The sequence below is a fragment of the Anolis carolinensis genome, chromosome 5 (genome assembly GCF_035594765.1).
Source record: "Anolis carolinensis isolate JA03-04 chromosome 5, rAnoCar3.1.pri, whole genome shotgun sequence".
In the NCBI taxonomy this organism is placed as follows: Eukaryota; Metazoa; Chordata; class Lepidosauria; order Squamata; family Dactyloidae; genus Anolis; species Anolis carolinensis.
In genome coordinates this window covers 5,108,830-5,253,008 of record NC_085845.1, presented here as the reverse complement: position 1 = coordinate 5,253,008, position 144,179 = coordinate 5,108,830, and the positions used below count along the sequence as shown (strand labels likewise).

Below are 144,179 nucleotides of genomic sequence, written 5' to 3'. Positions count from 1 at the left end.
GCCTGGGAGCATCCTCTATTTGGGAGGTGTTAACTAGCACTTGATTGTTTGCTGCCTGGAGTTCCCCTGTTTGTGAGTGGAGTTCTTTATTTACTGTCTTGATGCTGGTGTTTTTAAAAATTGGTAACCAGATTTTGTTAATTTTCAGGTTTTCCCCCTTTCTGTTGAAATTTTCCACATGCTTATGCATTTCAATGGTTTCTCTGTGTAGTCTGATATGATGGCTGTCAGAGTGGTCCAGCATTTCTGTGTTCTCAAATAATATTCTGTGTCCAGCTTGGTTCATGAAGTCTGCTATAGCTGACTTCTCTGGCTGAATTAGTCTGCACTAGTGTTTTGTGTGTTCTGTAATTAAAGTCTGTGAAATCCTGCTGCTTTTGGTGGTCCCAATGTCCACAGCTGCATGGTATACGGTAGACTTCTGCAGAGGTGAGAGGATCCACTGACTACGTGCGTAAGCTGATGAAAAAACAAAACCTACAATCTACAGACCCACCAAGAAAATTCAACAAAGTTCAGCTAAGGATAAGATGGATCCTCTAACCACTGCAAGAGTCTACCGTATACCATGCAGCTGTGGGCAAGTCTATATAGGAACCAGAAATTAAAAATACCCTGGAAATTCCAGCGGTATATACATTCCACTTGCTTCACTAACAACAGAACCAGCCACAGATGCAGGTGAAATGTCAGGAGAGAATGCAGCTGGAATTGGCCATACAGGAAGGGCATTCATATAAACTTCGGAGTAAAGACAAGAGGGAGGAGGAAGAGGAAGAAGCAGAGCCTATAATGGCTTTACGAGATGTGGTACAGTTCTACCCGGATCCCCCAGCCAACAAGGCCAACCAACTTACACCCAACGAGTGGTCTATCAGCATGTTCCTTTTACCAGTTCAGGTTTGTTGAACTGGAAAGGGAACCACAAGTCATGGACTGAGTCCTCCACGAAAATGGCTACTTTTTTTCAAGGGCATTATAGGGACTCATAACCCCACATGGAGCGACTGTAAACAGCTTCCATACAGCCCAAAAAACTCACAGCAACCCACAAGAGCCTTCGACAACACAAAGGACGATAGCATTGAAAAGTTCATACTAAACCAAGCGAGACTTCGGAAAAAATGAAAAGAGAAATACAAAATACGAAGATCTTTATTCTCCCAGGCTTTAGGATCCATCTGGAGTTGCTCATGGATTTTCGACGCTTCCCTTAAGGCAGGGGTCCCCAAACTAAGGCCCGGGGGCCGGATGCGGCCCTCCAAGGTCATTTACCTGGCCCCCGCCCTCAGTTTTATAATATAATATTTTTATATCAGTTTTAATAATATAATATATTGTATATACATATAATATTGATAATAATCTTATGTTATACAATATAATACTAATAGTAATACCATATAATAATATTAATTGAATGTTATATATTACATATTATATAATAGTATGTTGGTATAGTTCAATATAGTAATATATAATGCTAATATTGTGTTATGCTAATAATATAACATTGTATGTACATACAGCTGCTCTGGGTCCCCTTCGGGATGAGAAGGGTGGGATATAAATGTAGTAAATAAATGCAGTAAATAAATAAATAATTTTAGACTTAGGCTCGGCCAAAGTCTGACATGACTTGAAGGCACACAACAACAACAACAACAACAACAACAACAATCTTAATTAACTTGACTATCTCACTGGTCAGTAGCAGGCCCACACTTTCCATTGAAATCCTAATAGGTTTATGTTGGTTAAAATTGTTTTCATTTTTAAATATTGTATTGTTCTTTCGTTGTTGTTGCACTACAAATAAGACATGTGCAGTATGCATAGGAATTTGTTTGTATTTTTTTTTCAAATGATATTTTGGCCCCTCAACAGTCTGAAGGATTGTGGACCGGCCCTCTGCTTAAAAAGTTTGGGGACCCCTGCCTTAAGGACTAGAAACTTGCAAGGAGTTGACCATAAAAAGCACAAGGTTGTCCTGCAAGGCACCAAACTTTACTGCCACAATTGCAGGATTTGCAAATCGGCCCCAACTGTATAGTTCTGATCTATTTTAAAGGGAGAAAGCTCTAGGAAGTTGGGTGAAGTGAAAGATGTCGGCCTTTCGTCTCTCAGCAGGTAAGGACTCGACAAACCCTGGCGTTCCTGGGCAAAAAAAGAACCTTGCAGCTTAAAAATATGCCTGAGACAGGTATGGATTTTTCTTCGCTGAAGGACAGTTTCCTTGGTTACCTTCTCCCTTGGTTGAGCATCCCTTGTACTCGTCTGAGCCAAATGAAGATGGAACAATTGGTGCCTTTTTTAGGAGCAGTTTAAATCCAAAATCCTTGTGACAGCTGGCAGTGTTCCTTCAGAACAATCTCTTTTTGCTCCCAAAAATAATGTTGGGACCGATTGTTTGAATGTAGACTGCAGCATCTTTTTTGGATCCCAGCTGCAATGATCCTTGTTGGGTTTTAGTCCCATTTGCAACAGCCCTGTCCAAGATGTTGACACCATTTGGGTATTAACATTTTGGATATTTCCATTAAAATCTGACTAGGAAGCATAGCCTCAAGGACATGGAAGTTTTGCCAACAAAAAAGATGGAGATGACATGTTTCCATGGTAGCTGGGGTTCAGGTGTTTTGGAAATATGAAAAACTGGAATTAAATATCAGGTTACTAAACAGGGCTTCCCATCCATCTGCAAGATGGATGGGAACCCCTGTTTAGTAACCTGATATTTAATTCCAGTTTTTCATATTTCTTGCAGATGGATAGGAAGTCCTGTTTAATAGGCTGACATTTAATTCCAGTTTTGCCTGTAGATCGACCCTCCATTGCTGCGGATGAAACTTTGAATAAGTGGTGCCGTGTTCCAATGTGTTTTTAGAAGTATTTTTCATTTTAGAATAAAATATCTGGTTGGATCGTGTAATTTCTCGTATTAATAGGGTTTTTTTAATGCAATGTGCATTTCAGAACAGTTAATTTATTTAAAACCAACTAACCAAACCTGTATTCATTTCTGGACATGACAATTAAAGGAGGATAGGGACAAACTGGAAAGTGTCCCAAGAGAGATGATCAAAATGGTCAACCGTTAGGAAAATCAAGCCTTGTGAGAAAGTTTGGATAAATTAAGTTTGGGGAAAACAGGATCGTTGGTTTTAAATATCGTTGATGGGATCGTTGATGGGATATCATGAAGATAGAACAAATATGTTTTTCTGCTGCTCCAGGGAGCAGAACACAACCCAATAGGTTTAAATATAAGAAAAGAGATTCCACCTGAACATTAGGAACAACTTTTCTTTCAGTCAGAATTTTTATGACATTGGAAGAGACTAGACTGGAGGGTGGTGGACTCTCCATCTTTGGAGGTTTTTACTGATGAATTGATTATTCTTTTTCATTTGTATTTGTGTGTTTCTGCAGACTAAAAGGTTTGAATAGGTGGCCCTTGGAATTCTTGGAATCCTATCAGAATCTAAGATCGCTCTCTGCCATCTCACTTTAATCTTATAACAACACCCTTGTGAGGTAGCTCAGGTGGAAAGTATGTAGCTCAGGTGGCCTTGCAACTCCAGGTATTTTTGGAAGAAACGGATGATCTAGACCCAACGCATTCTGGACATGGAACTGAAACAGGCATGGTTGCCTTAATGGATGAACTATGCCGGGAACTGGACAAGGAAAGTGTGTCCCTGTTGGTTCTGCTGGACCTCTCAGCGGCCTTCGATACTGTAGACCATGGTATCCTTCTGGGATGACTTGTGGTTATGGGTCTGGGAGGTACTGTTCTGCAGTGGCTCCAGTCCTTACTCAAGAGCCGTTCCCAGAAGCGGTTGTTGGGGGGACACCTGCTCGGCCCCGCAGCCATTGTCCTGTGCGGTCCCACAGCGTTCAATATTGTTCCCCATGGTGCCTAACATCTACATGAAGCCGTTGCGAAAGATTGTTGTGACTCAGCAACCACCTCAGAGTGAAGGGGATGATGGTGATGAGGATTTTGGGATTCAAGATGGGTTTCAGGATGATTCTGATTATGTGGGGAATTATGGGATTCAGACAGAGTCTGGTTCAGATGCAGCCTGTTGTTGGAAGAGATCCAGATGCAGCCTGTCACTGATGAAAACTAAGGAAGCGTTCCCATGGGAAATAATGAGGATGATGTGTCTCAGGTTCAGGTGCAAGATAGCGTTAACAAAGGCACCGACCTTGAATGCCAGGCCGAGTGTAAGGCCCCATTGCTTTCTCGAGCTTCTCGTTTACAGTTTGAAGGAATTCCGTGTCGAAGCCTTAGATTAGCTAATAAAAAGAAGGCTAGTGAAGGGAAAAAGAATGCTTTCATGATTTGCTTTTAAAAACAGTTTGCTGAAAGGCAACTCTTTGACAAAGCAAATCATCGCTTCAATAGAGAACTTGGTCTGTTTCCGTGCTGTCTTTGCCTTGGATATATTCCTGTTCCTGGATCTTTGTAACTCCTTGAATGGACTACTGTTTTTGTCTGTGAGGTTTTGGATTTGGATTTCTGGACTCTATTTTGCAGCTATTATTGGAACTGTATTTCTGCCTGCTTTGCTACAACATATATATACTGCTTTTGCTTAATAAACTACAAAAGACTATCATCTGTGTGCCGCTTGGTGTCTACAGCAAGGTGAAGCTATTCTGAGGTGCGACAGAGATCATCTGGAGTTTTGGAGTTTGATGCTATCTGTACGCAGATGACGTTCAACTCTATCACCTCTTTCCACCTGCTGCTAAGGAGGTTGTTCAGGTCTTGAACCGGTGCTTGGCAGCTGTGACAGTCTGGATGAGAGCAAACATACTGAAACTGAATCCAGACAAGACAGAAGTCCTCTTAGTCAGTCACAAGGCCAAACAGGGTATAGGGTTCCAGCCTGTGTTGGATGAGGTTACACTCCCCCTGAAGACACAGGTTCGCAGCTTGGGCGTTCTCCTGGACTCATAGCTGAGCCTGGAGCCCTAGGTTTCAGCATTGCCAGGGGAGCTTTTGCACAACTAAAACTTGTATGCCAGTTGCGCCTGTACCTTGGGAAGTCAGACTTTGTCACGGTGGTCTACACTCTTGTTACATCCCATATAGATTACTGCAACACGCTCTATGTAGGGTTGCCATTGAAGCCTGTTTGGGAACTTCAATTAGTCCAAACGGGCAGCAGCCAGGTTGTTCACCAGAGCAACTCCCCTGTTGTGCACAACAGGGCACACAACTCCCCTGTTGCGTCAGCTCCACTGGCTGCCAGTCTGCTACTGAGCACAATTCAAAGTGCTGGCTTTAGCCTATAAAGCCCTAAACAGTTCCAGCCCAGCTTACCTGTCCGAACGTATCTTCCCCTATGAACCACCTCGAAGATTAAGATCATCTTTGGGGGGGAGGCTGTTCTCGATCCCGCTTTCTTTGCAAGTGCAACTGGTGGGGACGAGACAGCCTTCTCAGTGGTGGCCCCTCGGCCGTGGAATTCCCTCCCTAGCGACATTAGATCAGCCCCGTACCTCTTAAGCCTTCAGAAGGAAAGTAAAAACGGGTTCTGGGATCTGGCTTTTGGAGAATAGCATAGTGCAATAATATATTTGGAATATGTGCAATTACTACGGAATGGCCTTAGGCTACGATTTCTGTATGGCATGATTTTAATATTGAATGTAATGTTTTTAAATTTCTAATAGTAATTTTAATTCAATTTATTTTAAGCTTAATGTTTGTGTTTAAGGCATTGAATAATTGCGATATGTAAGCTGCCTTGAGTCGCCTTCCAGGTAGAGAAAGGCAGAGTATAAATAGGGTAAATAAATGTGAATGGTTAACAATCAATGGGTGAGTTTCACCAGTCAGTGGTTACTTCGCCCGGCGCTGTCCAGAAGACAAACTATGGACATTTATATACATGATGGACATTGGAAAACCATAATCAAGTGCTTGCAAGATTTCCACTCTTTTCTTGTGTCTTTGTTTACCTCTCATTTCTGGCCCTGCTGAGATGTTTTCATACCCAATCACACACTACCTTGGAGACGCTTTGCAAGAACAGGATTTCATCAGAGCTTCATTAGCCAGAGAGCACAGCTTTAATGACCTGCTAAATCCAAGCAAGGTAAGGGACTCTGGTAAGAGCTTGCAAGCAATTCCATACAAATTGGCAATTAGCATGGGGGCTTTGTTTTCCACCTCAAGAAAATGAAATGCTCAGGGAGGAAAGAAAACACCAGCTTAAGGATTTGGGGAAAGGTGTGTTTGTTGTTTAATATATGCCGATGTACTGGTTTCTTCTCCTTTTCCTCCTCCTTTTCCCTCCTCCTTCCTCTACACCATACTGACTGCCCAAAAACATACCTACAAGTATAATTAAGCCCCATGGAACTATAGAATAGTATTGAGCCATGGTGATTAAAATGGTGCCAAACCGCATTAATTCTACAATGTAGATCAGGTATGGAAAAACTTTGGCCCTCCAGGTATTTTGGACTTCCACAATTCCCAACAGTCTACTGGCTATTAGGAATTGTGGGAATTGAAGTCCAAAACACATGGAGGGTTAAAGTTTTTCCCATGCCTGGTGTAGATGCACCCTAATTCTGCAGTCCTTTTACTGGGCACCTCTTCCCAGTGGGAAGCAAGACAGGACTGCAAAATGTCAGGGCGAGAGCTAGCTGGGAAGAGGCAGAAGCTCAGCTGCCCTTGAATCGGTTTTGCATTAGCTGTGTTTGTCTCCCCTTTCAGTTTGGCAGCAATCAAAGCCCTGCCAAATACTAAGCTTAGCACAGCTGGTGGGAGCCTGAAACCCAAAAGCCAATGCAAATAATTAACAGGCAAGCTACTTTACAACTCCATTCCGAATGGGAAGATTTGATAGACTTAATATTCTACCACAGGTCCTTCAAGCTCCAGGACCCAACGGCAGGCTTGCCAAAGTATCAATGCAGTTCTTGCTCATTTCATGATCGCTGCCAAACTAGAAAATAATCTTGACCTCTATCAACAAATCTCAGCCTGCAAGACAAAGCTTGATGCTATATTGTGTGTGGTTTATATTTTTGTTTTGTTTTTAAATGTGATGCAAATGGAGACTTTCCCATTTTTGTACACAGATGTCATGTGTGTACTTGTGTTCCTTGACATTGCTTCCAATGTATTGCAACTCTAAGGCAAACTTACAATAGGATGAGCAGGGATCAAATGCTGTAAGTCTAGGGTACATCTACACAGAATGAATATAGTTCTACTGCCATAGCTAAAGGGAATCCCAGGAGATGTAATTCTGTGAGGTTTTTCACCTTCTCTAACAAAGGGGGTTGGTGGAAAGAAGGGCCCATTCTGAAAGGCCAACAATGCTATTCCAGCTGCAGAATTGTAAAGTGCTGCCAAGATGCAAAGCAATGGCAAGCAGCCACAGTATTAAGTCTTAACTTAATTTCACTTCCTCCCTTATCCCAAAATCACATTTCAAAAACCCCAACCTTTCTCTGAGAAAGGTTTTAATTAAAGAAAGGGAAAATGTCAATGAAGGTGAGGAAATGCACAGACTGCTTTTTAATTATTATTTATTGCGTTCACGCCTGACTTTTTGACTCTCCAGTAGAAAAGAAAAACCAATAAATACCACCAGTAACCAACCCACTGAACATTCAAAATCTATGCCAGCATAGCAGGTCCCTGGGGATGCTGAATCTTCCAGGATAATACTCAAAAGAATAACTTGGGAGGGGAGAAAGAAACACCTGGAACTCCCTGGCATACCAGGGCTATACTCCCTAGCATACATATTCAAATGCGCAGGCAGAGCCTTGAATTTTGAAGGACTTTCCCCCATTCCATATATTAGAGAGTGGCGTTCAGTTGGACAAAAACAGCCATTGAATGGGGTACAGAGTTATCGTGTTTAATGGCCCAAACGGGGAAGCCAAATTAAAGAGAGCTAAGTGGCAAAGACAGGGTTCCTGCATCTCACGCTACTGGCTACGTGGCCCTCAGTGGTGATGGGGCCGGCCTCTGCCACGGCCCATAGGGGGGGCATCGACTGTGGAACGGGGGTTCTTGATGGTCTCGTCCACCGACACAATGAGGCACGCTGCTTCGGAGGCTGCCGTCAAGGCGTTGATGCGCACCACGGCCGGCTCCCACACACAGGCCTCAAAGTTGTCTGCAATGTCTTCGTTGTTCACATCAACGCCATACCACATCCCGCCCTGAGGGGCACAAAGAACACAGGCCCTGTCACACAGTGGAAGCAGAAGTCCTCTGCCATTGGGCCTCCCCAAAAGAGGAAGGCCCCAAAACTAAATCATGCCCAGAGAGGCCCATCCTGCCTTCAACAGCATGCCACCCTGAACACACTTGGCGTGATTTCAAAAGTTAAGCAGAGTCAGGTCTGGTTAGTACAGGCATGGGCAAACTTCAGCCCTCCTCCAGGTGTCTTGGACTTCAACTCTGGCGGTTAGGAACTATGGGAGTTGAAGCCCAAAACACTGGGAGGGCCAAAATTTACCCATGCCTGAGCTAGTATTTGGACTGGCAACTACCAAGGATGGGGAAATAGAGATTTCAATGGAGTAGGATGGACAACTGTGAAGTGGGGAGGGAGGCAATTTCCCATTTCTTTCTATCTCTGTGAGCTGCAGCCCATGTCTGCTGCCATTCTGAAGGATGAAGAGCAGTGTTTTCCAAACTGTGTGTCATGACACATCAGTGTGTTAGCTGTACTCCACCAGTGTATCATATAAAAAATGCTCACCCCCCCCCCCCCCCCCGCTGCTCCAAGCGGGAACAATGGCAGAAGGGGCTGGACTGAATGGGCCTTGGGGTCTCTTCCAACTCTTATGATTCTATGAAGGGGGAAGGAAAGCTTTGTCCAGCCCACATTCTCCCTCAGCAACTGTTTGCTGTCATGTGAAGGCAAAGAGAACTTTCCGCCCCTTACCTCTACAGAGGTAAATGGAAGAAGCAGCAAAGGAGCTGCAAGAGCAGACATTTCCACAAGGGTGGGACTATGTGCCAGTGGAAGCTGCAGCTCTGGGAAGCCCAGGATGGGCGGCTGATGGAACCCAGCGGAAGCTCACCTGCGCATGCTTGGCCCGGAGCTTGTTGAGGATGTTTGTGGCATCAAAGCCGGCATTATCGCAGAGCTGGCGCGGAATAATCTCCAGGGCTTTGGCATAAGCCCCTATCAGCAACTGCTGTTTGCCGGGAATGGTTCTGGAATAGTCTCGGAGGTACTTTGAGATCTCCATCTCTATGGCTCCACCGCCAGCGACGACCGAATCATTCTGAAAGAGAGCAGGGAAAGGTCACTTTCTCTTGGGGGAGAAAGACTGACTGCGTGTGTTGTAGGTTTACTCTATTCATAAGAAAGCCACTGGCTGGTTGCCCAGCACAGAAATATCTGCTGACATTTGGAAGAGAACGGCTGCCTATCTGTCAGGTCTATGCAAGCCAAGGGTATCCAACAGCTCGTTGGCAGAGGGAGGAAAGACAATTGCTATTGCATCTATATTCCAAAATGGAAAATCCATGAAATAAAAAGTTAGGTAGAACTACCACATCCTACCTGCTTGGAAGTATAAACATAACTATGGTAGGCTTGGACAAAAGAGGAAGATTTTAAGCAATGGGTAACCTGATTGTCAGTAAATAATCATGAAGTTCTGACTGCACTCATCAGATAACAGATTGTGTAACACAATGATGGTTACAAGCATGGCTTATTCAGAATTCCAAACTAAAAAAAAAAAATACTTCCACATCATATAAATTGTCTATACGTAAAGCTGAAAGGGACACCTTTGCTTCCTGTACACAACGTAACAAACTTGGGCTTCATGCACACCATTTAAAATATTGTATATTATATTATTATTATTATTGCTACTATTATGTTTATGTATACCATTTTTTTTCTCCACAAGGAGACCCAAATGAATTTATGAAACATAAATAGATTTCATATTTGGACTTGGGTCCCATCTCGAAGATATCTCATTACGTGTATGAAAATAATTCAAAATAAAAAAACACAAAAATATGGCATTTCTGGTCTCAAGCATTTTGGACAAAGGATGCTCCATCACTATAGCCCCTCAAAGGCCCACCTTGATGGCCCGTCTGACAATCATGATGGCGTCGTGGAGGGAACGCTCCGTCTCCTCCATGAACTGCTCCGCTCCTCCGCGCAGAATGATCGTGCAAGTTTTGGCTTTGGGGCAGCCGGTGAAGAAATTATACCTTGCAAGACGGAGAAAAAAACAGCTTTAGCAAATCACCTTAAAGTTCACATTAAAAAGACCTGTAGTGGATGGGGTAAGGAGATCACACACCTCTTTATAGCAAACTGCTGTTATCTCATCAACTCCCTAAACTCTGAAGTCCGAACCATGAACTCCTGAAGTGAACAAGGATAATGCAAAGCAGACACGGGCAAACTTTGGCCTTCCAGGTGTTTTGGACTTCCACAATTCCTAATAGCTGGTAGGCTGTTAGGGATTGTGGGAGCTGAAGTCCAGAACATCTGGAGGGCCAAAGTTTGCCCATGTCTGGCCTAGGAAATGCTTAAAAGCGGGGGAGCTGGGCACACTGATGATGATGATGATCTGGAACCAGGCCAGCTTTACCTCTCGCCTCCAACCTGCACCTCCTCAAAGAGCTCACAGCGCCCGAGGACGTCATCTGTCAAGGAGTTTGCACTGGTCTGGATGGACCCACCGCAGGCCTAGAAAGGATAGAAATGGGCCCACTTTCAGAACAAATAATGATACAAAATTAAACCATTCAGCAACCACACTCACCTCCACCAGTCAAGTTGGCTTACTGGTAAGATGTGTGTGGTTTTTAAAAAGATTCAATATCCTAACAATGGAGTCCGATCTACATCTGCATTTTCCTCTTTTAACACTCCTTGATTTTTGTCACTACATAATCACTTATATTACACCAACTATTCATGCACAAAAGGATTTAATCCAAATTTGATCAATAATTTTTTTAATATTTATTTTAGGAGCTATGAACACAGACCAGGGCTACTGGCAGAGGCACGACAACTGGCTCTCTCAGACTGGAGAAGACAGAGCTCTACTATTTTTCAAGCAGAATGCTAATAAGCCCAAAATATCATTGGTGGTTTTGTGATTTGAGATTGGCAAAAAGCCTACACAACCAACCAGGCCAAAGAGACAGAAGAAAAAGTAATGACTGTCAATAGTTCCACTAATAGTTCCTCAAACGTATAGCCAACTCCTGTAGGGAAAAGGTTCGCAAGGCTAAAGCGCAAAATGAGCTCAGGCTTGCCAGGGACATAAAAAACAACAAAAAAGGTTTTTTTGCTTATGTTGGTAGAAAAAGGAAGAAAAAGGAGGCGATAGGGCCACTGCAAGGAGTAGATGGGGTGATGGTGACAGGGGATAGGGAAAAGGCAGAACTGCTTAATGCCTTCTTTGCCTCGGTCTTCTCACAAAAAGAAAGCCATCTTCAACCTCAGCAACATGGAATGGACGAAGGATTGGGGGAAATCCAACCCCAAATAGGGAAACAAGTTGTCCAGGAACACCTGGCCACTCTAAACGAATTCAAGTCCCCAGGGCCAGATCAGCTACATCCAAGAGTATTGAAGGAACTAGCGGAAGTTATTTCAGAACCACTGGCAATCATCTTCGAGAGTTCTTGGAGAACAGGAGAAGTCCCAGCAGATTGGAGGAGGGCGAATGTGGTCCCTATCTTCAAGAAGGGAAAAAAGAACGACCCAAACAATTACCGTCCGGTCAGCCTCACATCAATACCAGGCAAGATTCTGGAAAAGATCATTAAGGAAGTGGTCTGCAAACACTTAGAAACAAATGCGGTCATTGCTAATAGTCAACACGGATTTACCAAAAACAAGTCATGCCAGACTAATCTGATCTCTTTTTTCGATAGAGTTACGAGTTGGGTCGATACAGGGAATGCCGTGGATGTAGCGTATCTAGATTTCAGTAAGGCCTTCGACAAAGTCCCCCACGACCTTCTGGCAAACAAACTAGTAAAATGTGGGCTAGACAAAACTACGGTTAGGTGGATCTGTAATTGGCTAAGCGAACGAACCCAAAGGGTGCTCACCAATGCGTCGTCTTCATCATGGAAAGAAGTGACAAGTGGAGTGCCGCAGGGCTCCGTCCTGGGCCCGGTTCTGTTCAACATCTTTATTAACGACTTAGACGAAGGGTTAGAAGGCACGATCATCAAGTTTGCAGATGACACCAAACTCGGAGGGATAGCTAACACTCCAGAAGACAGGAGCAGAATTCAAAATGATCTTGACAGACTAGAGAGATGGGCCGAAACTAACAAAATGAAGTTCAACAGGGACAAATGCAAGATACTTCACTTCGGCAGAAAAAATGGAAATCAAAGATACAGAATGGGGGACGCCTGGCTTGACAGCAGTGTGTGCGAAAAAGATCTTGGAGTCCTCGTGGACAACAAGTTAAACATGAGCCTACAATGTGATGCGGCAGCTAAAAAAGCCAATGGGATTTTGGCCTGCATCAATAGGGGAATAACGTCTAGATCCAGGGAAGTCATGCTCCCCCTCTATTCTGCCTTGGTCAGACCACACCTGGAATACTGTGTCCAGTTTTGGGCACCGCAGATGAAGGGAGATGCTGACAAGCTGGAAAGCGTCCAGAGGAGGGCAACTAAAATGATTAAGGGTCTGGAGAACAAGCCCTATGAGGAGAGGCTTAAAGAGCTGGGCATGTTTAGCCTGCAGAAGAGAAGGCTGAGAGGAGACATGATAGCCATGTACAAATATGTGAGGGGAAGTCATAGGGAGGAGGGAGCAAGCTTATTTTCTGCTGCCCTGCAGACTAGGACACGGAACAATGGCTTCAAACTACAGGAAAGGAGATTCCACCTGAACATCAGGAAGAACTTCCTCACTGTGAGGGCTGTTCGGCAGTGGAACTCTCTCCCCCGGGCCGTGGTGGAGGCTCCTTCTTTGGAGGCTTTTAAGCAGAGGCTGGATGGCCATCTGTCGGGGGTGCTTTGAATGCGATTTCCTGCTTCTTAGCGGGGGGTTGGACTAGATGGCCCTTGAGGTCTCTTCCAACTCTACTATTCTATGATTCTATGATTCTATGAACCGCCCAGGCCAAATGATGCAGAAGCAGTTGAAAAGGAACTCAGAGAGTGAGCAGAACTACATTGACTTCATATACCAGCCAAAACATTTACATGATCGCTCTAGAAGCTTTTAAATGATACACTGTAAAGGCACAAATCCCATTTGTATGAGTCACTGAAATGATGAAGACTTGGTCAATGATAAAACATAAAAGAGAAATAGTCAACCCAATTTGCAAGCTGAGTTGACCGCCAACATTCTACAAAGTGTTGAAAAGGTGAGGGGAATCCAACAGGAAGGTCCCTTGAATAAAGCTCTACGGAGCTAATTAAAAGCTACTTGCATCAGTCCCACTTACTTATCTGTCTTATCCAAGAGAAACACACATACGCCAAGGACAATGGTGTTCACATAAAACTACAGAGAGAGAGAAGCATTTGGGAAAGCTTTTACCAAAATCAAAAGGTTTCTAACAATGAAAAACTTTTAAAAAATGGAAATTTCACTATAAAAGGAGAAAATGACTCAATGATTAATACAAACTTCAATGAGCTAGAACAGGAATGGGCAAATTTTAGACCTCCGGGTGTTTTGGACTTTAACTCCTACAATTCCTAACAGCCTACTGGCTGTTAGGAATTCTGGGAGTTGAAGTCCAAAACAACTGGAGGGAGGACCTAAGTTTGCCCATGCGTGAGCTAGAATCATTCAACATGCAGCCAGCATAAGACACACTTTAATGTGCTTTGTTTCTCCTAAGAACACAGTTATACGGAAAACAGCAATGTCGTATCAAGACATTCTGTATATTGCCAGGATTATTCAGAAAGGATGAAACCAGCTGCTCAAACAGGGAGGCCAGCCCTGAACCTTACTTACCATCATGGTTCTCTTGAGGTCTTCTTCGGAGACTCGGCCGGCACAGAACATGTCCCTGTCAGCAAAGTACTGAGTAGCCACATCCCCAATGGGAAGCTTGGAGAGGATGACCTTGGCCCCCGATTTGTGGAGTTTGTCCAGTTTGTCATACAAAATGTTCCACTCCGCATCCACAATCGCCTGATAATCCTGCCAAAGAGAAGATTGGGACAGTCTTGGGATGGCTTCTTTAGCTAGGGATGTAAATTATTTGTGACAAAAAAGTAGTAACGGAGAAGCTACGGCTCCGCCATTTGCACAATGGACACACAATGTCATCAAATCCAGCAATACAATTCACATTCAAAGACTGGTTTGCACATGATGACCCAAGTGCCACCAAACAATAATAAAACTTTATTTGTTTTTTGCTCTATCTCCCCAAGGAGACTCAGATACTCTCTCCCCATCAGAGGTCACTCTGATCACCTGGGGGAAAATGATACCCAACAATGCTCTCTTCTCCAATGCTCTTTGCCCGTGTAACAACAGTGCCTTACTCAATGGTTGTAATAAGCGGAATTAAGTGTAGAAGAAAAGAGAAACCAAGAGAGTAGTTCATAATCCTTTGAATATGTTCTCCTCATTGAAAGAGGAGTACAGATAATACACCTTACTGCAGTTTACTATGTAAATGGTATTCAGTAAAACTCTGCATCCACCAGGTTATGTGAAGCTGCAGATATGACTGAATGTAATTAAATTATATTGTTTCTGATGCCAACATACCACAGAGTTGTGTTGGAGGACCTACAGATTCCTAAAGAACAACTTTTCCTCTTTTGAGCGAGGGTAAGTGAAACTGCAGGTATGGGTTCTGCAGTTACGGCGGTATTACTAGGCTCCCATATTTTACTAGAAGTAGCGACGTTCATACAATATCTCCTGCCAAAAGGCTTTCAGTAAAACCATCCGCTTACCTCTACAGTGTTGACCCTGATTTCAGCGTTGTCCTTCTCTGCCTTAAGCTCTAGCTCAATGTTGAGCAAAGCAATCCTGGTGAACTGGTACTTCTTAGGCTGCATCTCAAACCCAGCATAAGAGAAGGTCTTCTTGAAGGCAACCCCTGCCACCAGCTGAGAATCCTGGGAAAAGGCAAAACCAAAAATATCCTCTTGTGGACACAGGCTCATGGGCAGAAATCAACAGACCTCTTTTTTTAATTTATTCCTTTGAAAAGAAATGCATGGGCGCAGAGTGACTGAACAATAACTTATAAATCCCAAACAGAACCTGTTTACTAAGAGAGAGAAAAATTGATCCCTGGCTCAAGTCATTTGAGCTATTTAGGCTAACTACATGTGATCAGCAATCAACTCTGTATATTTAACTCTAATGATGCATCTACACTGCAGAATGAATGCAGTTTGACAGCACTGTCAATTTGTGATGGAAAAGACAAAAAAATACTTCTAGATCAGGCATGAGCAAACATTGGCCCTCTAGGTGTTTTGGAATTCAGCTCTCACAATTCAGAATTATGGGAGCTGAAGTCCAAAACACCTGGAGGGCTAAAGTTTGTCCATGCCTGATCTACAGAGTAGATGACCTCTAACATTCTTCTTTTTCCTGTAAACTCATAAACTATAGCTTCTTTTTTTTTTTTAACCACATACAACCCAAAGTAAAGACATTTGTCCATGGCTCCAGGGTAGTATACGATCCGAACCAGGTCTCAGACCTACCTGTTCAGTCTACCTTAAGCATAGCAAATAATCCAGATAGAGATTTTGATAAACCAGGATGAAGCCTGGAGGACACAAGCATACCTCCAGGGCTCCTCCCTGCACCTTCTTGATTCCAATCATTTTGATCTGCAGCAGCTCATCCAACATCATGACAGCATCCACCACCATCTTGGCAAAGAACTCCTTCTGTGAGGAAATCAGTTTGGAGCTCAAGGCGGTGCTTGCACATTTCTCCAACAGGCCTCTCAACTCCCTGCAAGAGAGGGAAGGGCAGGCTCCATTTTCAACTGCTCTTAAAAAGGACTCTGCAATCAGCAGCCCTAAAAGAACTGTCATTGTCAGTAGGTGGATTAAGCAACAATTCACTTGCACCCAGATTTAGCTCCCACACTAATCAAAATTTTCAACTTTTCTGTATTACAAAGTCTGCTAGTGACGGCACTAAAAAGGACAGAGATGAACAGCATTTCTGCCTAAAACAAATGTCCTCTACAGTTGCAACAAGGCTATCATAATGCTCATTATAACATACGAGGGAATCATGAAAATAACTCAGTTAACACAGCCATCAACAAAGGCTTTCTAATAATCTTTTTATGCCAAACCTATCTAGCCTGCTCCGAGTGCCTCAACCAAATGATAAAAGGCAGCTAGCAAGCCAGAGGAGGAGGAAGAAGACATATTTAGGACTGTGCAATCTCCTCTACAAGAATGCAAGGCAAGGAAACATTTCCCATACCTTGAAAATATTTGTGATCTGGGTCTTTTAAGTTCTGTTTTTGAGCTTAGGAAATTTTAATAATCTGTATTCTCCTCTCTCTTGGATTTATTTTTAAAAAATTAGCACTCTGCCATTTTTATTTTTGTAAAGAAAACTAGTCAAGCCCTCCACATTTGTAGATTTAACATTTGCAGTTTTAATAAAATGATCTCTAGAGATATCTAGGTCTTCTAGAATGACTTAATGAAGTTGACTGTGCTGGAGGACCTACAAAATTGTTATCTTACATTAAAAGGCGGTATTTTTGTTCCATTTTTTCCACTTTCCCAGAGCTCTTATGCCCCTTAGAATAAAAGTGAAGGGCCTACAAAATTATTGGCAATCATATTGTATGACGTCTCCCAATCACCAACTGACTAAAAGGATGGAAACTAGAAGAGGCTGGATCTATACCAGAGTGGATTATTGTTGTTGTTTAACTGCAAATCCCATTATTCCTCATCACATGCTATCAAGTTAGGGCTGCAGCAACCTGGTCTAAAATATGATCCCTAGCCCTGATCTCATTCAGTTTTGATTGGCATCTGTGAAGCAGGACTAGTCCCTCTTTTCTAGAAGGAGTGGTAAGATAAAAGTGCAGTTGGTTCTCCATGTCCATTGCTCAAAAACAGATTATGTCCTGTGAGTCTATCATAAGCTTCTATACAATTCAAATCAATGCCACAAATTCCCGAGACAAAATTCATCAAAGAACAAATGCAGGTCCACCCACACAAGTTTCAAATTTCTAGCATGCAAGCTAGGCAGCAAAGAGGAAGCACTGTAAAGTTATTCTAATGATCATGAATACGAGAACAGAAAACTTACTGTCTGTCTGTCTTCTTGATTGTGACTGCAATGCTCTTGATCTTATCTACAGCCTGCCAAAAGAAGACAAGAACCAGAATGAACACAAAGAACTCAATCCCTGCCAGGTCCCTGTCAACATCAAGATCTTTCAGCCATCACATGCAGGTATCCAACTGAAAGACTTCACCACAGGCACAAACTCTATACCATCATAAGACAGCCACTTGTACAGCGAAAATACTATTTTGTAAAATAATTAATTTAAACACCAACACTGCCCTCACTGCTGAAGTAGCAAAAGGTATCAGAGCAGAAGTGGATTATGACTCAAGGATATTTATTCAGTTCCAAGTCCCATGTAAACAAGATCAGTATAAAAGCCCCAAGACAGAATTTTTGATTCAGGTTATACCTGATAATTCCATAGGATACTTTTATATTACTTCTGAGGGAATGACTCTCACTCCAAAAATGTGCTTCCAGTATGCATTAAAACTGTTTAGATAAATAGTCTGCTGGCATTTCAGACCAATCACTTTTCTAATTCTTTAAATCAAGTATGAAAAAGAATTTTCCATTTCTTCTTTCCTTTCCCAAGCAGATTTGACTGTTTGACTGCAGATTAGATAATTCATAGATATGATTAAAATAGTCTCTCATGGAATCTCAAGTAGTTTCGGAGGACCTAAAGAGTCCTGGAGAATATTCCCTCAGAAAAAAATAATACTTAAAAAATTCATTGTCTCTTTTTTTGTGGTGGTTCTGTCTTTCTAACCTGATCATGGGCAAACCTCAGCCCTTCAGGTGTTTTAGACTTCAACTCCCACAATTCCTAACTTGAAGTTCAAAACTCCTGGCGGGTTGAAGTTTGCCTATGCCTGCTCTAACCCCAACAAATGTGGAGGAATTAGTGGAATCTTTTCTACAAAAGAAGGTTACAATCCACTTCACAGGGTACAGAGGATCTTCTTACCAACTGGGTTGCGGTACGGAAGGCACGGATGATAATCTGAGGGTGGAGACCTTCTTCCACATACGGCTTGATCTGCTTTAGTAATTCAGCAGCTAGGAGGGTAACAGACGTGGTGCCGTCGCCAACCTGGAAAAAGTCAAATCTGCTTAGAAAGCATTTCCCTTAGCAGAAACTCCCCTGAAACAGACATAGTTCTTCCATCTTGTTTCTTCATAGAGGAACTGCATCAGTGTTGCAGCTTCGTGAATAACATGTCCCCTAAATGTCATAGTCCGGCAACTTTTGTAGTTATACCCTGAGGGCTAACCACCCCTCAATTGTCAATCCATGGGCTAAGTGTCCCTTGCTGTTGTAGTCTGACATGCTTTAAAGATATTTCTAGAGACTTATCTCTTTCTCTTCCAATGACATGTTTAGGAGGATTGTTCCCCAAAACACCGTATTTGAGAGGTCCAAGGTGCCCAGACTGGATTCCTACCTAGGCTTACTGCTTCCCTTCGTCATTTTTACTAATGTTTGGGAAATATGTCCAAGTGGCCAAAATTAAATTTTATTTCTTCATCAGGCTATGAGACTTTGCTGATGGCTTCTCTTAGAGCTCACAATTCATCTTCTTCAGAGAGTCTAAGACCAAAGAGTTCATGTTTATGGTACTGGCTTATTTCTCAGCAAGCATTTTCTGTCATGTCTCTTACTCGATAAGTAACTTTTGATCTGTAAAGCCTGAAAAGCACAATCGCTTTCATTATTCTTCTTACAGGCAAAACATAATAGATTTCCTGTGACAAATCCCACCATCTCAATCTGTCTTCAGTCCTCCCTTTTTCCTTCTGTACTGTCTGACAATCTCAACATCAAAAACCTTGTCAATCTGGCAAGGAATTCTTAGTGTGTGTCACAAAGAAGCAAATCTCTGGATTACCAGCAATTTCAGAAACCTCACTGCAAAGGAAGTCATGCTAATTGCCTAAATAGCCGAGGCCACCCAACACCACTGTTCTTAATACCAGCTGTCTCATTCCTGGCTTGCCAACAAAGCACCTATCTTTTCACTTTGCAACAGCCCCTCCTTTCTGTCTCCTCTTCATTTCACCCTGACAGCTACGAAACAGAACAGAGGAGAGTGACAACGGAGAGTCTTCCCACCCTGTTTGCTGGGGCCCAAAGGCAAAGAGAGATCCACGTATTATTCCAGCTACAGAGCACACACAATATACAAGAGAACACTGAAGAAATTAAAACAATCTGGGCCCTGCAGGATCTCTTTTGCCTTCATTATCTGGCAACTGTCACATTTTCCATACCCACCTCAGCATCCTGGGATTTGGCGATGTCTACCAGGGTCTTGGCAGCAGGGTGTACTACATCAAGGAGCTTCAGGATGGTGGCACCATCATTGGAAATAGTTGCTTTGCCTGTGAAATTTAACAAAGGAAATTTATGAAAGAGTACGATCAGCCCTGCCTATTTGCAGATTTGGCATCTGTGGGGTTGATTATTCACAGACTTGATTCTAACTGTTCTAAGAATATCCAGATCCTCCAGTATGACTCTACAGCCAACTTTTTCCAGTCATGCTGGAAGACTTTTAGAATGACCATGTAAGAAGGTCCTCCATGCAAACAAAATATCAATGCAGCATTGAACTGTGAATGTCAATTCAAAGTGTCTCACCACTAACCAGTTTAGAAAAATTGGGAATACTTCAGAATCACTCTGAAGAGAGACCTTGCACAAAGTGAATAAGACACACCTGCAGTTAACAGACATAGCCCAGCTCACCTCTGTCATCGACGATGAGTTTGTCCATGCCCCGGGGGCCGAGCGTAGTGCGGATGGCTTCTGCAATGACTTGGCAGGCAGTGATATTACTAATAAGCTGAGGGGTTCCCTGGGAAGTATCTGTGCCTTCCTTTAGCAGGATAACCGGTGTGGGCTGCAAGACAGACAAAGCATCAGACAAAGGAAAATGTCAACATCCAGAAGTACAAAAGGTTTTTCTGTATAAAACATTTTAACAGTCCTTTACAGGGCTCTATGCTAGAAAGGTCAACAACATTAGCCACCAGAGAGTTTTTCCACTTGCACATAGAAGATTACAGAAGCAGGAAGACACTGAACCGAGAGGACGGTAAAACTCTGCGGCCATGTTTATTGTTACTGTGTAGAGGCACCGTAAGAGAAGGTCAAAGACAAATCTCTCCTGAAAAAACCTGCCAAGAAAACTGTTAGAGAGGTTTATCAAAGTTGAACTCAACTTGAAGGCTCATCAAGCCTTATCCAAAGGAAGGGCAACTAAAATGGCCAAGTGTTTACAAACTATGCCCTAATGAAAGAGGCTTATGGGGCTGAGTGCGTTTAGCTGGGAAACATAAATACTGAGAGGCATGTACATTCAGCCATTTCTGAATATCTGAAGGCCTGCCATCTTGTAAGAGCTGTGGGGCAAATTCCTTTGGAGGGAGGCAGACTTTTCGTCTTAGGTCTTCAAATGGATGGGCAAGCCCTCAAGAGTGATAGTTATGGATTTCTACATCTCTGATAAGGTAAGGGTTTCCCCTGACATTAAGTCCAGTCGTGTCTGACTCTGGGGGTTGGTGCTCATCTCTAAGCGGAAGAGCCGGCGTTGTCCGTAGACACCTCCAAGGTCATGTGGCCGGCATGACTGCATGGAATGCCGTTACCTTCCCGCCGGAGCAGTACCTATTGATCTACTCGCATTTGCATGTTTTCGAACTGCTAGGTTGGCAGAAGCTGGAGCTAACAGCGGGCGCTCACTCCGCTCTCCGGTTTTGAATCTGGGACCTTTCAGTCTGCAAGTTCAGAAGTTCAGCGCTTCAACACACTGAGCCACCGGAGGTTGGATTAAACAGCATTTGTGGAACTCTAGGATTCCACAATGGTGGAGAAATATATAGACACGGAGGATGCAAAAAAAAAAGATGAGCAGGCTCGAGACCAAACCAAGATTGAATCTGATTAGATGCCAGAAACAACTAAACTGAGGCAACTCTGAACTGAGCATATCTTGAGTTGATGACATGACATACAGAAAAAAAACAATAGCACTGGGAAAGGTAGAAAGTCATAGAAAAAGAAGAAATAAATGCATTACAAGTGGATGGGCTCAACTGAAGGGAAATCTTGCAAAATCTAAGCAACCTGCATTGCTGGTAACTAAGGAAGTTAGTTCTGTCTGAAGGAGGCATCAACTTCTGAAAAAACCTGGCAATAGTACAGGAATCAGCAGAATGAAAAAAAAGGGACATTTTCATTTAGAAAAAAAAGGGGGGGATTTCTTCCATTTGATATTTGAACTGGATGCCATTGTGGTCTCTTCTATGATTCTAGATCTCTCTCATACTAAGGGTGTATCTATATTAGTTGAAGACAACATGGAAGCAAATAATAGAAATAAGCTACTTTCTGCTGACTTTGGTCCACTTTGCCCAATAAGGGTGCATCTATACTGTGGAATTGGTACAGTTTGATACCATTTTAACTGCCTTGGCTCAACGCTGTAGAGCCATGGGAGTTGTAGTTTGGTGGGGGCAATCTTTGGCAGAAAAGGTGAAAGACCATGTTAAAGTACAGTAGAGTCTCACTTATCCAAGCTTCACTTATCCAAGGTTCTGTATTATCCAAGGCAGTCTGCCTTTTAATAGTCACTGTTTTTGTAGTAAATGTTGCAAAGTTTTGGAGCTAAATTCATAAATACAATAATTTCTACATAACATTACTGCGTATTGAACTGCTTTTTCTGACAATTTCTTATAAAACATGTTTTGGTGCTTAATTTGTAAAATCATAATGTAATTTTATGTTTAATAGGCTTTTTTCTTAATCCCTCCTTATTATCCAAGATTTTTGCTTATTCAATGTTCTGCCGGTCCATTTATCTTGGATAAGTGAGACTCTACTGTATTACTGCCAAGCCCTCATGGCAGTTAAGGTGGTGTCAAACTGCATTAAATCTACAGTGTAGATTCACCCCAAACCTGACAGCCACATGTCTGTAGAATTTCAGGAAGGGCTCATTCCCTCTTAGTGCTGCATGAAAAATCATCTGCATTACCTGGTAGTCACCCATCTTCTACACAACACAATAATAATAATAATAATAATAATAATAATAATAATAATAATAAATATAGTAATTATAATAACAACTTTCACCGTTCAAGGTTTGGTACAATATAGTTAAAATACACAGATATAGATGGCCATAAAATGCATAGACAGTAGAGTCTCACTTATCCAACATAAACGGGCCGGCAGAATGTTGGATAAGCGAATATGTTGGATAATAAGGAGGTATTAAGGAAAAGCCTATTAAACATCAAATTACATTATGATTTTACAAATTAAGCACCAAAACATCATGTTTTACAACAAATCGACAGAAAACGCAGTTCAATACATTGTAACATTATGTAGTAATACAGTAGTCTCGCTTATCCAACATTCGCTTATCCAACATTCTGTATTATCCAACGCAGTTTGCCTTTTAGTAGTCAATGTTTTTGCAGTCAATTTTTCGATACATTGTGAAGTTCTGGTGCTAAATTCTAAAATACCGTAATTACTATATAACATTACCACGTATTGAACTGCTTTTTCTGTCAATTTGTTGTAAAACATGATGCTTTGGTGCTTAATTTGTAACATTATAATGTAATTTAATGTTTAATAAACTTTTCCTTAATCCCTCCTTATTATCCAACATTTTCGCTTATCCAACGTTCTGCCGTCCCGGTTTATGTTGGATAAGTGAGACTCTACTGTAGCTGTATTTACTAATTTAGCACCAAAATTTCACAATGTATTGAAAAATTGACTACAAAAACACCAACTACTAAAAGGCAAACTGCGTTGGATAATACAGAACTTTGGATAAGTGAAAGTTGGATAAGTGAGATTCTATTGTATTAAAAAAAACACAGAATATTAAAACACATTGATACATTTGTAAGGGAAAGGCAAGGCGAGAGCAGACTACAACTCCCATGATGCTCCGCGCCCGCCGCTCTTTTCAATGAAGAGGCGAGGCTCCCAATTTAGTGGGAATGGGAGTCTGAAACCCCGGCTTTCGCCTAAAGCGCATGCGCGCCTATTCCAACCGTTACAACGAGGCTCAAAGCGGCCTCCATATTTGCCCCGCTCCGCCGCCGAAATCCTCCGGCTTTGCTGCCAATATGGCCCCGTTCTCCCGGGGGAGACTCTTTCGGAGAAGGCAAGACTCTCCCCGGTGAGAACGGATCCGAGTTTGAGGCGGATGGCGGCGGATAACCCCGCTTGCCATCCCCGTCCTCTTCCCCTCAGTCACTCACCATCATCTTGGCGGCGGCCCTGTTGCTAACGGTTTCGCTGACCACAATGCACCGCGCGCACCCAGAAGCTTCGCCGGCGCTTAGTGGGCGGAGCCAAGGGGAAGAGGAGGGGCTTGAAGGAGCAATGGAAGACAGTGCCATATAGAGGTAGTAAAGTCAAAGAGGCTCAGTATCTCGCAATTTGGCAGCACACTTCCGAATTCGCATTTTTTTTTTAAAAAAATATGTTTCCTATTTTTTATTTATTACTTATTAGCAACATTTATATCCCGCCCTTCTCACCCCGAAGGGGACTCAGGACGGCTGAGTTATATTTACATACAATATATTATATGATTAACATAGTACAATATAAGCATTATATATTGCTACTAGCTGTGCCCGGCCACGCGTTGCTGTGGCGAAGTCTGGTGGTATGGGAAATAAAGTATTGAGGAATTGGTGGTAGTTAAGGTAAAGGGTCCCCTGGGCTGAGTGGGTTGCTAGGGGACCAAGTGAACAGAGCTTAGCCTTCTAACTGGCAGCAATTGGATAAAAAACAATTATTCCTCTCCCTCTAATTAGGACTGTATTTTTCTTTTCTTTTTGTTGTATCAACCTAGAGGCATGGATGAGGGGTTGTGCTGTCAATTTTTGAGGTTGTGGGGTGTTTACTTTTGTTGTTTTGTCCGCTGCCGTGATGCCATCACTCTTTTATATATAAAAACAATTATTCCTCTCCCTCTAATTAGGACTTTATTTTTCTTTTATTTTTGTTGTATCAACCCAGAGGCATGGATGAGGGGTTGTGCTGTCAATTTTCGAGGTTGTGGGGTGTTTACTTTTGTTGTTTTGTCCGCTGCCGTGATGCCATCACTCTTTTATATATATAGATATTGTACTATAACAGTATATTGTAATATTATTAGTAATATTACATGTAATATAAATATACAATTGTAATAGTGTATTATTATTATTTGCTTTGTTTACAGAAAAAACATTATACAGTAGAGTCTCACTTATCCAACATTTGCTTATCCAACATTCTGGATTATCCAACGAATTTTTGTAGTCGGTGTTTTCAATACATCATGCTATTTTGGTGCTAAATTCGTAAATACAGTAATACTACGTAGCATTACTGCGTATTGAACTACTTTTTCTATCAATTTGTTATATAACATGATGTTTTGGTGCTTAATTTGTAAAATCATAACCTAATTTGATGTTTAATAGGCCTTTCCTCAGTCCCTCCTTATTATCCAACATATTCGCTTATCCAATGTTCTGCTGGCCCGCTTAGCTTGGATAAGTGCGACTCTACTGTATTATATGTAATATAAATATACAATTATAATAGTGTATTATTATTATTTATTTGCTTTGTCTACAGAAAAAACATATTATTATTATTATTGAAAGACTGGGAACACTTTCTGCAGAGAAAAGAGAATAATATAATAATTGTAGAATTGCATAGGATACTGTCATGGCTGCTAAAGTGAAATGAAAGCGTTATAAACAGTGGAAGACCTTGGAAAAACTGCAATTCCCAGGATTCCGTAACCTTGAGCTAAAGCAATCCAAGAAGTGTCAAACTATATTAATTCTGCACCCTCTATTTCATTTATTACATTGATTTACATTAATAGGTGGCAATGGCTACAGCTGTTGGAAATTGTAGTTCTTAAGTTTCAATAATTAAAGTTAAACTGCATTCATTGTACAATGCAGATGATACATTGCAATACCTAAAGTTAGCCTGCATTCCCTCTCCAATGTAGATATGCTGCAATAACTAAAGTCTAACTGCATTCATTATACAGTGCAGACGATGCATTGCAATAATAATAATAATAATGATCCTTGCAGCCCAGGAGCAAGCCATCAGAACAAACGCAATTAAGGCCAAGATCGAAAAATCAGCTGATGACCCAAAATGCAGACTGTGCAAGGAAACTGACGAAACCATGGATCATATCCTCAGCTGCTGTAAGAAAATCGCACAGACAGACTACAAACAGAGGCACAACTATGTGGCCCAAATGATTCATTGGAACTTATGCCTCAAGTACCACCTCCCAGCAGCAAAGAACTGGTGGGATCACAAACCTGCAAAAATATTGGAAAATGAGCACGCAAGGATACAGTGGGACTTCCGAATCCAGACTGACAAAGTTCTGGAACACAACACACCAGACATCACAGTTGTGGAAAAGAAAAAGGTTAGGATCATTGATGTCGCCATCCCAGGTGACAGTCGCATTGACGAAAAACAACAGGAAAAACTCAGCCGCTATCAGGACCTCAAGATTGAACTTCAAAGACTCTGGCAGAAACCAGTGCAGGTGGTCCCGGTGGTGATGGGCACACTGGGTGCCGTGGCAAAAGATCTCAGCCGGCATTTGGAAACAATAGACATTGACAAAATCACGATCTGCCAACTGCAAAAGGCCACCCTGCTGGGATCTGCACGCATCATCCGAAAATACATCACACAGTCCTAGAGACTTGGGAAGTGTTTGACTTGTGATTTTGTGATACGAAATCCAACGTATCTATCTTGTTTGCTGTGTCATAATAAAATAATAATAATATCTATTTTGTTTGCTGTGACATAATAAAATAATAACAACAACTTTATTTTTGTATCCTGCCCCATCTCCCCAAAGGGACCCGGGACAGCTTACATGGGGATGAAGCCCGGTACATCATAAAATACAATACATCATAAAATACAATGACTAAAGGATTAAACTTCATTGTTGTTGTTGTTATTTATACCCCGTTTTATCTCTCCCAAAGGAGACTCAAAACGGCTTACATTGAAAACATGACCACATAATTTAAAACATGTAAACATTAAAAGAGAATAAAGCATAACAATATTAAAAGTTCGGTTAAATTCTATTAAAATATATTCAAAGCTTTCTACAGTATAGATCAGGCATGGGCAAACTTCAGCCCTCCAGGTGTTTTGGACTTCAACTCCCACAATTCCTAACAGCCTACCGGCTGTTAGGAATTGTGGGAGCTGAAGTCCAAAACACCTGGAGGGCCGAAGTTTGCCCATGCCAGGTGTAGATGCGCTGCAATAACTAACTAAACTTAACCTGCATTCAATCTATCTCCAGTGCAGATGCAACCAGAATGATGCCAGAGTCTTGAATCAAGCAGCAAAAAAGGAGCATGCAAAGCCTTTTTAAATGCCTTGCCCTTTTCATCTTTCCATCCTATCAGAAGCCACCTGGTAGCTGAAAACCCAGTGATGACGGATGCAAGGCCCTGCCCAATGGCATCACCAGAAGATCCGTCTCGTCCAATGAGAGCCAGCCGGGAGAGGCTTTCCCCGCCTCCTGTCACTGAAGATTGGGATGCCAGGCTTGCAACCAGAGAGCAAGGGTTGGAAGAAGGAGCTCAGCCATGGTGGCCTTTTGGCTCCTTTGGGGATACATCCTCGTTTGCTTTTCTTCCTTGGTGCACGGTAAGGCTTGATTTCTGTCCCTCTGGGCTGAAAATAGAGTTCTAAGAGACCCCAAAAGGCCATCCAGTCCAACTCTTTTCTGCCAGGCACCATCCGAACCCTCCTGGCAGACGGCCACCCAGCCCTTGATTTCAAAGCTCCAGGACTCTCCTGATTCCACAGCCTTGAGCCACGGCCGTTAAAGTAGAGTCAAAATGCATTCATTCTGCAGTGTAGTTCAACACTCCAATGGCTATGTCTTTAAATTCTTCCAGGGTCCAACCCAAACAATAAAGGTTTGGAAGCCAAGCCTGGATGGTCATCTGTCAGGAGGGCTTGGATTGTGTCTTCCTTCCTGGCAGAAAGGGGCTGGACTGGATGACCCTTCCAATTTTAGGATTCTATGAAATATGCATTCATCTGTATATACAGTAAAGTCTCGCTTATCCAACGTAAACGGGCCGGCAGAACGTTGGATAAGCGAATATGTTGGATAATAAGGAGAGAATAAGGAAAATCCTATTAAACATCAAATTAGGTTATGATTTTACAAATTAAGAACGTTGGATAAGCGAATGTTGGATAAGTTGAGACTCTACTGTATAATGTTTTTTCTGTAAACAAATCAAATAGTAATAATAATAACAATAATACACTATTACAATTGTATATTTATATTACATGTTATACAACAAATTTAACAGAAAAAGTAGTTCAATACGCAGTAATGCTATGTAGTAATTACTGTATTTACGATTTTAGCACCAAAATATCATGATATATTGAAAACATTGACTACAAAAATGGCTTGGATTATCCAGAGGCTTGGATAAGTGAGACTCGGAGACTTGGATAAGTGTAACAAGAAATTCTAGATAGGATTCACAGTTTGTTTAGTTATGCTGGTTTGTGATGACAACTACTGTACAGTATATAATGTTCTTTCTTTTTTTTTTGTTCAACAATAAATGTGAATTCTTCTTCATGGAAAAATAAGACATCCCCTTAAAATAAGAGCTATCGCATCTTTCGGAGCAAAAATTAATATAAGACACTGTCTTATTTTCGGGGAAACACGGTAATATTATAATATATTGTAAAGTAAGGTAAAGGTTTTCCCCTGACGTTAAGTCCAGTCATGTCTGACTCTGGGGGTTGGTGCTCATCTCCATTTCTAAGCTGAAGAGCCGGTGTTGTCCGTAGACACCTCCAAGGTCATGTGGCCAGCATGACTGCAAGGAGTGCCGTTGTATATACATATAATATTGATAATAATATTATAATGTAATATTTTATTTATTTACTACATTTATATCCCGCTCTTCTCACCCTGGAGGGGACTCAGAGCAGCTTACAAATTAAATGTACATACAATATATTGCTAGCATAGCACAATATAAGCATTAAATTACTATATTGTACTATATCATTATATGGTAATATTATTAGTAATATTACATTTAATATATAATATATATTATATATTTAATATATAATATACATTGTAATAATGGAGCCCCAGTGGCGAAGTGCATTAAAGCGCTGAGCTGCTGAACTTTCGGACCAAAAGGTCGCAGGTTCGAATCCGGGGAGCGGAATGAGCGCCCGCTGTTAGCCCCAGCTTCTGCCAACCTAGCAGTTCAAAAACATGCAAATGTGAGTAGATCAATAGGTACCGCTCCGGCGGGAAGGTAACGGCGCTTCATGCAGTCATGCCAGTGGCCACATGACCTTGGAGGTGTCTACAGACAACGCCGGCTCTTCGGCTTAGAAATGGAGATGAGCAACAACAACAATAATAATAATAATAATAATAATAATAACTTTATTCTTATACCCCGCCCCATCTCCCTAAAGGGACTCAGGGCGGCTTACATGGGGCCATGCCCAACAACAACAATAAAACAAACAACAGCAAAAAAAAAAAAAACAAATATCTCAACAATAAAACATCAGCATCAGTAAAAACAATCATAAAAATCAACATACAAAATAAAATATTAAAAACGGAAGACGAATGCACGGATCTGGGCCAAAGTGCAAATATTTCAGGATCGGGGAGAGGTAGTTTCACAGCTAAAATAGACAATAAAGTGCATAAATAATACTGAGGAGGCATCACCGGTGGGGCTATTTTTAAGTAGGCAGATAAATCGAACCTACAACGATTGATCATCGAAGGCCTTTTGGAAGAGCCAGGTTTTAAGGCTCTTCCGGAAGGAGAGTAGGGTGGGGGCCTGCCTGATCTCCCTGGGGAGCGAGTTCCAAAGACGGGGGGCCACGACGGAGAAGGCCCTCTCTCTCGTCCCCACCAACCGCGACTGCGAAGGTGGTGGAAGCGAAAGGAGGGCCTCCCCCGACGAGCGAAGAGATCGTGCGGGTTCATAGGGGCAAATGCGGTCTCGAAGGTAGGTGGGTCCCAAACCGTTTAGGGCTTTGTGGGTAAGAACCTGCACCTTGAATTGGGCTCGGAAAATAAACGGCAGCCAGTGGAGCTCCTTAAACAGAGGCGTTGAACGCGCCCTGTAATCTGCTCCAGTTAGGAACCTGGCTGCCGAACTCTCAGAGTCGGTCACGAGTGGACTTAACATTAGGGGAAACCTTTAACTATTATTATTATTATTATTATTATTAATTCATTTCTATCCCGCTTTTTTCCCGTGGTTGGGATTCAAAGCAGCTTATAAAATACAAAAACAATACAAATACATCCACACACAATGCATCATAAGCTAAAACATCATAAACCAATATAAACCAATTTAACATATATAAAACAGCTAAAACTTACAGCAAACACCGTTTCTCCATACCTCACAACCTCTGAGGATGCCTGCCATAGATGTGGGCGAAACGTCAGGAGAGAATACTTCTGGAACACGGCCATACAGCCCGGAAAACATACAACAACCCTGTGATCCCGGCCATGAAAGCCTTCGACAACACACCATTTAAAGTTTTAAACACTATTTAAACACTCATTTCCTACAGTTGCCAAATAACAACTGCTTCCCCTTTCCTGGCACATTGATACACAGGGTTGCATACTGGAGGTTTACACACAGACTCATACATATACATACATACATACATACATACACAGATGTATGCATATTTCATAGAATCCTAAATTGGAAGGGTCATCCAGTCCAGCCCCTTTCTGCCAGGAAGGAAGACACAATCCAAGCCCTCCTGACAGATGACCGTCCAGGCTTGGTTTCCAAACCTTTATTGTTTGGGTTGGAGTGTTCATCTACACTGCAAAATGAATGCATTTTGACTCTATTTTAACGGCCATGGCTCAAGGCTGTGGAATCAGGAGAGTTGTGGTTTAACAAAATCTTTAGCTTTCTCTGCCAAAAAGGAATGGAGCCTCACTAAACTACAACTCCCAGAATTCCGTAGCATTGAGCCACCGCAAAAGTGGATCAATCTGCATTAATTCTACAGTGTAGGTTTGTCCTTAAGAGCATGAAGTTGGTATCATAAGCAGACTAAGGCTATATCCACACTACAGAATGAATGCAGCTAAATGACCCCAGTTTAATGGCCATGGCTCAATGCATGGTATCTTGGAAATTGTAATTTTTACAACTGTGCCTTCAGCACAATATTACTAGTAATCAAACTACACAAAAAGAGATTATAGTACACCAAAACATTAGGGAAATAGAATGCCTCATAGAGTGTGAACTCTTCCTCTTTAGAGAACTTTTTAAAAAATGGGCCTCTTTTGGGAGTGCTTTAGTTTGGCAGGGGGTTGGACTAGATAGTGACTGGGTTCCCTCCCAACTCTTAAGATTTCTTGACAACAAATATGGGAGTTGCATGAAAACTCATGCAAAAATAAAAACAATTTTGTCTTAAAGGAGCTGTCACATTTATTTTTCCCTACTACTTTTCATAATTCCACCGAAACCTTAGGAAGAACTTTGTGATGGTAAGAAATGTTCAAAAACGGAATATACTTAGAATGTGGTGGAGTCTCATTCTCTGGAAGTTGGATGACCATCTGTCAGGAAAGGTTGGATTGTGTCTTCCTGCCCGGCAGAAGTGGTTTGGGCTGGATGACCCTTGGAGGTCTCTTCTAACTATAGAATTCCATTATTTTTTGTTTTGCATGCTTTTTTTTATAGGATTGAGTGCCCAAGTTAAAGTGACAACTGCAAACTAGGCTGCAATATTTGTTTTGGCTGGTCAGTTGGCAGCCTTCATGCACCATGTGCATGTGGCTTATTGGCACATGGTAGATTTCTGTTGCAGGATTGGGGACTCCGGAAAGCCTCAAGCAATGAAATTTTTAGTATAAACCAGGCCTGGGCGAACTTTGGCCCTCCAGGTGTTTTGCACGTCAGCTCCCACAAATTCCTAACAGCCTACCAGCTCATAGGAATTGTGGGAATTAAAGTCCAAAACACCTGGAGGTTCGAAGTTGGCCCATGCCTGGGATAAACCCTTTACATGGCAGAAAAAGCTCAGAGTAGAAGATTCTGTTGACTTGCTCCCAAATATGTGACATGTGAGTTTGCAGCCTGGAGTGTATTTATAATCCCGAGATTTTGTGCATCTGCTATTTTTTGTAGCGTGGCAGAAGCCGGTTGCCTGGAACGGAGCCCAACTGCAATTGTTTCATGGGACTTTTCCTCTTACACAATCAGGAGTCAAATTCGAAATCTGAGGCCGAGAGGGAGAAAACCCAGAGTTTTATGTCTAATATTGAGAATTCGACTAAAGACATGTCTGCACTGTACAACTGAAGGGACCATAAGCCAGAAAATAGTAAATGTTTGCCTATGTAGCTTTGCCTCTGCATATGCCCCTCCCTTCCTGTGAGCTGGTGCCTTTCTCCAGAAAGTTCCAAGACCAAAAGTTAGCTTGAAATCAACAAGTGAGGTCACAGGTGTCACTTGTGCCAAGTGGGTGTGGAAGGTGAGGAAGACCCTCAGCCATTGGTCAAGTTTAGATAAGCCAAAGGTATAAATTCTTTGTTTGCTGCAACATGCTTTTGGGACAGCCATTTGCATAGTACAGCCCTCTGGGGTATGTATGGCTGTCGTCTTCTCACAGCTGAGGTGAAAATAAACTTTGCTTTTTACATCTCTCACGAGACTGGGTTTTCTGCCTGATTTCCCTCCTGAGCCAGGACCCTTTGAAGGTAATTAACTTACACAATGAATTAGGTTCGACACCACTTTAACTGCGAGTTTCTCAGTGTTATCGAATCCTGGGAGTTGCAGTTTTGGCAGAGAAGGGTAAAACTACAACTCCCATTATTCCATTGCATTGGGCCATCAGAGTTAAAGTGGTGGCAAACTGCATTCACCCATATTTTCTCTCTTCCATTTCTCATCCCACAGGTTTACGCATCCAAGAATACCTTTATTTCCAAGTGCTGAGCCCCGGGGATATCAGGTACATCTTTACTGCCACCCCAGCAAAGGATTTTGGGGGAGTTTTTGTAAGTATAAGAGCCAAGGAGCCTCAACTTGCTTTTGGTATCCCCTCCAATAAAATAATAATAATAATAATAATAATAATAATAATAATAATAATAATAATAATAATAATAATAACAACAACAACAACAACAACAACAACTGCAAAAGGCCACCCTACTGAGATCTGCACGCATCATCCGAAAATACATCACACAGTCCTAGACACTTGGGAAGTGTTCGACTTGTGATTTTGTGATACAAAATCCAGCATGTCTATCTTGTTTGCTGTGTCATAAAATAATAATAATAATAATAATAATAATAATAATAATAATAATAATAATATTTCGGATGCACGCATCATCCAAAAATACATCACACAGTCCTAGACACTTGGGAAGTGTTCGACTTGTGGTTTTGTGAAACGAAATCCAGCATATCTATCTTGTTTGCTGTGTCATACAACGTCGTTGTGTCAATAATAATAATAATAATGCCTAGCACTGGACTTGGAACAATTTTCTCTTGCACACATTTCCCTGTTTTCCTGCCCCATCTGGACGCAGGAATTATTATGTTAAGGATAGCTGACATGCCAAGATGAATAGTTTTATTCCCTCTATCCTAAGTGTATTTTTACCCATCTGCTGCTTCTCTGAAGTGCTGCAGACATGAGTCAGAGCATAAATGCTCACAAAAAAGTGGGTGGTGAGCAAGGTTTGAACGGATGGTGAAGGGTGCATATTCTGCACTGGAGAATGAACTCAGTTTGACACAGTGTTAACTGCCATGACTCAATGCTATGGCATCATAAGAGTTTGATAAGGTCTTCAGTCTTCCCTGTCAAAACGTGCTGGTGCTTCACCAAACTACAGCTCCCTTAATTAGCATTGAACCATGACAGCTAAAGCAGTGTCAAAAAGCATTCATTCTACAGTGATGCTGTTAAAGTAGGAATGATTGTATATAGAGTTGTTTAAATGTAATTGAGTCATGGTGGTGCAATGTGTGCTGGAGTTTGCATCATGCACTGTGTATTGTTTACTATGCCAGTGTGTAAAGGGTTAAGTGCCTGCAAACTTGGATTGCATCAGACAGCAGAGTCTGGGATAAATTGCCCTCTGCTTCCTATCTTTTTTCTCTTCTCTGGATTCCTTCCCGTGTGTGCCTGCGTGAGAGCTGTTTATTGTCTTGTGGAATTCCGTTCGTGAGTAAACTTTTGATAGAGAGCTGAAGACTCCAGCGTCATTATTTATCTAGTGTTTTCTCGTCAGCGACTTCTGCTGCGTGTGTGCCTAGCAAATCACTCTGACAGATGCAACACTCCAACCACTATATTTATTTATTTACAACATTTATACCCCGCCCTTCTCATCCAGGGGGACTCAAGTGATATTACATTGGTGCTCTATCAAAGTTATCATTTTACATTTTTTGGTCAGCCCAACAAGGATACATTTGTTCACTGCTTTAGGTCTCTTTTAAGAGAGAGAAATAGGAAATAACAACAATAATAATAATTTTTAATATATTTTTTTATGTCTGGCACAGCAACATAGTTAAATTTGTGTGATTGTATTATTCTAACTAGATAAAAGCCATCATGTCTAGTGCAGCTTAACTCCAACCTGCTATATTTCGATTAGTGTAGCTCTATGTTGGTTGTGGATGACGAGGTTTGTAGTCTAGATTGGAAAAGGTTTCATCTCTTTGTTCTTTCCTTTTACCTTTTGAAGAACACAAGGTACGAGCAAATCTACCTGGTTCCAGCGGACCCTCCGGAGGCGTGTGGGACATTAAATAATGGTGTTTTCATTGATGGCCAGATTGCTTTGGTGGAACGCGGGTGAGTTTCTTTGCCAACACTGTTGGAAAAGAAGTTAGATAGCTCCAATGAAGGTTGCTGGTTTCCATGTCAATGGAACAATGAATCATCTCTGGGTTTTACAATGAAATATAAAAGGGGCTATAGCAAGTGCGGAACCAGTTTTGGAGATAAGGTTCAGTCTCCCAGTCTTGCTGTTCTAAGCAGCAGCCTATGCAAGTCACAGAGATTTGTTCTATCTGTTGAGATGCAGCAGACTGACATTTCCACCCAATCTCCTGCAATCTCTGGTTTCAACAGCCAGAATTTGGATCCCTGTTGCAGTTCCTGCTGATAGGAGAGCTACATCTTTGAATTAAAGATGTGCAATTCAATAAAGCATCCCTAAAGGTGTCAATGAATTCCAGCTATTTTTGGAAGTTTAATTTTGCAAATATGGGTGTCTGTGATGAGTACAGAACAAGTTCAAATGACTTTAACCATTGTGTCCATGTGCCTAATGATGCTTTGCATCTCAATCAAGAGATTAATTGGGAAATAATAATAATAATAATAATAATAATAATAATATATTATATATACACTAGAGTCTCACTTATCCAAGCTAAATGGGCCAGCAGAAGCTTGGATAAGCGAATATCTTGGATAATAAGGAGGGATTAAGGAAAAGCCTATTAAACATCAAATTAGGTTATGATTTTACAAATTAAGCACCAAAACTTCATGTTATACAACAAATTTGACAGAAAAAGTAGTTCAATACGCAATAGGCTTGGATAAGCGAGGCTTGGATTAGTGAGACTCTACTGTATATATACACACACACACAGTAGAGTCTCACTTATCCAAGCCTAGCTTATACAAGTTTCTGGATTATCCAAGACATTTTTGCAGTCAATGTTTTCAATATATCATGATATTTTGGTGCTAAATTTGTAAATACAGTAATTACAACATAACATTATTGTGTATTGAACTACTTTTTCTGTCAAATTTTTTGTATAACATGATGTTTTGGCGCTTAATCTGTAAAATCATAACCTAATTTGATGTTAAATAGGCTTTTCCTTAATCTCTTCTTATTATCCAAGATATTCACTTATTCAAGGTTCTGCCAGCCCGTTTAGCTTGGATAAGTGAGACTCTACTGTATATATATAATGTTATGTATGTTTGTAGGACTGAGTAAACAACAAAACCACTGAACCAAATCACACCAAATTTGCCCACAAAAGACATAGTCTTCCAATCTATGTATTTAAAACAAAAAAACCTGTAAAAGAAAGTCCAAATTAGAGAACGAGGAAGAGCCATTTTCAACCCAGGTTGCTGGTCAGAAGGTTAGGCCCTGCCCCCTTTAGGCCCTGCCCACGTCGTCTCCTAGCAACCCCCTCAGCCACAATGGCACCGGGGTACAGCCAGGGTTCAGGCTTTTGAGGCTGCAAGGCTATTCACTGCTATTCCACCTGACCAACAAAGCATTCCCATAAGCCACAGCAACGTGTGGCCGGGCACAGCTACCGTGTTTCCCCAAAAATAAGACCTCCCCAAAGTATAAGACCTAGCAGGGGTTTGGGGGGATTGCCAAATATAAGGCCTCCCCTGAAAGTAAGACCTAGCAACTAAGGCTGCAGCAGAGTTCCATTGGGAAGCATGGCTGCAGGGCTAAAGCAGCACTCATTCATACACCGGAGGGAGGGAGGGAGGGAAAGTGCTTGCTTTCTGTGCCTCCCTCCCTGCCTTGCCTTGCCTTGCCTTGCCTGTCCCCCAGCCGAGGCTTGAAAAACCTTCCATGGCTGCTGCCTGCGCTGCCGTTTCTTCCTTCTCCGTCCTGGCCATGCTGGCCATGCTCTCTTCTTCCCAGAGGCTTCTGATTGGCTCCTGGAGCCCGGGCAAGGGAGGGTGGGAGGGAAGGAAGAGGGCTTTCGTCCTGCTGCTTTTGCTCCTTAAAGGTACAGGACGCATTGGGATTCTCCTCTCATCTTCCTATCCTATGCCATGAAACTGATTATTTTTTTACTATTATTCTATTGCCATATTATTATCATCATATTCTGTTACTATTATTATATCCCATTATTATATTATCCTATTAATATATTTTAAATCATTATATTATATTTTTCTATTATTATTATTATATCATTATATTATTATTCTATTATTATTCTATTATATTTTCATATTATTATATTATTATTCTGTTATTATTAAATTCCATTTTATATTACCCTATTAATATATTTTATATCATTATATTCTATACTATTATTCTATTATATTATCATATTATTGTTTTATTATTATTAGCATATTCTGTTATTATTATTATATTCCATTTTATATTATCCTATTAATATATTTTATATCATTCTATTCCATTCTATTATTCTATTATATTATCCTATTATTATTATATTATCATGCTATTCTGTTATTATATCCCATTATTATATTATCCTATTAATACCATATTATTATCATTTTCTGTTATTATATCCTATATTATATTATCTCATTAATATATTGTATTATCATTATATTATTATTATATTATCATATTATTATTATAGTATATTATATTATTCATCATTCATGACTACATTGAAACTAGAATAGAGAGAAATCAGCGTGGAAACCTTGTGAAACCTAAATTGCAAGAAGTACCATAGATTGTTGTACATGTAAATAATGGTAGTAACAAGAAATTCTTGATAGGATTCATAGTTTGTCTGGTCATGCTGGTTTGTGATGACAACTACTTTACAGTCTATATATATAAAAGAGTGATGGCATCACGGCGACCCACAAAACAACAAAACTACAGGCCCCCCAACCTCGAAATTTGACAACACAACCCATCATCCACGCCTCTAGGTTGATACAACAAAAAGAAAAGAAAAATAAAGTCCTAATTAGAGAGAGAGAAATAATTGCTTTTATCCAATTGCTGCCAGTTAGAAGGCTAAGCTCCTCCAACTTGGTCTCCTAGCAACCCAATAAAAAAAAATAAAAAACACTAAAAATTGATACAATAAAATACTATAATAACAGAAAATAACTAAAAATAATACAAGAAAATAATAAAATATAATAAATAAAAATATAACTTACAATAAAATTAATAAAAAATGCAAATAACGTCAAATAAAAATTACACAACAATTTTTAACCAATACCACCACCACTTTGCCACAGCAACGCGTGGCCGGGCACAGCTAGTATATAATAAATGTTCATTTTGTTGTTATAAATGTGAGCTCTTCTTCATGGAAAAATAAGACATCCCCTGAAAATAAGACCTAGTGCATCTTTGGGAGCAAAAATTAATATAAGACCCTGTCTTATTTTCGGGGAACAGGGTAGTAATAATAATAGAATGGCATAAGGCCCGGCACTTCTTCCTTCCATCTTTCTTGCAGGGGCTGCTCCTTCCTCTCAAAAACCCGCATCGTTCAAGAGCACGGGGGCCGCGCGGTGATCATTGCCGACAACGCCTACGACAACGACAACTCCTATGTGGAGATGATCCAGGACAGCACACAGCGGACAGCAGACATCCCTGCCCTATTCCTTCTTGGGAGAGATGGGTAAGTGGCCCTGTTTGTTTATACTCATGGGATGAGCTTCATCAGGGGAGCTCGGAAGTCCTGGGTTCCTTTTGTGGGTGCTGCACTTTTTACAATTCCCTTTCCCTTGAAAAAGAAATCTTCCAGAAATGAATTATTATGATATTTATTTCTATAAGACCTTAAATGCTATGATTTTTTAGAACTGAGGCTTTAAGATGTTCCAGGATACCTCAAAACAATATTTGGGACACACAAGCAGCCTGTTAGCCTCACTTGCCACCAGGGGGCTCCATGAATTACACTATGTAACAAAAGTTTTTAAAAATCTGTTGCTGATTTGAAAGTGTTATTCCAGTTTAATTGCTCAGAGGTTGTGAGGAAACTAAGCAAGGGAGGTTTATAAATCTGTGGAAGGTCCAGGGTGGAAGAAAAAACTCTTTATCTGTTCGAGGCCAGTGTGAATGTTGTATTAATCACCTTGATTAGCATTATCGGCATTGACAGCTTCAAGGCCTGGTTTCTTCCTGGCTGGGGGAATCCTTTGTTTGGAGGTGTTAACTGGCCCTGATTGATTCATGTCTGGAATTCCTGTTTTCAGAGTGTTCTTCTTTATTTAGTGTCCTGATTTTAGAGTTAATACTGGTAGCCAGATTTTGTTCCTTTTCATGGTTTCCTCCTTTCTGTTGAAATTGTCCACGTGCTTCTTGTGGATTTCAGTGGCTTCTCTGTGTAGTCTGACATGGTGGTTGTGAGATTGGTCGAGCATTTCTGTGTTCTCAAATAATATGCTGTTTTCAGGTTGGTTCATCAAGTGCTCTGCTATGGCTGCTATGGCTCCCTTGCTTAGTTTCCAATATACCTCACAACCTCTGTTGTAGCTGAAAGGTCAGGAGAGAATGCTTCTGGAACATGGCCATACAGCCCAGAAAACACACAACAACCCAATATGGGTTTCCATGGCTAAGCAGGGATTCGGACCTTGACCTGCAGAAGTCCGAGTCTAGCAATCAAACCATTAGATCACACTGGCTCTAGAAAAGATAAGAGAATTGTGTTGGTTAGATTTAGTTGGTTTGCTACTGCCTTCTTATGAAGCTGAGAGAGTGTGGCTTGTCCAAGGTCACACCATGATCTTTATTCCTCTCCCTTTCCCTTTCTAGGTACATGATCCGGCGCTCCTTAGACCAGCACGGATTTCCCTGGGCGGTCATCTCTATCCCGGTCAACGTCACCAGCATCCCAACATACGAGCTCATGCAGCCTCCCTGGACTTTTTGGTAGCAGAGATAAATAAATGCACGGCAAAGGGTTCTGGTGGCAACATCAAGGCATATCCGGAGACTGACCGACCTGCCGGCCAGAGGCAACAGGAAGCCCGTTGTCCTGTGAATGGACTGTGTATGAACAGATCACAGCTGTGAATCTCCTCCCAGCTTCTGGAGCCATATTTAGGGACGGAGGAAGCTGTCCTGTTCGATGCAGAGGAGCGTGGCCAATGTGTAGGGTTTTAGATAGGACTTTGTTTCTTAGCCGTACTTGGAGGTTGATCTTGGGACGTGGTTTAGAATGAGTCGGACTCTTGGCCCATCTAGCTCAGTATTTCCAATTCTGACTGGCAGCTATAGCTTTTTGGATTTTAGGCGAGGTCCTCTCCTTGCCTTTGCTGGAAATTCCCAATCTTCTCTTTTAATGCCATCTCCATCACATAAGAGAAGCACAAGAAGCTGGTTTACACTCTAGCTCAGTCTTTCTTGGATTTAGGTTAGCGAAGGCTGGAAATCCCTGATCTTCCCTCTTAGTGGTCTCCCAGCCAAATAAAATGATGATAAGAAGCTGGATCATAATGGCCCATAACTCTTGGCCCATCTAGTTCAGTACTACTGTCTTGCCATTGCTGGATATTCTCTTTGAATGGCATCCCCATCCCATAATAGGAGCATAAGAAGCTGGTTTGTAGTGATGACCCTTGATATTCCTGACTGATCTGCAGCTATGGCTTTGGAATTTGGGATTCTTTCCTGGCCATTACTAGAAACACCCCACAGTGGTTTTCTAGCCATATAAGAGGAGGATAAGAAGTTGGTTTATGAGTCAAACTCTTGGTTCTTCTAGCTTATTGCTGATTCTGTTGGTAGCAATTGCTTTCTGGCATTTTGGGTGGGATTCTCCCAGCCATATAAGAGAAGCAATTTGGACCCTTAATCCATCTATCTCCATATTGCTGACTCTAATTTGCAGCAATGGTTTTCTAGGATTTGGGGTAGGGCTTTCCTCGTCATTATTGGACACCCCTCATCTTCCACCATAGGCGTTTCAGCCAAATGACTATACTATGCAACAAAATTTGAATTTTTTTTGTTCCTGGTTTGAAAGTGTTACTTGCTGTTTAATTATGCGGGCCTTACTTTGAAAGTGCAGTAGAGTCTCACTTATCCAACATAAACAGGCCGGCAGAATGTTGGATAAGCGAAAATGTTGGATAATAATAAAGAGGGATTAAGGAAAAGCCTATTAAACGTCACATTGCATTATGATTTTACAAATTAAGCACCAAAACATCTTGTTTTACAACAAATCGACAGAAAAAGCAGTTCAATACACAGTAACATTATGTAGTACAGTAGAGTCTCACTTATACAAGACTCGCTTATCCAAGGTTCTGGATTATCCAAGGCATTTTTGTAGTCAATGTTTTCAATATATCATGATATTATGGTGCTAAATTCGTAAATACGGTAATTACAACATAACATTACTGCACATTGAACTACTTTTTCTGTCAAATTTGTTGTATAACATGATGTTTTGGTGCTTAATTTGTAAAATCATAACCTAATTTGATGTTTAATAGGCTTTTCTTTAATCCCTCATTATCCAAGATATTCGCTTATCCAAGGTTCTGCTAGTCGATTTAGCTTTGATAAGTGAGACTCTACTGTCATTCCTGTATTTACAAATTTAGCACCAAAACATCGCAATGTATTGGAAACATTGATTACAAAAACACGGACTACTAAAAGGCAAACTGCGTTGGATAATCCAGAATGTTGGATAAGCGAAGGTTGGATTAGTGGGACTTTACTGTAGTTATTCTACTCCAGAAACTTGGTTTTTGTGGCGGCCACAAACTTTGTTGAATTGGTTGAGACTTGATGCAATATTCATTGAAAAAATAGAATAAAAAGTGCTGCAGGGTGTCCTGTGAAAACAAAGTTTTTGCAGTTGTATAAAATTTTTCATGGTTTTATGAGAAAACCAATTTGGACATGACATTAATAACTCAGGAACAAAAATGATGTTACATAGTTATAAGAAGCTGGTTCCAAATGACAACAATTGTTTTCTAGGATTTGGGCAGGATTCTTTTAGCCATTGCTAGAAATCCCAAATTTACCCCCAAAGTGGTTTCTTGGCCACATAAGAAGAGCACAAGAAGCTGATTTATAGTGATTTATATATACTCCATATTGCTGAATTTGACCATCACCACCAGCAAGTCACTGGTTCAATATTTCCCCATCGGTGGTCGCTCATCTCAAGTCTAACCAGGTCTGACCTTTCTTAGCACCCTAATTCAGATGAGATCGGATGGTATTTGGGTTGTTTTTCTTTTTCTGGGTGAAAAGTTGTTGTTTGCAATGTGGTTAGTGTTGACCATCAGGACTGGCCAGAGCGTCAGGTGGGATAAAGGTCTTTTTGGAAGGGGCTAATGGGAGTTATAGTCAAACCAGAGAGCACTGCATTGTGGGGGGGGCTCTTATGATGTGTGGAAAAACCACAGCCATAAGCAATTTTTACTCAATACCCTATCAAAAGCTGATACAGGGTGTATCTACACTGTAGGACTAATGCAGTTTGACATCACTTTAACTGCCATGGCTCCATGTGGAATCATGGGACTTATAGTTTTATAGATCTTCAATAGCCTGTCATAGAGGCTGGTACCTCACCAAACTACAAGTCATCATTCTGTAGCATTGAGCCAGGGAAGTTTAAGTGATCTCAAACTACATTCATTCTACAGTAGAGATGCACCCGGTGTCTCCTCTTTCAGGTATTAGTCACAGATTATTTTTGTGAGTTGTTGAATATTAAATATCTGTCTCTACAGGTGTCTTTTTTTGCTTTTTCTGTATGCAGAGAACTAGATACTGTTCTACCTACCTTGGTATGTATCCAGGGGTTTTTTTCTCAGGCCTTCGCCAAATGCACACCCAAAATTAAATGTTGGGCTTTGGAAAAAAAGATATATCAGACTCGTAACTCTCAATAGGAAAGTTCTGTACTTCCCACTCCACCACACAAGATAGAGCTCCCCAATAGAAAATGCAAAGATAATCTCCAAACTACAAATCCCAAGATCCCATAGCAGGGAACCAGGACTATCCATATGAGATGAAACTGCAGCTTAACACCACTTTAACCACCATGGCTCAATGCTGTTGAGTCCTGGGAATTGTAGTTTTGCAAGCTCTTTAGCCATGTCTCCCAAAGAGTGCTGCAAATCCCAAGGTCCCATAAAAGGAAGTCAGGACTATTCAGATGGGATGAAACTAACTGTGCCGTATGACACAACCTCAACTGCTTGATGCTATGGAATCTTGGAAGTTGTGCTTGTATTATTATTATTATTATTATTATTATTATTATTATTTTATTATGACACAGCAAATAAGATAGATATGCTGGATTTTGTATCACAAAATCACAAGTCGAACACTTCCCAAGTGTCTAGGACTGTGTGATGTATTATTATTATTATTATTATTATTATTATTATTATTATTATTATTATTATTTTATTATGACACAGCAAACAAGATAGATATGCTGGATTTTGTATCACAAAATCACAAGTCGAACACTTCTCAAGTGTCTAGGACGGTGTGATGTATTATTATTATTATTATTATTATTATTTTATTATGACACAGCAAACAAGATAGATATGCTGGATTTTGTATCACAAAATCACAAGTCGAACACTTCCCAAGTGTCTAGGACTGTGTGATGTATTATTATTATTATTATTATTATTATTATTATTATTATTATTATTATTATTATTATTACTATTATTATGACACAGCAAACAAGATAGATATGCTGGATTTTGTATCACAAAATCACAAGTCGAACACTTCCCAAGTGTCTAGGACGGTGTGATGTATTTTCGGATGATGCGTGCAGATCCCAGTAGGGTGGCCTTTTGCAGTTGGCAGATCGTGATTTTGTCAATGTCTATTATTATGCCATTATTATTATTAGTAGTACCCTACATTTTTCTCTCCAGGTGAAGCTCTTTAGCCACAGTTCCAAAGAGTGTTGGGTGTCTTACCAAACTGCAAATCCCAAGATCCCATAACAGGAAGCCAGGCTTAATCAAATGGCATGAAACCAATACTTCAACTGCTTAATGCTATGGGATCTTGGGATTTGCCTTATTATTATTATTATTATTAATATCCTGCTTTTTCTCTTCACAAGGAGCTTAGTCAGATCTCCCAAATAATGCTGCAAATCCCAAGTTCCCATAAGATGAAGCCAGTACTATTCAAGTGGGATGAAAACAATGTAATTGTGTCATATGATTGCTCAGAGATACGGAATCTTGGGAGTTGTCGTATAATAATAATAATTATTATTATTATTGACACGACAACATTGTATGACACAGCAAATGAGATCTATATGCTGGATTTTGTATCACAAAATCAAAAGTCGAACACTTCCCAAGCGTTTAGGACTGTGTGATGTATTTTCGGATGATGCACGCAGATCCCAGTCAGGTGGCCTTTTGCAGTTGGCAGATCATGATTTTGTCAATGTCTGTTGTTTCCAAATGCTGGCTGAGATCTTTTGGCATGGCACCCAGTGTGCCCATCACCACTGGGTAATAATAATAATATTATTATTTCAAACACAACAAAATGAATCCACAGCAGACACTCTGCTGGCTATTGTACTGGATCACACACCGGATGATGATGATGATGATGATGATGATGATGATGATGATGATAATAATAATAATAATAATAATAATAATAATAATAATAATAATAATAATAAAATGGAACTTATGTCTCAAGTACCAGCTCCCAGCAGCAAAGAACTGGTGGGATCACAAACCTGCAAAAGTATTGGAAAATGAGCACACAAAGATACTGTGGGACTTCCGAATCCAGACTGACAAAGTTCTGGAACACAACACACCAGACATCACAGTTGTGGAAAAGAAAAAGGTTTGGATCATTGATGTCGCCATCCCAGGTGACAGTCACATTGACGAAAAACAACAGGGAAAACTCAGCCGCTATCAGGACCTCAAGATTGAACTTCAAAGACTCTGGCAGAAACCAGTGCAGGTGGTCCCGGTGGTGATGGGCACACTGGGTGCCATGCCAAAAGATCTCAGCCGGCATTTGGAAACAATAGACATTGACAAAATTACGATCTGCCAACTTCAAAAGGCCACCCTACTGGGATCTGCACGCATCATCCGAAAATACATCACACAGTCCTAGACACTTGGGAAGTGTTCGACTTGTGATTTTGTGATATGAAATCCAGCATATCTATCTTGTTTGCTGTGTCATAATAAAATAATAATAATAATAATAATAATAATAATAATAATAATAATAATAATAATAATAATAATAGTATGTTTATGTATACTCTGCCTTTTCTCTCAAGGAGCTCTTTAGAGTGCTGGTTTCTTACCAAACTGCAACCCCTAGGATCCAATAATAAAAATTATTATTATTATTATTATTCTTACCCGCCTCTCTTCACGGCTCAAGCCATAGCAGTAAGCCATAGAAGTTAAAGTAGTGTCATGTTGCATTCATTCTACAGTATAGATGCAACCAAAAATGGATAGACAGAAGTACACATACACAACACACATACCCAATTGCATCCTATATAAGCACAGACCAGCTCCCTGCAAATAACGACAACCACCACAGGCATTTGCATTACAAACCATTTACTGTACCAGGCATGTAGGGGGGGAAATTGTGGCCAGGGATGCATTTTCTCCCCCCACCGCATCACAGCATGTTGTATCTGGGACGTGGACGTGGAGACCCGGCTTTTGCTCTGGAGCGGGTTCGGACTCAAGGGTTCGGTTTATGACGGAGAGGAAACCAAGCCTCGCCCCAAAGGGCCCCGTTTCCTCTGTCGCCCTTCTGCGATCTCTCAGCCAGCCCAAGCCGGCCCAGGGTTCGAGAACCTGCTTCCGAAACGTACATTATCATCATCATGACTGCGGTCCATCAGAGAAGGGCCCCACGTACCCACCCAACCCGGCTTTCCGGTCAAACGTCCGTCATCTCGTCCTCCAGCTCCGCGTCCTCCGGCTCCCCTTCGGCCTCCTCCTCCTCCTCCTCCTCCTCCTCGTCTTCCTCTTCTGAGGTCAGGTCCGGATCGTCGGCTTGAGCCAGGCACTTGGGGCAGGAGCAGACAAACAGGTAGTTTTCTCTGGGAGAGAAAAAAAGAGCGGAGAGAAGATTTTTGCAATGGCTGAAATGGACAAATAAACTTTACAACAAACTAATTCATAGAAACCGCAAGAAGAATGGAAACGTGTTGTCGAAGGCTTTCATGGCCGGGATCACAGGGTTGTTGTATGTCTTTCGGGCTGTGTGGCCATGTTCCAGAAGTATTCTCTCCTGACATTTCGCCCACATCTATGGCAAGCATCCTCAGAGGTTGTGAGGTATGGATAAACTAAGTAAGGAAAGAATATATATCTGTGTAAAGTCCAGGGTGTGGCAAGAGTCCTTTGTCACTGGGAAGCCAGCATTAATGTTTCAGTTAATCACCCTAATTAGCATTGGAAAGGTTTTGTCTCTTGCCTGGGGGCATCTTTTGTTCAGTCTTTAGCTGTCTTCTGCCCTCAGAGTGTTGGTTCCCATCTACTGTTTTGATTTTAGAGTTTTTTAATACTGGTAGCCAGATTTTGTTCATTTTCATGGTTTCTTCCTTTCTGTTGAAGTTGTCCACATGCTTGTGGATTTCAATGGAAATGGAAACCTTTTACGGACTTGGTAAAAAAATCAGAAGAAGATGGCCCTAACAGGATTTGTGAACTAAAATAATATGAATAATACAGGGATATTACAAAAGAATGCCCCAGTTTCAAAAAATCATGGTAAATGTTTTAGTGAATGCACATGTATGAAACCTGCATCGATGTGAAGGGGAAGTTTCACGTTTTTTTCCCCACACTCATATGTGCCACCTGGACGGAGAAATTACATGAGCAGCCACCACTAACAGAGCTACCGTGTTTCCCCGAAAATAAGACAGTGTCTTTTATTAATTTTTGCTCCCAAAGATGTGCTAGGTCTTATTTTCAGGGGATGTCTTATTTTTCCATGAAGAAGAATTCACTTTTATTGTTGAACAAAAAAATGAACATTTATTATATACTGTACAGTAGTTGTCATCACAAACCAGCATAACCAGACAAACTGTGAGTCCTATCAAGAATTTCTTGTTACTACAGTAGAGTCTCACTTATCCAACATAAACGGGCTGGCAGAATGTTGGATAAGCGAATATCTTGGATAATAAGGAGGGATTAAGGAAAAGTCTATTAAACATCAAATTAGGTTATGATTTTACAAATTAAGCACCAAAGCATCATGTTATACAACAAATTTGACAGAAAAAGTAGTTCAATACGCAGTAATGCTATGTAGTAATTACTGTATTTTCGAATTTAGCACCAAAATATCACGATGTATTGAAAACATTGACTTCAAAAATGCGTTGGATAATCCAGAACATTGGATAAGTGAGACTCTACTGTACCATTATTTTCATGTACAGCAATCTATGGTACATACATTTACCAATCCTGCATGCTCTGGTGTTCTGTTTGGCAGGCATATATTTAGCAATTCAGCAAAATCTCTACTAGGTCTTATTTTCTGGGGATGTCTTATTTTTGGGGAAACAGGGTAGCAAGGAGATGGGGATACCTCAACCAAGAGTGTGGAAGGTGCTCATCTTTAGTGACAAGGCTACGTTTCACTTGCGTGGTAAGGTGAACTGACCACAACATGTTGCAACGTGTGTGGCAGGAGTTGGACTACCGTTTAGATGTGTGCCATGTGACTCGGGCAGCTATATTGAACATCTTTGAGTGTGGAAAAAGACCTGAAGACTTCCCCTTCACATTGATGTAGGTCTCATATGTAGTCGTTCACTAAAACATTTACCATGAATGTTTAAAATCGGGGCATTCTTTTGTAATAACTCTATATATGAATATATTCTGTATTCTAAAACCCAAAAGATTGAAGATAATTGCTGGGCTAATATTTTTAATAACGTAATAGAAACATATATAATTTCACGGGCCTCTGGTGGCTCAGTGTGTTAAAAGTACTGAGCTGCTGAACTTGCAGACCGAAAGGTCCCAGGTTCAAATCCAGGGAGCGAAGTGAGCGCCTGCTGTTAGCTCCAGCTTCTGCCAACCTAGCAGTTCGAAAACATGCCAATGTGAGTAGATCAATAGGTACTGCTCCGGCGGGAAGGTAACGGCGCTCCATGCAGTCATGCGAGTGGCCACATGACCTTGGAGGAGTCTACGGACAACGCCGGCTCTTCAGCTTAGAAACGGAGATGAGCACCAACCCCCAGAGTCAGACATGACTGGACTTGACGTCAGCGGAAACCTTTACCTACTTTACTATATAATTTTAATGATGTGGATATTATAGAAACATACATATATACACACATACACACACACAGGATCTGCATAGAAGGTAGACTAATAATAACTATTTACATATATATTACTAACATATTAACAAAAGAAGCTGACTCTGGATATATAAATACAGTAGAGACTCACTTATCAAAGACTCGCTTATCCAACGTTCTGGATTATCCAAGGCATTTTTGTAGTCAATGTTTTCAATACATCATGATATTTTGATGCTAAATTCGTAAATACAGCAATTACTACATAGCATTACTATGTAATGAACTACTTTTTCTGTCAAATTTGTTGAATAGCATGATGTTTTGGTGCTTAATTTGTAAAATCATAACCTAATTTGATGTTTAATAGGTTTTTCCTTAATCTCTCCTTATTATCCAACATATTCGCTTATCCAATGTTCTGCCGGCCTGTTTATGTTAGATAAGTGAGACTCTACTGTAATTTCAATGATGTGGATATTATAGAAACATACATATATATATATATACACACACACAGGATCTGCATAGAAGATAGACTAATAACTATTTACATATATATTACTAACATATTAACAAAGGAAGCTGGCTCTGAGATATATAAATAGATGGATATTATTAAAACTGGGGGAAATAGAGAGAATATATATATATATATATATATATATATATATATATATATATATATATCTGTAATATCTACACCATTGAAATTACATACATTTCTATTATATTATTGTCCCATCTTCTCTGAGCTTTTAACTTCCAAGAGCATATGGTTATCAATGCCTTTGGGGTATTTAGGCTGTAATGAGCTACTTTATGTGTCTGTTTATGGGCCTGCAAGTCATTTTAGGGCAACCTCATAAGGTTTTCTTAAGGCAAGGAATACTCAGAGGATGCTTTTTTCCTTTTTGGAAATTACCCTGACCCCAAGATAAAGAGATGTAAACTCTGCAATGAAGAAACTCAAGTTGTTCCTCTTACCGGAGTACCTTGTGCCGACTGTGCCGACTCCGCTCTCGTTGGCAACAGTCTAAGTAGCTGATACAGATCTCCTGTTTGGATATAAAACAACATCTTTTAGCATTAGAAGGAAATGTAATTTCAGAGACATTCTTGGAGGCCAAAAATGCCAACTGAAAGCCTTTTCCTCTATGTCAGTAGCTAAGATATTATTATTATTATTATTATTATTATTATTATTATTATTATTATTATTATTATTACGATATTCCAGAAGAAGATGCCATGACTATATTTGAATAAATGTAGGTTTCTGTACATGAATAAATGAATAAATGTAGATGGGGTAAAAATAAAGATACCCTCCTGAAAATAAGCCCTAATACATCCTTTGGAGCAAAAATTAATATAAGACCTGGTCTTATTTTCAAGGAAATTCAGCATGTTTGTTGAACCACATGGTGGATGTACTGAATTATAAAATAATAATATATGATAAAGTATAAATAAATATTATTGACATAACATAGATAAAATTACGGCATCTTTCCAGAAGATGACATGATTGCTTTCGAATAAATGTAGATTGTTTTGTACGTTTTAAAAAGTCATCCCCTGAAAATAAGCCCTAATGTGTCCTTAGGAGCAAAAATTAATATGAGACTTGATTTTATTTTCAGTCTGGCTGGCTGAGCTGATTAAAGCCCCCTCCCTAATGTGGATTTTAAAAATTCATTTACAGTAGAGTCTCACTTATCCAACACTCGCTTATCCAACGTTCTGGATTATCCAACGCATTTTTGTAGTCAATGTTTTCAATACATCATGATATTTTGGTGCTAAATTTGTAAATATAGTAATTACTACATAGCATTACTGCGTATTGAACTACTTTTTCTATCAAATTTGTTGTATAACATGTTTTGGTGCTTAATTTGTAAAATCATAACCTAATTTGATGTTTAATAGGCTTTTCCTTAATCCCTCCTTATTATTCAACATATTCGCTTATCCAACATTCTGCCGGCCCATTTATGTTGGATAAGTGAGACTCTACTGTATATTGAGAATAAAGGGTATCTAAAAGAATAAAATAGAAAAGTTGTTTTTCTTTTTACAATAAAAGTGGGGAATATATAAGTTTAAGAATAGCAGGAATAAGAAGATAGAAAAGTAGCAATGTAAGCACAAAAACAAGAAGAAAAAATATTAAAAGTTTTTAAAAAGAGGGGAAGTCTGTTGACCTCCGATCTTTTCCATTGAGATTTAACAGTCCGTATTTAACAGTCCCTAAAGTGGATTTAAAGTGGATCCAAGCTCTACTGTGATGAGGTCTCTCGAGAAGCATTATCTCAGGGGGGAAAAATAGGATGTTTTCATTTGCAGCTTTCCACTTTCATGGGGACCCAACCCAATTATTATTATTATTATTATTACATTAGAGTCTCACTTATCCAATGTAAACAGGCCGGTAGAACGTTGGATAAGCGAATATGTTGGATAATAAGGAGAGATTAAGAAAAAGCCTATTAAACATTAAATTAGGTTATGATTTTACATATTAAGCACCAAAACATCATATTATACAATAAATTTGAGAGAAAAAGTAGTTCAATACACAGTAATGCTATGTAGTAATTACTGTATTTATGAATTTAGCACCAAAATATCATGATGTATTGAAAACATTGACTACAAAAATGCGTTGGATAATCCAGAACATTGGATAAGTGAGTGTTGGATAAGTGAGACTCTACTGTATTTGAAACACAACAAGATGAGTCCACAGCAGACACTCTGCTGGCTGTTGTATTTGGATCACACGTTGGACACATTATTATTATTATTATTATTATTATTATTATTATTATTATTATTATTTGTTTGCACATGCGCCTTCTAATACTGTATTTTGGGCAATGTTCACAGGGTTGTTGTCGCTTACCTCTCCCGGCCTGATGTCTTCCAAGGCTGTCAAGTGCAGGATGAAATTGTTGTCTGGGAACGAAGTCTCTGCGTTGGGGATGCAGCTGTGGTTACCTGGAACCCAAAGGCAGCCAAATTGTACTTTCAAAGAAGATAGTCCTTAGCGAGAATTTCCAGCCCGCAACGGGTTGTTTGGTTCTTCTACTTACAGCAGCTCTGCAACACGTAGAGACCGGACCCTTCGCAATTCAGGAATTCCCCTGTCTCTAAATGCAAAAGGAAATTGAAAAAGAAAAAGGAGCTTTCAAAACATATACTGTATATACTCGAGTATAAGCCTAGTTTTTCAGCCCTTTTTAGGATTGGAAAAAAACCTCCTCGGCTTATACTCGGGTGAGGGTCCTGGTGGGCTTATATTTAGGTTGGCTTATACTCAAGTATATATGGTATATTTATTATTTTTCTCTATTATTATTAATAATGTTAAATGTATTATTTTACTCTAGTATTGTTGTTACTTCTACATTTATTTTACTCTATTTTTATTATTATTAATACATTTATTATTTTATTCTATTTATTACTGTATTCTGAACGACGCGACTGGTAAGGACCGGTATGAAAGGTGTATGGTGGTTCATATAGAGCAGGGGTCCTCAAACTTTTAAAGTGGAGGGCCAGTTCATGGTCCATCAGATTGTTGATGGGCCGAATTATCATTTGAAAAAAAAAACCCAAATAAATTCCTATGTACACTGCACATGTCTTATTTCTGGTGCAAAAAAAACCCCCAACAACAATAATTTGTTTATTTATTTGCTACATTTATATTCTACCCTCTCTCACCCCAAAGGGGACCAGAGCAGCTTATTGTAATATGCCAATATACTGTAATATATAATATATAATAAATATTATATTGTATTATTATTAGCATTATATTGTATTACATTGCAACATTACTATCAGTATTATATGTATACACAATATATTATATTATTAGCATTATATATTACTATATTGTACGATACCATATTATTATTAGTAATATTTAATATATAATATATAATCAGTAGTATTATGTTATACAATATTATTACATTGTATTATTATTATTAGCCGCCCTGAGTCCCCTACTGGGTGAGAAGGGTGGGGTAGAATAATAATAATTATTATTATTATTATAATTATTATTATTATTATTATTATTATTATTATTTTATTTTTATACCCCACCACCATCTTCCCAGAGGGACTTGGGGCAGCTCACAGATATAAAACAAGCATAACAATGGTATCAAATACAAAAAACACACAAATAAAATTAAAATGCATAAAATAAAATCACAGTCATTATATAAAACACTAGCTGTGCCCGGCCACGCGTTGCTGTGGCAAAGTGGTGGTGGTATCGGTTAAAACTTGTGGAATTTTTATTTGACGTTATTTGTATTTTTTTAAATTAATTTTACTGTCACTTATCTTTTTTATTTATTATATTTTATTATTTTGTTGTATTATTTTTAGTCATTTTGTTATAGTATTTTATTGTATTAATTATTTTAGTGTTTTTTAATAATTTTTTATTGTATTATTTGTATTTATTTTTTTATCATTATTTTATTAACACTGGGCTGAGTGGGTTGCTAGGAGACCAAGTGGGCGGAGCTTAGCCTTCTAACTGGCAGAAATTGGATAAAAACAATTATTCCTCTCCCTCTAATTAGGACTTTATTTTTCTTTTCTTTTTGTTGTATCAACCTAGAGGCATGGATGAGGGGTTGTGATGTCAATTTTCGAGGTTGTGGGGTGTTTACTTTTGTTGTTTTGTCCGCTGCCGTGATGCCATCACTCTTTTATATATATAGAAGATGATAAAACACAGCAATAAAATCATACAATGGACTGGGCAAAGTGCACTGAGTGAAACTTGTAAACATGAAGGAAGTTAAGGTGCTATAAGTACTGAAATACTGTAATAAATAAATATTACATTGTATTACATTATAGTATTATTAACAATATTATATGTATATACAATATATTATATTATTACTGTAGCACAATATTAGTAAATGAATGAACAATACAATATTTCAAAATAAAAATAATTTTAACCAACATAAACCTATCAGGATTTCAATGGGAAGTGTGGGCCTGCTTCTGCCCAATGAGATAGTCAAGTTTAAGTAGGATTGTTGTTGTTGTTGTGTGCCTTCAAGTCATTTCAGACTTTAAGCAAGCCTAAGTCTAAAACTGAGGGCGGGGGCCGGGTAAATGACCTTGGAGAGCCGCATCCGGCCCCCGGGCCTTAGTTTGGGGACCCCTGATATAGAGTCACAGAGTTGAAAGAAACCCCAAGGGCCATCCAGTCCAACCCCATTCTGCTACACAGAAATACCCAATCTAACCACTCCCAATAGATGGCCATCCAGCCTCTGCTTAAAATCCTCCAAAGGAGGAGACTCGGCCACATTCCAAGGCAGCAATCTATCCCACTGCTGAACAGCTCTTGCAATCGGGAAAGTCTTTGCAGTGTTTAGGAGTAAACTTTTTGTATCCATGACTTCTTTTCCCACAACAACTGTTGTTAATGAATGGTCTCCCGCCCGGATCATCATCATTGAGAAACCCACCTTTCTCGATGTCCTTGTAGAGCTGGTCGATGAAGGCATCTAGCTGCTCCCGCTCCCGGGGAGGAAGCTGCAAGGCATCGCAGGCGTGGACCCACTGGCTCAGGGAGCTGCAGGGAACCCAAGAGCTAGCATTGGAGTTGTGTGGGGCAGAAAGATTCCCTCCTCCCCAATTAGCAAGCACAATATACACTTGGCATTTCTTGGGTACTTTCAAGTCTCTTTCATACACTTTGATACCACGTTAACTGAGACAGTGGAATTGTAAAAATATTAAAAACTATTGGAAATCAATCCACCTAGAACAGGGGTCCCCAAACTAAGGCCCGGGGGCCGGATGCGGCCCATCGAAGCCATTTGTCCGGCCCCCATGGCACAAGGGCAGAAGGGGGTTGGGCTAAATGACCCAAGGGGTCTCTTCTCTTGCAACCCTTGTTGTTGTTATTATTATTATTATCAACACAACGACGTTGTACGGCACAGCAAACAAGATAGATATGCTGGATTTCGTTTCGCAAAACCACAAGTCGAACACTTCCCAAGTGTCTAGGACTGTGTGATATATTTTCTGATGATGTGTGCAGATCCCAGTAGGGTGGCCTTTTGCAGTTGGCAGATGGTGATTTTGTCAATGTCTATTGTTTCCAAATGCCGGCTGAGATCTTTTGGCACAGCACCCAGTGTGCCCATCACCACCGGGACCACCTGTACTGGTTTCTGCCAGAGTCTTTGAAGTTCAATCTTGAGGTCCTGATAGCGGCTGAGTTTTTCCTGTTGTTATTATTATTATTATTATTATTATTGTTATTATTATTATTATTATTATTATTAACATTGAGGCTGGGTGGCCATCTGTCAGGGTTGCTTTACTTATGCTTTTGGTGCGCAGAGGGAGAAGGGGGTTGGACTAAATGGCCCAAGGGGTCTCTTCCAACCCTCTTTATTAATTATTATTATTAGAGATGGTGGCGGGGTATAAATAAAGTTGTTGTTGTTATTATTATTATTATTATTGGTGCTAAATTTGTAAATACAGTAACTACATAGCATTACTGTGTATTGAACTACTTTTTCTGTCAAATTTGTTGTATAACATGATGTTTTGGTGCTTAATTTGTAAAATCATAACCTAATTTAATGTTTAATAGGTTTTTCCTTAATCTCTCCTTATTATCCATATTCACTTATCCAACATTCTGCTGGCCCGTTTACGTTGGATAAGCAAGACTCTAATGTATTAACATTGAGGCTGGGTGACCATCGGTCAGGGATGCTTTGCTTGTGCTTTTCGGTGCACAAAGGCAGAAGGGGATTGGACTCAATGGCCCAAAGGGTCTCTTCCAACCCTCTTTTTTATTATTGTTGTTGTTGTTATTATTATTATTATTATTATTATTATTATTATTATTATTATTAACATTGAGGCTGGGTGGCCATCTGTCAGGGGTGCTTTGCTTGTGCATTCAGTGCACAAAGGCAGAAGGGGATTGGACTCAATGGCCCAAAGGGTCTCTTCCAACCCTCTTTTTTATTATTGTTGTTGTTGTCAGTATTAATTATTATTGTTTGGTGGCCAACTATAGTCCGGCCCTCCAACGGTCCGAAGGATCGTGAACTGGCCCCCTGCTTAAAAAGTTTGGGGACCCCTGACCTAGAATGTAAAAAAATGCTAAAAATTAATTTGGAATGTAAACCTGAACATTATTTATTAGGGTTACTCGAAATGCAAAAGCAAGATCCATTAGACTCCTTAAAAGAAAAAGAAAATAAGATAAAAATCTTTACATATGCAGTAACTGCCGCAAGAATGGTAGTAGCAAAAAACTGGAAGAACCCAGAGAGCCCCACGGTAACAATGTGGTTGGAAAAATTACTAGACATTAAAAATATGGACAAATTAACCTATCTGACAAGAATAAGCACAGGGAAACCAATGAAACAAACAGACTGGTCTGAGCTGGAAATTTACCTACAAGAAGAATTGAAAGGAAAATGAAACACGAGAATAGAAGGAAGAAAGAAGAGCGGAAGTCCATCCCTCCCCCCATTGTAGATAGGGTCCCAATCCGGGAGTCGAATTTCGACCCCCATTCCTATTTTTCCCCGAACATCCCCTTGTCCTCTTCCAATCCAGAACCCTACCCTGGCCCACAAGAGATTTCCCCCCTCAGCCCCCTCATCTCCCCAAACACATGATAGGGCTACCCATTTCACCACCCCTTACCTCGACCTTCCCACCCCAACCTTTCCTTTAGATAGGTCAATGCATTAATGGAAAAAATTTTAAATAAAGATTATATTTAAAAAAAAAACTGAGACAGAACTCCTGTGATGGGAGTCACTGTCCCAGTTGAACCCACTGTTCCAAAGGAGACATTACAGCAGGGGTCCCCAAACTAAGGCCCGGGGGCCGGATGCGGCCCTCCGAGCTCGTTTACCCGGCCCCCGCCCTCAGTTTTATAATATAATATATTGTATATACATATAATATTGATAATAATATTATAATGTAATACAATATAACACTAATAATAATACCATATAATAATATTAATTATATATTCTATATTACATTCGTATAATATTACTAATAATATTACAGTATAGTGGTATAGTTCAATATAGTAATATATAATGCTAATATTGTGCTATGCTAATAATATAATACATTGTATGTACATATAATTTGTAAGCCACTCTGAGTCCCCTTTGGGGTGGGAAGGGTGTGATACAAATGTAGTAAATAAGTGCAGTAAATAAATAAATAATAAATAAATACATTTTAGACTTAGGCTCGCCCAAAGTCTGAAATGACTTGAAGGCACACAACAACAACAACAACAACAACAACTCTAATTAACTTGACTATCTCATTGGCCAGAAGCAGGAGCACACTTCCCATTGAAATCCTGATAAATGTATGTTGGTTAAAATTATTTTTATTTTTAAATATTGTATTGTTCTTTCATTGTTGTTGTTGTTGTTGTTTTTGCACTACAAATAAGACATGTGCAGTGTGCATCGGAATTTATTTGTATTTTTTTTTTAAATGAAAATCCGGCCCCTCAACAGTCTGAAGGATTGTGGACCGGCCCTCGGCTTAAAAAGTTTGAGGACCCCTGCATTACAGTATTATCATTGTGTTGTCAAAGGTTTTCATAGCCGGAATCACTGGGTTGCTGTGAGACTTTCGGGCTGTATGGCCATGTTCCAGTAGCGTACTTTCCTGCGTGCTTTTCCTGCATCTGTGCAAACAGACTCAGAGGTTTGTTCAGAGGTCTATTGGAAATGAGGCAAGTGAACCGTGTTTGTATATGTGTGTGTGTGTGTGTATACACACACACACACACACACACACACACACACACACACACACACACAAGGGTTGAATGAAAAGTAATGCCTCCACCTTCATTACTTTGGTTTGGATGGGAATACAGTATTTTAATAAATCAAATGCAGAAATCCTTAGAATGTGCTCTTTAACACAGGAACCCCGGTGGCGAAGTGCGTTAAAGTGCTGAGCTGCTGAACTTGCAGACCGAAAGGTCCCAGGTTCAAATCCCGGGACCGGCTTAAGCGCCCGCTGTTAGCTCCAGCTCCTGCCAACCTAGCAGTTAGAAAACATGCCAGTGTGAGTAGATCAATAGGTACCGCTCCGGCGGGAAGGTAAGGGCGCTCCATGCAGTCATGCCTATGGCCACATGACCTTGGAGGTGTCTACGGACAACGCCGGCTCTTCGGCTTAGAAATGGAGATGAACACCAATCCCCAGAGTCAGACATGGCTGGACTTAACGTCAGGGGAAAACCTTTAGATTTTATTCACTTTTCCACATAATCACCAGACAATTGGATACATTTCTGCCAACGATGATTAAGTTTTCTGAAGCCGTCACGGAAGAAGTCGACACTCTTGTTTCCACAACCGCCGTCTCACAGGACCCATCGTGCACAGATCTTCCAATCGCCAAGCAAAGCAACAATGTGACCCACACGTTCTTGTGAAATGCCGATTATGCTTGAAATTTCTCTCTGAGTGATGCCACAATCATCCTGAATCAATCTGTCAAACTTTTGCTTGTGAAACTCGGTGGTTGCTGTCACAGGACGTCCAACTCTTTGTTTGTCGCGCAAATCAGATGTTCCTACCTCAACATCTCTAAACTTACTCGCCCAATGACGCACCGGACTCACATCAACACAATCCCCATAAACAGCTTGCATTCTCTGGTGAATCTCCTTTGGGGTGACACCTTCTGCTGTCAAGAATTCAGTGACTGCACGTTGCTTAAGTCGCATTGACCACCCGTCTGTGCAGAGTTCCATACTTCGCACTTTAACAACACAACCGTTCAATGCTAAGGCTTCCCTCCAAATGGAACTGCAGAGGAGAGTCTACTGAACAAGCAGGACCTGCCACAGACCAGGACTGCCATCTGTTGAGGAGTTACGAAGGCGGAGGCATTGCTTTTCATTCAAACCTTGTATTTGTGTGTGTGTGTGGAATGTCCAGGGTGGGAGAAAGAACCCTTGTCTGTTTGAAGCAAGCGTGAATGCTGCAATTCCAAAGGGAGATTCTCAGCCACTTACCTGGTTCCGATCCCTTGGCCATTGGTACCTACAAGGGCAAACAGCGACCGGAAGCCTTCCGGAGAAAACCACTGTGGAAGGGAGGGAGGAAGACAAGGAAAGCAAAAGAAAAGAGAACAGCTCTCAATCTAGATCAGACATGGGCAAACTTTGGCCCTCTAGCTGTAGGCTGTTAGGAATTATAGGAGCTGAAGTCCAAAACTCCCGGAGGGCCAAAGTTTGCCCATGCCTGATCTAGAGGTATTTTTGTCTTTTCTGTTAAGATCAAGAGCTGCAATTCAAAATGCTTCTGCCGGACTTTCAGGGTGCATCTACACTGTAGAATCAATGCAGTTTCACGCCACTTTACCTGTCCTCAGTGCTGAGGCACCAGCACAAATTGGTAGGAAGACTTTGCAAAACTGCAAATCCACATAACATTGATCCATGGCAAATTGGCGCCAAAGTGTAGATGCACTTCTAGAGATCCCTAGAGAGGTGTTCTTCCGGGTTAAAAAAATAATAGTAATTTTTAAATTTATATTTTTATTCCTTTTTTGCAGAGGCCCTGTGACCATAATCCCAACTATAGCTATTATTATTATTATCATCATCATCATCATCATCATTATTAAAGACACAAGTGAAAACCTATCTCTTCTAGCAGGTCTACCCGGACAGTTTTAATGACGGATTTTTAAACCTGCATTTTATGCTTAACCTCTGTTTTGTGTATTTTAATACGTATCTTGTGGAAATATGTTTTAATATGTTGATTTTAAAGAATGTTAGTTGAATGTGATTTACAATGTTGTAACCTGCCTTGAGCCATGAGAAGAGGCAGGCAATAAATAATAATAATAATAATAATAATAATAATAATAATAATAATAATAATAATAATAATTATTATTATTATTATTATTATTATTATTATTTCTTACCCGCCTTTTCTCATGGCTCAAGGCGGTTTACACACAGTAACGGAAACACATAAAATTGTAAAAAAATCTATAATACACATATTAGAACATATTTCCACAAGATACGTATTAAAATACACAGAATGGAGATGAAGCACAAGACACGAGTTTAAGATTCATGCTTTAAAATGTGAAGGGCCAACTGTATATCTCATTCCATTGTCCCAGAAATTAAAACTACAATATTAATTCTTTCACCTCTCTGGAATGGTTTTAATTGTGGTTTCCTAAAAAAAATTAATGTAAAAAATACATAATTTTGTTCTCCCAACATCCTTGAGAAAATTGTCAGTAAATTTTAAAAAATTCATTTTTTTAATTTGATATGTTAATTGGGATTTTTTATATCGGGATATGATGTTTTAATTGATCATGTATTGCTGTCTGATGTATTTGTATCATTTTATATGTTGTACGCCGCTTTGAATCCCACCCACGGGAGTAAAGTGGGGTAGAAATGAATAAATACTGTATATACTCGAGTATAAGCCTAGTTTTTCAGCCCTTTTTTTAAGACTAAAAAAATCCCCCTCGGCTTATACTTGGGTGAGGGTCCTGGTTGGCTTATATTTGGGTCAGCTTATGCGCAGGAATATATGGTACATTTATTATTTTTCTCTATTATTATTGGTATTATTACATTTATTATTTTTCTCTATCATTGTTGCTACTATTACAATTATTTTACTCTATTTTTATTATTATTAATACATTTATTATTTCACTCTGATCTTATTATTACAGTTATTATTTTCCTGTATTTATTATTATTATTATTATTATTATTATTACATGTATTATTTTACTCTATTATTATTAAAAGGATACATAAGCACATTTACATTGAAGAAGATGAGAATAATGATTTAATCAGAGTTGGACAGTCTTATCTTAAATTTGAGCTTTATGTAAATATTCAACAACATATAACCTTCTGATGCCTCAATTAATGTAATTTTATTGGTATCTATTTTTATTTCTGAAATTTACCACTCTCGGCTTATACTTGAGTCAATGTTTTCCCAGTTTTTTTGGTTTTTTTTGTGTGGTAAAATTAGGTGCCTCAGCTTATATTCGGGTCGGCTTATACCGTAATAATAATAATAGTTTTGAGAGTTTGGTGACTTACAAGGGACACTGGGATCAAGTCCCAGCCTGGCACTGACCTAGAACTGGGAGCCGAAGGAGGCATCCTGAGGACATCTATCCCACCCCATGCAAAAAAGGACACAATTCCTGGCGTAACTGTTTTCCTACCCATGAAAATTAAGTTAGTCCAAAATCCGAAACTCACCCTGCCAACATGGTCATCGTAAAGAGCTTCCGTGAAAAGGCCTCGGAGGACTTCTAGTTGGCCCTGGAACGGTCCCAAAAAAGGAAGAGACAGAAAAAGGACATTCAGTGCTATACAGCAATAAGGTACAATAAGGTTTCCAAGCCAGATGTCCCTCTATCCTGTCAGAGTAATGGTTATTGTAGTGTGTGAAATGTTCACTCATTGTTAAAGTGAATGTATGTTTGCTTCGGTTAGCAATCCAGCACTGTAGGAGTTAATTGCATAGAGCAATGATTTATTGCTAGAGGGGAAAGAAATGTGACCATAGAAAGAAGACATGTCGTAGACAATGGAATTAGGGGTGGAGTTCTTCACTGATAAGTTCTTTCTAGTCGCCATTAATCTGTCTGGATGAGCAACATGAGTCAGGAGCAACAGAGGCTGCTTCTATGTAAATATTGTAAATAAAGATTGATTACTGCTGAGATCACAGACAGTGATGCAGTCTAATTTGTCAAACGGAGGGGAAATTGAGACGGAAGTTTGTGAGTCTCAATTTATCCACCTCACATCCATCATTCACATTTCGACATATCCTATGTCTCTGCATTTTATTTTTTAGTGTCCAAAGGCAACTCTGACCTTAAACTTGTCCCCCAAGAGCTTGTGGACGATTTCTTCTTCCTCGTTGGCCGTTTTACTGCAGAACTGAGCAAAGAGCTTGATCCACCAGTCTTTGTCTTTGGCCTGGTAGACAGGAAAAAAACTTCAGTGCCCGTTATTTTGTCTTTACACCCCTATAACCTGCTAAAGCAGGCATAGGTAAACTTGGGCCCTCCAGGTGTTTTGGACTCCAACTCCCACAATTCCTAACAGCTTATCGGCTGTTAGGAATTGTGGGAGTTTGGAGTCCAAAACACCTGGAGGGAGGGCTGAATACAATACAATACAATACAATTCAGCAGGATGTTCTTCTTAATGTTTAGGTGGAATCTCTTTTCCTGGAGTTTGAACCCTTGGCTCCATTGTGTCCCGCCCCGTGCCCCTTTCCCAATCCTTGGCAGCTACGCACCTGTTTGATGGTGGCAACCATCCGGGCCATGAGCATGATGCTCGAAGTCTCGGGTGGATAATGGATATTCCTGCGTAAAAAAGAGAATGGGTTTATAGGGCTATAGGATCACTGAATCCTAGAGTTGGAAGAGACTCCAAGGGCTATCCAGTGCAACCCCCTTCTGCCAGGCAGGACACAATCAAAACACTCCCGACAAATGGCCATGCAGCCTCTGCTTCAAAACCTATAGAGAAGAAAATTCTGCCATCCTGCAAGGCAGCATATTCAGTTGCGGGAAAAACTCTTACCGTCAGGAAGTTCTGCCTAATGTTTAGCTGAGTACATGACCACTTGCTAAATTGTTCAATCTATGTCAAAAATGCTTGAAATTCTTTGAAATTGGTTAAATGGAACCCTCTTTAATAGTAACTGATAACAATGATGACAATTAATTATACAAGCTGAGTATCTCTTCATCCAAACTGCATGGGATCTATACCCCGTTTCCCCGAAAATAAGACATCCCCAGAAAATAAGACCTAGTAGAGGTTTTGCTGAATTGCTAAATATAAGGCCTCCCCCAAAAGTAAGACCTAGTAAAGCTTTTGTTTGGAAACATGCAGGATCGGTAAATGTACATACCATAGATTGTTGTACATGGAAATAAAAGTAGTAACAAGAAATAATAATAATAATAATAATAATAATAATAATAATAATAAAATAACTTTATTCTTGTATCCCACCTCCATCTCCCAGAAGGGACTCAGGGCAGCTTACACAGGGATAAGCCCAACAACAACATAAATTTACATACGAACAGAAATTTAAAACTGTAATTGTAGAACAGTATAGCAATAAAATATAATATAGAAATTCTTGAAAGGATTCAGTTTGGTTATGCTGTTTTGTGATGACAACTACTGTACAGTAGATAATAAATTTTCATTTTTAAAAATTCAGCCATAAATGTGAATTCGTCTTTGTGGAAAAATAAGATATCCCCTGAAAATAAGACCTAGTGCATCTTTGGGAGCAAAAATTAATATAAGACACTGTCTTGTTTTCAGGGAAACAGGGTAGTACAATGGATTTTCAGTTAAGCAGCATGTAAGGGAATGGCTAGATGCCGGAAAAATTTAGTTTTGGTTGCTTGAGAGTTACTATTAAAAATCAGCCTAAATAATGCGATACTACACCGTATCATAAACTCTGTATTGACTTGATATTAATACTGAAATATAGGAATTCAAAGCAAATTAAGATAAATAAAACCCAATTTAACGCAATCCAACACAGGCCTCTTCTTCACTGCCATGTAATCCAAATTATCAAAGGAGATAATCCATATTATCTGCTTTGAACTGGATTGTATAAGTCTACACTGCCATATAATCCACTTCAAAGCAGATAATCTATACTTTATACGGCAGTGTTGAAGAGGCCACAGTTTTACAGTAAAGTGATTTTAGGGTTTTATAAAAATTAGTATTTTTAAAATTTAAACTATTATTTCTGGAGTTCTGGTTAACTGAGACCCTTTCTACAGTGCCATATAAAATTCAATTTATTTGGTAAAGGACTATCTAAAACAAATGAAATTGGAACCTATCTGCTGATTTAGAGACAATCTTTGAGGTTATCGATGACGAAGGGGATGCGGTGATCTATGAATTTTTATATATACAGTTGTTTTTTTAGGATGAACCAGTTAAAGTTAGATGGAAGTCAACAAAATCCTTTTTTTTTCTTTTTCTCTTTCTTCTACCTTATTTCCTACTTTACTATAAACAAACAATGTTCTACCACTTTCCATATGCAATTTTTTTTTCTTTCTCATATTCCTTAATATAAAATTTTCAATAAAAAATATTTGACAAAAAAAAAATTCAATTTATTTATTTATTTATTTATTTAAAACATTTATATTCTGCCCTTCTCACCCCAAAGGGGACTCAGGGTGGAGCACAACATATATACGGCAAACACTCCATGTTGGGACATACAATAATTATACCTAAACACAAACATTAAAGATTATTGTTAATGAACATCAAAGAACACCAAAGATTATCTGCTTTTTATGGCAGTATAGACTCATATAATCCAGTGCAATGCCGATAATGTGGATTATATACAAGTAACATAGTAGGGGCCTCAGGCTGGATCTATGCTGCTATATAATCCAGATCAAAGCAGAGAATCTGGATTGTATATGGCAGTGTAAAAGCCCCAAATGGGATGGAGTTTTGCAAGGGAGGGCCAAGGCACTTACTTACCTCCAGGCCTCTTGCAGTTTGTTCAAGGGGTGGTTTGGATCCTGCCTGGAGGGCCCCAGGCACAGAACCTGGTGGTACTGCTCCCACGCAGCTTTCCGGCACTCAGCGCTGCAATACGTCACCTTGAAAACAAAGAAGCGTTTGGAGTAAACCAAAGAACAGACATATTGGATCTGACAACAGGCCATCCAGTCCAACCCCCTTCTGCTAGATGTTGTCAGGGATTCCTTTTCTTCAGAGTAGGAAGGGGAGCAGGGACGTGTTCATGAATCAGAGGGGCAGTTGGAATCTGAGGAGGAGACTTTGCAAGTACCCACATTTCAGGAGAGGCGAAAGGAAACAGAGCAGAGACGTTGTTCATCTAGAATAGCTGCCAGAAATGCAGCTGAGTCATTAGGAACTGCCCTAGTAGCTGTGAGGAGACTCAGGGCTATAAAGCAGAAGCAGGTGCAGCCAGCTCTTGCTGGTAACAAACTGACTCTTCACTCCCCTTGTGCCTGCTTCCAGTCTGCATCTGGGAAACTGCTCCTAAGGATTTATTGTTGTTTCTTTGTCTGAAGTTAGACTATTTGATTTGGGAATTTATCAGAGACTAAAAACTGTGTTTACTCTATTTATTTACAGTATTTATATTCCGCCCTTCTCACCCCGAAGGGGACTCAGGGCGGATCACCTGAAAACATGGCTCTTCCGTTGTGCTTTTGGAGAGTAATTACTACATACATCTTCTCTGTTACCCCCCTCCAATATCTATCCTCTAAATTGCACCACTGTTTTATGACCCTGTTCTTTGTGGGTTTTATTCTTATTTCTTTCTCATCCCGAGTTTTAACTTAGTGTTCATGTGGCCCGCCCTTGTTTTTATGGTTCTTCTGATTTTGCGCTGTAATGTATATTATCATTTATTGTATTGTTCAAAGTGTGATGATATGTTGTTTTTTATATACTCTGTTATATTGTACTGTTCTGGGCATGGCCCCATGTAAGCCGACCCGAGTCCCCGTTGGGGAGATGGTAGTGGGGTATAAATAAAGTTTTTATTATTATTATTATTATTATTATTATTATTATTATTATTATTATTATTATCACATTACACATATAAGGCAAACATTCAATGCCTTAACAGAGGACAAAGACAAAGACAAACACGGGGCTCCGAGCTGGCCTCGAACTCATGACCTCTTGGTCAGAGTGATTTGTTGCAGCTGGCTGCAGCTGGTTGCTCAACAGCCTGTGCCACAGCCCGGGCCCAAAACTAAGCCTTCCTTGCTTCCTTTTGCATTATTCCACTGAGTGTGCTGTATTTTATGTTTTGCTGAAGTAATGCAGTTTTCATTTACATACCACAGTGTTTTAAGGCTGTTCTTGAAAGACACAACAAAAGCCCTCCCAACAGATGGCCCTCCAGCCTCTGCCTAAAAATCTTCTGGGGACGTTTGTGGGGGTTTTTTTGCTGCAAATGATTTGATCGCAAGCCAAACAAGCATTCTATGGCACAGGGTAGGGGGAAATGTTTATTTCAATGAATAAGGAAAATACTGAATTCCCCATACCTGGCAGCTGGGGCAATGCTGGTGGAGGTCTTTCCGGATGCCGCATTGCTCCGGGCGAGGGAGGACCTGGAATCTCCCAAGGAGCCGCTGGGCGTTTTCTTCGGCCGTCTCCAAGGCTCGCAAACAGTGGTCACAGGCTGGAATCGGGGTGAGAAAGAGGAGTATATGTGGGGAGAAGAGAGCCCTTCAAAGGAGGCTAACTGTGCCAGAATGGCATGAATTATTCACATTTATTTATTTATTTAATATAGTTTTTATTTATTTCATGTGAGTATAATACATAGAAAGTGGGAAAACAAGAAATAGATAGTAGGAAGTAATGGGAAGGCTAGGGTAAAGGAGAAAGAAAGAGGGAAATAAGTAAATAAATAATTAAAAATAAAAATAAGAAAAAAATAAAAATAGAAAATAATAATATATATATATAAATAATAAAAATAATGTGCTCTTGATTGTACAGTAGAGTCTTGCTGATCCAACATAAACGGGCCAGCAGAACATTGGATAAGCGAATATGTAGGATAATAAGGAGAGATTAAGGAAAAGCCTATTAAACATCAAATTAGGTTATGATTTTACAAATTAAGCACCAAAACATCATGTTATACAACAAATTTGACAGATAAAGTAGTTCAATATGCAGTAATGTTATGTAGTAATTACTGTATTTACGAATTTAGCACCAAAATATCACGATTTATTGAAAACATTGACTACAAAAATGCGTTGGATAATCCAGAATGTTGGATAAGCGAGTGTTGGATAAGTGAGACTCTACTGTAGTTATTTTTGGACTATATCTCCCACCTTGCTTAAGGATTTGGAACAGGAATGGGCAAACTTGGGCCCTCCGGGTGTTTTGGACTTCAACTCCCACAATTGTGGGAGTTGAAGTCCAAAACACCTGGAGGGCTGAAGTTTGCCCATGCCTGATCTAAAAGGAAGGGGAAAATATCTGGTTTCAGGACATTGCAAAAAGTGCTAAAATAATATAAACAAGACACAAGCAGATTTAAAAAACACAAGTTTCCTCACCTCTGTATTTATACATTGCATTCCAGAGGAACTGGGATGCCACCACAGGCTTCTCGACAAAAATGGTTTCCCCTTTCTGGATCTTTCTGGTTGCAAAGAGTCCTTTCCCCTTCGAACAGAGAGAATAAGAAAGGGATGGTAAAAAGAAAGACAGGTCACAACAGCATTCGCATTCTTTGCTGCAGCATAACACTGCAGGCTCATAAAATAAAACCCAGCATTCACCTTTATTGACCAGTCCAAATGCACTAAATATATTATGCAAGTTTTTGAAGCTCCATTAACTTCTTGATTAGGCAAAAAATGATAGGGGAAAAAACATACAGAAAAAAAGGGAGAAAGTGATGCTGTTGGAGTCACAAACCTACATTTATGTTTCCTGTATCAATTTAACAATATAATAATATATAATAGTCAAATTATACTATACTAATATTATAATATACTAGCTGTGCCCGGCCACGCGTTGCTGTGGCGAAGTATGGTGGTATGGGAAATAAAGTATTGAGGAATTGGTGGTAGTTAAGGTAAAGAGTCCCCTGGGCTGAGTGGGTTGCTAGGAGACCAAGTGAGCGGAGCTTTGCCTTCTAACTGGCAGCAATTGGATAAAATTAGGACTTAGTCCTCTAATTAGGACTTTATTTTTCTTTTCTTTTTGCTGTATCAACCTAGAGGCATGGATGAGGGGTTGTGATGTCAATTTTCGAGGTTGTGGGGTGTTTACTTTTGTTGTTTTGTCCACTGCCGTGATGCCATCACTCTTTTATATATATAGATTGTATATACTTATAATATTGATAATAATATTATGATGTAATACAATAAAATAATATACTTTTATAATTGTATATTTATATTACATGTAATATTACTAATAATATTGCAGTATAATATAGTACAATATAATAATATATAGTGCTTATATTGTGCTATACTAATAATATAATATATTGTATGTATATATAACTTGTAAGCCGCCCTGAGTCCCCTTCGATGTGAGAAGGGCGGGATAAAAATAATTGTATATTTATATTACATGTAATATTACTAATAATATTGCAATATAATATAGTACAATATAATAATATATAATGCTTATATAGTGCTTATATTGTGCTATACTAATAATATAATATATTGTATGTATAAATAACTTGTAAGTCTCCCTGAGTCTCCTTCGGGGTGAGAAGGGCGGGATATAAATAATTGTATATTAATATTACATGTAATATTACTAATAATATAATAATATAGGTGTATAGTACAATATAATAATATATTGTATGTATATATAACCTGTAAGCCACCCTGAGTCCCCTTTGGGGTGAGAAGGGCAGGATATAAATAAATGTATATTTATATTACATGTAATATTACTAATAATATTGCAATATAGTCGTATAGTAAAATATAATAATATATAATGCTTATATAGTGCTTATATTGTGCTATATTAATAATATAATATATTGTATGTATATATAACTTGTAAGCCACCCTGAGTTCCCTTCGGGGTGAGAAGGGCGGGATATAAATGTCGCTAATAATAATAATAATAATAATAATAATAATAATAATAATAATAATAATAAATCAGATTTAGGGCCTCTGATGCTATTATTTGAACTAAACTTCTAAAGGATAAAAATCAATTGTACTACATTCGAAAAAAGATCTACCACAGTCTCCTTAACCGCAGCTCCAATGTGGCTGAAGAGTTTACCTCGCAAATCCCGCAACAACAAACCAAGGATGAGCTTGTAGCACTGCCCAGTTTGGAGGAAGTCATCAGCCAATTAAAAAATAACAAAGCCAGCAGACCTGATGGGATACCTGTTGAAATTTTTAAAGAGAGTGGACCTGAGCAGGCTTCAAGAATGCCACTATTATGATCCTTTTCTAAAAGGAGGAAAGAACAGACTGTGGAAACTATCAAGGTATCTCCTTTTTAACTTCTGCTGAGAAAATCCTCGCAAGAACCTTGCAAACCCCCTTCTACCAATTCCAGAAGACATCCTCTCAGAATGGCTTCTGCTCCTCCAGAGAAACAGTAGATATGATCTTCACTGCAAACAGTTTCAAGAAAAAATGCAGTGAACAAAATCAACCTCTGTACATGGCATTCATTGACCTTGCAAAGGCATTTGACACAGTGAATTGCAATGCTCTCTGTTATAGTTCTGTCTGCTGGTTCATGGTTGAATTAACATGAAGGTCCTTTTTTTGCAAGTAGTGTATCTTGCCCAAATATCCCCCATCCTATGCATTTGATTCCTGTGCCCTAAACACACCATCTAAGATCCTTTTGAGAACTTAGATTTTGAGAAAAGCCACATTCAACAGAAGTCTCTTTAGGGTGGCCATGGCCCAATCCCTTTGGCCTTAAACACCTGCCATATCCGGATTCAGACTCTTGATCCATTTGGCCCAGCATAGTCGGGTTTGACTTATAGCCACAATAATCTAAGGAATCCATCACAATGGTTTCCTATCTCAATCTCCAGATGCTGAGGATCAAAAACCGGATCTGAGGATCTGAAGAACATTGGAAGCTGACTTTCTACAGAGCCAGATCTTTGTTCAACCTTCACCAGAAGCAGCTCTCCAAGGTTTTGGGCAGATCTTTCTCCTCTCTCTTCCTATTAGATTTGAAGTAGATCTGGGACCTCCCACAGAAGAATATAGTATTGCGCCAAATTGCTATGTGTGTATGTGTAAAGAAATCCTTGCAAAGTTGCTTGCAAAAGATCTCTGCAAAAAGGGAGCTGAGCTTTTTGCAGAGGCAAGCCACGCCTCAAACAATGTATCAGTTTGCTGGCAGATGGCTGGGTTTTGTCAGTTGGGAATCTGAGCTTGCAGGGAGAGCACAGAAATGGAGAAGCTCTCTAGCTACGGTCAAGTAGCAGTTAGAATATGCTATGCTGGGTATATTGAATGCTGATGTTATTGATCTTATGCAACTACATGGACATTGTACGATTGCAGAACTGTTTTATATTTCAACTCAACAAGCAAGAGTAAAGTTCTTTTGTTCTTTCAATTCCTCTGTTTGGTGTGAGTCTTTTGCACATGATGTTAACTGGACGCTGCTGGATTCCGCTATACTCGTTAATATATAGGATACTGGTCCTAACTGGCAACATCACAAGAACCACACTGGTGACACCTACAAGACGGTCTCTGGCATTAGTATGCAGCTTTTCACCAGAAATTTGTTTTTTTTAAACCACTTGTGATGACTCATGGGCCATGTAGTCCTGTTCCTAGTACTGTTGTGACAGACGAAGAGGAAAACTTGGGTTTCCCACCGTTTCTGCCAGATTTGGAGCCCTTGCAGCTGCAAGATGTTTGCCCACAAGAAGTCAGCCAAACAAGCCTTGAGCAGAAATCTCCCCCTTTTTCTCGCCGGCTTTATTATAATCAAGATAGAAGCGCTCGGGAGGCGACTCGCCGGAGCGCCAGGATCGCTGCCAGACAATTAGCTGATTAAGTCTGTTTCCCTTGGGAAAGTTTAAGGAGTCATGCATCTGGACAGAGTATAGGTTTCGTTTCTTGTTCCCCAGAGAAAGTGTTCCTTGGCGGGAAAACAAGATCCTATATAGGTGTTTGCCCATAAAGGAATCCTTGCGGAGTCAATTCGTCGGCTTGAGGAGTGAGATCGTGTGTAGACTTCGTACTCCAGTTCCCAGTTCCCAGATCAAGTTTCCTGCCCAGCCTTGCACCGTGGACTTCTATGGACTCAGTTCTAGATTCATGTTTGCCTTGTTTCCAGTTTGATCTTGCCAAGTTTCAAGTCTTGCCTTCCCTTGCGTTTTAAACCACGGACCTTGCTTTCCAGTCTCAAGCCTTGTTTTCCAGTTTCCTTCGGATTTACTTTAAGCCTCAAAGACTATGGACAGTTCCCCACACTATTGCTTGCCAAATAGTGTGTGTTTCGGTGAAGTGGATTATAACTTTGGACTTTAATATCACATATTGGACATTGTTTTCCTGGACTATATTTGACCTTTCCTGAAAGGTCTACTTCTGAACTATATTCTACACTTATTTTTATTGATTTTATATATTTCCCTAATAAAGATATTAGATAGATTCTGGTCTCTGCGCATGGTTATTGGTGTTCTGCAGCCTGGGTCCTGACACCACTGTAGATACCGTGTTTCCCCGAAAATAAGACAGTGTCTTATATTATTTTTTACTCCCAAAGATGCACTAGGTCTTGTTTACAGGGGATGTCTTATTTTTCCATGAAGAAGAATTCACATTTATTGTTGAACAAAAAAAAAAAAAGAACATTTATTCTATACTGTACAGTAGTTGTCATCACAAACCAACATAACTAAACCAGACAAACTGTGACTCCTGTCAAGAATTTCTTGTTACTACCATTATTTCCATATACAACTGGTATGTACATTTACCAATCCTGCATGCTCTGGTGTTTTGTTTGGCATGCTTCCAAACAATAACTTTGCTAGGTCTTACTTTCGGGGGAGGCCTTATATTTATCAATTCAGCAAAACCTCTACTCGGTCTTATTTTTTGGGGATGTCTTATTTTCGGGGAAACAGGGTAGGTATTGATATGCCTACAAGGTGGCTAAATTCTCTGCTGATTTACTTTTTGGGTCTTCTAATGGACCAGAGGTGTCATTGTCACTCAATTCCAAGGACTTTTGGAATCACCAAGTTTTCATGTAATCCTAAAGTTAGAAGAGACTGTACGGGCCATCTAGTCCAGCCCTATTTTGCCATGCACGAAAAGCACAATCAAAGCACCCCCGACAGATCCATCCACCTTCCACTGCAGTATAAAGCAGCGAGTTCTCCTGTTGAACAGCTCTTCTTGTGGTCAGGAAGTTCTTTCTAATGTTCAGATGGGACCTCCTTTCCTGTCATTTGAACCCATGGATCCACTGAGTCCTAGTTTGCAGGGCAGCAGAAAGGAAGCCTGCTCCCTCTTCCTTTCAAATATTTAAACATGGCAATCGTGTATCCTCTATTAATAATAATAATAATAATAATAATAATGATTGGCCATCTGTCAAGGATGCTTTGATTGTGTCTTCCTGCCTGGCAACAATTGGGTTGGAATACATGAACCTTCCAACTCTATGAATCTATGATGATAATGGTATTATTAATAACTAGCTGTGCCCGGCCACGCGTTGCTGTGGCGAAGTATGGTGGTATGGGAAATTAAGTATTGAGGAATTGGTGGTAGTTAAGGTAAAGGGTAAATATTTATTTATTTGTTATTTATTATTTATTAACGGCATTTATATTCCGCCCTTCTCACCCCGAAGGGGACTCAGGGCGGATCACATTACACATATTAGGCAAACATTCAATGCCTTTTAACATAGGACAAAGACAAGCAACAACATAGCTCCGAGCGGGCCTCGAACTTATGACCTCCTGGTCAGTGATTCATCGCAGTTGATTGCACTGGCTTGCTCTCCCATCTGCGCCACAGCCTCGGGCTAAAGGTTTTCTCCTGACATTAAGTCCAGTTGTGTCCGACTGTACACTGAAGTGGATTATATGGCAGTGTGGAGTCAAGATAATCCAGTTCAAAGCAGATAATATAAGATTATAAATGTGTTATATAGCTGTGTGGAAGGGCCTTGAGTCTACACTGCCATATAATCCAGTTAAAATCAGATAATCTGTATTTTATAGCCAGTGTGGAAGAGGCCTAAGTGAGGCCTAACTCTGCCTGTCCTCTGGGCTGAGTGGGTTGCTAGGAGACCAAGTGGGTGGAGCTTAGCCTTCTAACTGGCAGCAATTGGATAAAAACAATTATTCCTCTCCCTCTAATTAGGACTTTATTTTTCTTTCCTTTTTTGTTGTATGAACATTGTATGAACGTGGAGGCAGGGATGAGGGGTTGTGCTGCCAAGTTTAGTGTTTCTGGGATGTGTAGCTTTGTTGTTTTGTCCTAGGACAAAATTTCATTAGACTTTTATATATATAGATAGCAGCAGCAACAACAGGATCTGGTGACCTTTGCTAGACCCTATGTGGACCAAATATTTCCCACCTCTACTTTGCCAGATCTTTTGTATTTCTCCTAATCAAACATCTATGGCAGGCATCCTCAGAGGGTGTGAGGTATATGCAAGGAAGGTTTATATATCCGTGGAAGATCCAGGGTGAGGGAAGCACTCTTGTCTGTTGGAGGCCAGTGTGTGAATGTTGTAATTAATCGCCTTGATTAGCATTAAATGGCCTTGCAAGCGTCATGTCCTGGCCTGGGGGAATCCTTTGTTAAAAGTTGTTAGCTGCCCCTGATTGATTCATGTCTGGAAATTCTTCTGTTTTCAGAGTGATGCTCCTCAGAACTAATGACTCCAAACAAAGGATTCCCCCAGGCCAGGACATGATGCTTGCAAGGCCATTTAATGCTAACCATTAAATGGAGAAAACTAAGCAAAGAGGTAAATATATATTTGTGGAAAGTCTAGGGTGAGAGAGGTCAGTGTGAATGTTATAGTTAATCACCTTAATTAGCATTGAAAAGCTTATTTGCTGTCTTCTTCCTGGCTCTGGGGCATCCTTTGTTTAGAGTCGTTAGTTGCCCTTGGTTGATTCATGTCTGGAAATCCTCGGTTTTCAGAGTGTTGCTTTTATTTACTGTTCTGATTTTATTTACTGTTCGGTCACCCTAGACTTTCCACAGATATATATTTACCTCTTTGCTTACGTTTTCTCCATACCTCCCAACCTCTGAGGATGCCTGCCACAGATGTGGGCGAAACGTCAGGAGAGAATGCTTCTGGAACATGGCCAGACAACCCTTTCTGGCTTAGTGTCTCCATATATACCTCCCAACCTCTGAGGATGCCTGCCATAGATGTGGGCGAAACGTCAGGAGAGAATGCTTCTGGAACAAGGCCAGACAAGGCCCGGAATACATACAACAACCCTTCCTTGCTTAGTGTCTCCATATATACCTCCCAACCTCTGAGGATGCCTGCCACAGATGTGGGCGAAACATCAGGAGAGAATGCTTCTGGAACAAGGCCAGACAACCCTTTCTTGCTTAGTGTCTCCATATATACCTCCCAACCTCTGAGGATGCCTGCCACAGATGTGGGCGAAACATCAGGAGAGAATGCTTCTGGAACAAGGCCAGACAACCCTTTCTTGCTTAGTGTCTCCATATATACCTCCCAACCTCTGAGGATGCCTGCCATAGATGTGGGCGAAACGTCAGGAGAGAATGCTTCTGGAACATGGCCAGACAACCTTTTCTTGCTTAGTTTCTCCATATATACCTCCCAACCTCTGAAGACGCCTGCCATAGATGTGGGCGAAACGTCAGGAGAGAATGCTTCTGGAACATGGCCAGACAACCCTTTCTTGTTTAGTTTCTCCATATATACCTCCCAACCTCTGAGGATGCCTGCCATAGATGTGGGCGAAACGTCAGGAGAGAATGCTTCTGGAACAAGGCCAGACAACCCTTTCTTGCTTAGTTTCTCCATATATACCTCCCAACCTCTGAGGATGCCTGCCACAGATGTGGGCGAAACATCAGGAGAGAATGCTTCTGGAACAAGGCCAGACAACCCTTTCTTGCTTAGTGTCTCCATATATACCTCCCAACCTCTGAGGATGCCTGCCACAGATGTGGGCGAAACGTCAGGAGAGAATGCTTCTGGAACAAGGCCAGACAACCCTTCCTTGCTTAGTTTCTCCATATATACCTCCCAACCTCTGAGGATGCCTGCCACAGATGTGGGCGAAACGTCAGGAGAGAATGCTTCTGGAACATGGCCAGACAACCCTTCCTTGCTTAGTTTCTCCATATATACCTCCCAACCTCTGAGGATGCCTGCCACAGATGTGGGCGAAACGTCAGGAGAGAATGCTTCTGGAACATGGCCAGACAACCCTTCCTTGCTTAGTTTCTCCATATATACCTCCCAACCTCTGAGGATGCCTGCCACAGATGTGGGCGAAACGTCAGGAGAGAATGCTTCTGGAACAAGGCCAGACAACCCTTTCTTGCTTAGTGTCTCCATATATACCTCCCAACCTCTGAGGATGCCTGCCACAGATGTGGGCGAAACGTCAGGAGAGAATGCTTCTGGAACATGGCCAGACAACCCTTTCTTGCTTAGTGTCTCCATATATACCTCCCAACCTCTGAGGATGCCTGCCACAGATGTGGGCGAAACATCAGGAGAGAATGCTTCTGGAACATGGCCAGACAACCTTTTCTTGCTTAGTTTCTCCATATATACCTCCCAACCTCTGAAGACGCCTGCCACAGATGTGGGTAAAACATCAGGAGAGAATGCTTCTGGAACAAGGCCAGACAACCCTTTCTTGCTTAGTGTCTCCATATATACCTCCCAACCTCTGAGGATGCCTGCCATAGATGTGGGCGAAACGTCAGGAGAGAATGCTTCTGGAACAAGGCCAGACAACCCTTCTTTGCTTAGTGTCTCCATATATACCTCCCAACCTCTGAGGATGCCTGCCATAGATGTGGGCGAAACGTCAGGAGAGAATGCTTCTGGAACAAGGCCAGACAACCCTTCTTTGCTTAGTGTCTCCATATATACCTCCCAACCTCTGAGGATGCCTGCCATAGATGTGGGCGAAACGTCAGGAGAGAATGCTTCTGGAACAAGGCCAGACAACCCTTCTTTGCTTAGTGTCTCCATATATACCTCCCAAACTCTGAGGATGCCTGCCACAGATGTGGACGAAACGTCAGGAGAGAATGCTTCTGGAACATGGCCAGACAACCCTTCTTTGCTTAGTGTCTCCATATATACCTCCCAAACTCTGAGGATGCCTGCCACAGATGTGGGCGAAACGTCAGGAGAGAATGCTTCTGGAACAAGGCCAGACAACCCTTCTTTGCTTAGTGTCTCCATATATACCTCCCAAACTCTGAGGATGCCTGCCACAGATGTGGACGAAACGTCAGGAGAGAATGCTTCTGGAACATGGCCAGACAACCCTTCTTTGCTTAGTGTCTCCATATATACCTCCCAAACTCTGAGGATGCCTGCCACAGATGTGGGCGAAACGTCAGGAGAGAATGCTTCTGGAACATGGCCAGACAACCCTTCTTTGCTTAGTGTCTCCATATATACCTCCCAAACTCTGAGGATGCCTGCCACAGATGTGGACGAAACGTCAGGAGAGAATGCTTCTGGAACAAGGCCAGACAACCCTTCTTTGCTTAGTGTCTCCATATATACCTCCCAAACTCTGAGGATGCCTGCCACAGATGTGGGCGAAACGTCAGGAGAGAATGCTTCTGGAACATGGCCAGACAACCCTTCTTTGCTTAGTGTCTCCATATATACCTCCCAAACTCTGAGGATGCCTGCCACAGATGTGGGCGAAACGTCAGGAGAGAATGCTTCTGGAACATGGCCAGACAACCCTTCTTTGCTTAGTGTCTCCATATATACCTCCCAAACTCTGAGGATGCCTGCCACAGATGTGGGCGAAACGTCAGGAGAGAATGCTTCTGGAACATGGCCAGACAACCCTTCTTTGCTTAGTGTCTCCATATATACCTCCCAAACTCTGAGGATGCCTGCCACAGATGTGGGCGAAACGTCAGGAGAGAATGCTTCTGGAACATGGCCAGACAACCCTTCTTTGCTTAGTGTCTCCATATATACCTCCCAAACTCTGAGGATGCCTGCCACAGATGTGGACGAAACGTCAGGAGAGAATGCTTCTGGAACATGGCCAGACAACCCTTCCTTGCTTAGTGTCTCCATATATACCTCCCAACCTCTGAGGATGCCTGCCACAGATGTGGGCGAAACGTCAGGAGAGAATGCTTCTGGAACATGGCCAGACAACCCTTCCTTGCTTAGTGTCTCCATATATACCTCCCAACCTCTGGGGATGCCTGCCACAGATGTGGGCGAAACGTCAGGAGAGAATGCTTCTGGAACATGGCCAGACAACCCTTCCTTGCTTAGTGTCTCCATATATACCTCCCAACCTCTGGGGATGCCTGCCACAGATGTGGGCGAAACGTCAGGAGAGAATGCTTCTGGAACAAGGCCAGACAACCCTTCCTTGCTTAGTGTCTCCATATATACCTCCCAACCTCTGAGGATGCCTGCCACAGATGTGGGCGAAACGTCAGGAGAGAATGCTTCTGGAACAAGGCCAGACAGCCGGGAAAACATACAACAACCCTGAGATAAGAGACAGCTCCTCTGCATTGGGAGATCTCTGCGTGGAGAGGCTGCACCCACGACCCCTTGCCCACCCACCCACGCACCCACCCACCCACCCAAACGCCCTGCTTCTCCTGACCTTGGCGCTGCTGATGAAGCGCACCTCGGAAGCGGCGGCGCGGGCTCCCGGCGACGGACAAAAGGCGAACGCGCCGCTCGCCGTGGGAGCCGCCATCTTCGCCCAACTCTGACCCGGAGGAAGGGGAGGAGCGGAAGGCGATGCCGCAGCAGGAGAGCCCGGCCCGGGCCCAGGAAGCAGCCCGCACCCCTTTCCCCGCGGCAACGTTTTGGATGTCCCCAGGGCGCGCGCAGAGAGGCGCCTTGGCAGAGATTGCACGACCCTTGCAGGCCTTCTCCAGCCCTTTCCTCTTTATTTCCCAGGCTCTCAGCCAAGCCTTGGGCTCCCCAAAGAAGGATCGGGCAAATTCCAAGCCAAACTGGGGGAAGCCACCGCCTCCGGGAAGAATAACCTTCTGCTTTGCCCAGGGCGCAAAGCAAAACCCCGTGCGTAAAAGCGCATGGCTTGGCAAGGGCTTGGCACCCTTGGATCCTTCCCACCTTTCCAGCCCAGTCTGCGGCTCAGTCTACACTGCCACATACAATCCAGACTATACTTTGGAGCAGGGGTCCCCAAACTTTTTAAGCAGAGGGCCGGTCCACAATCCTTCAGATGGTTGAGGGGCCGAATTATCATTTGAAAAAAAAAAATACAAACAAATTCCTATGCATACTGCACATGCCTTATTTGTAGTGAAACAATAACAATGAAAGAATACAATATTTAAAAATGAAAACAATTTTGACCAACATAAACCTATTAGGATTTCAATGGAAAGTGTGGGCCTGCTACTGGCCAATGAGATAGTCAAGTTAATTAGGATTGTTGTTGTTGTTGTTGTTGTTGTGTGCCTTCAAGTCATGTCAAACTTTGGCCGAGCCTAAGTCTAAAATTAATTATTTATTTACTGCATTTATTTACTATATTTATATCCCACCCTTCTCACCCCAAAGGGGACTCAGAGCAGCTGTATGCACATACAGTAGAGTCTCGCTTATCCAACGTTCTGGATTATCCAACGCATTTTTGTAGTCAATGTTTTCAATATATCGTGATATTTTGGTGCTAAATTCATAAGTACAGTAATTACTACAAAGCATTACTACGTACTGAACTACTTTTTCTGCCAAATTTGTTGTCTAACATGATGTTTTGGTGCTTCATTTGTAAAATCATAACCTAATTTGATGTTTAATTAGCTATTCCTTAATGCCTCCTTATTATCCAACATATTTGCTTATCCAACATTCTGCTGGCCCGTTTATGTTGGATAAGTGAGACTCTACTGTACAATATATTATATTATTAGCATAACACAATATTAGTATACTATTATATAATATGTAATATATACCATATAATTAATATTATTATATGGTATTACTATTAGTATTATATTGTATAACATAAGATTATTATCAATATTATATGTATATACAATATATTATATTATTAAAACTGATATAAAAATATTATATTATAAAACTGAGGTCGGGGGCCAGGTAAATGACCTTGGAGGGCCGCATCCGGCCCCCGGGCCTTAGTTTGGGGACCCCTGCTTTGGAGTATATGGCAGTGTAGACTCAGATAATCCAGTTCAAAGCACATAAAACCCACCACCCTATTAAGCCAGCTCCACTGGCTGCCGATATGCTACCGAGCCCAATTTAAAGTGCTGGTTTTGACCTACAAAGAATACTTCTGGAACACGGCCACACAGCCCGAAAGACATACAACAACCCTATTTGCACTTTTCTGGCCCACTACCCTTTTTAGGAACCAACCCAGGTTTTTATCAAGGTGTGCTTATTGTTTATTGGTACAGTAGAGTCTCACTTATCCAAGCCTCGCTTATCCAAGGTTCTAGATCAGGGGTCCCCAAACTTTTTAAACGGGGCCAGTTCATGATCCTTTGGACCGTTGGAAGGCCAGACTATAGTTGGCCACCAAACAATAACAACAACAACAATAACAAAAAAGAGGGTTGGAAGAGACCCTTTGGGTTATTTAGCCCGACCCCCTTTTGCCTTTGTGCACAAAAAGCACAAGCAAAGCACCCCTGACAGATGGCCTCCCAGCCTCAATGTTAATAATAATAATAATAATAATAATAATAATAATAATAATAATAATAATAATAATAAAGAGGGTTGGAAGAGACCCTTTGGGCCATTTAGCCCGACCCCCTTTTGCCTTTGTGCACCAAAAGCACAAGCAAAGCACCCCTGACAGATGGCCTCCCAGCCTCAATGTTAATAATAATAATAATAATAATAATAATAATAATAATAATAATAAAGAGGGTTGGAAGAGACCCTTTGGGCCATTTAGCCCGACCCCCTTTTGCCTTTGTGCACCAAAAGCACAAGCAAAGCACCCCTGACAGATGGCCTCCCAGCCTCAATGTTAATAATAATAATAATAATAATAATAATAATAATAATAAAGAGGGTTGGAAGAGACCCTTTGGGCCATTTAGCCCGACCCCCTTTTGCCTTTGTGCACCAAAAGCACAAGCAAAGCACCCCTGACAGATGGCCTCCCAGCCTCAATGTTAATAATAATAATAATAATAATAATAATAATAATAATAATAATAATAATAAAGAGGGTTGGAAGAGACCCTTTGGGCCATTTAGCCCGACCCCCTTTTGCCTTTGTGCACCAAAAGCACATTCAAAGCACCCCTGACAGATGGCCACCCAGCCTCAATGTTAATAGTAGTAGTAATAATAATAATAATAAAAAGAGGGCTGGAAGAGACCATTTGGGCCATTGAGTCCAATCCCCTCCTGCCTTTGTGCACCAAAAGCACCAGCAAAGCACCCCTGAAAGATGGCCACCCAGCCTCAATGTTAATAATAATAATAATAATGATAATAATAATAATCTTCACATGACGTGGATTGACTACAAGAAGGCCTTTGACTCACTCCCACACAGCTGGATCATCAAGTGCCTGGACGCCATCGGGATTTGTAAAACCGTTGGCACCTTCATTGAAAACATGATGGAGCACTGGAAAACTGAACTGTTTGTTGGAAATGAAAGCTATGGACTTGTCAACATCAGGAGAGGAATTTTCCAGGGAGACTCATTGTCCCCTCTGCTTTTCATTATTGCCATGATCCCTCTGTCAACAATCTTACAAAAAACAAATCTCGGCTATCAAATATCTAAGAATTCTCACAAAATTTCACATTTGATGTACATGGATGACCTGAAGCTATATGGGAAAACGGAAACTGAAACCCAGTCTCTGACCAACACTGTCCAAATTTTTAGCACTGATATCAGCATGGAGTTTGGTTTGGACAAATGTTCGACAGTGGCATTGAAGAAGGGAAAAATCATTGAAAGTGAGGGCATAAATATGCCCAATGGCCAAACAATAAAGTGTCACCAGCCAGAGGCCTATAAATATCTGGGCATATTACAGCTGGACAACATCAAGCATGAACATGTGAAGACTGTGGTCAGCAAAGAATACACACAAAGGGTCAAAAGAATTCTCAAAAGCAAGCTCAATGGAAGCAACACCATCAAGGCCATAAACACCTGGGCCATACCTGTCATAAGATATACTGCTGGCATCATAAACTGGACACAGATGGAACTGGACAATTTGGACAGAAAAACAAGAAAACTCATGACCATTCATCATTCACTGCACCCTCGCAGTGATGTTGACCGGCTATATCTGCCTAGAAGATCAGGGGGCAGAGGACTCTTACAAGTAAAGCAAGCAGTCAAAGAAGAAGAACATGCCCTGGCAGAATATGTCAAGCAAAGTGAAGAACCTGCTTTGATTGAAGACAAAAATCAGAAACTCCTCAAAACACAGCAGACAAAAAACCAGTACAAGAAAACCGCACTACAAACTAGAGCTGACAGTCACGAGTGGAGTGCCGCAGGGCTCCGTCCTGGGCCCGGTTCTGTTCAACATCTTTATTAACGACTTAGACGAAGGGTTAGAAGGCACGATCATCAAGTTTGCAGACGACACCAAACTGGGAGGGATAGCTAACACTCCAGAAGACAGGAGCAGAATTCAAAACGATCTTGACAGACTAGAGAGATGGGCCGAAACTCACAAAATGAAGTTCAACAGGGACAAATGCAAGATACTTCACTTCGGCAGAAAAAATGGAAATCAAAGATACAGAATGGGGGACGCCTGGCTTGACAGCAGTGTGTGCAAAAAAGACCTTGGAGTCCTCGTGGACAACAAGTTAAACATGAGCCAACAATGTGATGCGGCTGCTAAAAAAGCCAATGGGATTCTGGCCTGGATCAATAGGGGAATAGCGTCTAGATCCAGGGAAGTCCTGCTCCCCCTTATTCTATTCTGCCTTGGTCAGACCACACCTGGAATACTGTGTCCAATTTTGGGCACCACAGTTGAAGGGAGATGTTGACAAGCTGGAAAGCGTCCAGAGGAGGGCGACTAAAATGATGAAGGGTCTGGAGAACAAGCCCTATGAGGAGCGGCTTAAAGAGCTGGGCATGTTTAGCCTGCAGAAGAGAAGGCTGAGAGGAGACATGATAGCCATGTACAAATACGTGAAGGGAAGTCCTAGGGAGGAGGGAGCAAGCTTGTTTTCTGTTGCCCTGCAGACTAGGACACGGAACAATGGCTTCAAACTACAGGAGAGGAGATTCCACCTGAACATCAGGAAGAACTTCCTCACTGTGAGAAGGGCTGTTCGACAGTGGAACTCTCTCCCCGGGGCCATGGTGGAGGCTCCTTCTTTGGAGGCTTTTAAGCAGAGGCTGGATGGCCATCTGTCGGGGGTGCTTTGAATGCGATTTCCTGCTTCTTAGCAGGGGCTTGGACTAGATGGCCCATGTGGTCTCTTCCAACTCTACTATTCTATGATTCTATGATTCTATGATAATATCAACAATATTTTTGAGGCAGGAAAAACACAAACTATCAAGAAAGAAGGAGTCAAATGTCCCAAAGGATGCAACCAGTTTTTTAAATGATTTTATTTCCAACGAAGGAATTGTCTTGCTTTACAAATTTACAGGTGAAAGACAACTCTGGAGAGATGTACCCAAAGCAAATCAAGTTCTGTTTTAAGGTGGCAACTGTAACAAACTCGGTTCTTTCCCTTTGCAGGCTCAGGGCTGAGATGTTTACAAAAAAGGCTGAGCATCCTTTCAACCCCTCTGTCAATAGATTTAATGTCTGTCACTTATGCATTTCTTGTGCAAAGCAATACAAAGACTCGGTACAATTTAGTTGCACAAATTTGCGTGGCAACGGAGACACAAGGAAAGGACAAGTTGTCAGCAAAGAAGGAGAAGCAGCTGACTTATTTTCAGAGGAGATGAAAAGAAGGGGACATTAATAATAATTTGAGCAGCTGAGGAACAAGAGCAAAGGTGTGGTGTGCATTTGTCTCTTATACCTGAGAGGTCATGGAAAGGCAGGGAAAATGGAACAAGATGGTGTAAACAGTCACAGAAATGGGAAAGATAGAAAGAAAGGAGTAACTTGTCTGCACAAAACCATCTGTAGCCAATGCATGGAAATGAGAGGGAGGGAAGGAAGGCAATGACCACACCTCTCCTCTGTCCATTTGCTCATCTTTGCAACCAGGTAACACTTTGTGGCATCTTAAGGACCTCGCTTAGACCTGGGCGGTCACTCAGATCCAAACCTCCAGACCGGCAGCTCACAACCAAGCCCTGAAAAGCCAGGACAGAACTGCAGCCAGGGTTACAGGTCTGTTACTTCTTCCCGAGCTGAGCCTTTGCGTGGTTGATCTTGGCAGCGACCGCTGTGTCGTTGCATTTGGACAGGACCAGGCTCATCTCCGTCTCGTTTTTGCGCTCGATGGCAGCGTCCGCAGCTTGGTTCAGGTCCCTGGTGCCAAAACAGAGGGAGAGAAACAGGGGAAAGATTTAATGTTTTATCAGGCATGGGCAAACTTTGGCCCTCTGGGTGTTTTGGACTTCAGCTCCCACAATTCCTAACAGAAATTAGGAGAGTTGCAGTCCAAAACACCTGGAGGCATGTAGTTTGCCCATGCCTGTTATAAATGAAGGCAATACCAAAGGGAAGGGGAAAGGGCATGGTGGAAATATTTCCACATTTCAAACATTTTTTCAAAATAATTAAGTGAACTTCTGGCCATTTTTATTTTTTTGTTTTTGTTTTAAAGGATAATATTTGGAGCCAATTTAAACATTCCCAACAGATGACCATACAGCCTCTTGATAATAATAATACTAATAAAAATATCACAGAATTCTAATGTTTCCAGACTCCCTTAAGAATCATCCAGTACAACCTCCTTCTACCATGCAAGACCACACAATCCAAACACTCCTGACAGATGGCCATCCAATATCTCCACAATCTCCACAATAAAAATAATAATAGAATCCTACAGTCACAGAGATAGGAGAGACCCCTAAAGGCCATCCAGTCCAACTGCTTCCTGCCATGGAGAACACAATCCAAACATTCCCAACAGATGGCCATACAGCCTCTTGATAATAATAATACTAATAACAATATCACAGAATTCTAATGTTTCCAGACTCCCTTAAGAATCATCCAGTACAACCTCCTTCTACCAGGCAAGACCACACAATCCAAACACTCCTGACAGATGGCCATCCAATATCTCCACAATCTCCACCATAAAAATAATAATAGAATCCTACAGTCACAGAGATAGGAGAGACCCCTAAAGGCCATCCAGTCCAACTGCTTCCTGCCATGGAGAACACAATCCAAACATTCCCAACAGATGGCCATACAGCCTCTTGATAATAATAATACTAATAACAATATCACAGAATTCTAATGTTTCCAGACTCCCTTAAGAATCATCCAGTACAACCTCCTTCTACCATGCAAGACCACACAATCCAAACACTCCTGACAGATGGCCATCCAATATCTCCACAATCTCCACCATAAAAATAATAATAGAATCCTACAGTCACAGAGATAGGAGAGACCCCTAAAGGCCATCCAGTCCAACTGCTTCCTGCCATGGAGAACACAATCCAAACATTCCCAACAGATGGCCATACAGCCTCTTGATAATAATAATACTAATAACAATATCACAGAATTCTAATGTTTCCAGACTCCCTTAAGAATCATCCAGTACAACCTCCTTCTACCAGGCAAGACCACACAATCCAAACACTCCTGACAGATGGCCATCCAATATCTCCACAATCTCCACAATAAAAATAATAATAGAATCCTACAGTCACAGAGATAGGAGAGACCCCTAAAGGCCATCCAGTCCAACTGCTTCCTGCCATGGAGAACACAATCCAAACATTCCCAACAGATGGCCATACAGCCTCTTGATAATAATAATACTAATAACAATATCACAGAATTCTAATGTTTCCAGACTCCCTTAAGAATCATCCAGTACAACCTCCTTCTACCAGGCAAGACCACACAATCCAAACACTCCTGACAGATGGCCATCCAATATCTCCACAATCTCCACCATAAAAATAATAATAGAATCCTACAGTCACAGAGATAGGAGAGACCCCTAAAGGCCATCCAGTCCAACTGCTTCCTGCCATGGAGAACACAATCCAAACATTCCCAACAGATGGCCATACAGCCTCTTGATAATAATAATACTAATAACAATATCACAGAATTCTAATGTTTCCAGACTCCCTTAAGAATCATCCAGTACAACCTCCTCCTACCATGCAAGACCACACAATCCAAACACTCCTGACAAACGGCCATCCACCCAATATATAATAATAATGATGATAATAAAGATAATAATCATGATGATAACAATAATAATAATAATAATAATAATAATAATAATAATAATACAACTATACAATCCCCTAACGGTGTCTCCAACCCTTTCTACTATGCACCAAGACACACTCTAACCATTCACAACACTTGGACAACGTATGAATACTATACAATACTACACAGCGACAAAGACCCCCTCTATTCTCACCACTTTCACAATACAGAAACAACCAAATACATACTAAACATAAAGACAACCATACAACAGACATTCAATACCACCACTAACTCAAATTTCTTACCACACCACCAGACAACGCCACAGCAACGCGTGGCCGGGCACAGCTAGTATACTATGTAACATGATTTTTGTTCCTGGGTGATAAATGTCATTTCCTAATTGGTTCTAGCATAAAAACATGGAATAAGTTTTTTAAACTGCAAAAACTTTGCTTTAGCGGGACGGACATCTTGCAGCACATTTTGCTATAGTTTTTCAATGAATATCTGATAGAGGGCCAACCAATTCAACCTAATTTGTGGGAGTTTCAGGAGTATAAAAACTACTTTCCAAGTAAGGACCGCACAATTAAACAGGAAATAACACTTTCAAACCAGGAACAGAATTTCCTTTCAAATGTTGTTACATAGTGTAATTTGCGGTAAGTCTGCCTTGGGGAGAAAAATGGTCCTACCATGACCTCTGCTTTCTATACAAGGACATAATCTTTGCACCAAGAACTACATAGCAAATGGGATTTCTACTGCCTTCCCAGCTTTCACCAAAACAGACTACGGCTTGGCAATGTGCCACAGAGGCACAAAAAAGGCACCAAGCCTCCCATTTCTTCCTGGGATCCACCCCGCATAAATCCATATGGATAATGGAGACCCAATGGAGACCATAAAAAGGAGCAAGAACCTGGAGCAAGCCTTCATAATCCAACCAAACCGAGCAAAGCCCTACACGAAGCTCCTTCGTGGATGCAGAACCTACCCAACCAGGAGGAAGGCCTTCACCCTCTGCTCTGGAGCCACGCGGGGAGCGAACTTCCTGGCCTCGTGGCGGTTGTGGTGCTTCATACAGATCTCCACAAAGGGCTGCAAAAAAGCGAGGATAGTGTTAAAAACAAGGCTTTTTGCAAATACCACAAAACCAGTATGCGGAGTTGGTCCCAGTCAAAGCGGGCCCATTGCACCAATTACTGAATGTTTGAAGTATGAATTGCTGCCTTGAGATCGTTTTGGGAAACTTATTTATTATCACTTGATAATTTTCCAAGAAATGGGGCAGCCTAGAAGAGTCAAAGATGGGAATCTTTGTGACTACTACGAGAGTTGAATGAAAAGTAATGCCTCCACCTTCGTTACTTCGGTTTGGATGGGAGTATTTTAATAAACCAAACACAGAAATAATCCTTAGAATGTGCTCTTTAACAACCACTATTCACTTTTTCACATAATCACCAGACAACTGGATACATTTCTGCCAACGATGAACAAGTTTTCTGAAGCCGTCACGAAGAAGTCGACACTCTGTTTCCCCAACCAGCGTCTCACAGGACCCACAGATCTTCTGATAGCCAAGCAAAGCAATAATGTCACCCACATGTTCTTGTGAAATGCCAATTATGCTTGAAATTTCTCTCTGAGTGAAACAACGATAGTCCTGAATCAATCTGCCAAACTTTTGCATGTGAAACTCTGTGGTTGCTGTCACAGGACGTCCAACTTTTTGTTTGTCACGCAAGTCAGATGTTCCCACCTCAACATCTTTAAACTTACTCGCCCAACGACATACAGGACTCACATCAACACAATCACCATAAACATTCTCTTACATTCTCTGATGAGTCTCCTTTGGGGTGACACCTTCTGCTGTCAAGAATTCAGTGACTACACTTTGCTTATGTTGCATTGACCAACCGTCTGCACAGGGTTCCATACTTCGCACTTTAACAACACAACCATTCAATGCTAAGGCTTCCTGCCAAATGGAACTGCAGAGGAGAGTCTACTGAGCAATCCAGGACCTGCCGCAGATCAGGACTGCCGTCTGTTGAGGAGTTACGAAGGTGGAGGCATTACTTTTCATTCAACCCTTGTAATTTCATAAGCACATATATAAATGTGACAACCAGAAAGGAAAAATTAGGCAGAAAAAAGCAGAAATTTACAATGAAATAAAAGGAAATAAATCAGAAGTCACTGAATGGATTTCATGGCCGTAAACTTTCTCCATGCTTCGCAATCTCTACAGACCTGCTAGCCAACTACAGAGGTTCGATCGCTTTGCCAAAATCAAGAACAGGAAAGTTCCTTCCTTGGACTATAACTCCCAGAATCTTGCCAACCAGATGACTAGTGGGCAGACCCCTTCCCTCCTTACCAGGTATCCGATGGGGGACTTTTTCGACTTGGAGAACTTCTCCATCTCCTCCCAGTCTCCCTGCTCAGCCAAGGCATTGATCTTCAGCCACCAGAACCTGAAAACAAATAAAGATTTCAGCTGTATTGGAGACACGTAGCAGCCAGAACAATAAATGGCAGTATCTCAGGAAACCTCCAGTTCCCCATTCATTTCCATCAGTTTATATTCAAGTCTGAGTTTTTAAGAACCTATTTCACACTGGGCAGTTCCTTTAACTGCATGCAGCTCAAATCTTTACTCAGCCACAACAAAATGGTCAGAAATTACTTGCAGATTCACATCTTCATACCTCTGCCGGAAAAAAAGATTTTGCAATGTATATATTCAGCAATGTACACTAGTACATAGGCGCAACTGTGCCAATGTGCATCAGGACACAGGCTAGGAAACACCCATGCACATCTTCACCTCTTCACAAAGACCTGGATTGCTTCTTATAGATGTAGAAACAAAAGCAGCAAAAACACTGTTTGCTCAAGCTTGGAAATAATAATAATAATAATAATAATAATAATAATAATAATAATAATAATAATAACAACTCTGGCAGAAACCAGTGCAGGTGGTCCCAGTGGTGATGGGCACACTGGGTGCCGTGCCAAAAGATCTCAGCCGGCATTTGGAAACAATAGACATTGACAAAATTACGATCTGCCAACTGCAAAAGGCCACCTTACTGGGATCTGCACGCATCATCCGAAAATACATCACACAGTCCTAGACACTTGGGAAGTGTTCGACTTGTGATTTTGTGAAACGAAATCCAGCATATCTATCTTGTTTGCTGTGTCATACAACGTCGTTGTGTCAATAATAATAATAATAATTATTATTATTATTTTATTTTTGTACCCCGCCACCATTTCCCCAGAGGGACTCGGGGCGGCTTACAGATATAAAACCAACATACAATAATATCAAATACAAAAACACACAAATAAATTTAAAAGGCATTAAAAATCACAGTCATTATAAAACACTTGAGAAATGGTCTGAAGCACTGACAGTGGATCATTAAGGCCCCAAGTCCTAGTTTTCTTCTGCTTTCTGACATGCGAACTACTGTATCTTTAAATATCTAAAGGCCCTTGTGGTCCCTTGCAGCTCTTGTGATTCTATAGTCTAAAACGTAGAAAACAAAAAGGAATTTCCTTTTCTTTCGCCTTTTTTTTTGTCGCTTTTTCTCCTCTTCCTTTCCTACTTTCGCTACTATGCATTGTTCACCCACTTTTAATGTAAGGTATAAAACAATATTGGAGAAAAAAATATATAAGTTGAACAAAGTTGCTTGTAAAGTATCAATAAAAACGACTATACAAAAAAAATATGTCCAAAACACACCCATCCTCACCATTGTGGCCACTGAGCTCTGTTTTCAACTGGCTGAGTCACATCTCTAATTGCTGGGACAGAACACCTCGCTGTTGCATCCATTATTATTATTATAATATATATATATATACACACAATATAATTTACAATAATATATAATAATCATAACATATTGTATATACATATAATATTCAAAACACACCCATCCTCACCATTGTGGCCACTGAGCTCTGTTTTCAACTGGCTGAGTCACATCTCTAATTGCTGGGACAGAACACCTCGCTGTTGCATCCATTATTATTATTATTATATATATATATATATATATATACACACAATATAATTTACAATAATATATAATAATCATAACATATTGTATATACATATAATATTCATAATATTATATTGTAATACAATATAATACTAATAATACAATATAATATTATATATCATATTTTACATGTAATATGACTAATAATATTACAATATATTGATACAGTACAATATAGTAATTTATTACCAGTATTGTACTATGCTAATATAATATTGTATGTAAATTTAATTTGTAAGCCGCTCCGAGTCCCCTTCGGAGTGAGAAGGGCGGCATATAAATGTAGCAAATAAATAAATAAATATTGTGTTGTTGGAGGCTTTAATGGCTGGGATCACAGGGTTGTTGTGTGTTTTCTGGGCTGTATGGCCATGTTCCAGAAGCATTCTCTCCTGATGTTTCACCCACATCTATGGTAGGCATCCTCAGAGGTTGTGAGGTATACTGGAAAAAATAAGTAAGATATATAAACCTTCCTTGCTTAGTTTTTCCAATATACCTCACAACCTCTGAGGATGCCTGCCATAGATGTGGGCGAAACGTCAGGAGAGAATGCTTCTGGAACATGGCCATACAGCCGCACAACAACAACAACAATTATTATTATTACTAGCTGTGCCCGGCCATGCGTTGCTGTGGCGAAGTATGGTGGCATGGGAAATAAAGTACTGAGAAATTGGTGGTAGTTAAGGTAAAGGGTCAAGGTTTTCCCCTGACATTAAGTTGAGTCATGTCTGACTTTGGGGGTTGGTGGTCATCTCCATTTCTAAGCCGAAGAGGTGGCGTTGTCCGTAGACTCCTCCAAGGTCATGTGGCATGACTTGCATGGGGCGCCGTTACCTTCCGGCCGAAGGGGTACCTATTCATCTACTCTCATTTGCATGTTTTTGAACTTTAGGGTTGGCAGAAGCTGGTGCTAATATGAGGCCCCTTCTACCCAGCTGGATAAAATGCACAAGTGGATTATATGGCAGTGTGGAGTCAATATAATCCAGTTGAAAGTAGATAATATAAGATTATAAATGGGTTATATAGCTCTGTGGAAGGGCTTTGAGTCTACACTGCCATATAATAAAATCTGATAATCTGTATTTCATAGGCAGTGTGGAAGAGGCCTAACTCTGCCTGTCCCTGGGCTGAGTAGGTTGCTAGGAGACCAAGTGGGCAGAGCTTAGCCTTCTAAATGGCAGCAATTGGATAAAAACAATTATTCCTTTCCCTCTAATTAAGACTTTATTTTTCTTTTCTTTTTGTTGTATCAACCTAGAGGCATGGATGATGGGTTGTGTTGTCAAATTTTGAGGTTGGGGGGCCTGTAGATTTGTTGTTTTGTTGGTCGCTGTGATGCCATCACTCATTTATATATATAGATGATGATGATGATGATGATGATTATTATTATTGACACAAAGTATCTACCAATCTTGTAGTCCATGCCACGACCCCAGCTGCCCACCCTTCTGACCTTTTATCTGGGATCTTGAAGTCCCGATAGAGCTGCTCGGCCCGCTTGTGGTTCCCTTCCAAGATGAGGTTGTAGACAGTGTCGTGGAGAGAATAGTCCAGGTACGGCTTGTCAAAGTCATCCTGGAGCCGCCGCTGAATGCGAAGGAGTTTGATCTGGTCCTCCGTGGCCTGGAAAAGTGATGGCGGGAAGAAGCAGGAACATTACCATATTTATTTGAGTCTAATGCACCATCAAATCTTTGCCAGCGAATGTAGTGGTGAATACTTTGGCTAAGGTGTGCATTACAGCTGCTACCTGCTTAGAATTCTGTCTTAAAAACAAAACTGTTGGAACACCAAAGCTTTCAGAAACGGATAAGAAAACCTTGCTCTGCATCTAAGCTTGAGCATGAATCCACTTTAATTGCCTTGGTTCAATGCTATGCAATCCTGGAGGCTGTAGTGTTACAAGGTTTTGAGCCTTCTCTGCCAAAGAACGCAGAATTAATTTCCTCAGTACTGATATGACTGGGCCTGATTCACTGTTTTGTTTGGGGGTTTTTTTGCGCTCATCTGGTAATTACCATCCTCGTTTACCCTACCTCAATTTTTCCCCTTTTTATCACAGCACTTTATTTACTACATCAGATTTTAACCCATGCATTTTGCGCCACTGCCCTGTTCTTCACTATTTTAACTTGCAAACTGTTTCTTATCTGGCGGTTTTACTTATTATTATATTGATGTTTAAATGCTGGTTTAATCTACGTAATGTTATATATCTATTATGTTCGTTTTATTGTAAATGTATTTTATTTTGTTTATTGTGGATATTTGGCCTTTGCCCCATGTTAGCCGCCCCGAGTCTCTGTGGGGAGATGGAGGCGGGATATAAAAATAAAGTTGTTGTTGTTATTATTATTATTATTATTTTATTATGACACAGCAAACAAGATAGACATGCTGGATTTCGTATCACAAACACTTCCCAAGTGTCTAGGACTGTGTGATGTATTTTTGGATGATGCGTGCAGATCCCAGTAGGGTGGCCTTTTGCAGTTGGCAGATCGTAATTTTGTCAATGTCTATTGTTTCCAAATGTCGGCTGAGATCTTTTGGCAAGGCACCCAATGTGCCGATCACCACCGGGACCACCTGCACTGGTTTCTGCCAGAGTCTTTGAAGTTCAGTCTTGAGGTCCTGATAGCGGCTGAGTTTTTCCTGTTGTTTTTCGTCAATGTGACTGTCACCTGGGATGGCGACATCAATGATCCAAATCTTTTTCTTTTCCACAACTGTGATGTCTGGTGTGTTGTGTTCCAGAACTTTCTCAGTCTGGATTCGGAAGTTGGTTCTCGCAGAAGCAGAGGCAGCAGGAGGACATTTTTGCTCCCTGGCTTCAGGTAGGATTTGGCTAAGATTTGGCTAAGATTTTAAACTGAGTGTGGGCTTGGCTCCTGTGGTCAAAGTCTAACTGTTGTGTGACTGTTGTGTTGAAAGAGAGCCAGGTACTTAAGTTGATTGACAGCAGGCATTGTCCCCTGTTAATTGAGTTTCTGGGAAAGCTTTATTTGCCAGTGTGAGTTTCTGCCAGAGCCTGATCCCAGAAGGGCAGTTGGTTCTCGCAGAAGCAGAGGCAGCAGGAGGACATTTTGCTCCCTGGCTTCAGGTAGGATTTGGCTAAGATTTGGCTAAGATTTTAAACTGAGTGTGGGCTTGGCTCCTGTGGTCAAAGTCTAACTGTTGTGTGACTGTTGTGTTGAAAGAGAGCCAGGTACTTAAGTTGATTGACAGCAGGCATTGTCCCCTGTTAATTGAGTTTCTGGGAAAGCTTTATTTGCCAGTGTCGCGCGCGCCTGACGGCGCGCACGAAAAAGGCACCTTTACTAACTATCCTTTGCAGTACATACAGGAAACAAAGCAACATAAACAAATACACAAAGAGGTGGTTTGTTGCAGTTTGCACATAAAGTGTGTGCATATTACTTAACTGTACAAAGATCCCACTTGGCCACCACGCTCACCAAGAGATGCAACAAAAGCAAAACATTCCCATCACATGCACCAGCTGTGGCATGTTCTGCTTTTTCACACAAAAACTAGACAACTACATCTGCTCCAAATGCAAACAGATGACTCTGATGGAGCAGAGGATCCAACAGCTCGAGCACCGTATTAAGACCCTTAAGGACATTCAGGCACTCGAGCTCTTCTTGGACACTGCACAACACGCTGCTGTAGATCAGCAGCCTGCATCACACCAACACCACCAAGACCATGATCAGGAACCTTATGGGGAGATCAACTCAAAGGTAGACAACCCTCAGGCTTGGAAGGAGGTCACCCATAGAAGGAGACGCAGGACCAGGCAGCCTCCGCAGAACTCCTCTGCTCAGCTGCATTTACACAACAGATTTGAAATTCTTACATCATTAACATACAATCAGGAAACACATCTTGTGGAGGACCACAGTTTCTTAGATACCACTCAGTGGGCCACCCTGGATCAATGCGCAGGGGATAGCCCTGACGGGTTCAGTGCATCACCACAGTCACACTTATGTAATCATGCAAATTCTCCATCCCCAATCATAGACCAGGAGCAACAGGAACATCCTTGGGAGAGTAATGGGCTCTCGGATGTATCTCAATGGATTGTCATTGATGAATGCACTGGGGATGTTGAGGAGGAGGACAACACTTTACACCTACACGATTCACTTCAATAGGAACACTCTTCAGGGGACATACACACTGTCTTGCACAAAAGGGACCCTGTCAATCCTCAAAGGAAACAGGTCTTGGTAGTAGGTGACTCCCTCCTTAGAGGAACGGAAGCCATCATTTCCAGACCGGATGGGATGGCTCGAGAAACATGCTGCCTCCCGGGGGCAAAAATACACCATATCACTCAGAGGCTCAGCAGGCTCCTAAAGCCCCATCACCCTCCCCACCTTATGTTGATTCATGTAGGTACCAATGACACCGCTAGGCATACTTTTCAAAAGATCACAAATGATTTTCGAGCTCTGGGAACAAAGCTAAAACTGTATAATGTACATGTGATCTTTTCATCCCTCCTCCCCGTTGTAGGACACGGCTCTACAAGGGCCGGAAAAATAGTACAGGTCAATAACTGGCTCAGAAAATGGTGTCAAGAGGAGCATTTTGGCTTCCTTGACCATGGTCTACTCTTCCAAGAGGATGGACTACTGGCAAGCGATGGGGTGCATCTCACACAAGTAGGAAAACATCTTTTTGCACACAGACTCACAAACCTCATCGGGCGCACTTTAAACTAGATCCACTGGGGGAGGGGAACAACAGCCTGGCGAACACTATATTACCCACGACCACAGGGAACCGCCGAAAGGCTAAACGGAGGGCTGCACAAACACAGCAAGGACCAAGTACAGAGAGCACAATAATCCCAAATAAACAGTTCGAGGGGAGGTCACAGGGGCTTACATGTCTTTACACTAATGCTCAGAGCATGGGAAATAAGCAAGACGAACTCCAACTCCTAGCACAGCACCACACATACGATGTCATAGGCATCACTGAAACCTGGTGGGATGACTCCCATCACTGGAATTTAACCATTGAGGGCTATAACCTCTTTCACAGAAATAGAACAAAGGGGAGAGGAGGGGGAGTAGCTTTATATGTCAAAAACAGTTACGTTGCAGAAGAAATGCAAGACTGTAATCCGGGAAACCAGCTTGAAAGCATCTGGATAAGAATCAAGGGAACCGGGACTCAAAAAGATCTTGTCGTGGGTGTCTACTACAGACCTCCGAGTCAGGATGAAGGACTTGATGAAGCCTTCTGTCAACAGCTGACCAAACAGGCACAAAGAAGAGATATAGTAGTCATGGGCGATTTCAATTATCCCGATATCTGCTGGAAAACAAACTCAGCCAAGAGTACAAAGTCCAACAAATTCCTCACTTGCCTTGCAGATAATTTTATGGTCCAGAAGGTAGAAGAGGCAACAAGGGGATCAGCAACTCTTGATCTAATCTTAACAAATGTGGAAGACCTGATCAATACAGTTGAAGTGGTTGGATCCTTAGGGGCAAGTGACCATGTGCTCCTGCAGTTTGCAATACAAAGGAATGCTGAAACTAAGACAAGTCAAACACGCATTCTGGACTTTAAGAGAGCTGACTTCCAAAAAATGAAGGAATTACTGAGCGGCATTCCATGGACGCCGATATTAAAAAACAAGGGAGTTAAGGATGGATGGGAGTTTTTCAAAAGTGAAATACTCAAGGCGCAAATGCAAACAGTGCCAACAAAGAAGAAAAATAAGACAAGTGCAAAGAAGCCAGAATGGATGTCCAAAGAACTTCTAACTGAGCTAAAGCTCAAAAGTGACATGCACAAGAAGTGGAAAAGGGGAGAAATCACCAAAGAAGAATTCAAACGTATAGCCAACACCTGTAGGGAAAAGGTTCGCAAGGCTAAAGCGCAAAATGAGCTCAGGCTTGCCAGGGACATAAAAAATAACAAAAAAGGCTTTTTTGCTTACGTTGGTAGAAAAAGGAAGAAAAAGGAGGCGATAGGGCCATTGCAAGGAGAAGATGGGGTGATGGCGACAGGGGACAGGGAAAAGGCAGAACTACTTAATGCCTTCTTTGCCTCGGTCTTCTCAGAAAAAGAAAGCCATCTTCAACCTCAGCAACACGGAATGGACGAAGGATTGGGGGAAATCCAACCCCAAATAGGGAAACAAGTTGTCCAGGAACACTTGGCCTCTCTAAACGAATTCAAGTCCCCAGGGCCAGATCAGCTACACCCAAGAGTACTAAAGGAACTAGCGGAAGTTATTTCAGAACCACTGGCAATTATCTTCGAGAGTTCTTGGAGAACGGGAGAAGTCCCAGCAGATTGGAGGAGGGCGAATGTGGTCCCTATCTTCAAGAAGGGAAAAAAGAACGACCCAAACAATTACCGTCCGGTCAGCGTCACATCAATACCAGGCAAAATTCTGGAAAAGATCATTAAGGAAGTGGTCTGCGAACACAAATGTGGTCATTGCTAATAGTCAACACGGATTTACCAAAAACAAGTCATGCCAGACTAATCTGATCTCTTTTTTCGATAGAGTTACGAGTTGGGTCGATACAGGGAATGCTGTGGATGTAGCGTACCTGGATTTCAGTAAGGCCTTCGACAAAGTCCCCCACGACCTTCTGGCAAACAAACTAGTAAAATGTGGGCTAGACAAAACTACGGTTAGGTGGATCTGTAATTGGCTAAGCGAACGAACCCAAAGGGTGCTCACCAATTCGTCGTCTTCATCATGGAAAGAAGTGACAAGTGGAGTGCCGCAGGGCTCCGTCCTGGGCCCGGTTCTGTTCAACATCTTTATTAACGACTTAGACGAAGGGTTAGAAGGCACGATCATCAAGTTTGCAGACGACACAAAACTGGGAGGGATAGCTAACACTCCAGAAGACAGGAGCAGAATACAAAACGATCATGACAGACTAGAGAGATGGGCCGAAACTAACAAAATGAAGTTCAACAGGGACAAATGCAAGATGCTTCACTTCGGCAGAAAAAATGGAAATCAAAGATACAGAATGGGGGACGATGCCTGGCTTGACAGCAGTGTGTGCGAAAAAGACCTTGGAGTCCTCGTGGACAACAAGTTAAACATGAGCCAACAATGTGATGCGGCAGCTAAAAAAGCCAATGGGATTCTGGCCTGCATCAATAGGGGAATAGCGTCTAGATCCAGGGAAGTTATGCTCCCCCTTATTCTATTCTGCCTTGGTCAGACCACACCTGGAATACTGTGTCCAATTTTGGGCACCGCAGTTGAAGGGAGATGTTGACAAGCTGGAAAGCGTCCAGAGGAGGGCGACTAAAATGATTAAGGGTCTGGAGAACAAGCCCTATGAGGAGCGGCTTAAAGAGCTGGGCATGTTTAGCCTGCAGAAGAGAAGGCTGAGAGGAGACATGAGAGCCATGTACAAATATGTGAGGGGAAGTCATAGGGAGGAGGGAGCAAGCTTGTTTTCTGCTGCCCTGCAGACTAGGACGCAGAACAATGGCTTCAAACTACAGGAAAGGAGATTCCACCTGAACATCAGGAAGAACTTCCTCACTGTGAGATCTGTTCGACAGTGGAACTCTCTCCCCAGGGCCGTGGTGGAGGCTCCTTCCTTGGTGGCTTTTAAGCAGAGGCTGGATGGCCATCTGTCGGGGGTGCTTTGAATGCGATTTCCTGCTTCTTAGCAGGGGGTTGGACTAGATGGCCCATGTGGTCTCTTCCAACTCTACTATTCTATGAGTCCCACAGTATCTTGGCATGCTTATTATTATTATTATTATTATTATTATTATTATTATTATTATTGACACAACGACGTTGTATGACACAGCAAACAAGATAGATATGCTGGATTTCGTTTCACAAAACCACAAGTCGAACACTTCCCAAGTGCCTAGGACTGTGTGATGTATTTTCGGATGATGCGTGCAGATCCCAGCAGGGTGGCCTTTTGCAGTTGGCAGATCGTAATTTTGTCAATGTCTATTATTATTATTATTATTATTATTATTATTATTATTATTATTATTATTATGTCTTAGCAAACTATAAATCTCAGGATGGCATAGCATTGAGGCATGGTCATTAAAATAGAGATGATGTCCCTCAAAGAGGAGTTCCAGATGCTCCTGAAGCAGCTTTCCCTTTTGCTTTGACTCTGCAATAAGATTTCAGTATGACACAAATCTAGTGCGCACCCTAATTGTGTTGAGGCCATTCAGCCAAAAAAAGGTGAGCATTAGACTTGGGTAAATAGGGCATTATTTGGGACCACAGCTCTCAGCGTCCTGAAGCCAACATGGCAAAGTGAGGGGAATTTTGGACACTGTAATCACAGTTAATCAGGCTTCTTGTAATCAAAGAAGCTAGAAAACAAGACAAAGCATGTGGACACACACCTCTGAGGCCAGTCTGGACTGACTCCAAAATAACTGGCCCCAAGGTTTTGCTTTTTTAAAATCTCTTTTACATTGAAAATGGCACCCACCTTGGCTGCAAACTCATTCTTGGCTTTGTAATATTCATCCACTGCATTCTGCAAACTGGCCACCCGTCCCTCGATCCGCTGAGAAAGAAGGGAAAAAAGGTGTTTAATCTGGGCTGGAAAGAATCCCTTATATCTCTCTTAGCCTGTGGTAACCATTTGGGATTTCAGATGAGATGCGGATTGAACAAATAAATAGAAACACGGCAGCTAAACACAGAAATGAAGGATCTCATAGAGCTTACAATTTTCTGTTATGTTTGAAAAATGCCTTTTTATTTTTTTGTTGTGATATGTGAATAAAAACCAGCTTAATTGGGTGGGTAACTGAGGCTGGGAGTGTGTGACTTGCCAAGAATCACTCAGTGAGTATCTATGGCCAAGTGGGGATTTGAACCTTAGTCTCCAGAGCCATAGCCTACTACTCAAAACAGTAAGTCACACTGGCTCCCGGGGAATGCTTTTATTTCCTCATATTCCCTCCAATAGAAAATAGGTGAAGGGGATCTGTAGGAGAGGTTTGCCTGAGCAGTATTTTAATAAAATACCGACACCAAAGTAGAAAGAAGAGAAACAAAGAAACAAGGAGAAAAAGTAGAAAAGAAAACTTTTCTGTGTAAAAGATGGAAGTCAACCTTTTTTATTTTTTTTATTATTATCCCTTGTGTTGTATGTAATTTTTTTTCCTCTCTCTCTCCCTCTATTTTATGTTTTTTCTTTTCTTTTATGTTCACCTTCTTCACTTCTTTTTCTAGAAACTCAGTTGTTCTCACACTTTCACTGTAAATTTTAGTTGGAAACCTAATAAAAATTAAATAATAATAATAATAATAATAATAATAATAATAATAATAATAACTTTATTCTTATACCCCACCCCATCTCCCTGAAGGGACTCGGGGCGGCTTACATGGGGCCATGCCCAGACACAACAATATAAAAACAAAACAACAATAAAACAAATGACACAGCAATAAAACATCAGCATCGATAAAAACAATCATAAAAGATCACCATACAAGATAAAGCGTTAAATCAGGAATATAATACACAGATCTGGGTCAAAGTGTGAAATGTGTCAAAGTCAGGGAGAGGTAGTTACACAGCTGACATAGTCAATAAAGTGCTAAGAATAACAAAGAGAACCAAATTCTAACCAAATTCTTTTCCATTCCAGAATGTTACACAGCAAATGCAGGGAAGTCAAAAGGAGGGAGTGAATATTTCTGAAAGGTACCGAAACGAGGCCCCATACATACAGTTTTCCAAGGGAATGACAAGGACTAATGTTTATGTTTAAATCCAGGGAGCACAACAAGCAGGCAAAATCTACAGTTTCAACCAAATTCAACTGAGCCTACTCCCACATGCTCATTTTTGGTTTCTCTCTAGGTTAACCTCTGAGATTTCATCCTATTTTCAAGTCTCTCCCGAAGAGCTTGAGAGCAGGAACCAGGAGAGTGTGCCTTTGCTGGTGTGATGCCTCATGGGCCTTGTAGTCCTGTTCCTAGTGCCATCGTGGCAGATGAAGACGAAAACATGGGGTTTTCGCCGGCTCAACAAGAGCCGGAGTCTTTTCACCTGCTGGATGTTGATGTTTGTACCCAAGAATTCAGTAAAACAGACCTTGGACATTCCTCGCCTCCGTTCCCTAGGAGAGAATCCTATTGTGCTGACAGAGGAGTCAGGGAACAGAATCGCAGGAGTTTCCGGATTGCAGCCAAACAACAGGCTGATTAGACCTGCTTCCCTTGGGAAATTCTAAGGAGTCTTGCATCTGGACAAAGTTGGGTTTCGCTTCCCGTTCTCTAGGGAAAGAGGTTGTTGGCGGGAAAACGAGACCCAATATAGGTGCCTGACGCGGGAGAATCTTTGCGGAGTCAACAGAGCTGCTTCAGGAGTAAGATCGTGTGTGGACTTCGTAACCCCGGTTCCTTGCTTCCCGGATCAAGAATTCAAGTACTGCCTTGCCTTGCTTTTAACCACGGATCTAGTTCCAAGAATCACTGTTTGCCTTGTTCCTAGTCTCGGACCTTGTTAAAGAACCAAGATTATATTAGCCTTGTTGTCAAGTTACCTTGGACTCCTAAGACTCTGGCATTTCCCCACACTATTGCTTGGCAATAGTGTGTGTTTCGGTATTGGATTTAAACTTTGAACTCTAATATCATTTATTGGACAATACATTTTTGGACTATATTTGACCTCATTTGAAAGGTCTGCTTCTGAACTATATGCTTCACTTGTTTTTATTACTTTTATACATTTCCTTAATAAAGATATTAGATAGAGATTGGCCTCCGTGTATGGTTCTTGGTGCCCTGCTGCCAGGGGTCTGACAGCTGGCAACTTTCAAAAAGTTCTTGAAATGCTCCATACAGATGTGCAATTTCCACCAAACAGCAGTGATGGGAATGTAGACACCCTGAAGCATGCACATTCACACTGCCACCATTTAATTGTCAGAGTAATTCGCAGCGTAGCAGCAGTTGTATATTGTCAATGGAGTGCAGAACGAAGAGACATCAGAGACGATGTTAAAAATATATACAAAGCTTTACTGTACAAGACAAACAGACTTGCAGACGAACACAGGACTTGGCTTTCACTCTAGGCAGACACAACTCAGAACAGAGCAAAAGGGCTAGAAAGCCACCAGACAGATATGGAAACCGTGCAGTTGTTCTGAATTCGAATGAATAACATTAATAACATGGAGTGTGATTCTCTACATATTTTCCTATCATGACACTCTAGAACAGGGGTCCCCAAACTAAGGCCCGGGGGCCGGATGCGGCCCTCCAAGGTCATTTACCTGGCCCCCGCCCTCAGTTTTATAATATAATATTTTATATCTTTTTAAATAATATAATATATTGTATATACATATAATATTGATAATAATATTATAATGTTATACAATATAATACTAATAATACCATATAATAATATTAATTATATGATATATATTACATATAATATTACAGTATAGTGGTATAGTTCAATATAGTAATATATAATGCTAATATTGTACTATGCTAGGGGTCCCCAAACTAAGGCCCGGGGGCCGGATGCGGCCCTCCGAGGTCATTTACCTGGCCCCCGCCCTCAGTTTTATAATATAATATATTGTATATACATATAATATTGATAATAATATTATAATGTAATACAATATAACACTAATAATAATACCATATAATAATATTAATTATATATTCTATATTACATATAATATTACTAATAATATTACAGTATAGTGGTATAGTTCAATATAGTAATACATAATACTAATATTGTGCTATGCTAATAATATAATATATTGTATGTACATATAATTTGTAAGCCACTCTGAGTCCCCTTTGGGGTGAGAAGGGTATGATACAAATGTAGTAAATAAATGCAGTAAATAATAAATAAATAAATAAATTTTAGACTTAGGCTCTCCCAAAGTCTGAAATGACTTGAAGGCACACAACAACAACAACAATCCTAATTAACTTGACTATCTCATTGGCCAGAAGCAGGCCCACACTTCCCATTGAAATCCTGATAGGTTTATGTTGGTTACAATTGTTTTCATTGTTGTTGTTTTGCACTACAAATAGGACATGTGCATCGGAATTTGTTCGTTTTTTTCCCCTCCAAATGATAATTCGGCCCCTCCACAGTCTGAAGGATTGTGAACTGGCCCTCTGCTTTAAAAGTTTGAGGACCCCTTCTCTAGAACCAAACCCCCATGCGTACAGCAGGCTCACGTCATTTCTTTGTGAGCTTATGAAATGCAAGTAGGAGATGTACAGTGTGGATGGCCACTCACTGTCATGTCTGAGATCTAGTGAGGTCAAGTCATCATCTCTGAATGCCCCCCAAATCTTCCTGCCTTGCACCAAGAGCACCCACCTTCTCGTTGACGTAGCTGGAGCGCACATGGAAGTTGCCGAGTTCTTGGTGGTCGTCATCTTGGTTGTAGAGGTCTTTGAGCGTATCCAATTCTTGGTGCTTGCAGAACTGGAGGAAACAAAGCCCAGCCATCAAGAAGGAGGGAAAGACAATACTTACTTCATAGTGATGGCACCTTAGATTGACCGGCCTTTTTTTGGAATTCCAAAATACTTCCAATATTGTCAAATTGAGTGATTAAGATCATAACAGCTTTGCTTTCTGATGGTTCGATGTGGGGCCGTGCTTATCCCAGCCTGATTAAGGATTTCAGATTGTGTTTCTGTTGTTCATGCCCCCCAGTTTCTCCTTTTTTCCTACCAGAAAGGTGTTAGATATTATATATGTTGTTAAATAGAAGCTCTTACGTCCACCTGTGAACCAAAGTCACCCTGCAGGGTAATGATGTGCCACTCAACTTTGTAGAACAATTAACAGGAACTTTACCGACTTCAAAATGATCAAACAGAGCAATAATATTTACAATAGTCTCTCTGGCTGCTTACAGAGAACAGTAGGAACGAATCATCCTTTTAAAGTCCATATAATTGCCTCAGTGCCTTAGAAGTAACAGGGCCACTGAGAGCCGGCAGCAGTTTTCTCTCCTGGCTGTTTCCAGTCAGCATGCACACACTCTAAGGAAAAACCTGCTCAAATCGGTTCCCAGTAGCATGGCAGAGAAATTGACCAATCAGATCCTTAGCTGTTCACAGGCTCAGCCAATCAGCTTCTTACACATCCATAATGTTGTCTTTACAAACCTCAACACCCCTCCTTGGGTTGATTGGAAAATAATACATTTAAATAGTACATTTAAAAATGTATAAACAAGATGAAGCCTCACCTGGCGATAGAGGCTCATGGCAACCGGCTGGTTTTGCAGGGTCATGAAGAAGGCGCCGCGGTTGAGCTCGTTCTTCAGGTGCAAGATGACTGTGTACACTGAACGGGATAAAGAACAGCCAGTTAGATAGCTAAGAATGGACTGAATCTTCTATTTGGATACTTGATGGAAACTGCCACTGCCTTGGCCTCAAAAGAAGCAGAAGCAGGTCCAGCTCCATATGAAAGGCCAATTTTCTATCCCTTCTCCCACTGCCATCTCCTTTTTTTATTCTAAGTCTGGGCAAGGCATTGTCAAATTAACAATTTGTATGATGCTCTGGGAAACCTTTGGGCTGAACTGCAGGTTGTTGTTGTTGTTGTTGTTATTATTATTATTATTATTATTATTATTATTATTATTATTATTATGTTTATTTATATCCTGCTTTTTTCTCCATAAGGAGATTCAAAGTGGCTAACATGAAGCATGAGGTTTTTAGACAAACGGATCTAACTTACATATGTTTTAATTTTTATAATGTGTTTTAATGATGTATTTTTATAGTTTTGATTGATTATATGTACTGTTTTTGTTTTATTTTTATGTTCTTGGCATTAAATGTTGCCAACTGTTGTAAGCCGCCCTGAGTCCCCCCCGGGTGAGAAGGGCGGGGTATAAATGCTGGAAATAAATAAATTAATTAATTAAAAGCGTTACAATACAATATACAAATATTAAAATAGATTTAAATATCATTAGTATTAAAAACAATTCAGTTAAATCAGTTAGTTCTTCTCTCACCCTGGACTTTCCACAGATATATAAACCTTCCTTGCTTAGTTTCTCCATACCTCGTAACCTCTGAGGATGCCTGCCATAGATGTGAGTGAAACGTCAGGAGAGAATGCTTCTGGAACATGGCCAGACAGCCCGGAAAACATGCCACAACCCTTTGATCCCAGCCATGAAAGCCTTCGACAACACAGTTAGTTAAATGTTCTAAATAAACACACAGATGTGCACCAAGGTCCCCCAACACAGGGATGTTGGATTGTTTTGGTTGGTTTGTGCTGGTACAAGCCAAGTATTATGTCAGCTCATACTTCATGTAAGGAGGATTCCTATATATTGGGGCAGGGAAGGTGCAGGGTGTGGGCCACCTATACATTTCTAGCCCCAAAGATTAGTATTCAGCCTGCTCATCCTGGCAATGGCAGCATTTTTCTCATCCCATCTGGAAATCCCTGGTCCTCCCTGATGGCTTTCTACCTGAGTCCCAAAGTGTCCCAACCCTACTTTGATTCCAACATCAAGCAAGACCAAATATGTCCCAACCCTGCTTTGATTCCAGCCTCAAGCAAGACCAAATATGTTCCAACCCTACTTTGATTCCAACCTCAAGCAAGACCAAATATGTCCCAACCCTACTTTGATTCCAACCTCAAGCAAGACCAAATAGGTCCCAACCCTACTTTGATTCCAACCTCAAGCAAGACCAAATATGTTCCAACCCTACTTTGATTCCAGCCTCAAGCAAGACCAAATATGTCCCAACCCTACTTTGATTCCAACCTCAAGCAAGACCAAATATGTCCCAACCCTACTTTGATTCCAACCTCAAGCAAGACCAAATATGTCCCAACCCTACTTTGATTCCAACCTCAAGCAAGACCAAATATGTCCCAACCCTACTTTGATTCCAGCCTCAAGCAAGACCAAATATGTCCCAACCCTACTTTGATTCCAGCCTCAAGCAAGACCAAATATGTCCCAACCCTACTTTGATTCCAGCCTCAAGCAAGACCAAATATGTCCCAACCCTACTTTGATTCCAGCCTCAAGCAAGACCAAATATGTCCCAACCCTACTTTGATTCCAGCCTCAAGCAAGACCAAATATGTCCCAACCCTACTTTGATTCCAGCCTCAAGCAAGACTAAATATGTCCCAACCCTACTTCGCTTCCAACCTCAAGCAAGACCAAATATGTCCCAACCCTACTTTGCTTCCAACCTCAAGCAAGACCAAATATGTCCCAACCCTACTTTGATTCCAACCTCAAGCAAGACCAAATATGTCCCAACCCTACTTTGCTTCCAACCTCAAGCAAGACCAAATATGTCCCAACCCTACTTAGCTTCCAATCTCAAGCAAGACCAAATATGTCCCAACCCTACTTTGATTCCAACCTCAAGCAAGACCAAGTACGTCCCAACCCTACTTTGATTCCAACCTCAAGCAAGACCAAATATGTCCCAACCCTACTTTATTTCCAACCTCAAGCAAGACCAAGTACGTCCCAACCCTACTTTGATTCCAACCTCAAGCAAGACCAAATATGTCCCAACCCTACTTTATTTCCAACCTCAAGCAAGACCAAATATGTCCCAACCCTACTTTGATTCCAACCTCAAGCAAGACCAAGTACGTCCCAACCCTACTTTGATTCCAACCTCAAGCAAGACCTAATATGTCCCAACCCTACTTTGATTCCAACCTCAAGCAAGACCAAATATGTCCCAACCCTACTTTGCTTCCAACCTCAAGCAAGACCAAATATGTCCCAACCCTACTTCGCTTCCAACCTCAAGCAAGACCAAATATGTCCCAACCCTACTTCGCTTCCAACCTCAAGCAAGACCAAATATGTCCCAACCCTACTTTGATTCCAACCTCAAGCAAGACCAAATATGTCCCAACCCTACTTTGCTTCCAACCTCAAGCAAGACCAAATATGTCCCAACCCTACTTTGATTCCAACCTCAAGCAAGACCAAATATGTCCCAACCCTACTTCGCTTCCAACCTCAAGCAAGACCAAATATGTCCCAACCCTACTTTGCTTCCAACCTCAAGCAAGACCAAATATGTCCCAACCCTACTTTGATTCCAACCTCAAGCAAGCCCAAATATGTCCCAACCCTACTTTATTTCCAACCTCAAGCAAGACCAAATATGTCCCAACCCTACTTTGATTCCAACCTCAAGCAAGACCAAATATGTCCCAACCCTACTTTGCTTCCAACCTCAAGCAAGACCAAATATGTCCCAACCCTACTTCGCTTCCAACCTCAAGCAAGACCAAATATGTCCCAACCCTACTTTGATTCCAACCTCAAGCAAGACCAAATATGTCCCAACCCCACTTCGCTTCCAACCTCAAGCAAGACCAAATATGTCCCAACCCTACTTTGATTCCAACCTCAAGCAAGACCAAATATGTCCCAACCCTACTTCGCTTCCAACCTCAAGCAAGACCAAATATGTCCCAACCCTACTTTGCTTCCAGCCTCAAGCAAGACCAAATATGTCCCAACCCTACTTTGCTTCCAACCTCAAGCAAGACCAAATGTGTTCAGGCCAGGCCACTTGTCATTTACCCTTCAAATTGACTGTTCTTTGGGATAAAACCCAAGAGCCCAACTGGCGACTGGGGAAGTCCACCCCAGGACACAGAGAAAGGGTCATGCAGAATATGCAGAGTCTCCTCTTTACCCAAATCGGTGTCTCCACTCTCAATGGCTTTGCTCAGGGCCAGCTGGCTCCTCTTCATCTTCAGCAGCAGAGGGACCTGCTTCCCGGATCGAGGCTCATATTCCAGAAGCTGCAAGAAGCAACAAGGGTAAGCTCTTCTCTTCCCCGAGCTAACTTTCAGGTATCCAATTCTCGGAGAGAACAGAGTTGAAAACTCACAACAAAAGGTGTAACAATAAACAAAAAGGGAAATTAATTGTATGGAAGATCAGTATTCTAACTCCTCCCTGGGATACTCTGAAGCAGGGGTCCTCAAACTTTTTAAGTGGCTGGCCGATTCATGGTCCCTCAGACTGTTGAGGGGCCGAATTATCATTTGAAAAAAAAATGAACAAATTCCTATGCTCACTGCACATGTCTTATTTGCAGTGCAAAAAAAACCCCCAGAAACAATTACTTATTTATTTATTTACTACATTTATACCCCACTCTCTCTCACCCCAAAGGGGATTCAGAGCGGCTTACAAGTTGTATGTACATACAATATATTATATTATTAGCATAGCACAATATTAACATTATATATTACTACTAGCTGTGCCCAGCCACACGTTGCTGTGGCAAAGTATGGTGTTATGGGAAATAAAGTATTGAGGAATTGGTGGTAGTTCAGGTAAAGGGTAAAGATTTTCTCCTGACATTAAGTCCAGTTGTGTCCGACTGCACACTGAAGTGGATTATATGGCAGTGTGGAGTCAAGATAATCCAGTTCAAAGCAGACAATAAAATATTATAAATGGGTTATATAGCTGTGTGGAAGGGCCTTGAGTCTACACTGCCATATAATCCAGTTAAAATCTGATAATATGTATTTTATAGGCAGTGTGGAAGAGGCCTAAGTGAGGCCTAACTGTGCCTATCCCCTGGGCTGCGTGGGTTGCTAGGAGACCAAGTGGGCAGAGATTAGCCTTCTAACTGGCAGCAATTGGATAAAAACAATTATTCCTCTCCCTCTAATTAGGACTTTATTTTTCTTTTCTTTTTGTTGTATGAACGTAGAGGCATGGATGAGGGGTTGTGCTGCCAAGTTTAGTGCTTCTGGGATGTGTAGTTTTGTTGTTTTGTCCTAGGCCGAAATTTCATTACCCTATTATATATATAGATATTGTACTATACCAATATACCGTAATATTATTAGTATTACATTTAATATATAATATATAATTAATATTATTATATTATACAATATTATTATATTGTATTATTATTAGCCGCCCTGAGTCCCCTATTGGGTGAGAAGGGCGGGGTAGAAATACTGTAATAAATAAATAAATAAATATTATATTGTATTACATTATAATACTATTATCAATATTATATGTATAAACAATATATTATTACCATATTATTCATTTACAATATTGGTAAATGAAAGAACAATACAATATTTAAAAATAAAAATAATTTTAACCAACATACTGTAAACTTATCAGGATTTCAGTGGGAAGTGTGGGCCTGCTTCTGGCCAATGAGATAATCAAGTAGGATTGTTGTTGTTGTGCCTTCAAGTCATTTCAGACTTTGGGTGAGCCTAAGTCTAAAACTGAGGGTGGGGGCCAGGTCAATGGCCTTGGAGGGCCGCATCCGGCCCCCGGGCCTTAATTTGGGGACCCCTGATCTGAAGGAACAGATGGAAGCTCAGAACTTAACTGGTTTGATGACTTCCGAAGAGATCTTTCTGGCCTCTTTCCTGTGTCCTTGATATGGCCTTGTCTTCTGTTAACATCTCCTCTTAAGTCTCTTTGCTTCTTTAAACTAAGTTCTGAAACCTTAGACTTCTAAAACTGAGTCTCATCAATCTTAGACAGCAGCTTCCTAAACCTCTGACTTAGGCTTAGAAGATGTTGCAGCCTCTAGCCTCCTTGGCACCCTTGGACTGACTAATTGGAGGGGATAGGGTCTAATTAACATTCCCTCCCACAGAAAAGTATACAAAAAGGAATTGAATCTATTCTAAGGGGACAACTGAGGCTTGACAGTAAACAACACTCTCACTAATAGGAGAGCCTTCACTGCCCATGACTTCTTTTCATTGCCTGCCCTTGCTAGCAATGACTAAGATAAAACAAAGTTCTTCCAATTGGAGAACAATTCAAAATCAGGCTAAACCTACGCAACTCCTTAAGCCATTCTTCATTACACTTGATGTCTAGGCCTTTGATTGCTGGTATGTCAGGAATAGATTTCTTCTCCCCACTATGCTCACTTTCAATGTGAAAGAATACAAACGAAAACAATTTCTTGGTGTTTTCATTTTCAGGCCTGTTCCTGAGGTTAGTTTGGGCACTGCTTCAGAAGATTACACTGGATAGACCACATGAGCTCTAGTTTCTTAGATAGGGTATATAAATAAAGTTATATTATTATTATCACTACTACTGCTACTATTATTATGTTTATATCCCACTTTTTCTCTCCACAAGGAGACTCAAAGAGGCTTACATTAAAAGTATTTCTATACAATTTAAAATATACAAATATACAAATATTAAAATAGAAGTAAATATGAGTGTTAAAAACCATTTCAGTGAAAATCCAAAAAAAATGTTCAAAACTAAAAACCATAGCAGCCCCTGACTTGATCTTTAAAACCTTCTTTAAAGGTTTACCCTTCTATGAGCAAGCAGATTGGGAAATGCCAAATGTTTTGTTTCTCAAAAACTGATAGAGGAAAACTGGTGTCATTTTCAGAATCAGTAGATCACGTAGAACCAGTAACAGGTCTAATATTCAAGGATAAAAGCACCCGGGAAATCTTTTTGTTTTTCTGCTCATGTTTCTGATCATCACAGACTTCTTAAGACTTTCTACTACAGTTTGAACTCACATGGACTATACTGGATTAATTTAAAGTTATGACTACAAAGCTTTGGAGGAACGTATGAGTTATTTTGAAAAACATTCAAACATGAACATAATGTTTGTTATATCTTTGTAAAACATTCCTAAATGTGATTGTTTCCTATGTTCTTTATTGATAAATAATAGCCAGGTTATGTATATTATTCTATCTTGAATTACAAGTGAGACTATAGCAACAGGACAACCTTGTGTTTATACTAGATTTATAGATATCTGTTTAGTTAGCTAATATTCAAGGCACCAAAATGTGTGTTAGATCAATTATATTTAGATCAAGGAGCATTCCTGTCCTCCAGTCTGAAGGACGATAGTTTGCGTACGTCGGTAAGAATTAAGATGTGGTCATTCCAAAGCAATTCTCACCCATCAAATGATGGGGAAATCCTGGGCAGCCCTTTCCTTGCCCTCATCCTCTCCCCAGGCATTGTCCTAGGTCAAAATATACACAGATCTAAGGCTCAACCTAGTTAGCGTTGTACCTTAATGGCCAGCTCTGTCCGTCCGCACTCATAGGCCCGGGCAGCAATCTCCGAATAGGAAATGCCAGGAGTGTCGCCCAGTTTTTGGTTAATGGCTTGTGCCACCTCTTCATCAGACTTGTCCTTCTGCTGCACCTGAGGATGGTTTTGGACATAAGAGTAACATAAATACAAATATAATCTATATCTAAATCTAAATCTAATCTAAATCCATAATAAAAGCGAAAACCCATATGTGTGTATGTGGCATGGATGTCTGCTCACACAGACAGCCTCCGGCCTCCACAAACAGGCTATACTTCCCAGGGTTAAGAATCTAGCAAGTCACTCTTTTCCACTGACATTGCGGTTACAGCGAGCGTCATGAACATGCAGCCCAACCCTGCCAATGTCCTTCCCAAACACTACAGCCCACCACCCAAGGAATGCTTTCATTTGGGGACCATTTCATCCTAGATTTTGCTTTTTCTTCCACCACAGGCAGGCATCCCAGGGTTCTCCATTGCTCTGGAATTTGCATGGCCCCGCCCACTGCTCTTTCCTTTCCAATCTCTCTGCACAACAAACACAGCAGAACTGAGCTGCAACTAAACTTACTGGAGGAGTTTAGGGATTGACTCCACATGGTGGAAGTTGTAGTTCACCCTGCATCAAGTCAGAGCACTGTCACTCCTACTGGGGAATATACAGGAGTTGCAGTTCACCTACACCCAGAACGCTATGAACCCAAACAATGATGGGTCAGGACCCAACTTGCCATGCAGACCCGATAGGCCCAGATTTGACTACTGGTGGGTTTGGAGGGGAATTGGCCTGGAGATTTGGGAGTAGTAGGTACTGGGATTTATAGTTCACCTGCAATGAATGAGTATCACACTTGGCACACAGAGCCCCCATAACCAATACAACATATTGGACAAGTTTGGGAAAAAGGGAGTTATAGTTCACCTACAGCCAGATAAACACTGACCCCCACCGACAATGGACCAGGACCACACTTCATACAGAGAAGCCTCATGACCTACTGAACATACTGCAGGTATTTGTGGGAAGGGGCCTTGATTTTGGGAGCTGTAGTTCACCTCCATCCAAAGACCACTGAACCCAGCCAATAACGAATCTTGCCACACAGACTGAATATTGCCTGCTGTGGATACTGATAGATATTTCGGGCCAATTGCCCCGGGAATCTGGAAGTTGTAGTAGTTGACCCCCATCTATAGAGTACTGCAGCACACCTGGTACACACACCCAAAATGGCCAACTTATAATACTGGCAGGGTTTGGGGGGGATTCAGCCACGATTCTGGGAATTGTAGTTTACCCACTCCAAACAGAATACATAACATTAAACACAAATACAGTAGAGTCTCACTTATCCAACATAAACGGGCCGGCAGAACGTTGGATAAGCAAATATGTTGGATAACAAGGAGAGATTAAGGAAAAGCCCATTAAACATCAAAATAGGTTATGATTTTACAAATTAAGCACCAAAACATCGTGTTATACAACAAATTTGACAGAAAAAGTAGTTCAATACGCAGTAATGCTATGTAGTAATTACTATATTTACGAATTTAGCACCAAAATATCACGATATCTTGAAAACATTGACTACAAAAATGTGTTGGATAATCCAGAACGTTGGATAAGCGAGTGTTGGATAAGTGAGACTCTACTGTAATACCATTCTCAAATGACCCGGGCATCACCGGGTCCCCAAGCTAGTATATATATAAAAGGGTAATGAAATTTCGGCCTAGGACAAAACAACAAAACTACTCATCCCAGAAACACTAAACTTGGCAGCACAACCCCTCATCCATGCCTCTACGTTCATACAACAAAAAGAAAAGAAAAATAAAGTCCTGATTAGAGGGAGAGGAATAATTGGTTTTTATCCAATTGCTGCCAGTTAGAAGGCTAAGCTCCGCCCACTTGGTCTCCTAGCAACCCACTCAGCCCAGGGGATAGGCAGAGTTAGGCCTCACTTAGGCCTCTTCCACACTGCCTATAAAATACAGATTATCTGATTTTAACTGGATTATATGGCAGTGCAGACTCAGGGCCCTTCCACACAGCTATATAACCCATTTATAATGGACTTAATGCAAGGTAAAACCTTGACCCTTTACCTTAACTACCACCAGTTCCTCAATACTTTATTTCCCATACCACCATACTTTGCCACAGCAACGCGTGGCCGGGCACAGCTAGTGTAATATAATGATGTACAAATGCATTCAGTGAGACTCCCATCAATGCAGGGAAAGTAGCCATCCCTAGAGATGTGGCTACAACATCTGTTGAGAGTCTCAACCTTTGGATGGCAACTGGGAGAATCTGTAAACAAAACTTTACAATCTTGAGAGACTTCAGATAAAAACATTACTATTATCCCCCCCCCCTCTATTTATAGTACTACTTAGTTACCTTACATTTAATTAGATAATTGATGTGCTAGTAACTCTTGATTAGATCTGGACTGTTTATGTAAAAATACATAAACTTTATGTAATGTTTACAAAGGGGAGAAAGGATTATAGTAAAACATAGTAAAGGTTTGCCTACACAATACTCATTTACTAACAGATCAAATTAAACGGTTGGATTTATTAGGTAATAACTAAAATTAGATAAAAGTTTTAGAACAAACGATCTGATAAAAACAATAAAGATGAACTTTTAATGGTGAACTCTGAGGGACTCAGAGCGGCTTACAAATAAAATGTACATACAATATATTATTAGCATAGCACAATATAAGCATTAAATTACTATATTGTATTGTATCATTATATGGTACAATAGAGTCTCACTTATCCAACATTCACTTATCCAACTTTCTGGATTATCCAACGCAGTCTGCCTTTTAGTAGTCAATGTTTTCAATACATTGCAATGTTTTGGTGCGAAATTCGTAAACACAGTAATTAGTACATAGTGTTACACGCCCATCTGTATTTTAGAATGTGTTTTATGAATGTCCGATGTAAGTTAATAATTTTTAACTGTTTTATAGTGCATTGTACAATTTTTATATGTGCATTTTATTGTAAGCCGCCCTGAGTCCCCTGTTGGGTGAGAAGGGCGGGATATAAATATTGTAATAAATAAATAAATAAATAAAATTACCACATATTGAAATGGTTTTTCTATCAAATTTGTTGCAAAACATGATGTTTTGGTAATATTGATAATATTATAATGTATTACGATGTAATATTGATAATAATACAATATAATAATATTAATTATATATTATATATTAAATGTAATATTACTGATAATATTACAATGTAATGATATAGTACAATATAGTAATTTAATGCCAGTATTGTACTATGCTAACAATATATTGTATGTAAATATAATTTGCAAGCCACTCTGAGTCCCCTTCAGGGTGAGAAGGGCGGGATATAAATGTAGCAAATAAATAAATAAATAAATAAATAAATAGTAAAATCATAATGTAATTTTATGTTTAATAGGCTTTTCTTTAATCCCTCCTTATTATCCAACATATTCGCTTATCCAATGTTCTGCCAGCCCGTTTATGTTGGATAAGTGAGAGACTACTGTAATATTACTAGTAATATTACATTTAATATAGAATATATAATTAATATTATTATACAGTAGAGTCTCGCTTATCCAAGCTAAACGGGCCGGCAGAAGCTTGGATAAGCGAATATCTTGGATAATAAGGAGAGATTAAGGAAAAGCCTATTAAACATCAAATTAGGTTATGATTTTACAAATTAAGCACCAAAATTTCATGTTATACAACAAATTTGACAGAAAAAGTAGTTCAATATGCAGTAATGTTATGTTGTAATTACTGTATTTACTAATTTAGCACCAAAATATCACGATATATTGAAAACATTGGCTACAAAAATGGCTTGGATTATCCAGAGACTTGGATAAGCGAGGCTTGGATAAGTGAGACTCTACTGTATTATATTATTATTAGTAGTAGTATAATATTGTATTACATTATATTATTATTATTATTATTTCTCCTCTCTTTCCTATAGAGGTTATATAGAATTTTTAATACTGTGGATAATATATGTGTAATCATAACTGATATGAAGAAATAGATGCATCAATTTTAATTCTGTATAGTGTTTCCTCCCTCCCCTGTGTCATACTAGGTATTAAGTTAAGACTTCACTCACTAACAATAACTCCTGCTTTTTGACCTCTGACATTTGCACAGGCCTCTTAACTACCAGTAATCAGGAAAGAAAGAAAAGAGGCAAACAGCGTTTCTGCAGGGCATCAGGCATTTGCATCTATATATATAAAAGGGTAATGGAATCACGGCACCGGACAAAACAACTAAACTAAACACCCCACAACCTCGAAAATTGACAGCACAAACTCTCATCCAGGCCTCTACGTTCATACAACAAAAAGAAAAGAAAAATAAAGTCCTAGCCACAGCAATGCGTGGCCGGGCACAGCTAGTAACCTTCTAAAAAAGGAAGAAGGAGCATTTCAGATTTTTGTTGCACACAAACGTGTGGCCTCCGTTCTTACCTTGTAACAAGCCCAATGCGCCAGGATCCGGCTGATGCCCTGGAACTCGGAGAGGCGCAGGTACTCACAGATCTTGATCGCAACTGGGTAAAGTCTCCGCAAAACCAGCCTAAAACATTGAAATGTAAATTGATACTATACTTCTGTTTTGCAGGCATCAAGACGAAGTTCAGTTCCTCATGGAGACAACTGCCATCAACACCTACAGTAGAGTCTCACTTATCCAACGTAAACGGGCCGGCAGAACGTTGGATAAGCAAATTCAGTAGAGTCTCACTTATCCAACATAAAGGGGCTGGCAGAATGTTGGATAAGTGAATATGTTGGATAATAAGGAGGGATTAAGAAAAAGCCTATTAAACATCAAATTAGGCTATGATTTTACAAATTAAGCACCAAAACATCATGTTATACAACAAATTTGATGGAAAAAGTAGTTCAATAGGCAGTAATGCTACGTAGTAATTACTGTATTTACGAATTTAAAACCAAAATATCACAATGTATTGAAAACATTGACTACAAAAATGCGTTGGATAATCCAGAACGTTGGATAAGCGAGTGTTGGATAAGTGAGGCTCTACTGTATGTTGGATAATAAGGAGGCATTAAGGAAAAGCCTATTAAACATCAAATTAGGTTATGATTTTACAAATCTGCCAAAAAGGAGCTCTGTATTTCTGGGTTGTTTGTTAGTACAGCAGTATATCCATATACAAGGGCTATCCAGAAAGTAGATTACGTTTTGGAATTAAAAATAAACAAAGTATAGGAGAAAACATTTACCATATGCAGTTGAAAGCCAGACCCAAATACCACTTCTCAACATAGTCCCCACTGAAATCTAGGCACTTCTCATAGCTATAAAAGAGTTTGGAAAGTCCTTCCCCACCAAACTTTGCCGCTTGGCTTGTGTCCTCAACCCTTCCTACAGCTGCGCATGTGCATGTGCTCAACTTTCCCCCACGCTCTTCCTGGATCGCTCTTCTGTTTTGCAAATGCTTGCAAGGAAGGTTATGGTGAACCGTTTTTTGGGACAGGAAAGGTGTGCTTCTTGCAAAACCTTAGAAGAGTGATCCAGGATCCTTCTAAATAAAGTTTGCCTGTAAATGACAGAGAATGGGGTTGGGTGGGATGACCTTTGGGGTCTCTTCCAACTCCAGGATTCAGGATCCACATCCAAGACCAAAGTCTCCATTTACATCAGAACTGGAGTCTGGCATCCCTTGGGACAGGTGCAGGTAGCCATTTCCTGAACTTATATGGAAACAAAAATAGCTTTTACCTGTCAAGTAAAACTTCAGTGGTGAGCTGCCGGTATCTGCAAGAGCCGTCAAGGAAGAACTCTGAATGCATGTGTCCGTGATGTTCAAAAGCCCTTATGAAAGTTTACCTAACTATCCATAAATGCTATTACAAGTTACACAGGATTAATAATGGAATATTCAAAATTACGCTGGAGAGGATGTGAAGCATGAAAAAAATGGATGTCATGTCTGAAGTTTTGGGAAGAGGTCTTTACCTGGATGTAAGCCAAATAATAGGAGAAAAAGTCCATTTTAGAGGGACATTGCTGCTTCTCTCCTAATTTAATGATGAATTATAAACTTCCACTCTATGTCTAACATTTGTTTTAAGTATTTTAATATGTATTTGATGGAAATATGTTTTAATAAACTGGATCCCTCTGAGTGTTTTTAAATGATTATGGGTTTTAGCAATGCTTCAACTCGCCTTGAGCTGTGAGGAGAGATGGGTAATAAATAAAATACTATTATTATTATTATTATTATTATTATTATTATTATTATTATTATTATTGACACAATGACATTGTATGACACACCAAACAAATAGATATGCTGGATTTGTTTGCTGTGTCATACAATGTCCTTGTGTCAATAATAATAATAATAATAATAATAATAATAATAATAATAATAATAATAATAATAATATTTTATTTATTACAAGGTGGCACCTACAGGGGATTATTATTGTTGTTGTTGTTGTTATGATTATTATCTCCATATGAACACAAACAATGAGAATCTACTGAACCAAGACCTTACTGTATTTCTGCTATATGCTGCAAGGATACAAAAACATGGAGAATATATTAATAAAATATCGGATAAACAGAATACAGGCATACAAAAAATTAGCATACAAAGTAAAATTATAGAGAGGAGAAATAATAAAGGAATTTGCTCAAGGTCATATGGAAATCTTATTAACTTATGTGCCAGAGTAATAACAATTTAAGCTATCCTTGAATCAAGTGACATTTTGATTGATGACTAGGAGATGTGTCTATTATTATGAAAATTAGACAACAGAGGATAATAATTTATCAGTAAGAAGATTGGTAGAAAAATAGTCTCTAAATTTAAACGAGGGAAAGGAAAGTGAATAGCAGAAGGCAAAATTTTAGACTGTGGTTTGATATTGGAATATAATAAAAAATGTAAAACGATGGAGATTTGATATAATGTGGAAATTTAATTTTTTTAAAGTTTGCCTGGTCCCAAGGAATCATGGTATCATACCTGAATCCATGGTAGGGTGACCATTAGAGTTATAGAGTTGAAAGGGTCCCCCAAAGGCCATCTAGTCTAACCCCCTGTGGGTAACGCCTTGAGTCCCCTCGGGTGAGAAAGGCGGGTTAAAAATGCTGTAAATAAATAAATAACTGTAATGAAGTACGAATTTTTGGTTTACAGATGTTATGTTTAATTGTGTGTTTGTGCTTTAAAAGGGTAAGTATTACAGTTATTGCATCTCAGCACTCGGAGGCTGGTTGCCATGGAGAAGTAGGCGGAGCCAACTGCTGTTTTGTTGAAGAAGTGCAGAGTTTTAAAAAAAAGAGAGTCAGTTTGTGCTCTGATGACGCACAGGGAAGATTGATCCTAGGTTGAGGGGATCAAAGAGAATCAATTGTTCATTTTGAGTCGGTTTAAAATAAGTTTGGTGACTTATTTAATGTAGTCTGTGTCCTGGTAAGGAACAGAGAATCTGTGATCGTATATCACAGGAGTGACTGTAAGTTTAAAAGTAACAGAGAAAGAAGTTCTAACTACTTTAAGTAAAAGAAGTGACACTTTAGGGAGTTTGAATCATCTCATTCTAGTATTGTAACTGTTAATAAAAATACAGTAGAGTCTCACTTATCCAAGCTAAACGGGCTGGCAGAAGCTTGGATAAGCGAATATCTTGGATAATAAAGAGGGATTAAGGAAAAGCCTATTAAACATCAAATTAGGTTATGATTTGACAAATTAAGCACCAAAATTTCATGTTATACAACAAATTTGACAGAAAAAGTAGCCCAATACACAGTAATATTATGTTGTAATTACTGTATTTATGAATTTAGCACCAAAATATCATGATATATTGAAAACATTGACTACAAAAATGGCTTGGATTATCCAGAGGCTTGGATAAGCGAGGCTTGGATAAGTGAGACTCTACTGTACCTCCAAGTGAGAAACAACATTGGAACCACTAAGCTCTGTGCCTGAATAAACTTGTTATTATTCTTCCAACATCTAAGCTTCTGTTGTATATATTATAAACCAAGTTATGCTACCATCTAAAGTGAATAAGAAGAAGAAAGAAAAAAAAGTAAAAGGTCTCCTTTCTGAGTCTTTGGTGGTTGTATCTTTACAAATTGGTGGCAGTCGTTGTTAGCTCCTTACAATAACCTATGGCTAAAATGTGGCAATACTATCAGTACAAGAAGGATACTGGTCAAAGCTCAGAGGGATCCCGATCTGGTAATCCCGGATAGCGTTCAGCACTCGCAGGTCTCGGCAGGTCTCCACAAAACTCTCCGGTGTGAACTTGTCCACAAAGCATTTCCCAAAAGAAGCCGCCTGGAGATACATAGGAGAAAGGAGAAAGAGAAAACAACAGAGGATATCTACCAAATTTTTATGAAAATTCTCAAATCAAAATGCATGAGAGTCAGGAAGGAGGAAAACCTGAAACATCTATTCATGGGGAGGGACATAACAGCTTCAGCCAATGATTTATTTCTCATAGACTCATAGAACTGGAAGAGACCCCAAAGGCTATCCATCTGACCCCCCTTCTGCCATGAGACAAGGCACAATCCATGCCCTCCCAACAGATGGCCATGCAGCCTCTGCTTGAAAACCTCTATCGCATAAACCAGGGAAATAATCCGAAGAATATGAAGTTAGGAGAAAAAGAGAAAACCCAGACGCCAGTTCACTGTACCATTCTCAATAAAGGATTTTAAGAGATAGGAATTAATGAATGAAAATCTGGAATGCTGTGGTTTTAAGCTTTCAATGTTTTAATGGATTTTAACGGTGAATTTTTAAAATAGCATTATGTTTAATTCTGTTTTCATGTTTGCATGCTGGTATATTTTAAATTTTGTAGTTATACTTTTAATGTGAGCCACTTTGATTCTCCTTCAGGAGACATAAAGTGGGGTATAAATAATAATAATAATAATAATAATAATAATAATAATAATAATAATAATAATAATAATAATGTATAAGACAAAGAAGACTGGAACAGGCTTGGGTTGCCCATGATATTTTGCCGCCTGATGTGAAAGGAGCAGCCAAATTGCTCCAATGGGCCACTGAATTGTACTCCAGCCCTAGAACTAAAGGCCAGGAGGCTAGGTTGGATAGATTGACAACCTTATTGCGATCAGTTTCTGTCCCTTGACCAAAGGCAGATGAAGTATAAGACCATTGCATTTTGTTATTTACCCGAAGAAGAGATTTCTGGATTTCTGGCTCTTGCTCATAGCTGGCTGCTTCAATGCACTGCCTGACTGCCTCGGGAAGCAAATTCTGGTCCTTGATCTCCCGCAAATATTCATCGGCTTTCTGGCTCTCTTTCTGCAGGGAAAAGGAAGCAGAGGAATTAATGATGCCTTTCAGCTCAGGTCATGATGCAGTCGGATCTCGGTATCCACTGGGGCTTGGTTTTAGGACCCCTCATAGATATTAAAATCCATGGCTGCTCAAGTCCCGTTATATAAAATGACATTTTAATTTATATATATATATATATATATATACACACACACACACACACACACACACACACACACACATACACACACACACTAGCTGTGCCCGGCCATGCGTTGCTGTGGCAAAGTGGTGGTGGTATTGGTTAAAAATTGTTGTGTAATTTTTATTTGACGTTATTTGCAATTTTTTATTAATTTTATTGTAAGTTATATTTTTATTAATTATATTTTATTATTTTCTTGTATTATTTTTAGTTATTTTCTGTTATTATAGTATTTTATTGTATTACTTTTTAGTGTTTTTTATTATTTTTTATTGGATTGCTAGGAGACCAAGTTGGAGGAGCTTAGCCTTCTAACTGGCAGCAATTGGATAAAAGCAATTATTCCTCTCTCTCTAATTAGGACTTTATTTTTCTTTTCTTTTTGTAGTATCAACCTAGAGGCGTGGATGATGGGTTGTGTTGTCAAATTTCGAGGTTGGGGGGCCTGTAGTTTTGTTGTTTTGTGGGTCACCGTGATGCCATCACTCTTTTATATATATAGATATTCAAGTTATGGACAGTGGAATCCATGGATGCAAAATCGTGGATACGGGGGTTGACTGTTCATGTAGACTAAGACATGAGTTCTGTGACATCCAATGTCTGCACAGACAAAAGCTCCTTTTTCAATAATGTCATTTTGGACCTGGCAATGTTTTTAAAAATAGCTTCATTGCTTATTCTTTTTCTTTTATAACACTAACTCAGTGATTATATATGTCATTTAACAATGTCGTTTTGACTTAGCATGTTCAAAATCCAAATAATGGCAAAAAAATCCCTCAAAATATCACACACAGACAACAGCAGCAAGTGAATGTCTGGTAATATAGGTTGAGTATCCCTTATATTGGGAAGCCTTTTCAATGTCAGATACTTTTTGGATTTGAATATACAGTAGAGTCTCACTTATCCAACATAAACGGGCTGGCAGAACATTGGATAAGCGAATATGTTGGATAATAAGAACAGATTAAGGAGAAGCCTATTAAACACCAAATTGGGTTATGATTTTACAAATTAAGCACCAAAACATCATGTTATACAACAAATTTGACAGAAAAAGTAGTTCAATAGGCAGTAATGCTATGTAGTAATTACTGTATTTACGAATTTAGCACCAAAATATCACGATGTATTGAAAACATTGACTACAAAAATGCGTTAGATAATCCAGAACATTGGATAAGCGAGTGTTGGATAAGTGAGACTTTACTGTACATACATAACTAGACTATTTTGGTGATAAGGCCCAGTCTAAATCCAAAATTCATGTATGTTTCATATACAGCCCTTAATCAGTCTGAAATTTGTTTCCTATCATAGTTTTAATAACTATGAGTGTGAAAAATGTTTGTGCACATTGAAGCATTGGATGGAAAGGTGTTCCTAACCCACACCACTTACGTGGACGATTTTGAAGTATTTCTAATTTCCAGATAAAGGTTATTCCAACTTTTTTTACATATAAATATTACTTTTAATGGTAATGTAACTTAATAAAATAAGATTATTAAGAAGAGCTTTGGCCATAACTTAATAACCACAGATGTAGTAAGAATATTTATTTATTTATTTATTTACAGTATTTATATTCCGCCCTTCTTTCTCACCCCGAAGGGGACTCAGGGCGGATTACAATGAACACATATATGGCAAACATTCAATGCCAACAGACAAACAACATTCAGTTTTAGACAGACACAGAGGCATTTTAACATCTTTCCAGCTTCACGATTCCGGCCACAGGGGGAGCTGTTGCTTCACCGTCCATTGGTGGCTGTTCTTCCTCTTCTTTTCCTCGTGAGCAGTTTTATGGTGTTGTAGATTAGTTAAATTAGCCTCCCGCATAAAGCGTACCTAAATTTTCCCTACTTGACAGATGCAACTGTCTTTCGGGGCTGCTAGGTCAACAGCAAGCCGGGGCTATTTTTTTTTTAATGGTCGGAGGCTTAACCCGACCCGGGCTTCGAACTCATGACCTCTCGGTCAGTAGTGATTTATAGCAGCTGGTTACTAGCCAGCTGCGCCACAGCCCGGCCCCAATATGCTACTTGGCTGCTGTTGTCTTCAAGTAATTTCCAACTTCTGGCAACCCTAAAGTAAATCTATAGTGGTTTTCCTTGGCTGGAGGCTGAGAGAGTGTGACTTGACCAAGGTGAATCAATGGCTCCTATAGCCAAGCAAGGATGCAAACTCAGGTCTCCAGAGCCATAGCCCAATGCTCAAAATACTACATTACATTGGCTCTATTTGAGATCTATTTAGCCACTGTGGGGTTATGCAATCCAAAAAATACAATGTCATAATCACAAATTACTTAGTTATGACATTCCCTGAATAGTGCTCCAGGATATGGACAAATGGGCAGGAAACTGGGAAGTTTTATTAGCATGCAATGAAGGTCAATTGCGCTGGTGTGGGAAAAGGGAAACAAAGCCTAGACATCAAAGGATTTGTGTGTTTTATGACCCTAAGTGCATTTAGTGTGTCACCCCAATGTATGTTGGGCTTTAGAGTAGCATTCTTTAGTCAGAACAATAAACATGTGGTCCCTGCAAAAGCCCTTGTGCGTCTTGGAAAATCCTTTCAAAACAAAAGCATATCATTGCAGCGACACAGCTGATACAGAAAGGCACCCAAAAGCATTAAACGGCTGATGGGTTTTAAGAATTGCATTCTAGAAAAGGGACTTTCCAAGCCAATTCCTTCAGTCGGCAACATTACCTCGTACTCCTTTTGAGCCTCCAACAACAAAGCCCCTGGAGCCATGGAGGCGATCCTAAATATTTCCTGGCTGGCCTCTGAAATTGAAAACAGAAATCCTTAGTTGGGAGAGATCTTTGGTGGAGTTTACAGAAGTTTAAACATTTAAAGAAGTTTGGAGATATAAACTGTTGGGATATTTATTTGTTAATGTGTAAACAACCAGAAGTAAGTAACTTGCTGGGTATAAAAATGGAAGAAAAAAAATGTTTAAATTGTAGAAAAGACGACAAAAGAGAAGCAGGAAATCCTATTTTAAAACCAATTGGTGTGTGTGTGTGTGTGTGTGTAGGTTACAGTAAAGGTTTCTCCTGACATTAAGTCCAGTCATGTCCGATTCATCTCCATTTCTAAGCCGAAGTGTTGTCCGTAGACACCTCCAAGGTCATGTGGCCGGCATGACTGCATGGAGCGCCATTACCTTCCTGCCGGAGCTGTACCTATTGATCTACTCACATTTCCGTGTTTTCGAACTGCCAGGCAGAAGAAGCTGTGGCTAGCAGCGGGAGCTCACTCTGCTCCCCGGATTCAAACCGCCGACCTTTCGGTCAGCAAGTTCAGCAGCTCAGTGGTTTAACTCGCTGCGCCACCGGGGCTCCGAAATATATAAATATGTATCAGCTTTACATCTTTACATTCTGAGTGGAGGTGTAAGTTGGTGAGAGAAATTAATATGAATGTCATTTGTGGTACAGTAGAGTCTCACTTATCCAACATAAACGGGCCGGCAGAATGTTGGATAAGCGAATATGTTGGATAATAAGGAGGCATTAAGGAAAAGCCTATTAAACATCAAGTTAGGTTATGATTTTACAAATTAAGCACCAAAACATCATGTTATACAACAAATTTGGCAAAAAAAGTAGTTCAATACGCAGTAATGCTATGTAGTAATTACTGTATTTACGAATTTAGCACCAAAATATTACGATATACTGAAAACATTGACTACAAAAATACGTTGGATAATCCAGAACGTTGGATAAGCGAGTGTTGGATAAGTGAGATTCTACTGTATAAACTGTTTGGATATATGTATGAATACTATTGCTTTCTTTTTTTCTCTCTGTTAAAATTAAAAATGGTGGTGGTGGTGGTGGGGGGGGGGGATTAAAAGATAAACAATGAAAGAGATTGACCTGGAATCTCATGGAGGAATTCATGGGTGGAACGGGAGAAAATCCGCACCCCGTCCAGTTCCGGCACAAGATACGTATCCTCATCCAGAGGGTACCTGCAGTTGCCATTAAGGAATCCCAAAATAACACACAGCTGCCCTATAGAGCCCATGGAACCAAAGGGATATAGGATGACTTCCACTGGGTCAAATCTGTATTAACCCCACGCACCCCATTTCCCATAGTGACCTCTAGGTGCCTCCAAGGACCATAGCAAAAGGTGGCTGTGAAGTTATCCAGCTTCCCATCCTTTTCTTTCCTTCTTCCTTTCTTTTCTTCCTTCCATCTCTCCCTTCTTTATTCCTTTCAATTCTTTTTTCTTTCTTTTCTTCTTCCTTCCTCCTTTTTTCCCCCTCCTTCATTCCTTCCTTCCCTCCCTCCCGTTCTTCCACCTGAATATTGGGAAGAACTTCCTGACTACAAGAGCTGTTCGACAGTGAAATCTATTGCGCCAAATTGCTATGTGTGTGTGTGTGTAAAGAAATCCTTGCAAAGTTGCTTGCAAAAGATCTCGGCAAAAAGGGAGCTGTGCTTTTTGCAGAGGCAAGCCACGCCTCAAACAATGTATCGGTTTGCTGGCAGATGGCTGGCTTTGTCAGTTGGGAATCTGAGCTTGCAGGGAGAGCACAGAAAAGACAGGCTCTCTAGCTACGGTCAAGTAGCTGATTAAATATGCTATGCTGGATATATTGAATGCTGATTGATTAGTTATTGATCCTATGCAACTACAAGGACATTGTACGATTGCTAAACTTTTTACTTAACTTCAACTCAACAAGTAAAGTTCCTTTGTTCTTTCAATTCCTCTGTCTGGTCTGAGTCTTTTACACATGGTGTTAACTGGACGCTGCTGGTTCCGCTATACACACTCGCTAACAAAATCTGCTGCTACCTGGGCGTTTGGTGGAGTCTCCTTCCCTATAGGTTTTTCAACTGAGACTGGATGGGAATCCTTGGATTGTGTGTTCCTTCCTGGCAGAAGGGGGCTGGACTGGATGGCCCTCGGGTGCCCCTTTCGTGGCTCCATCCCCAGTAGAAGGACACACACAAATAACCCATCCCTCTCTGCACAAAGCGTTCCTTGCAAGGATACTGGATGCACTGGTCTCCGTTCCCAGCCACCACGAGGCGCCGATCCCAGGCCAGGACCACGGCGCGCTGCTTGCTGTGCGATCGGGTGCACCTGCCACAGAAAGAGCCACCAAGTGTTAAAAGACATTGCATTACCTCTGCAAGCGTTTACTTCTCCACCATCCTCTTTCCTGCTCCTGTCTGTACGATCAGTGACCATCTTCTCTCATGATTTGATAGCACTGAGCTCTAGCAGTGAAAGTGGTGCCAAAACTGCATTAAGATGACCATGTAGATGCACCCTCAAACAGGAAGAGTTTTTCCTGATGGTCAGAATCATCTGAATTGAACAATGCTAGGAAACGATGCAATAGCCAGCGATGCGGTTGCAACAAGGGTGATCTATGGCTTTGTAAATAATAATAATAATAATAATAATAATAATAATAATAATAATAATAATAATAAGTCGCATAGATGAAAAACAACAGGAAAAACTCAGCCGCTATCAGGACCTCAAGATTGAACTTCAAAGACTCTGGCAGAAACCAGTGCAGGTGGTCCCGGTGGTGATGGGCACACTGGGTGCTGTGCCAAAAGATCTCAGCCGGCATTTGGAAACAATAGACATTGACAAAATCACCATCTGCCAACTGCAAAAGGCCACCCTACTGGGATCTGCACACATCATCAGAAAATACATCACACAGTCCTAGACACTTGGGAAGTGTTCGACTTGTGGTTTTGCGAAACGAAATCCAGCATATCTATCTTGTTTGCTGTGCCATACAACGTCGTTGTGTTGATAATAATAATAATAATAATTTTATTTATTTATTTTGTGTCAAAAGCATCGCATAATAAATAAGTTTAAAAGTGATGAAGAAAATCACAAGCAGCGAAATAGTTTTATTATGAATTATTATTATTATTATTATTATTATTATTATTATTATTATTATTATTATTATGTTTATTATTATGTTTATTTATACCTCGTTTTTTCCCTCCACAAGGAGACTCAAAGTGGCTTACATTAAAAGCATTTCAATACAAATTAAAATCTACAAATATACAAACATTAAAACAGGATTAAATAAAATTGGTATTTTAAAAATTGAAAATTACTCTCATCCTTGCCCAAATAGGTGTCCAAACCTGCATGGGCAAATATGGTTTGATTTTGGCCGATGGAAAGAATAAGTCAATTTCCTGCAACTTTTCAGCCAATTTGCATCTTAAAGAGACAGAAACCTTTGAATCCTCCCCAGTTATCAGGTGATGAGATGCGGCAAAGAGGCCAGGAAACAAACCAACACTCACCAAGCCATCTGCTTTGGCGGATTTCGAAATTCACAGCTGAATTCACCCAATTTTTCCTGCAAAAATAAAGAGCAGGAATAAAAGATGGGAAGGGAAGAAGGTACAAGCTCTACTTCAAAAACAGTGCTATTATTATTATTATTATTATTATTATTATTATTATTATTATTATTATTGCTACTATATTTATTTATACCTCTTATTCCTCCCTTAAGCGAGACTCCATATGACTTTGAAGGGCTTTCTTTGTTTTTGTCCCTTCGGGAGAGAGGGCGGTATACAAATAAATTTTTACTTACTTATTTACTTACTTACTTACTCACTAAAGATTTATAGTGCTACAATTCCATTTGACAGCAACCTATGAAATCCTGGGATTTATAGTTTGCTGGCAGGCTTAAGAGCTCGCTGTAGACAGGTTCCAAAGCTCTTTAGTGACCTTTGACATCTAAAAACAGCACGAAATGTATTTTCGAATATAATAGAATAACTTTACTGTCATTGTACATTATACAACAAAATTAAATGCTGTCTCCAATCACATTATGTATATACAATTACAAAACAAAGCACCCACCCTTCCACATTCTAACCTGTATTTTATGTTATATAATCTGTCTTTGTTATGTTATATGCCGCTTTAAGTCCCGCTCTGGGAGAAAAGCAGGATACAAATAAACAAAGAAATAATAATAATAATCACTATTGCAAATAAAAGTTTTTTAAAAAACAAAGCACATACCCCAATAAGATACCCTCTGCAAGCAATTATATATTTAAAGCCTGATTACAGGACTGTCAGCACACGGACTGTCAATCCCAAGAATCCAAAGGATGCATCTGCAGCAGTTAAAGTGGAATCATACTGCTATAACAGAATGGCTGGAAGGGCTTCTGAAAGAGTTGTAAAGGGCAGTGGTTTGAATGTTGGACTAAAAGCCAAGGAAATCCCACAGATGGTCTTTGGGCAAGTCACACTCTCTCAGCCTCAGAGGGGGGACAAAGGCAAACACCATTTCATCAGGTTTCATCAGAGACCGGGCATACCTCCATTCCAGGTGAAATGCAAAGCTCACCTTTAAGTGGGACCTCCCCATCCAGAGGTATCCGGTGTCGGTGAAGAGTGCCAAGAAGCGGTAGTTGAAGGAGACCGCCATGCGCAGGTAGGAGCCCGCATTGGGACTCAGCCCCGGCAAGGTCTGCAAGCACAAGAGGGAGAGGAAAAAGCCAAGTCAGCCCAAACCCTGACACTCCATATTGTTTACGTCATGGATGGACAAGGGCAGAATCAGAGAAAGAGCTGGAAGGGAACCAAAGGCCATCCATGCTGAGATTCCATGTTCAGTCTATAAACAAGGAAAACTAGCCACGAAACCATGGATCATATCCTCAGCTGCTGTAAGAAAATTGCACAGACAGACTACAAACAGAGACACAACTATGTGGCCCAAATGATTCATTGGAACTTATGCCTCAAGTACCACCTCCCAGCAGCAAAGAACTGGTGGGATCACAAACCTGCAAAAGTATTGGAAAATGAGCACGCAAAGATACTGTGGGACTTCCGAATCCAGACTGACAAAATTCTGGAACACAACACACCAGACATCACAGTTGTGGAAAAGAAAAAGGTTTGGATCATTGATGTTGCCATCCCAGGTGACAGTCGCATTGACGAAAAACAACAGGAAACACTCAGCCGCTATCAGGACCTCAAGATTGAACTTCAAAGACTCTGGCAGAAACCAGTGCAGGTGGTCCCGGTGGTGATGGGCACACTGGGTGCCGTGCCAAAAGATCTCAGCCGGCATTTGGAAACAATAGACATTGACAAAATTACGATCTGCCAACTGCAAAAGGCCACCCTGCTGGGATCTGCACGCATCATCCGAAAATACATCACACAGTCCTAGACACTTGGGAAGTGTTTGACTTGTGATTTTGTGAAACGAAATCCAGCATATCGATCTTGTTTGCTGTGTCATACAACGTCGTTGTGTCAATAATAATAATAATATATTGGCTGTCTTGCTTTTATACGAGACCCAGCCAATCAAATATTGCATTGCATCATCCCTGGTTCTTTGGCATTGCCTCACAATTTAATCTGATACTGAAACTTGCTTTATCACTGTGACCTGGATGTTATACAAAGCTTCCTATATGCCTTTTGACCCATAAGATGGACTAAACTGGAATGCTTCCAAAAAAAGGGTGATCAAATTGGTCCAAGATCTAGAAACCATGAATCTCTATTAGGAACAACGTAGGGAATTGGAGATGTTCAGCTTGGAGAAGTGAAAGTGAAAAGGGGAAAATGATAACCATATTAATAAAGATGTAAATATTGGAAAAGATGTTGTATTGAGGATGGGGCCACATTTGTTTTAGCTGCTTCAGAAACTAAGTCACAATGGAGAAATAGATTCATGTGATTCAAATGAGATCCCACCTAAAAATCCCTCCCAGGGCCCCACATCCACGCACTCACGCACCACGAGGGAGCAGGTCGTATTGTCCAGGAGGTACAGGTCCTGTCCCACGGCGAGGAGGACAATGGTCACTCTGTCCTGGCACAAGACTGTCCAGCAGGAGGGCGGCTTCTGAAGGCCTGGACATTAGGAGAGAACAAGAGTAAGTTAACCTGGCGCTCAGGTGATCAGCATTGACTCTTGACAGGTGAGCCAGCTCGGGAGGTCTGTTTCCAAAACAGAGCTTGATTTAATTTGCAATACAGCCCCCTTATCCACAGACTCACTATCCACAATTCTACTTATCCATGCTCTCCAAAAGATTCCACCCAAGAGGGGTTTGTGGTCCTCTGCAAGTCCTGCAGTGCAACTATAAGGTATGCTTCTAATCTAGCCCAAACGTAACACTATGTAACACGATTTTTGTTCCTATGTTATAAATGTCATTTCTTAATTGGTTCTATCATAAAAAACCATTAATAGCCCCGGCTTGCTGTTGACCTATGCAGCCCCAAAAGACAGTTGCACCTGTCAATTAGGGAAATTTAGGGACGCTTTATGCGGGAGGCTAATTTACAACACCATAAAACTGCCAGCAAAACACGAGGAAAGGAATGAGGAAGTACAGCCACTACTGGACGTTGAAGCAACAGCTCCCCCTGTGGCCGGAATCGTGAAGCTGGAAAAATGTTAAAAATGCCTCCGAGTCTGTCTAATGTTTGTTGTTTGTCTGTTGGCATTGAATGTTTGCCATATATGTGTTCATTGTAATCCGCCCTGAATCCCCTTCAGGGTGAGAAGGGCGGAATATAAATACTGTAAATAAATAAATAAATAAATAAATAAATAAATAAATAATAAAACATGGAAAACGTTGATTAAACTGCAAAAAAAAAAATCATCTTTGTGGGAGGGACATCCTGCAGCACATTTTGCAACAATTTTCCAATCTGACTGAGTGTTGCACCTCAGCACTGGTTCACCTTGCTTTTAACACAAACTCAACCACAGCGGACTTGGTTTTTTCAGTTTATTGATAAAAGATAGCAAAATCTTAATAAAGAGCAGTAAAGAAAGCAGTAATCCAATTGCAAAGGCAATCTGCAGAATACAGTTCAAAGTCTTTGTAGAAAATAGTTCAAAGTCTCTAAAATAGCATATCAGTCCTGGAATAACAAGGCAGCATGAGCTTCAAAATACAATCCAAACACAGAATCTAGGCAGGAACCGAAGCAAGGATCTATTTCCATGAGCAGAGACAAGTCAAGAGTTAAGCTTCCAAAATCAACGTTGCTCTGTCTGAAATCTTTCCCTGGTTCACCCTTTTTAACCATGCTTACAAGCTAGAAAAGCATTCCTCTGAGCTTTGGTTCCCACACGTTTATTAGTGATTCTCACAGAATGCCTGGGACGAACCCTTAACCTTAATTTTGTGTCTCTATCTAAGGAAGACTCTGCTGCCTTGCTGCCAGAGCCACCTGGACTTTGTTGACGTTCAAAATCCTGTGAAAGGTCCCCCTTATCACTAACTTCAGCTTCCCTGCTAGTCTGCGGCCTTTCTAACAATTCAGAGCCTTCAACATTTCCTTGGTCAGCCTGCATTTCTGGCAATTCAGAGTCTTCAACATTTCCTTGGTCAACCTGCTGAAACTCAAATCCCCCTCATCATCAGACTGAACCACAAGACTGAGTCTCAACCAATTCAATATTCTGGTACTTTGTGGCAGCCACAAAAACAAGGTTTCTGGAGCATAACAACTACAGTAGAGTCTCACTTATCCAACGTTCTGGATTATCCAACGGATTTTTGTAGTCAATGTGTTCAATACATCATGATATTTTGGTGCTAAATCCATAAATACAGTAATTACTACATAGCATTACTGTGTATTGAACTACTTTTTCTGTCAAATTTGTTGTATAACATGATGTTTTGGTGCTTAATTTTTAAAATCATAACCTATTTTGATGTTTAATAGGCTTTTCCTTAATCCCTCCTTATTATCCAACATATTCGCTTATCCAACCTTATCCAAGTGAGACTCTACTGTACTTTCAAAGTAAGGACCACACAATTAACCAGGAAATAACACTTTCAAATCAGGAACCGAAAAAAAATCTAATTTTTGTTATAGACTGTAATCAAATCTGCAAATCCCAAGAGTCTATCGAGTGGAAGAAGAGCAGTTAAAGTGAATTATAGCACCATATTTGTGTTATAATTCCACTTTAACTGGAGCATTCCCTTGCACATCAGTTCACGGATTGTTGCATACACATGGGCCCCAAAACTGCTTAATTATGATGGATTAATTGGCATAAATGAAATGCGCATATCTGAGGACGCAAAGCAGGAAGCGAAGATAGATCTACCTGGCACCTCAGGCAGCCGGCGGAGCTTCAAATCGGCCACGTTAGTGGTCATGGTGAACCTATGCGCCCCGGTGAGAATAGCCACGCCGGTGCCATATTCAGTGTGAAACACTTTGGCCTCCAGCACACGGTTCTGCAGGACTTCCTGAGGAATAACAAGAGCAAAAAATCCATAATGGAAGCAGCATTTACAGTTGCTTCATTTGATGGACAGCCCACTTTCCCTCCTGTGCAAGGCCCCAGGTGACTTGCAATATATATTAAAACAGAATGCAGCTTTAAAAAATCATTCAAAATAGCCTGAGGATGGCAAACATAGGTGGAAAAAGCCCATCTCACCCTTTTGCATCGAGGAGAAAGTTATTATGCCCAACACACATTTTGGAGATTCAAACATTAGCCCTATTTCTGGGTAGATTTGACTGTCTTGATTCCAAAAACAGCACCGCTTTCCCCTTATTATTTTTAATACTGGTAATATTTCAATTATAAGATATTTAATTACTGTATATACTCGAGTATAAGCCTAGTTTTTCAGCCCTTTTTTAAAGACTGAAAAAGCCCCCCTCGGCTTATACTCAGGTGAGGGTCCTGGTTGGCTTATATTTGGGTCAGCTTATACTCAAGAATATATTGTACATTTATTATTTTTCTATTATTATTGGTATTATTACATTTATTATTTTTCTCTATTATTGTTGCTACTATTACATTTATTTTACTCTATTTTTATTATTATTAATACATTTATTATTTCACTCTGATATTATTATTATTATTGCATTTATTATTTTACTCTATTTATTATTACATGTATTATTTTATTCTATTATTATTATTATTATTATTATTATTATTATTACATGTATTATTTTACTCTATTATTATTATTAAAAGGATACATAAGCACATTTACATTGAAGATGAGAATAATGATTTGATCAGAGTTGGACAGTCTTATCTTAAATTTGAGCTTTATGTAAATATTAAACATTTAACCTACTGATGCCTCAATTAATGTAATTTTATTGGTATCTATTTCTATTTCTGAAATTTACCACCTTCGGCTTATACTGGAGTCAATGTTTTCCCAGTTTTTTTGTGGTAAAATTAGGTGCCTCGGCTTATATTCGGGTCGGCTTATACTCGAGTAGATACGGTATATAATAAGAAAGAGGGAAAAGTTTTTTACAGCAGGCTTCATATTTTAACCTGTTAGAATCTGTGTAGAGAATGTATAAATAATAACTATAAGGTCAGAAAGAAGAACAGAAAAACAATGTAATAATAATAATAACAATAATTTATTTTTATATCCCGCCTCCATCTCCCCGAAGGGACTTGAGGTGGCTTACATGGGACCAAACCTGGATAAAACAACAAAACATATAAAAAATAGGAAGGAAAATGGAAGTATATATAAATGTCTCCAACCCAAAGGATAGGAAGTCACTAAATTGGGAGGAGTGGGAGGAGGGAAGAGTATAACCAAATATGAACATTGTATAGATGTTAGGTAGCATGGTACTGGTCCATGTATATAGATTTGTTTCATTGTTTTTTTATGAATATGTAAATTTAATATAACAATATATATTATTATATTAAATAATAATATATTATTTAAGGGGCCGGGCTGTGGCGCAGCTGGCTAGTAACCAGCTGCTATAAATCACTGTGAGAAGGGCTGTTCGACAGTGGAACTCTCTCCCCGGGGCCGTGGTGGAGGCTCCTTCCTTGGAGGCTTTTAAGCAGAGGCTGGATGGCCATCTGTTGGGGGTGCTTTGAATACGATTTCCTGCTTCTTAGCAGGGGGTTGGACTGGATGGCCCATGTGGTCTCTTCCAACTCTACTATTCTATGATTCTATGATTCTATAACAGCCCCGGCTTGCTGTTGACCTATGCAGCCCCGAAAGACAGTTGCACCTGTCAATTAGGGAAATTTAGGGACGCTTTATGCGGGAGGCTAATTTACAACACCATAAAACTGCCAGCAAAACACGAGGAAAGGAATGCGGAAGTACAGCCACTTCTGGACGGTGAAGCAACAGCTCCCCCTGTGACCGGAATCGTGAAGCTGGAAAAATGTTAAAAATGCCTCTGAGTCTGTCTACTGTATGTTGTTTGTCTGTTGGCATTGAATGTTTGCCATATATGTGTTCATTGTAATCCGCCCTGAGTCCCCTTCGGGGTGAGAAGGGTGGAATATAAATACTGTAAATAAATATATATTAGTCTTGATTATAACTGAGGTCCCAAGGCAGAGTGTGTGAAACTTGTACTTACGTTGCCCATGCTAAAGCACTTCTTGAACTCGCAGAAAATGCTGTAGACGAGGACTGACCCGTCCTCCTGGACGCAGAGGAGGTCCTCGCTGGTGGTCCAGCCCAGATGCACCACCGGGCTATTCTTCCACTAAGAAAGGAGAAGGAGAAATACAGTGGGGTTGTTGCATCCATGGGCTCTGGATCCACGGATCCAACCAAGAGTTTGTTCATAAATACACATGGCAAGTACAGCGAGACCTTGATTAAAAAGTTGCCGCACCTCAGGGTAGCTTCACCTTGCTATATACACCAAACTGCACACAGGTTGAAGTCTTTTTAGTTTATTAGAAAATAGAAGATAAAGGCTCTTTAAAAGCAAAAAGTAAAGTTCCAAAAAATGGTTACAAAACAAAGTCATAGAACAAATCCAGAAATCACGAGGAGTAAACAAGATCCCAATAGAGAATGACAAAGTCCCAAGAACATGAACACAGAAGCTGCAAAGTAATCCAGGAAAATGAGAGCTTGTTTCTTGGTTAAACGAAAGTTGCTTTGACAAAGGTTCGTCTCCAAACACATTGCTTTACGGTAATACCCTTTGCAAAGCATGAAAGCATTTCTCTGGCCTCTAACCTCCCTCTTGTTTGCGATTCTCACACTCCTCCGAACCCTGAATTCCAAACCGTCAGCTCAATCTAAGGAACCTGTCTCAACAAGGTCAGCCTGCTCGTTAGTTTGCTGAGCCTCATTATCAGACTGAGAACTGTCCTCCTTTTCCAAGTCCATTTGCACCTGGCTAGTTTCAGTATCAACAACATCATTCCTTGCTGTGGGAAAATGAACTTGCACTCGCTGTTCCTCATCTTCTACAACAGGGACATTTTGAACCTGATTGTGAACCTGAATCCCATCATCCTCATCAGAGTCAATCTGAGGTTCCAGCTGAGTCACAACAAAAGAATTCTCTCCAGTTGGTTTCTATAGTCAACCTTCCTCCATAATGGTGGAGGGCCTATAATAATTATTATTATGTTTATTTATACCCCACTTTATCTCTCCCGAAGGAGACTCAAAGTGGCCTCCGGTGGCCTAGGGGATAAAAGCCTTGTGACTTGAAGGTTGGGTTGCTGACCTGAAAGCTGCCAGGTTCGAATCCCACCCAGGGAGAGCACGGATGAGCTCCCTCTGTCAGCTCCAGCTCCATGCAGGGACATGAGAGAAGCCTCCCACAAGGAAGGTAAAATATCAAAACATCCGGGCGTCCCCTGGGCAACGTCTTTGCAAACGGCCAATTCTCTCACTCCAGAAGCAACTCTGGTTGCTCCTGACACGAAAAAAAATAAAACCTTAAAAGTATGACCACATAATTTAAAATATACAAATATGCAAACATTAAAACAGAATTAAACATAACAGTATTAAAAATTCACAGTCAAAATCCATTAAAACATATTCAAAGTATTCTCTCTAGAGATTTCTAGACATAATACTTCTAGAAAGAATACTTCTCTTGGAATCTCTACTTCCAGCAATGCAAATCTAGGGCCAGTTTCTAGCAAAAACATAGCAATATTTTTATTTGTGTGTTGTTGGGGTTTTTTTTTTCACTTTCACACGTCTTGCAAATTTGTGGGGCTGGCTATTCTGCATTTGCAAAGTTAGAGAAACACCAGGATCTGTAAAATGGCAGGAACCGGTGCTAATCCATGCCATTTCGCACTCTCTAGCCAGCCTTGCAAATAATAGTATATACTATGCAATTTTTATTGAATGAGACTTCGGTATCCACAGATTTTGGGAACTGTGCGGAATCAAGATCCCATGGACAAAGAGGTCCAATCATGAACACACTGGACTTTTGGCACTAGGTCTTAGGCTCTAAATCTGATACAAATGATAATGTTTTGGTAACCCACTCACCAGAATGCTTGCTAAAAGGACCCCTGAAGCCGTGTAGATTTCGAGAGGCGGTCGGGAACTGGGAGACTTCTCTTTTCTATTTTTTAGCAAGGCTGAAAGACAAAAAAATGAGGTTTTATTTGGAAATTAACAGACCCAACACAGCCTATCAATAAAAGATAGCAAAACAGAATGAGAAGGGGGAAATCAAGTCTGATCTCTCTGTCTTTCTTCACGCAAGGAAAATTTTCTCCCTTTAAATTAATCCTTGAAATACATTGTTGTTGTTGTGTGTCTTCCAATAATTTCTGGCTTATGGCAACCTTACAATCCTTGAGTAATGTTCAATTATGGGTTCTGATAACACAAGCTGGTAAGAAAACAATGGCAGAACAAAGCACTATGTGTTTTCTTCTGGAAAAGTGACTTTGGAGGAGTACAGAGATCCATCAAAGAATCTTGCACATTAATCAGGTTGGCTTCACTAACACTATGTAACAAAAATTGAATACTGCTTTCTGTTCCTGGTTGGAAAGTAATATTTAATATGATTATTATTTTATTCTTTTGTTATTTTTGTTATGCTTAGAGCATTGAATTTTAATAGCTGTGTCTGTATTTTTTCCATGTTTTTATTTGCTTTGCTGTTTTTATCTGGGCTTGGCCCCATGTAAGCCACCACAAGTCCATTCGGGGAGATGGAGGCGGGTATAAAAATAAATTATTATTATTATTATTATTATTATTATTATTATTATTATTATTATTATTATTATTATTATTTCCTTTTAATTGTGCAGTCCTTATTTCAAAAGTAATTGTTCTACTCCAGAAACTTCATTTTTGTGCCACAAACAATGTTGAATTGGTTGAGACTCAGTGAGATATTCATTGTAAATAATAATAATATTAATAATATAATAACTTTATTCTTGTACCACGCCTCCATCTCCCCGAAGGGACTCAGGGCGGCTTACATAAGAAAAACAAACCATACATTTAAAACACAATATAATAATATAGTTATAAAACAACATAACATGACAATTATTAAAACCAAGACATCAATTGCTATGTGCAGAGGGTGATTAGTGCAAAACTCTGAGTAAAGTCCATGAGTAAAATAGAGACAGGCGGGGGATGACAAGGAACCGATCACGTTAAAACATTAAAACCTATAAAATGAGGGGCAATATTAAATGTGCTATAGCAGGATATCCCTCCCACAGAAACAAAGTTGTTGCAGTTTAATAAACTTTTCCCATGTTTTTCTGCTAGAACCCATTAGGAAATGACATTGATAACCCAGGAACAAAAATAAAAAGGGGGATCCTGCTATAGCACATTTTGCTCTAGTTTTTCAATGACTACCTCATGGAGTCCCAACCCATTCAACCCAATTTGTGACACAAAAACAAAGTTTGTGGAGTGTCATAACTACTTTCAAATTAAGTGCTGCACAAATAAATGGGAAATAAAACTTCCAAACCAGGAACATAATTTTTTTCCAAATTTTGTTATATAGTGTTATGAAGCTATTATGAAGTTTGGGGTCTCCTCCAACTCTGGGGTTCAATGATTGCTTGTCTCTTTAATAACTGTACCTTCCCCCCCGAACAACAACCCTACTGGGCAGACCAAGTTGAGAAAGAAAACAAGAATGGACATCATATACTGTACCAATGGGTCCTCCATAAGGAGCTGCAGCAACCAAGCAGTCCTGCAAGTCTTCCTTCAGGTTCCACCCCATGCTATAAAGATCCAGTTTCCTGAAAAGGAGAAGAAAATATTAGTTAAAAAATGCAAAATGCATTCCCAAGGGTGCCTCTACACTGTAGAATTAATGCACTTTGACATTACAGTATAGTCTCGCTTATCCAACATTTGCTTATCTAACGTTCTGGATTATCCAACGCAGTCTGCCTCCCACCCGGATCCACAGCTGTTTCTCTAGGCAGCAAGGACTGCATTTTTTACGCATTTAATTTCCAAAAATATTGTTACTGTAAGTTCCTTTTATGCAATTCTATCTTTATTTGTAGTCAATGTTTTTGCAGTCAGATTTTCAATACATTGCGTTGTTTTGGTGCTAAATTCGTAAATACAGTAATCGCGTTATTGTGTATTTAATTGATTTTTCTGTCAATTTGTTGTAAAACATGATTTTTGATGCTTAATTTGTGAAATCATAACGTAATTTGATGTGTAATATAGGCTTTTCCTTAGTCCCTCATTATCCAACATATTCACTTATCCATCATTTTGCCGGCCTGTTTATGTTGGATAAGTGAGACTCTACTGTACTTTTAATTGTCAAGGTTCAAAAAGGGGAGTTGTAGTTTGTAAAGGACTTTAGCCTTCTCTGCCAATGTCTTCTGGTGCCTCACCAATCTATAAATCCCAGGATTCCGTAGCATGGTGCCACTGTAGTTAAAGTGATGCCAAACTCTGTTAATTTTACAGTGTAGATGCACCCTAAGACTTCCCAAGTTTGGAGTGCCCAACCAACGTATTCCCATAACTCTATATAGAGTAACTTTTAATATGTTTTGATGAATTTTAACTGTGAATTTTTTTAGTACTACAGTAGAGTCTCACTTATCCAGCATAAACGGGCCAGCAGAATGTTGGATAAGCGAAAATGTTGGATAATAAGGAGGGATTAAGGAAAAGCCTTTTAAACATCAAATTATGTTATGATTTTATAAATTAAGCACCAAAACGTCATGTTTTACAACAAATCGACAGAAAAAGCAGTTCAGTACATGGTAACGTTATGTAGTAATTACTGTATTTACCAATTTAGCACTAAAGCATCGCAATGTATTGAAAACATTGACTCCAAAAACATTGCCTACTAAAAGGCAGACTGTGTTGGTTAATACAGAACATTGGATAAGCGAATGTTGGATAAGCGAGACTCTACTGTATTTGTAATTAATTCCGTTTTAATGTTTTCATATTTGTATATTTTAAATTGTATGCTGGTGCTTTTATGTCAAGCTGTTTTGAGTCACCTCTGGGAGAGATAAAACAGGGTAGAAATAAATATAATAATATAGTGAAGGGCAAAATGCAGAATGTGATTCTCAAAGACCATTTTTTGTGGCTTTTGGGATTCGAAATCATATATATATATTTGGCCTCAATATGCCTCTAAAAGTTAGTAAACCCAACAACAATAAAAATAAAAATCCAGAAACTCAGATAAAAAACAAAACAATGGGATCAAATACACAAAATAACCTCCCAACGTTTTTGAATGCAATGTTCAAAGGCAATTTAAACTTTTGAACACACAAAGCTTAAAGGCAAATTTTAATGCAGTATTTCAATTCAACTCATGTTTTTTTTCATTTTTAATGCAATCTTTAAAAGTGATTCAATTTTTCGAATGCAGCCTTTTAAAGGCGATTCATTTTTAATGGGATCTGCCAAAACAATATGATTTTTAAAATACAATAGTTAAATGCAATCCTATTTTCAGTCTTGCAATGCAATTCAAATTTAATGTAGTTTAAAATACAGTCTTTAAATATAATTTATTTTTAAATGGAGTATTTAAATATGATTTGATTTTAAATGCAATCATGAAACGTAATATTATTTTCTGAATGCAAGTCTTGCAATGCAATTCAAATTCAGTATAGTTCTTAATACAATTTTTAAATGCAGTCTTTAATGACAATGATTTTAAATGCAATTTTAAATGCAATCCTATTTTCTGAATGCAGCCTTGCAATGCGATTCAACTTTTAATGCATTTTAATACAATTTTAAATGCAGTCTTTAAATATAATTTATTTTTAAATACTGTCTTTAAATACAATTTGATTTTTAAATGCAATCCTATTTCCCCAATGCAGTCTTTAAATATAATTGGACTTTTAATATATGTTTATACCATTTTAAATGCAATTTATTTTTTAAATGCTATCTTGAAATGCAATCCTGTTTTCTGAATGCAGTCTTGCAACGCAGTTCAACTTTAATGTATTTTTAAATACAATTTCATTTCCAAATGCAATCTTTAAAGCAATTAATGCAATGCTCAAAATGCAACTCAAATTTTGAATAGAGTCTGCAAAGACAATGTTAATGTTTTGAATGCAATGCTTAAATGCAACTTAATTTCCCAAAGGCAGTCTTTCAATTAAATTTAATATCCTAAATGCAAATCAGGAAAGAGAATGAGACTGACCTGTAATAAGCCGCTTCCCCCAAAGGGTCCCAGTTGGCCGTGTAACAATCCATGTTGCTTTGACCAGTCTCAGCTGCTCTTCTGCTTTTCCCAGGCACTTCCGCCCTTACTGCTGAAGCAATGTATGGAGCCGAAGCAACTGCCACCATCTTCCTTAAGGGCAAGCGCTAGAACTGGCTTGCTCTTTGCTGCCCTCTAGAGTTCGGGAGGAGGGAACGGCCAGGCAAAGTAAACTCAAAGCCATTGGTGGCTCATTGGATTGATGAGAGTTTTCCGGGCTGTCTGGCCATGTTCCAGAAGCATTCTCTCCTGACGTTTCGCCCACATCTATGGCAGACATCCTTAGAGGGTGTGAGGTCTGTTGGAAACTAGGAAAAGTGGGATTTATATATCTATATCTATATATATAAAAGAGTGATGGAATCCTGGCGACCCACAAAACAACAAAACTACAGGCCCCCCAACCTTGAAATTTGACAACACAACCCATCATCCACGCCTCTAGGTTGATACAACAAAAAGAAAAGAAAAATAAAGTCCTAATTAGAGAGAGAGGGGAATAATTGTTTTTATCCAATTGCTGCCAGTTAGAAGGCTAAGCTCCTCCAACTTGGTCTCCTAGCAACCCAATAAAAAACAATAAAAAACACTAAAAAAGTTGATACAATAAAATACTATAATAACAGAAAATGACTAAAAATAATACAAGAAAGTAATAAAATATAATAAATAAAAATATAACTTAAAATAAAATTAATTAAAAAAAATGCAAATAACGTCAAATAAAAATTACACAACAATTTTTAACCAATACCACCACCACTTTGCCACAGCAACGCGTGGCCGGGCACAGCTAGTATATATGTGGAATAATGTCCAGGGTGGGAGAAAGAACTCTCTGTCTGTTGGAGGCAAGTGTTAATGTTGCAATTGGCCACCTTGATTAGCATTGAATGAATGGCCTTGCAGCTTCAAAGCCTGGCTGTTTCCTCCCTGTGGGAATCCTTTGTTGGGAGGTGTTAGCCAGCCAACGGCAAAATTCACACTTGCTTCCAGGCAGGCAAGAGCTCTGTCTTCCACAATGGACATTATTCTGCAGATATATGAGGGTTGTATGAAAAGTAATGCCTCCACCTTCGTAACTCCTCAAAAGATGGCAGGTCCTGGCTTGTTCAGTAGACTCTCCTCTACAGTTAGTTCCATTTGGTGGGAATCCTTAGCATTGAACGGTTCTGTTGTTAAAGTGTGAAGTATGGAACCCTGCGCAGATGGTCAGTCAATGCAACTTAAGCAACGTGCAGTCACTGAAGTCTTGACAGCAGAAGGTGTCACCCCAAAGGAGATTCATCAGAGAATGCAAGTTGTTTATGGGGATTTTGTTGATATGAGTCCCGAGCGTCGTTGGGTGAGTAAGTTTAAAGATGTTGAGGTGGGAACATCTGACTTGCGTGACAAACAAAGAGTTGGACGTCCTGTGACAGCAGCAACCACCGAGTTTCACAAGGAAAAGATTGACAGATTGATTCAGGACAATCGTCGGATCACTCAGAGAGAAGTTTCAAGCATAATGAACATGTGGGTCACGATTGCTTTGCTTGGCTCTCGGAAGATCTGTGCACGATGGGTCCTGTGAGATGACGGTTGCAGAAACAGAGTGTCGACTTCTTCCGTGACGGCTTCAGAAAACTTGTTCATCGTTGGCAGAAATGTATCCAATTGCCTGGTGATTATGTGGAAAAGTGAATAGTGGTAGTTAAAGAGCATGTTCTAAGGATTATTTCTACATTTGATTTATTAAAATACTAGCTGTGCCCATGTTGTCGACCGCGTTTTAGGGGATCGGGCCCTTAAGGAGGGACCCGATCCGGTCCTGAGAGAACGGACCTTGGCGAAGCCAAAAGGAGAATTATGAGCCGCAATACAACCTGAAGCCGAAATGAAGAAGGTCCGCCAAAGTTGAAGGAAAATCCGCCAAGGAGTCTTTATTGAGCAATTCAGCTGAAGAGGACTCTAGTAGCGATCATTCAGTCTACTAGAGCACCATATAATCAAAATAAACCCATATTTATACAAAATTTCAGTCTGACAGCCCTTTGAATTTCCCGCCCCGCTCCCCCGCCCATCTGATCGTTGATAGGCTAGAACAGGGGTCCTCAAACTTTTAAAGCAGAGGGCCGGTACACAATCGTTCAGACTGCTGAGGGGCCGAATTATCATTTGAAAAAAAAATCGAACAAATTCCTGTCTTATTTGCAGTGCAAAACAACAACAACAATTAAAGAACAATACAATATTTAAAAATGAAAACAATTTTAACCAACATAAACCTATCAGGATTTCAATGGGAAGTGTGGGCTTGCTTCTGGCCAATGAGATAGTCAAGTGAATTAGGATTGTTGTTGTTGTGTGCCTTCAAGTCATTTCAGACTTTGGGCGAGCCTAAGTCTAAAATTAATTAATTAATTATTCACTACATTTATTTACTACATTTATATCCCACCCTTTTTACCCCGAAGGGGACTTAGAGCAGCTGTATGTACATACAATATATTATAGTTATTATTTATTTATTTACAACATTTATACCCCGCCCTTCTCACCCGAGGGGACTCAGGGAGGCTTACAAAAATTGGCAAAATTTAATGCCCAAAATGCAATCATAAGAACAAAACAATATAAACAGATCCATCAATAACATTGTTAAAACACAGTATAAAAACCTTAAAAACGTATATATAATTAATTCCATTCGTCCGAGATCCTCGCACTTCATCCTTAAATCAGGCCATGTCAACTTTGTCATTTACTCATCAAAAGCTATTGATATTATATTATTAGCATAGCACAATATTAGCATTCTATATTACGATATTGAACTATACCACTATACTGTAATATTATATATGGTATTATTATTAGAATTATATTGTATAACATTATAATATTTTTATCAATATTATATGTATATACAATATATGGAGATGAGTACCCCACCCCAGAGTCAGACATGACTGGACTTAACGTCAGGGGAAACCTTTACCTTTACAATATATTATTAAAACTGATATAAAATATTATATTGTAAAATTGAGGGCGGGGGCCAGGTAAATGACCTTGAAGGGCCGCATCCGGCCCCCGGGCCTTAGTTTGGGGACCCCTGGGCTAGAAGGTTGAACGAGGCGGGCTTTCGTTTCCCGCCTTGCTCCGTTGGCCCAATAGGAAGCTGCCTTTTGTCTCTACTCGGGCCAATCAGGAAGGAGAAGGCGGGAGTTATTGAAACAATGAAGTGACAGGGCAGGAAATATCGGATTAATTCCTGCTAGACCGATTTCTAAAGGGATTAATGGCAGCAATCAAGGATGTCCGGGTTTCTGTCACGTATACAGATTTTAGATATGCCTTGGGGTGTCAGAGGTGGAAGTAAAGATGGGTGGTGATGAGCCATATTGACAGGCTCTGCAGGGCGCCTTCCTGAGGTGTCCTGGTTTTTCCTTTGGGTGAGATATGACAATGTTTGCCTTGGGGCGAATCACCTTTAGGTCAACACTCCGAATTCGGCGACTCAAGCCCTATATTGTCCATGCAATTTGAATTTGATTGGGTTTTAGCAGGGGCAGATTATCCTTTTTTTTTGGGAAGGGAAGCCTGGGTCATAGGAAATGGGATAACTTCTGGGGTTCAGGTTGAGTTCAAAATATTTCCTATTTGATTTCATGACTTGACAATTATATGAAATAAAATGAAAAATAAAATAAAGTTGGAATATAAACCATGCTGGGAAAAATACATAATTTCCGGGGATCCCAAAGAGTACAAATACATTGCATAAAGGGGAATCATGAATGGTATAAACAATTGAAAATATTTGATAAGAACAAAGTTCATAACATCTGGAGAACCCAGCATGGAAATTCATAAAAGTGGAGTTTTAGCAGCATGATTTTACAATTCATGAAGTTGTTATCTTTTGCCTCAGAGTGCAGGGATAATCCACAGTAAACTCCAGTAAAAAGTCTCAATCACCTTCTACTATAAATATATGGAATATAGAACATAAAGTCTTGATTTTTGAACTATCTTTTACAAAGTCCGGGGGGGGGGGGGGTGGTCACCTCGATCACACCCGGCCACGCGTTGCTGTGGCGTTGTCTGGTGGTGTTGGTGAGAAATTGTTGAGGTAGTGGTGGTATTGAATGTCTGTTGTATGGTTGTCTTTATGTTTAGTATGCACACTGAAGTGGATTATATGGCAGTGTGGACTCAAGATAATCCAGTTCAAAGCAGATAATATAAGATTCTAAATGGGTTATATAGCTGTATGGAAGGGCCTTGAGTCTACACTGCCATATAATCCAGTTAAAATCTGATAATCTGTGGAAGAGGCCTAAGTGAGGCCTAACTGTGCCTGTCCCCTGGGCTGAGTAGGTTGCTAGGAGACCAAGTGGGTGGAGCTTAGCCTTCAGACTGGCAGCAATTGGATAAAAACAATTATTCCTCTCCCTCTAATTAGGACTTTATTTTTCTTTTCTTTTTGTTGTATCAACCTAGAGCAGTGAATGATGGGTTGTGTTGTCAAATTTCGAGGTTGGGGGGCCTGTAGTTTTGTTGTTTTGTCCGCTGCCCTGATGCCATCACTTTTTTATATATATAGATTCCCATCCAAACTCAAGTAACGAAGGTGGAGGCATTACTTTTCATTCAACCCTCGTAGAAACCTCACTTGCTTAGTTTCCAACTTCTCTGAGGATGCCTGCTCGGCCCTGCAACCAGTTGCGCCCATACCTTGGGAAGCCTGATTTGGCCACCGTGGTCCACGCTCTTGTTACATCCCGAATAGACAACTGCAATGCATTCTGCTTGGGGTTGCCTTTGAAGACTACACAGAGACCCTAAGGCAAACCTATCATAGGGTTTTCTTGATGACATCTACACTGAAGAATTTATGCAGTTTGGCACCAAGGAGGATCCAAGGGGGAAACAGGAGCATTTTCATGAGCCCGGCCTCGGTTTCCTTACCTGAGAAACGGGCACAAGTTTGTTGGGAGAGATGAGAAAATCCAAAAAAATTGAAACAAAAGGACAAACATACCTTTATTTTTTACATTCACGTACAAAAAGCCACCAAGAAAACCTGATAATTAAAAAAAAATTAAATTAAAAAGTAAACATCTAGAAGGATGCAGTTTCTGAACCAATAAAACAGCAGGTCAGTTTTTCATTGAGTTTAGATACAGTAGAGTCTCACTTATCCAACACTCGCTTATCCAACGTTCTGGATTATCCAACGCATTTTTGTAGTCAATGTTTTCAATACATCATGATATTTTGGTGCTAAATTCATAAATACAGTAATTACAACATAACATTACTGTGTATTGAACTACTTTTTCTGTCCAATTTGTTGTATAACATGATGTTTTGGTGCTTAATTTGTAAAATCATAACCTAATTTGATGTTTAATAGGCTTTTCCTTAATCCCTCCTTATTATCCAAGATATTCGCTTATCCAACGTTCTGCTGGCCCGTTTATGTTGGATAAGTGAGACTCTACTGTACTTGGAAAGGGACAAAATACCGGCATTCACACTTTAAATTGTCTTTCTGTCCCAAATTTCTAGCACTGCAGTTAAAGTTTCAAAAGAGTTTCGACATCCATATTTTTTAAAAAGGGGAATCTTTCAGCATCTTAGAGCCAGATGGATGTAGAACAAGGTTTGGTAGATTGAAGGGACATCTACACTGTAGATTTAATGCAGTTTGATACCACTTTAATTTGCAAAGACTCAGTGCTATGGAATCATGGGAGGTGTAGCATCAACATGTTTTTAGCATTCTCCGCTAAATGGGCTGGCTCCAAAGGACAACTTCCACAATTCCATAGATTGAGTGTTAAACTGCATCAATTCTATAGTTTAGACTCCTGGTGTAGATGCAACTTTGGTCTACTTTAATAAGATGCAAAAGTACTGTAGACTCCCTGGAGCACTATTATTATTATTATTATTATTATTATTATTATTATTATTATTATTATAATTTATTAGCGACATTTATATCCTGCCCTTCTCACCCTGAAGGGGACTCAGGGTGGCTTACAAGTCATATGTACATACAATATATTATATTATTCGTATAGCACAATATAAGCATATATTGTGCTATATTGTACTATAACGCTATATTGTAATATTACATGTAATATAAATATACCATTATAATAGCGTATTATTATTATTATTATTATTATTATTTTATTATGACACAGCAAACAAGATAGATATGCTGGATTTTGTATCACAAAATCACAAGTCGAACACTTCCTATTATTATTATTATTATTATTATTATTATTATTATTATTATTACTATTAGCAGTTTGACACCACATTAACAGCCATGGCTCAATGCTAGGAAATGAACTTGTAGTTTTGTGATACATTTGTCTAGTTTGGTGCCACAAGAAACGACAAATCCCAAGAGAATGGTGTCAACAGCGTTAAATAATATCTCCGAAAAACACAAAAGGACTTGGAACTGCCATGACTCAATGAGGGCCGGGCTGTGGCGCAGCTGGCTAGTAACCAGATGCAATAAATCACTACTGACCGAGAGGTCATGAGTTCGAAGCCCAGGTCGGGTTAAGCCCCCGACCATTAAATAGCCCGGCATGCTGTTGACCTATGCAGCCCCGAAAGTGTCAAGACCCAGGCTGCAGAGCACCAATAACCATGCGCAGAGACCAGAATCTATCTAATATCTTTATTAAAGGAATATATAAAGTCAATAAAAACAAGTGAAGAATATAGTTCAGAAGTAGACCTTTCAGGAAAGGTCAAATAT

The 144,179-nt window shown here is 40.2% G+C and overlaps 4 protein-coding genes across 6 annotated transcripts; 1 reads left to right on the top strand and 3 right to left on the bottom strand.

The window, feature by feature from the left end:
* Positions 1-7,546: 7,546 nt before the first annotated feature.
* On the bottom strand, positions 7,547-23,708 carry cct7 (chaperonin containing TCP1 subunit 7). The gene is made up of 12 exons (XM_062983636.1): positions 23,592-23,708; positions 20,044-20,197; positions 19,570-19,676; positions 18,262-18,387; positions 17,307-17,359; positions 15,800-15,971; positions 14,951-15,115; positions 13,992-14,180; positions 10,627-10,724; positions 10,108-10,240; positions 9,079-9,285; positions 7,547-8,208 (listed from the first exon to the last, which is right to left on the bottom strand). The coding sequence occupies exons 1-12, from the start codon at positions 23,595-23,597 to the stop codon at positions 7,990-7,992; spliced, it is 1,629 nt and encodes a 542-aa protein (XP_062839706.1). The 5' UTR covers positions 23,598-23,708; the 3' UTR covers positions 7,547-7,989.
* A 3,122-nt stretch (positions 23,709-26,830) lies between these two features.
* On the top strand, positions 26,831-41,979 carry pradc1 (protease associated domain containing 1). Of its 2 annotated transcripts, none has more exons than XM_008123080.3 (5): positions 26,831-27,057; positions 32,394-32,448; positions 34,211-34,320; positions 37,722-37,889; positions 39,032-41,979. In XM_008123080.3, exons 1-5 carry the CDS (start codon positions 26,948-26,950, stop codon positions 39,150-39,152), a joined length of 564 nt encoding a protein of 187 aa, XP_008121287.2. In that variant the 5' UTR covers positions 26,831-26,947; the 3' UTR covers positions 39,153-41,979. The 2 variants fall into 2 exon arrangements, with proteins under 2 accessions (XP_008121287.2, XP_008121288.2); XM_008123081.3 differs by having other exon boundaries at positions 26,897-27,057; positions 32,394-32,494.
* A 2,869-nt stretch (positions 41,980-44,848) lies between these two features.
* On the bottom strand, positions 44,849-76,541 carry smyd5 (SMYD family member 5). 2 transcript variants are annotated; one of them, XM_062983637.1, is made up of 13 exons: positions 76,184-76,454; positions 65,877-65,985; positions 64,842-64,978; positions 63,286-63,407; positions 61,025-61,094; positions 60,595-60,699; positions 59,971-60,033; positions 57,715-57,785; positions 53,126-53,232; positions 50,699-50,755; positions 50,509-50,603; positions 48,585-48,655; positions 44,849-45,359 (listed from the first exon to the last, which is right to left on the bottom strand). In XM_062983637.1, exons 1-13 carry the CDS (start codon positions 76,277-76,279, stop codon positions 45,197-45,199), a joined length of 1,266 nt encoding a protein of 421 aa, XP_062839707.1. In that variant the 5' UTR covers positions 76,280-76,454; the 3' UTR covers positions 44,849-45,196. The 2 variants fall into 2 exon arrangements, with proteins under 2 accessions (XP_062839707.1, XP_062839708.1); XM_062983638.1 differs by lacking the exon at positions 44,849-45,359 and adding an exon at positions 45,368-45,608 and having other exon boundaries at positions 76,184-76,541.
* Positions 76,542-81,136: 4,595 nt separating this feature from the next.
* On the bottom strand, positions 81,137-137,468 carry vps16 (VPS16 core subunit of CORVET and HOPS complexes). Its single transcript, XM_062981492.1, has 24 exons — positions 137,339-137,468; positions 134,818-134,906; positions 133,159-133,250; positions 131,258-131,386; positions 128,970-129,114; positions 126,621-126,736; positions 125,202-125,324; positions 124,126-124,181; positions 122,825-122,914; positions 121,693-121,787; positions 120,515-120,591; positions 117,475-117,606; positions 116,468-116,595; positions 114,003-114,038; positions 112,718-112,826; positions 108,167-108,301; positions 104,787-104,895; positions 101,312-101,409; positions 100,429-100,536; positions 96,529-96,606; positions 89,496-89,665; positions 86,326-86,422; positions 84,934-85,037; positions 81,137-82,037 (listed from the first exon to the last, which is right to left on the bottom strand). The coding sequence occupies exons 1-24, from the start codon at positions 137,389-137,391 to the stop codon at positions 81,902-81,904; spliced, it is 2,505 nt and encodes an 834-aa protein (XP_062837562.1). The 5' UTR covers positions 137,392-137,468; the 3' UTR covers positions 81,137-81,901.
* Positions 137,469-144,179: the final 6,711 nt, after the last annotated feature.

Excerpts from the sequence above, each read along its gene's own strand:
- cct7 (XM_062983636.1), bottom strand. Across the intron at positions 10,241-10,626 it reads GTGCAGGTTGGAGGCGAGAG|GTATAATTTCTTCACCGGCT; the intron begins GTAAAGCTGGCC and ends CCGTCTTGCAAG. Across the intron at positions 9,286-10,107 it reads TTGTCAGACGGGCCATCAAG|AATGATTCGGTCGTCGCTGG; the intron begins GTGGGCCTTTGA and ends GCTCTCTTTCAG.
- pradc1 (XM_008123080.3), top strand. The coding sequence starts at position 26,948 with ATGCCAGGCTTGCAACCAGAGAGCAAGGGTTGGAAGAAGGAGCTCAGC. Across the intron at positions 32,449-34,210 it reads CTGAGCCCCGGGGATATCAG|AACACAAGGTACGAGCAAAT; the intron begins GTACATCTTTAC and ends TACCTTTTGAAG. Across the intron at positions 37,890-39,031 it reads TTCCTTCTTGGGAGAGATGG|GTACATGATCCGGCGCTCCT; the intron begins GTAAGTGGCCCT and ends TTCCCTTTCTAG.
- smyd5 (XM_062983637.1), bottom strand. The coding sequence starts at position 76,279 with ATGGCGGCTCCCACGGCGAGCGGCGCGTTCGCCTTTTGTCCGTCGCCG. Across the intron at positions 64,979-65,876 it reads TGCAATGTATAAATACAGAG|CCTGTGACCACTGTTTGCGA; the intron begins GTGAGGAAACTT and ends CCCCGATTCCAG. Across the intron at positions 63,408-64,841 it reads AGCATTGCCCCAGCTGCCAG|GTGACGTATTGCAGCGCTGA; the intron begins GTATGGGGAATT and ends TTTGTTTTCAAG.
- vps16 (XM_062981492.1), bottom strand. The coding sequence starts at position 137,391 with ATGGATTGTTACACGGCCAACTGGGACCCTTTGGGGGAAGCGGCTTAT. Across the intron at positions 122,915-124,125 it reads CCGCCAAAGCAGATGGCTTG|GTGCACCCGATCGCACAGCA; the intron begins GTGAGTGTTGGT and ends TTTCTGTGGCAG. Across the intron at positions 85,038-86,325 it reads AGTCCCCCATCGGATACCTG|CCCTTTGTGGAGATCTGTAT; the intron begins GTAAGGAGGGAA and ends GCTTTTTTGCAG.